A 144,179-nucleotide genomic window follows, 5' to 3' on the forward strand; every position below is an offset into this window, starting at 1 on the left:
TTATGGGTGCTTTTCTTCCTTTCTCCTCTGGTCCTAGGCCATGTCCTTTGTAACCCATTCTTTCAACCATGGCAGATGCTTTTGGGTACATTTTTTTGGATATTTTTGCTGGATCATTGTCCTCTTCCCAGTACAACCAGGAAGAGACATCTGCTTCAAGGCTCTCCTCATTAAGTGGGCCCCATCACTGGAAGGTGGTATTTTGGCATTGCATGACTGGTTTTGGGTCCTTTTTGAGCTCTTTTGGTTTTCCAAATGACTTAAGAGAGAGAGGGAGGTTGCCTATTAATAAGATGTCCTCCAATTTGTATTCTCCAGAGCCATTGTCCAAGATCTTGATTTGATTATCTGGTAGGGATGAAGTGGAGGCAACATTTGATGTGTCAGATGGAGGCATTGGTGAGGGTATATTTAGTGGGCAATGATACAGATGCTTCCCCTCTAATAGTTTGCAATATTGAAAAGGTTGGTGATCACCTTTGATAGTGATCTCTCTTCCATTATAGGGGAATTTGATGCATTGGTGATAAGTGGAGGGTATGGCCTACAAGGAATGAATAAATGGCTTCCTGAGGAGAATGTTGTAAGGGAGATCAAGATCTAGTACTTGGCAAGGGGTTTCAATTTTAATGGGGCCCACTTGAAGAGGTAAGGTGATCATGCCCTTTGAAATTCTTTCTGCATCATCATATGCCTTTATTGTGATCCTTCCTGATGTGTCTATCAGATCCTCAGAAAAGTCCCAATTGTTTTATTAATTTGTATGTACATAGATTAAGCCCGAATCCACCATCTATCAGGATATGTTTGTGGATAAGAGATTCGATGTGCAAAGGTTTGTTATGGTCTTCATCTCCAGGAGCATCTTTGGAGGTAAATGCAAGGTGCTGCTAGGCAGCAATGTTTCCAATGAGGGCTTGGAATTGGGTGGCATTGATGTTATCAAGAACGCGTGATTTGAGAAAGGCTTGTTCTAAAATTTCCTTATGGATCGGGGAAGTCTTGAGAAGTTCCAAAATGGAGATCTGTGCTGGGGTTTTCCCAAGTTGGTCAAGGAGGTCATATCAGTGGGTGGAAGACATGGGTGGGGGGTTTGGTGGGGGAGGAACTTCTTGGATGGTGACTTTACCTCGGCGCATAGTTACATTGCAGTCATTCTAGAAATGGGAGGTGGAAGGCATGGCACCTTGAATGACTATCCTAGCAGGATTTGGTCTACTTTGGGAAGAAGGAGAATTAACTCCTTGGATGGTTATGACATTGACATGAGTGTTTGTAGGTTCAATGTGACCTACTAAAAAATCAAATCCGGTTATGTGATTAGCGTAGTCATAACCCATTGCATTGGATGATGAGCCTTTTCCTTTATCATGCTTCGGGAATGGTTCCTAGTAGATTTTAAGTTTGTCATTGTTATTACCAGGTTTCATGTTTGCTACTTCAATCTCACCCCTATCAATGAGATCCTGTATGTAGATTTTGAGCTTCATACACTTTCGTGTATCATGTCCCTTGATATGATGGTATTCACAATACTCATTTTCATTATACCATCTTGGTTTAGGTTGATTGGGGTCAAACGGGCGAGTGATTGGAAAAACCACTACACCTGCTCGGACAGGTTTTTGAAGCACCATTTCGATAGGCTCAGCCAAAGGAGTGAAGTCTCTTGGGGTCCGGTTATTCGATCAGGGTGGTTGTCCCTGGATTGAGACATTGTTGTGAGGTGTTTGGGATTGATTTTGGTTGTTTTGATTGTTGAATGGATGATTATTGGTGGTGGATTTTTGGGGAGTAGCCACTGTTTGAACCCGCTTTGCATCAGTTACACCATCGTTGACCACATTTTTGTTTTTAGACCAGAACTTTGGTTTTTCGTTATGATAAGAACTTTGTGTCGATTTCTAGTAATGTTTCAAGGTTCCTTCTTCTAATAAGACACGTTTGAGGGCAAGGCCCTTATCGGTCAATTTTTTGAAGGATTTGATACATTGGGATATTAAGGGTCTTGAAAGTTTAGGCACCAAGTTCTTTTGAAATAGCTTAATTTGGTGTTGTTCTGGCATGTCCCACTGGAATTTTTTGATAAGATGTCACCATCTTTATAGGAAATTGACAAAGGTTTCTCTAGGCCTTTGTTTTGTATTGCATAGGTCCATCATAGAAACATCATTAAACATGTTGTAAGCATAGTGGGCCACAAATTTTTCTGCCAAGTCTGGAAAGGAGACAATGGAACCTCATGGTAGAGATGAGAACCATGCCAGGGCATCTCCTGTGAGACTCTTGGGAAAGAGTCTACGAAGATAAAGGTCACTATAGGAGACTTCTTGGCATAAGATGTGGAATTCTCGGACATAGTCACGGGGGTCTCCTTTGCCTTCATACTTGGTGAATTTAGGGATCTCAAATCCCAGGGGGTAGGGTGCAACTAATATGGATGGGTTGTAAGGACAAGGGAAAAACTCTTCTAACGAGTAAGTTTTCTTTTATTAGTCCTTTGTTTCATGTCCTTGATGAGGTCTTGTTGTGGACTTTGATAATGATGAATTGTATTTGCCCCAAGAATTGGGTGAGCCAAAGAAGGTGCACCACCACCAATATATTGATATGATGAAGAGATGGGAACGTGGGATGTGAAGACCGATGTCTCAGGGATTTGTCTGATAGTTGGTTGTGGTCCGCAAATTGTTGTGATGGGATTGAGCATGGCCCAGATAAAATTTGTGACATTGTTGGTGGGAAGGGATGTTTGGGGAATAGAAATATGTGGTTGAATGGAAGGAGGTGGTATAGAAGTGTGTTGGAGAATAGATGAGATCGGATTTGATAGTGGTATAGATGGTAAGGAGGAAGGTGGTGGGATGGAGACCATGGTGGGATGTGTCGTGGGTGGTATTGATTGAGCTTGGATGATTGATGGGGTTGTGATTGATTGAGTTTGAATAATAGGTGTAGCACTTTGTGTGGGAGTGAGGTCTCCTTGTGGTTGTTGGATGAGAGTGGATCTATTAAATTCAGGCGAAAGTTGAGCTCCATTTTCAAGGAGAGTTTTTAGAAGTGCAGTGGGATTGTGTTGAATAAACTTTTCCATCATCTCTTGGTTATAAGAATCCACTAGGAAAGTTTGCACTTCTGGAGAGAGTTCATCTTGGCTAACCATGCTAGGATTTTGGCTTTGATCTCGAATGCTAGGTTGCCCACTTTGTGTAGGATCTTGTGTGGGATCTTCGTATAGGACACTAATGTCTGGCATGCCATAATGGTGTGCAACCATCTTTTTCTTTTGGGATCGAGTTGTGACCATACACGAATAACCTTGGAAAAGTTTGGAGGGGGAAATTTGTGATGAAAGGACGTAGCAAGATATTTGTGGAATTTTGGATTTTGTCTTTTATGACAAAGGATTTTGTTGATTGATATGGTTCTTAGATTAGAGCCCGGATTTGATTAAGATTTGACACCTTGGTCCTTGGATGAGGATTTTAGGTGGTGGATGCAACCACAAGTAAGGTGAGGGCCAAGTTGTGTAGAATTTAGACCTTGAATTGATGATTAAAAAGCCTCTCTTATACCAAGGGTTGGCTAATGACCCTAAGAAAAGTAAAGACATGAGTTAAGAGTCTTGATCGACTCAAAAGGATTAGGCAAAAGGTACTTAGAGAGGATTCCCCTTCAAGCATGAGAGCCAATTGATTAATGATGAGGTCTAAATGGAATTTCACAAGGCATGTAACCTTAACGTGAGGTTAAATTGGATTAGAGGATGATAGGATTTGAATTTTGATAATTGATTTGATAGTGGAGGGAGAGTGATTTGATGTGCTAAGTCCTTGGGAAATTTGAGGATGATTGATGGAGGAGGTATGATAGTGATGGCTTAGAGGAAACTTGATGACTAGGTTGTTACTTAATGGAGGATAGATTCGAATAGCAAGCTATATGAAGGGACACGACCACCCTAATTTGGATGATAGTTGGTGTTTCAAAGGACAATCTTGAATGTTGATGGAGAGGATGGAATCTTAGCTTCTCTCTTGGGCTTATGAAACATGGGACGAATGGAGTTTTGATGCAATTTTGGACTTTGTGTGGGTAATGACTTGGACAATTGTTTGTGTCTTGACAAGTGTTTTTTTTTTTGCAAAGTGTTTGGGGATAGTGATGTGTCTTTAGTCTACTCTTGGCAAGTATGTATCAAACAAAGAAAACACAATGATAAAATGCATATTATCTCAAAGACACTCATGCTCATATACAAAATTCTTATGGCTAGCAAGGACAATAGTCATTGGATCCCAATTGGTTTCCCAGCTACGCTTACCCAGAGCAGACACTTAGATGCTTGACCCCACTAGCTCCCCTCCACGACACTCACTTCTTAGGGTAGCCAAGCATCAATTCCCATGAAAACTCCTCATGGTGAACTTTGTGTCTCTACTAAGGGTTGTAAAAATATGGGTGGCTTCGGAGGTCCGACCTCCTGCACCAATGACTAGAAGATTTTTGGCCACTATGAACAAGGTGTTTAGTAAGTCTTCCCGTTAGGAGCCACCCTTCGAAGTTGCGCAAGCGCAATTGAGGCCTATAGCCCAATGAAGCACCAAGAAATTAGCAGTTATGCAAGTGTGATTGAGATCTCTAGGATCCTACTAAGCACCCAATGTGAGAGTGAACTCTCATATAGCCCCAGCCATTGACCCTTTCGTAGTCAATGGCCTATTTATTATAGTGAGTTGGGAACCCCAGGTTTGGGTGTACTCACTTGAGTCATTCCCCTCTTGCCTTCTCAAAGAGCAAGTTGGGAGGGCAAGCCCATTAGAGGTAAACATGCAATCAAACAAGAAAAGGTTGGAGGGTCTGGATTTCTGATCGTCTAGCTAGATGAGAGCATACTCTCCTACCTTTATGCTTTTCTTAAAGACACATAAGACAATGGTTCATTCCATTTTAATTAATAGCTAGGTGCCTAATGTAAATAAATGCACAATGTCTGGTCGAATTTCTTAGGCAACTTGCAAAACAACTTGATTAGTAGTTTGAAAAATGGAGTCTTCAACAAGCGTCCTGCAAAAGACAACAAAATGACAAAAATATTAATTATTTTGAATTTTTGGGAATAAGTAGAAAAGCATGAATAAAAACTTTTTTACTAATGACAAATGTGGATTTGGAGGAAAATTTGATGGGTACATGGTGTTTGACTAGGTTTTTGCTACTTTCCAATGGATAAGCAAGCAAAAAATGGGGATTTTGGAGGAGAGATGAAGGAATGGAAAAATTTGTTCAAGAGGGACAAAGAAGCAAAAGTTGGAGATGGATAGTATGGAAAAATTTGGAGGTGATTGGATAAAAGGGGAAGGAGTTATGGCAAACCCTAAAAATAGAGGAATGTGGGTTTTTGGGCTTCAAAAAGTGGATTTTGGGATAAGGCCCCCAAGGGAGGAAATGTGCAAAATGGCAATGCGGGGGATCTAGTGAAGTTTGGAGGAAAATGGAGTGAAGATAAAGTAGATATGGCAAAAAAATAGAGCAGATAATAGACGTCGCGCTAAATAGACAAAAGTGCCAAAGGTCTGGATTTTTGATTGTCTAGATAGACGAGCATACTCTCCTAGTTTCACACTTTCCATAAACACAAAAGATAGATGATTAAAACTAAACAGAGTTCCAGACAGACAAATTATTAAGACTAAATAGATTAAAATAAATAGAGCAACTAACAGACAGATTATTAAAACTAAACAGATTATTAGAACTAAACAGAGCAGCTTACAGACAGATTATTAAAACTAAACAAATTTGATAACAGAAAAAGAAAAAAAATGCAGTCGTGCTGATATTCAATTTTTTTTTTTTTTTTACAAAAAACGCTCTGAAATAGAAACAACAAATAAATAGAAGTGAGAAAATGTAGGAGAGAAATTTTATGAGCGGACACCCAAATTTTTTTTTTTGAATTTCTCCTGCAGTCGCACCAAATCCCTGAAACAGTCGTGAACCTGTGAAAAAAACTTCATAAAAAACTCAAAAAAAAAAAAATCATTAAATTTGGGATGTGGGTCCCACCGGGCGTGCCAAAATGAAGAAGGGAAAACAAATTAGAAGGGAAAATGATCAAAGCATAATGAAATAAACATGTAAAAATACTAAAATATCATGAAGAGACCATTTCACCTTGCTATTTTACCTTCTCCTTCAAATTGAGCTTGATGAAGTGATGGTGCCCCTTGGTGATGCTCCACTTGATGTGCTCCTTTTGCTTGCTTGATGTGGATGAATCTCCAATGTTGTGCACAAATGAGATGGATCTTGGAGGATAATGGAGATGAGATGATTAAGTGTGGATGTAGGATTATTTTGACATGATAAGGATGCTAAAATGATTTTTCTAGGTTCAAAAGGCAGCATAAGATTACTAAACTTGGAGATGAAAAATAAAGGGATGACATTCTCAATTTATAGGAAGAGGAGAGGAAAAATGGATGGCTAGGATGGATCCAAGATGAAGGGCTAGGATTGCTTGTGAGCTCACACAAGGCCCAAGAGAGGGTGTGGAGACCAAGAGATGTGCCTTAAAGACATTTCTTGTCTTCACACTCCTCAAGGTACATTGGGGAGACTTCCCAAGGTGCCTTGAGAAGAGCAAAGTGCATTGGGAAGACTTCCCAATGTGCCTTGAGAGGAGCAAGGGATGTGACATTCCTTGAAGAATGGGGAGGAGGAATTTAAAATTATCCAAAAAGGGATAATCATGGGGATTGGAGGAATAAGAAGGAATTAAAAATTCCTTAGGAGAGGAGATGCCTAGAGGATTGTGAGATTTTGAAGATCTCACATTCACCTAGGAAAAGAGAATTTAAAGCTAGTGGTTGGATGGAAGGGACAAGAAGTTGACTTCATGGCTAATCATCATGATTAGCCATTAGCAACTCATTGGGAGGGGGATTAGAGGAAATGTTAGGTGGGATTAGGATTTGTAGGAGGATTTGACTAGGAGAGAGAATGAGTGGAGGGAATTAAAAATTGGAAGAATAAGGTTAAGCGAGTTTAGGGAGTTTCAAGAAGACTTTATTAGATTAATGATAAATTAAGAAGATGGTTTGCAAGAAGCATGTGGGTTAACTAGTTAATTGAAATTAATTGGCTAAGAGGGAAATTTGTGAGAATTCAATTTTTAGAAGAATAAAGAAAGGGATTGATTTATTAAATAAATCAGTCACATACTTTAGTGACAATATCAATTATATTTAATTAATATTGAGGAGAATTTAAATTAACATAATTAATTAATTAATTATGTGAGGAATTAAAAATAATTATTTTTAAGTGTTTACATAATTTTTAGTTAGATCATTTTAGATTAGCTCTTTATTCGCCTGTAGTATAAACATTGATTGTTAGTTGCATTATAAGCATTTCATTTCATTCAAAGATCAATGGTCAACGAATAAAGATTGAGTATACTTGGACAAACAGAATTTTTTTTGCATTTGATCATTGTAGATGCATTCATTTTTAGAATCACTTCATCTCATTTAGTTGCATCTTTGTACTTAGATTCGTTCATCATTATTTGCATATAAAATAAAACATTTACATTTTCACATCATTTTCATTTTCATCCATGTGTATCAAAAACAAAAAATTAATCATTCATTTGCATTCCCATATAGATCACTGCATTTGCATCATTTCATCAACACATCATTTAAGTTAGTAATCATTTTCATTTGCATCCAAGGTCATCAAAATCAAAAATAAAAAACATTTATCATTGCATCATATAGATCATAATCATAAGGAAAAGAAAGAAAAAGATCATAACATCATCCATCTAATCATTGCACTCATATAGAATAACATGCATATAAAATCATCATCATATGGAATATCATGCATAATAAAAGATCATCATATAGAGTCCATGTCTGCATATAGATCATCATAAAAACCATAAAAGTCCAAGTATACAATTATATCAAATCAAAAGTACAAATGCCTCATCAATACAAAGTCAAGTCACAGTTGTCCTGTACCACTACCACCTAACTTTGTCTGCCTCTATGGCTGTGGGAAAGAAGATCCTCCAAATGCCTATCTCCCATGATCACCACTCCTCTGAGGAGGACCCATGACTCCACCACTGCTAGTATCCATCAACACGGTGGTATGATAACTACCTGCTCTCTAGCTCTCTATGACTAAATCCTCATATAGTCATTGCCAACGGGAAGGCTCCTTCCCTACCCAAACTAGTGCTCTAACAACATCAGCTGAGAGAGTGCCCAATCTAACCTATTGAATATGAACAAGAAGGCCCTGAGTATCCTATTGTCTCCTAACAACTGTGTCTCTCTCTGTCATGAGTGTCTATATCTATGCTCTAAGTTGATCTATCTGTGCGCTGAGACTATCAATGGTCTCCTACTCTAGTGCATCCTACTCTGGTAAATCTTGTTGTGGTACATGAACCCCAATACCCTCATCTCCACCTCCCTATCCACCTGCTGGAATCTCAGTCCGAGTAGCTCTTACAACCCATCATCTAATGAGGGGCACATGATCCTCTAGATCCTCATCCTCTAAACCATGAGCTGCAATAACCCTAGGGTCTAGCTGAATCTGACTAAAATCAATGCCTCTCCCGCAACCCCCATCTAGTCTAGTCATCTTTCCTCCTCTTGTCAATGGAAACCCTCTCAGTGATCTCATCCTTGCCCTACCAGTATCCCTCCTAATCTGTCCAACCTCTCTCCCACCCATAGGAAGCGGTCTCCCAATCCTGCAAATTGGTCCAAACAGTCCTCCATGGACTCTCAATCAACCTCCTCTCTGTCTGGGTCTCCTACCATCACCACCTCCATCCCCACCCTCATCTGCACCTCCCCTAGCCTTTTGAGCAACTCTAAGCTCTCTTCTCCATCTTTGTCTCCTAAAAACTAGATCATTTGAATCGTCATCCTCATCTCCTAAGCTGGGAGGAGGATTTGTCGGATCAGTAATATGAGGAAATGGATGTGCCAATATGTACTGAGCATAATCTATAATAACCCCGAGATCAATAATGTAAAATCTCATATCATAAGCCACCCTAGGAGTAGCAAGAAACTCTACGCAAGTGATGGGGTTCACCTAGCCTGCTCAACACTCCACCTAGTTGGTGTTGCTCAATTCCACCAACTCACCAGGCCTAGTTGCACTCTAGACCTCCAATTCCCTCTCAATCTCTTCTAGGGCTTGATTCTTGGCCTTACTAAGGTTTTTTCTTTAGGTCTTTTGGTTAGGAACCCTATCAATTCATTGTGCTTCTCAGGTGCTCAATTCTGGCCTCTTGGCTTCAACTTGTCAAAATGACCTCCAACTATTGTGAGAGGATGCAGAGGTGTAGAGATGTCTTCTAAAATGTTTTTAGTGTATTTGGGGTCCATTAGTGATTTGCAACCTTGAGGTTTCTTACCGATTTCAAAATCTTGCCTAGAAAAGGGCTACAAGGAATGAGACCTAATTAGGCCTCCAAAACTACTTTTATAGGGCTTGAGGGAAAATGATTCAAAGGACCCCCAAAAAATTTTGGTTTTTCTTCAATAATTCGCCCATCTCTAAAGGATTTTTGTGGTTTTAGGCCTTGTTCTGACCGTACAATGTGTGAACCCCAAAATGAGGGTTTTGAGGGTTTATAAGGCCTTTAACCGATAGTGAATGAACAACTTGGGGTTTTGATGTCAAATGGATTTTTAAAGGCTCCTCCCTACATATAAAATTCTTCCCCAACCCCATGGACCCCTCCAAACTCTAAAATAGTGATCTTGCACTCACCCCTGCACTTTACACCACTTTTTCACCTTATTTTCTCTAGCCGGGTTGCTCTTGGACTCGTCTAGGATAAGGGGACAGTCATGTTTAAACACTTCTCCAGCACTTGAACCTACATATTTACAATGTACAGGAGGTTTCCAACCATATCCCAACTAGCCATGATGGAAGCATGTGTGAGACTTATGGGGCAACCATATTTACAAGAAAATTGCTATTTACAAGCCAAAACTAGTTGTTTACAAACTTGAACAAGAAAACACCTATGTACAGTAATTACAAAGCTCTAAAATGAACCAAAAATACAAAAAAACATAATAGTAACTCAATCCATTGTTGGATCAATGGATTCAGTCCATATTCTATTGCAAAATTGAGTAAAACAAGCCAAAATGTTGTCAACAAGACTGAAAATGAGTAGTTTTAGTTTTTGGACTTACAAAACACACTTCACCAACCTTGGTAAATGTGAAAGAGAGGGTTTATATAAATTTCCCACATGTGGAGTCCTTCCATGGTGTTGTTAAATCCCTAACTCCACCACTAACCAATTTTAGGACAAAAGTTGTCATGACAACTTTTTTGCAACTTTGAGATTTTTGCACTTTTGGTCCCTCCAACCCATGAGACTTATTTCAAGTCATCACATATGACATTTAAAACATGTCTAAGACCTATTTAACCCTCTCTATTTCTTTTACCAACTTTTGACACTTTGACCAACAAAAAGGCCAAATACCTACTCAAACTCACTATTTACACAAAAATGCAAACCTAAGTAAAATGAACTCAACCTAGGCCTACATTGACAAAAAATACTCACTCTTGGACCCTCCTTTATTCCTTATTCACCAATGATTTGGCTAGGGTTAGTACAAGCCAAAATTGTGAAAGTTAAATTGCCTAAGTCCTAGGTGCTCCTGCACCAGCAAGCAATCTCAAATGACAAAGAAGGTCCCCAATCTCGCCTATCTCCATACCGTCGAGTATATATCATGACACCAGTAGGCATAGGCTGAATGATACCAAACTATCTAAGAATGCGACTCATCAACTATCTCTCAACAATGTATGGAGTCTGACCAATAAGATATCTACTCTGCATAATAAATGGTAATGTATGTGCATCATCCATCCACGACTCACAATCAACATATAGTCTCCAAGTAACACTATCCAAGGAATCAAGAACCCAATGCCAATACTCCATCTTACCCAACTTATGCTAAGGATACCTACATACAGATAAACATATGACTGCCTCTCTCCATGAACTCTATGATGGATAGGCCGAATAACAGCAATGTGCTCCCAACACCAAATCTACAAAATTGAACATCCCATTGATAGACTAGCACTCTCATCATAAACAACTTGATGAAGATCATGATATAAATGAGAAAGCTTACAAACACCCCACACATATCGAGTCTGATGTTGCATCATGCTCTGAAGAATCTCACCCCACCCAACAACAAAACCTCAAGATCTCCTATCTAGACAAATAAATCCCCCAATCAAACCTGCAAGAATCACAGGGAGAGTCTCGTAATACATAATCATATCCTCCCATCGGATCTCTCCTCTCGAGATTCTCTCATCACCAAATATAGCTCTGCAAGCCTCTATCCCTACATGATCCTGAAAATCATACAGAACTAGCTCACCAGTCACTAGGATATGAAGAATCCTATACACATCCTCAAGGGCCACACTAGTCTCACCTGTGGGTAGGTGGAAAGTGTTATGCTCGCTATGCCATCTCTTGGCTAATGCTATCAACAAACCCCTATTATGGGTAATATCAGGCATGTAAAATAGATGGTGTAATCCACAAGCATCTATATGTCTCACCTTTGCCTGTGAAGCTCTAGCACTAAGTGTCGCATCGCCAAGAATTTCTCTCGGCACTGGAAAACATCAAGTTTCTCCTGTTTACCAAGAGAATTCAATCATCAATAATCTATCTATCAAATCAAAGAGATCGCTAATATCTAACATCAACAATTCAAAAATCTGTTCACATGAAGCAAATTAGGCTATCAAATCATTTTAAACCTATCAAACATCTTTTCTATCAATCACTGAGTTCAATCAAAATTCCTCTATGCTCTTAAATCAGAAACTAAATCAGTTTCTCAGAGCTAATCTATCTAATCAAATCAAATTGATTAATCATTTATCCTATCAATCAACATTACCAATCAATCAATCAAGTACCTATTCATCATAATTGTGCATCAGACATGTCTAAATCTAAACAAGAAAGTGATTTTTTGGCTATGAAATCTATCAAAAACATTCATCTAGAGCATATGCACTAACCTTTTTAACAAAAGTGCTATCCTATTGACTGCAGGTGCTAACCAAAGCATATGCACTAACTGTTTTAACAAAAGCGATAACCCTACAAACATATGCGTGAAACAAACTAAATGCGCTAACTTTAGATGCAAAAGCGCAAACACACAATGCAGAAGCGTTAACCTAAGCAAATGCGCTAACATTCCTACCACATGCACTACCAAAATGAACACATGCGCTAACATTGGCAAATGTGCTAAACCTAAATGTAAATGCACTAAACCTAAATGCAAAAGTGCTAACCAAATACCGAAAATCGCAAAAAAAAAGAAAAAATCCAAAAACACACAAAAAAAACATGAAAAATTGTACATGTTGCAAACAAAGCTCGAGATAAGATACATATTGGATACCCATTCTCCAGAAGTCGTTGATACCATCAAATGCGCTCAAATCAATGGTTCTCCAATGGGATCACCATTTTGCCACCTCACCAAGACAATTTCTTCACAAAGCTGACAAGGATCCAAATGAAAATAAAATTAACTTTGGTTAATTTTGTATTTACTATTTGGAAGGGTAATTAATGTTTTTCAATGGGGCAATTATATTTATTTTTTATAAATAAATTTAATTGATGAACCTTTTCAACTATCATGAGATCCATCGTTCAAACCAAATTGTTCAACAATTTCACGATCAATCTCTCGAGGGGGCACACAATCAGGATTTTTATCTCCATCAGGCACATTATCGAGACTTGATTTAATCTTTGAAACAATGTTGTCTCGACATCATTTCAAAGACGGGAAAAATTAAATAAATATTTTATATTTATTTAATAATTATTCTTCTATTAAATAGTTAATTTGAAAAGATTAATTTATTTAATTCATTTCGTGTCTTTCTATTAATTAATTTAATTGAAATATTTTATTAATTAATTCATCTATCGTATTCCTCTAATTAATTAAATATCTAATATTTAATTATTCTTCTAATCAATTAATTGAATATCTAAATATTTAATTATCTCCTCCAATCATTCGAATATCTTATATCTAATGATTATTCTTCTATCCTATAGTCTCAAATATTAAATGATTTCCTAAATTATTTCATTTCATTTCCAACTCACCTTCCATCTCCACTTCATCTTCCCTTTGCCAACTCATCCATCATGTGGCTAAGGAAATTAATACTTCTTAAATATTAATTCATCATTTATCTCCAACTTCCAAATTTAATGAAATATTGTGTACATACACATATTTCATAATCTTCTTCTATATTCTCTCCAACGTCCCTACATCTTAGGAAGGACTTGAGTCCACTCATCCTCTCATGCCTAAATCTTCTCCAACCATCCCTAGATTCCCTCAGTTAGCAACCTAGTCAAGGTGAGATGAGTGACACTTGTCTTCTTCTTCCCCCTTTCTCTCAACCTTCACCTTTTCTCACAACCATCCAAATATGCAGATCTGATCATGACCGTTGATTTGAGCCACATCCTCTTGTTCTCTCAAGGTCTATAAAATCGGGATTTTGAGTTGAGAGAGAGTTAGTCTTCAAGTGAGTTTTCAAAGCTAATCATTTGTAAAACTTATGCATCTGTGAGTTTTAATCTTGAAGCAAATAGCATAATCATATAGAATAATAATTTTAGCATAGTCATATAGCATTTCATATCATAATATCAGTTAACTATCAGTTATCGGTCCATTCTTCATATGCCATCTTGGAAGCTATCAGCGCTTGTCTGAGAGCACACCATCTGCAACCAGGAACAGTGGAGTTAGGACACAATGAGACATAAACCATGAAGGTAATAATAGTGTTTTTTTAATATGTATTTCATGTAGTTTCATTGGTTGAGTTTGGATTTTCTGTAGCATTTCCTTTGTATTTTATGAAAGTAACATGTTGTAGGTGTTAATAAGATGAGAGGGGGGGGGGTGAATCATACAAAATTAATCTTCAATATATTCAACAAATTCAACCTCGGTAACCTTATAAAACATGCAAACTCATAAATAGATAACACCACAAAACATATAACACCAGACTTAACGTGGAAACCCAAATAGGGGAAAACCACTATGGGATTTTGGACCCACTAAGAAATATACTCTTCTAGAGTATGCTCGGTTAAAAGAAAATCCTATTAAAGGTTACAAACACATTTCTAGATGTGACCCGGTTAAGGGATTTCCCTCATATTTGTTAGGATCTTCATGTTGTTAGAGGTGACCTTGTTAAAGGGTTTCAAACACTCAATCAGAATGTCACCTTGCTAGAGGATTTACAAATAAGACTGTTAAGTCCACTCAGTTAAGAGATTTTTTGTCACTTACAAATAAACAACAGTAATGAGTATGTCTACAACTTTGCATCTAAAATGCTAAATCAGATTCTTATTTGATCAATACAATCTAGTCATAGGAATTATCTTGTCCCTTTGTTGGGCTCCTTACTCTGTTATTCAAATAGGTCTTCAAGATTCTATGCTCAGTAATCACTATGTAGCATCCATGTGCTTACATTTGCCCACATACATTGTTTATCAACAGTTCCTTATGTATAAACAATTTGCTAACCACTTAATCTCTTTGATCACATTTCCCATGATCAATCATAGCCATCAGATCTTCAATCTTGACTAGGTTCAATGTATCCTTCGATCTGAAAATGTTTTACCTCACCTTGGAACTTGCATACATTTCTTGGAACTTGTGCTAGGGTATTGTGGTTCAATCTAAGCTGTAGATCTTCCTGTCGATCTTCCATTGCCATAAATCCTTAACAAACTTCATACACGTTGTATCAATCATTTAATCATATCCAGCTCATCAGCGTCCTTCATTAAATAATGCATGTATTCATCCAATGCATTCTATTATTACTCGGTTGCAACTCAGTAAATACTAAACTTCACTCAGTAGACATTTCACCTTCATTAACCAATAGCAATAACCTTAGGGTTTACCAACTAGGTTCCTTAGGTTTTACCAACTAGCTTCTTTGCTCAGTAACACAATATAGTATTAACCTTACAAACAATAGCATATGTAGGATATCAAAACAAACTAAACATCATGATCTCATCATTGTCTAACTCGGTAATAGTTTCCCAATTGAATAACTTATTCCTCCCCTTATTCATCACATTATTTCTATGTCTTTTACTGACATCTTAATTCTCTTCAAAACATACTTTTGAAGATATGGCAACATCATACTAAATCAGAAAATCAATTTCTTGATATCAATGACAAAATAATATTGTTAAAATAGTAAACATCCTTAATTAGTTATATCCATAATCATCAACAACCTTCTCAATATCCTTATTGAAATGCCAACAATCTCCCCCTTTGGCATTGATGGCAAAACCAATTGATTTGACCTAAATGATTCGAATTCGGATTGTTGTGAGATGCTAAAATGCTCTCCCCTATCATTAGTCTTCTCCCCCTTTGACAACAATGCCAAAATAAAACTAATACATAATTTCTTCCTGTGTGAAGTAATTCCTTTGTTGTTCGGTATCAACTCAGTCTCGATCAGAGCATTTTGTCTTCAATTCCTGTTCCCTATTTTTTTTTCTTGCACACCTTTAGAGAAACCTCCTAAAGTGTGTAAATCAGCATCAACTCCTAAAAGGTATTCTTTAGAGTCATCGAATTAATTCTTTCACCGAACTTGATCAGTGAGTAGAAGATAGGGGTAGGACCCCTAACTTACTTCTGAGATACTCAAAAGTGTCCCTTGGCAGTGGCTTGGTGAAGATATCTACTATTTGTTCCATTGAGCTAACATATTCCAATGCCACTTTCTTCTCTTGGACTTCTTCTCTAAGATAATGATACTTGATAGAGATGTGCTTTGTCTTAGAGTGCATAATAGGATTCTTTGAAATGTTTATGGCACTAGTATTGTCATAGAATATAGTTACGGGCTCGGTAACTTTCTCATTTATGCCTTCCAATAGTTGTTTGATCCATGCTATATTGGTACAATTCAATGCTGCAACAACATATTCAACTTTTGTTGTTGACTGTGAAATACATCCTTGTTTCTTGCTAAGCCAACTCACTAGTCTTTCTCCTAAAAAGAAATCTCCTCCACTTGTGCTTTTCCTGTCATCTATGTTGCCTGCCCCATCAGCATCAGTATAAACTTTTAAATCAAAATTATTCCTCTTTTCATATACTAAGCCATAATCTTCAGTGCCTTTCAAGTATCTAAAAATTCTCTTGATTGTTGTCATATGTGTCTCCTTGGGATCTGTAGAGAATCTTGCAACAATACCTACTACATGTGCAATATATGGCCTACTGTGAACAACATATTACAACTTTCCAATCATAGATCAGTAAAGTGTCTCATCAATAGATGCAGATTCATCATTCTTTGATAGTTTATAGTTGGTAGTCATAGGAGTACTTACTAGTTTTGAATCCTCCATTCCAAATTTCTTCAAGATTTCCTTTATGTACTTGGATTGAGTAATGAAAATCTCATCTTTCATTTGCAGTATATGTAGACCTATAAAATACTTTATTTCACCAATTAATGACATCTCAAATTCTTTGCACATTTCATTTCCAAAGTTCTTGCATAAAGAGTTATTTCCACAAAAGATAATATCATCAACAAATATGGCTGAGATTAGTATTCCAGTGTCTTCATCATTCTTCATGTACATATTATTGTTTTCACTAGTTCTTATAAAACCAATCTTGATTAAATAAGAATGCAATCTCTCATACCATGCTCTTGGTGCTTGCTTTAGATCATATAAAGCTTTGTTCAGTTTACATACCTGATCTTTATTCTCTCCTTCAACAAATCCTTCAAGTTGTTCAATGTAAACTTCTTCTTCTAGTATACCATTTAAAAATGCAAATTTAACATCCATTTGAGATACCTTGAAATTTTTGAAAGCAGCATATGCCAAGAATGTTCTTACTCCCTCAAGTCTTGCTATAGGTGCAAAAGTCTCACCATAATCAATTCCTTCTTCTTGAGCATAACCTTTGCAAACTAGTCTTGCTTTATTTCGAATGACCTCACCTTTTTCATTCAACTTGTTTCTAAAAATCCACTTTGTACCGATTACATTTTTGTCCTTCGGTCTTGCGACCAGTGTCCATGTGTCATTCTTCTTGATTTGATCAATCTCTTCTATCATAGCATTTATCCAATCTTCACTGTTAAATGCCTCTTTCACTATTCTCGGTTCAAATTCAGATATCAGACATGTGTTATGTCTCAGTTTGTTCCTTGTCATCACTGGATCATTCTTATCTCCTATAATCTAACTTGATGCATGATTCCTTTTGACATACTTGGCTAATATAGGCTCGGTAGATTCTGTATGATCTTCTTCATCACTCGGTAACTAGATATTCTCTTCATTTCCTTCAACAGTTTTCTCGGTAGGACTTCTCAGTTAAATATAAATGAATCCTTCATAATCTTCTGGTTCTTTGGAGTCTCCTTCATCATTTCTTTCTGCAAATTCATCAATTTTCACATCTACTATTTTGTTAGATGATTTGATCTAACATTTAAATGCTTTGCTTCTAGAAGAATAACCAAGAAATGTTCCTTCTTCACTTTTTTGATCAAACTTCCCATTTCTATCATCTTTGTGTACATAGCATCTACTTCCAAATATTTTAAAATAACTTACATTAGGTTTCTTGTCATACCAAATTTCATATGGTGTCTTCAAAGTTCCTTTATTTAGTTGTACTTGGTTTAGGGTGTAAATAGCAGTGCTTATTACTTCTCTCCAAAAATTTTGTGGTACTTTCTTTTCGATCATCAGGGTTTTGGCACAATCCACAATAGATCTGTTTCTTCTCTCAGCAATTCCATTTTGTTGTGGAGTTCTTAGTGTAGAGACTTGTCTTTTAATACCATGATTATTGTAGAATAAGTTGAACTCATCAGAAGTGAACTCTCCTCCTCTATCAGATCTAAGACATTTTAGTTGTCTTCCTATTTCATTTTCAACTCTTGCCTTGTACCATTTAAACATTTGAAAAGCTTCTGATTTTATTTTAAAAACATTACTGACATCATCCTTAAGTAATCATCCACAAATAATATGAAATACTTATCACCATAATAACTCTAAACTTTCATAGGACCACAAAGATCAGTATGCACAAGATCTAAAATTCCCTTAGAAGTGTAGGACTTACTTGTAAGCTTGATCTTGTCATCTTACCCATCTGGCATCCTCAGCACATAGCATTCTCAGGTTTCTCAAGACTTGGTAGAACTCTTACTCAGTGCTTCTTGCTTATTTTGATCAGATTATCAAAATTTACATGACAAAACCTTTTATGCCATAACCAGGCATCATCTATCTTTGCATATAGACACTTATTCCGAGTTGAGTCAAGGTGAAATGTGTTACCTTTTATTTGTGTCTTGGTAGCTGCTAACTTTCCATGTTTTTCATGAACTTTGACAATTCCTTTCTGAAACTATATTCGGTATCCTGTTCTGTTTAGCTATGCTACACTCAACAAATTGTATTTCAAACCTTCAACCCAATAAACATCATTACATTTAGCATTGTCAAGAAGTGTTATGGATCCTTTACCTCTTACTGGACATGGTGCATCATTACCAAATCTTACATAACCTCCATCATAATCTTCTAATATAACAAACTTGTGTTTATCACCTGTCATGTGATGTGAGCATCCACTATCTATGATCCAAGAATCATTAGTATTTATGTGAGATATTAAAGCTTTTTCTTCATACCTTTCTTCATCTGATCCATCTTTGATAGCCACATAAACAACTTCCTCTATATCAGTTTCTTCTGATTTATCATCATTAGATTCCTCATCAGCTATTAGGCACGTCATTTTATCTCTTCTTCTGAAGTCTCAATGTCCTCTGTAATGATTATCTTTCTGTCTGTCATCTCGGTAATCTCTCTTTTCACTGGATTCTTTGTCAAGATAGTTAGAAGCCATATGTCATATTCTATCATAGTTAAAACATTTGAAATACAGCTTTCCTTTGTACTTTCCTTTGTACTTACCTTTTCCTCTCGGTAGCCTTTTGGCTAATAGTTCTTCAAACTCTTCTTGCTTTCTGATTTCTTCATAAAGTTTGTGTACCTCCTCCATGTTTTTGCAAAATCTTTCACTTGCTCCACTATGATTCCCTTCAGAATACTTATACTTTCTATCATTTCAATCATCAGATTCATCAAGATGAAGAGAACATAATGCAGACTCAACTTTATTTACCGAAGACCCACTGTTATCAAAGTTACTTAACTCAAATGCATGTAGCTTACCAATAGTAGCATCCAAAGAAACTGACATATTGGGTATAGACCTCAATTCATTGATTGCAGAGACTCGAATTACATAAGCAGGTAGAAGGGTTCTTAATAACTTACTTGTGACATCTTTCTCTTCAATGGTTCCTCCTACCCCTTTGATTTGATTGACAATCTCCTTTAATCTTGTACTATATTGGGTTATGTTCTCAACTTCATTCATTCTCATAGATTCAAGTTGTCCTCTTAGACTGTCCACTTTTTCTCTTTTAACATGTTCATCACCACCATACACAGATATGAGCTTGTCCCACATTGCTTTGGCATCATTGCAGCCTTCTAGATCATTAAACTCTAAGTCGGTCAATGCAGATGTTATTTCAATCATTGCTTGAATATGTTCTTGCTTTGCCTTTATCTCTTCCATTGTCAAAGGATAGGTGCTAGGTGTAATCAAATCATTCTCTAGATAATATACAACATATTCTCCAATTCCTGATAGGTGCAACTTCATCCTTTTCTGCCATGTAGAGAAACTTGACTTGTTCAGCTTCAGTGCATCCCTCTTATACATCTTTGGATCTTTTCCTCAAGTGCCTTTAAACTTTACTTCCAAAGTCCAAAGCTCTGATTACAATTGTTAATAAGATGAGAGGGGGGGTGAATCATATAAACTTAATCTTCAATATATTGAACAGATTCAACCTCGGTAACCCTATAAAACATGCAAACTCATAAACAGATAATACCACAAAACATATAACACCAGATTTAACGTGGAAACCCAAATAGGGAAAAACTACTGTGGGATTTCGGACCCACTAATAAATATACTCTTCTAGAGTATGCTTGGTTAAAAGAAAATCCTGTTAAAGATTACAAACACATTGCTAGATGTGACCCAGTTAAGGGATTCCCCTCAGATCTATTAGGATCTTCACCTTGTTAGAGGTGACCTTGTTAAAGGGTTTCAAACACTCAATCAAAATGTCACCTTGCTAGAGGATTTACAAATGAGACTGTTAAGTCCACTCGGTTAAGAGATTTTTTGTCGCTTACAAATAAACAACAGTAATGAGTATGTCTACAACTTTGCATCTAAAATGCTAAAGCAGATTCTTATTTTCTCAATACAATCTAGTCATAGGACTTATCTTGTCCCTCTACTGGGCTCCTTACTCTGTTATTCAAACAGGTCTTCAAGCTTCTATGCTCGATAATCACTATGCAGCATCCATGTGCTTACATTTGCCCACATACATTGTTTATCAATAGTTCCTTATTTATAAACAATTTGCTAACCGCTTAATCTCTTTGATCACATTTCCCATGATCAATCATAGCCATCGGATCTTCAATCTTGACTAGGTTCAATGTATCCTTCGATTTGAAAATGTTTTACCTCGCCTTGGAACTTGCATACATTTCTTGGAACTTGTGCTAGGGCATTGTGGTTCAATCTGAGTTGTAGATCTTCCTGCCAATCTTCCATTGCCATAGATCCTTAACAAACTTCATACACGTTGTATCAATCATTTAATCATATCCAGCTCATCAGCTTCCTTCATTAAATAACGCATGTATTCATCCAATGCATTATGTTATTACTCAGTTGCAACTCGGTAAATACTAAACTTCACTCGGTAGACATTCAGCCTTCATTAACCGATAGCGATAAACTTAGGGTTTACCGACTAGGTTCCTTAGGTTTTACCAACTAAGTTCTTTGCTCGGTAACATAATATAGTATTAACCTTACAAACAATAGCATATGTAGGATATCAAAACAATCTAAACATCATGATCTCATCATTGTCTAACTTGGTAATAGTTGCCCATTGAATAACTTATTCCTCCCCTTATTCATCATATTCTTTTTGTGTCTTTTACTGACATCTTAATTCTCTTCAAAACATACTTCTCAAGATATGGCAACATCATACTAAATCAAAAAATCAATTTCTTGACATCAATGACAAAATAATATTGTTGACAGTAAACATCCTTAATCAGTTATATCATAATCATCAACAACCTTCTCAATATCCTTATTGAAATGCCAACAATCTCCCCTTGTCTGTTATAATGCCAACAGTAGGTAGCATTTTGAGGATGAAATTCAAGTCGACACACAAATAAAATCTGCTATTTATATACTCTTGGACCTTTTCTAAAGTATTATACCCAATGGAAAAATAATTATACCTGACACATTTGGGAAGGAAATATATTTTCTTCTTCCTATACATCAACTCCCTCCACATGAATTGCCACATATACTCAAGAAATGCCAACCTAGGAGTTACAATAATAGGGAGTTGGTGTGGTGCCTAAGGACTTCCATAAATTTTATTGAGTATAATTCAAAAAAAAAATCCAAACACCATGGTTAAACTCTCCATCCTCATCTATCCCTTTTGCCTTTGGCCTTAGCAATTGCATCATCTTATTTGGCAACCTGTCAAGATAGTACTCACACCATGAAGTAAATTTAACAAAGAACACTCATGAAGGGTCAAATAATCTACAGTTGGACACTGACTATCCCATGAGTAGCACCACCTCTGGACTAGTAGTACCCTTCCATGTTCATAAGAGAATTAATTCAATCCCAACCTATCACTCCACTCATATCCGTGTTGATGCAAAATCATGTGACACACCATAACATAATACTTGAAAAACAATTTTTGTTCCATCCTCCTTGACCTTGATCAAGCCTTGATGTATCTCTTCTTCAACAAATGAAGCAAAATCAAACAACACACTTACATACTTGTTTTGGATCCTCATTGCTATCAACATCACCCGTATTGGCATTCTCATCTCAAGAACTCTTCCCAAAACTTGGCACAATGCATAGTATGTGTTAACAAAACAATTTTAAACCAAGAAGGGTTCCTTTTTTGAATAGAAACTAGGGATCTTCCTATTGTCCCATCCCTTAGGTCTGAATGAAGGCACCTTGTTTTCCCTAAGAAGCCTTTTTTTCTCTCATAGTCTACCTGAAACTTGTCCAAGTCAATTCTTGCTATGGATTTCCCACTTAGACTGAAGCATTCAATAATGATAGCCCTATTCAAATCCAAAATAACTTTTCCTTTAGTGTCCCTAATCATTTTTTTAGCATAATCATATCTAACAACCATGATTCTGATCAAGTTCGGCTTAATGAAGACATCTAGCAAAATCAACCTTACTAATTTTAGGGACCATTGGTTAGACATGGGGACACACTCAATCCTTCTTTTATAAAAATATAATAGTAAAGTCCATCTTGTAACAAGATGGTGAGCACTTCCACAATGAGCACATGCATCTATAAAAGTATCATCGTCTCTCAAGTCTACACTCGAGTCTGGGAGAATGTCAAAAATGTCTTAATAGAAAGGTTTTATCCCTTCCTCTTTTTCCTTCTCCCCAATTTGCTATACAACACCCACTAGATCTATCCTCACTATGTCAACATAAGGGTTTTCACTTTTTTACACTTGTTATTGTGTTGGGACCTGGGATTGTGCAAGGACTTGCTCCTCTTTCTTCTTCCTTGGAGCTTGTGGATTTTTTGGCTTGGATTTGTGGGAACTAGAGGATTCTTCCCTCTTTTATTTAGGAGCCTTGGGATTCTTGGATTTTACCTTAACTAGACTAGCAACAAGGATAGTACTAGAGCCCATGCTTGGTTATGTAAGGAAGTTAAGTAGCGAAACAACTTCCTACACTAACCTTGAGAGGAGGGTAATGCAAATTTTTTTACAAATCATCATAACAGTTACAAAAAACAAAAATAATCATTCATACCACAACACGGTAATTTACGTGGGGAAAACCCTTTTGGGAGAAAAACCCCACACTCCAAAAGCCGCTTGATATATTATTCAGCAATCAAAACAGATTACAATATACTTGCAAAGCAAGCTCTTCACAGAAGTACCACTAATCAGAGATTCAGAGGTAACTCAATAGCTATAAGACTCTTACACACAACCTCTATCTCACGGACCTCATATATGGGAGATACAATACAAGAAATCGTCAAACGGTATTACAAAACCCATGGGCTAAAACCACCCAATAAGGTGTAGCTGACCTTATCTCCTTTCTAGATGCCCTATGAAATGTCCCTCAGTTGTTATAACTCATTTATGTGTTTGATGTATTTTATATTTCCTATTTCAGGAGTACAAACTTCCGGAGGGCATAATTTGAGATTAGTGTGTCCTATTGATGAACCGTTTGAAGCATCGAAAAGCTCGTGAAGTGCTCTATTGCCTCGTAAATAGACACATTGTTTACACCCACTTTTTAGGGTTTTTTACGGCCTCTAAAGTACTCAAAATCAAAATTAAACCTTTCATTGAACCCCTCCAAAGAAAAAAATTTAAAATCTTCAAAACTAGCTATGATCTTGTGATGTAAATTTACCAGAATGCTTATCTAGCCAACCAAAAGCTTCCGGGAGAATTTTGCACCATTTCATGCCTAAATGAAAAATTACAATAAATAGTAACCTTATGTAAATGCAAGGTTCAGACACCATTTTCCTAATAGGTTATGCAACTACCTCTACACTAGGGTCTATATTCACCTCTTGGCTTTTTCTAGTGAAATTATGACCCCCTCCAATATTTTCTTCCCCTGTTTGCCAAATGACTCACCCCTTTTTAGCATTTTGACAATTAGAATAACTTAGGGTTGCTTTATTAGGAAACTTCATGCACAAAAACAAAGACAACTAAGACTTTCACAAATTAAGCACAAGAGGTACATACTAACTCACCTTTTAATTCACTCCTTTAAAATCCTAGTTTTGCAATAGCACTAAAATCTCCTTCGATCTGCTATGCTTCTTTGCCTCTAAATATTCAAATGCAATGTGAAAATAACTCCTTGATTTATGAAGTTATTGCCTCTGGTTCATAGCCAACTTTAGTCATATCAACATTAATACATTTGACACGAACAATTTGAATTGAGTAAACATGTGTATTTTTTAAACTTAGGTTGTTGATGTTGCCAGATGTGCACCTTGAATGGCCACAGTTCAGTCTTCCCACTTTGAATTTTGCTAATTGTGCTACCTTTGTCCACCATGGTAACACTATCTCTATACCCTTGGGCCCACCTTTGTTTCCTTATGCTTCACCCACAACTCCACAATGTTATTTCCTCTCACCTTTTATCATCCATAGAATTGTGGAGTCATACATTCTTTTGTTCATTGTCTCTCACATCTTCGTACTCTAATATTCCTTTATGTTTTATCAGTTGTGGAATTGCAAAATGACTCATTTCATTTCCTCCTATACGCATCTCTGCAAGTGTTTTCACTAAGAAATTTGATCAACCATGGACTTGTGGAGCATTATTGTTCACTTTTCATACTTCACATCTTCTTCTCTACGACTCTGCAAGGAAGCCTTAAGGTCATAAAATCCACCCATGGACTCGCAAAGAAACATTGACGTTTACATCATGCACTACATAAGTTTATAGGCAATTTCTTATCTCTCAAATTTGATTTGTAGATATGTAGGGTGAGAGTCACTTAAGCAATTTAAAAAGCACATTGTTAAACATCTTGTTTGTCGAAGGGTAAAGGGGTCATTCCCTAGGAAAGTTAAAACATATTGACATTAGGCTTAGGGAAAATATTAAAACTAGATTACAAAAACATGTCCTAATGGGATGGGGTTGGTTGCCTAATGATGAAGCACACATAAAGTTATAACTAGAGGGTAAATTAACCGGCACAACAAGTCAATAGTAAATTAAAACACCGAGCCAAAGGATATACGAGCGATTTGAACACTTAGGCACAACTATGAAAAAACCTAACACATACAAAGGGGATATAAAAGCCACACTTAGCTAAATGTTGAAACATTTTTTGCAGTCCTAATAGGCCACACATGCAAACACACAAGATACCATGGGATTATTATAAATAAAATAAAAAAAGTAAAGTTTTGGATCCTATTTTGTTACTTATATCTCTCTAAATATAAATCTACCTTCTAATAAATTTAGAAGATGGTTATATACTAGCTCCAACCATGTGGAGTGATTTTCATTGAACTCAACTATCCCAAGCCCCATTTAAGTAAAATGTGTAGGTTAGCTCAAGGAGGATGAGGAAAGCTCAAAACTCAATGTGGAGAGGTGAGGTTTCATCTAGGTCTTGCCTTGTCCCATATCTATCGGGTTATGTGTTGTGCAAGATCCACAAGGTATCTAGAAGAGTTTTTCATGCTATCTTCTATAAGTTTGGGTTTTGATTTCTTGATAGGGAAAACTTATAGTGAAAATAACTTTCAAACAATAAGTCCTCAACTATTGCCAACTTAGTATGTTGTAGTAGACTTGTCATGCTATCCCCATTCTATTTTATAGAGGAAAGTTGGTTGATGTGGCATGATATAGTTAGCCTCTCCAAGACACTCTTGCATCAAACCCTTGGGGTTATTTGAAAATTCCACCTTGCATGTTGTAGGTTCTGGAAATGATCCAAGTCACTCCAATTCAGTCTTTGAGATCCATGTTACATCCTCTACTAGCTCTCCCTTCCACTTGGTTGGATACTCCTTGTTCTGTATTTTTCTCTTAGTCGGGTTATCTATAATCTATTGTATTTTATCTACCTATTGTTGTGATAGTTGGCCTTGAAGTGAGGCTTATGTGTTGTTCCCATTAGACTACACTCTATAAAACTGGTAGAGGTTTGCAATGTCAAAAGATCATTGAAATGCCAATGCCCTCTAGTAACTCCATGTCATAAGAATATTCAAAATTAAATCTTTGGAGGATCATACAAGGTCCAAACTTATTCATCTTTAGCTTGTTGTATGTAACTACTATAAACTTCTCCTTTCAGAGGTAAACCGTGAATTCATCTTTGATAGAAAACTCCTTATGGAACCTTTTGGTATCTTCTCAGTCCTTTTACTTGATATTCATAGTCTCCAGATGTTGCTTGACTTCCTTGTGCATAGTCTCATTGTGTTTTATAAATTCCTCTTGCTCTATAGTCATCTTCTGAGCTAATTCCTTTGAGCTTTGCAACTCCCTTAGGATCAATCTAGTAAAAATCTCATATGGTGACTTTCATGTACTTTAATTTATTAAGTTATTATATGAAAATTCTTCTTGCAGTGGGATTAAACCTGAATTTCCATCCCTATCTCCTACCAAGCATCTGAGTAGGTTTTCCAAGCTTCTATTTACCACCTTTGTTTGTCCATCAATTTGGGGATGGAATGTGGAGTTAAACTTCAGGTCTATCTTCATCTTCCTCCACAATCTTCTCCAAATATATTTTGTAAACTTGGTGTCCTGTTATGAAACAATGCTTTGTAGTGTTGGTATTATGGATATTTTGCACTGGTTTTGTCACTGATGTCAACACTTGTCAACACTTATCCTTCTGGAGATCTTTGGTTATGTTCACCGGCAAGTTCAGTGACTTATGCACAATCACCGGTATTTGGTTCACCGACAGGTTGTATTATTCACCGACACTTAGGATGACTTGTTATCAACTAGAGATCACTTGGTTTTGGTGATTGGTCTAATTGGGTTGACATATTTGTTGTTATTGGCAAATTGGTCTAGGTTATGGACCGGCACGCGTTATCTATTCCAAAGCAGCACAACATGTTATGGAGATGATTTAATTAATTGGATATTGTTGTAAATGCATTGATCTGACATGATGCATCGCATCTTACTTATTTGTAATTGATTTTATTATAATATTATTAGTGAGTTGACCTACACATTTGGTCTTAGGTTTTGGTATATATGTAAGATCTCAATTGTGAGATGAAAAGATGTGTAAGGTTATGGTATTGTAACATGGTATGTGTGAATATTGAAGATCATATGAGTAGACCATAGTGAAGGTTCAAGGAAGGTTTGAAATAGATAATTAGAGCTTAACCGGTACTGAATCCAACATTGGAGATGCTACTTTGAGCAGTACATTATCATTGGATTTAATCATCCAATTGTAGTCAATGTGACTCCCATCTTGTGATTGAGCAGTGAGCTCTAGGAAGTTGGCCTTTCTGCATGTACAGACCCCATTTTTATTAACATACTATCTGCATTAGTATCATCTGATTGTGGGTAAGGTTTCATACCATGGTTTTTCTCCTTACAGGGTTTCCATATACAAATCTTTGTGTTATGTGTTGTGGATGTTGTTTCTCTTTCTATTTCATGCATTAAGTTTCACCGGTTTTTTATATTAATTGTTAATCCGTTAACTGACATTATATTAATTGTTAATTCGTTAACCGACATTAAGTTTGGTTTACCGGTATTATTTATCAAGTTTGATTAAGTTATAATTGGGTTGAAATTAATAGACAACTAATTCACCCCCCCCCCCCCCTCCTTGGTCTCAGTTGCCTCCAGGTCCTAACAATTTGTATCAGAGCTAAGTCCTCTTTTTGTAGAAGTTTAACTACTTGAGGAGATTCTATGGCAACTAACTTTTTCAGGAAGGATAGTATGAAACTTGATGGAACTAACTATGGTATATGGAAGATTAGAATGGAGACACATCTGAATTGCATTGAAAGAGACATATGGGATGTTACAAAGAATGGCTATGTTGGTCCTACACAAAGTCAACCTAATCCACCTACATTGAGTAAGGATCAAGAGAATTATTGCAAAGCAAGAGAAGCACTTTTGAGTGCCTTGTCAGATCAGCAAATCATGGGATTATAAGACCGATCTACTGCTAAAGCTATTTGGGATAAATTGGAAACATTGAATTAAGGAGATACCGCTATCAAAATTGCAAAACTTGAATTCTTCCAAGTTAGGTATGAAAATATGAAAATGGAAGAAGATGAAAGAATTTTTGCTTTTATGGAAAGGGTTAATGAAATTTTTTTAGGAATACAATGTTGTGGAGGTTCCTTAAGTGAAGATGAAATTGTTTCTAAAGTTTTAAGAGCATTGCCACCAGCATACAAAATGAAATTAATAGCTATTAATGAGTTAAGAACTATGGCTAATACATCAGTATCTAGAGATACCTTGGTTGGAAAACTTTCAGCATTTGAGCTTGAGGAATTTGTTCTTGTTACTACAATTAAGACAGATTTAGCCTTCAAAGCATCATCATCATCATCATCATCATCATCATCATCATCATCATCATCATCATCATCATCATCATCATCATCATCATCATCATCATCATTTGATAAATCTGATTGGAAAGCACTTTATGCAAGAGAACTTGAAGACATTAGGAAGGAAGATGAAGAACTTGAAGCACTATTTGCAAGGAAAATGCCTAAAGGTCCTATTGGAAGTAAGTGTGAAGGTAAAGCACCCTTTAAATGTTTTAACTGCAATAAAGTTGGTCATATGGCATCTAGATGTCCTGATAGACATGCAAGATTGAGAGAAGAAGCTAAAAGGACATATAAGCCTAGCCCTGAATATCAAAGATATAGATTTAAGAAGAATAGAGACAAATCATGTTATTATGCTGATGAAGGAGTTACTGATGATTCTGATGAAGAACTGATAGACAATGGATGGGATTTTGTTGCAATAATAGAAGATCAACTGGCACCTACTGTTCCACCCATAGAGCAGGCCCTGGTAGATAAAATTGAAGAAAAGGATGAATGGATTATAGGTTCCGGATGTTCACATCATATGACTGGTGATAAAAGTAAATTATTATCTTTTCAGGAATACAATGAAGGTCTAGTAATATTTGGAGATGACATAGCTTGTTTGATCAGATGAAAAGGCACTATATCTTTTGATGGTAAGCACAATACTGACAATGTTTATTATGTTGAAGGTTTGAAGCATAATCTTTTGAGTGTTGGTCAATTAGTTGAAAAAGGATTTCAGCTACAATTCAAGAATGGTAAATGCAAAATCATGAATAGAACTGGTTTGGAGATTGCAACTGGTAATCAGACTAGAGGCAATATCTTTCATTTGAATAACAATGAAAAGACATGCTTCATTGCACATATTGATGAAAGTTGGTTATGGCATAAAAGGCTGTCATGTGAATTTTGATTGCATTATAAAGATGAGTTCCTCTAAGGCAGTAAGGGATTTACCTAAGATTGTAAAACCTCATAATCTAGTATGTAAGGAATGTCAAATGGGAAAGCAAGTTAGAACAACTTTAAAGAGTATTTTTGGCAAAACCAATGATGTTCTTGATTTAATTCATACTGAATTATGTGGTCCGACAAGAACAAGAAGTCTACGGGGAGATAGATACTTTATGCTAATCATTGATGATTACTCTAGAATGTGTTGGGTTACTTTTCTCAGGGAGAAATCGGAAGATTTTGGGAAATTCAAATTGTTCAAGGAACTTGTAGAGAATTAAACCGGTAAGAAAATCAAATGTTTAAGATCAGATCAAGGAGGTGAATTCACATCTAAGGAGTTCAATACATTTTGTGAAGTGAATGGAATTAGAAGACAACTATCAGCACCCCGGACACCTCAGCAAAATGGAGTTGTGGAAAGGAAGAACAAAACTATTATGGATGCAGCTAGAAGCATGATATTAGAAGCAAATCTACCTCATGTGTATTGGAGAGAAGTAGTGAATACGACGGTTTACACTTTCAACAGAGTTCACATCAAAGGTGAAACTGGTAAGACACCCTATGAATTATGATTTGGTAATATTCCTACTCTTAAGTACTTCATAATATTTGGAAGAAAATGCTACATTAGGAGAGATGAACATATTGGTAAATTTGATCCTAGAAGTGATGAAGGAATATTTCTTGGTTATTCATCTAAGAACAAATCATATAGATGTTTTAATAAAAGATTACAAAAAATCATTGAGAGTGTAAATGTGAAGATAGATGAACACTTTAGAATAAATTCAAGGTCTATGGATTCCGAATTGGCAATTGAGATAATCACAAATGAACCTATACAGAGTGTACCAGTATAGAATGTTGATCTAGTCACATCAGCATCATCACAGAATTCCACAGTGACTGAAGAACAATAGCAAGTGAACACACCCAAGTATGTAAGACTGAATCACTCTGAAAGTCAGATAATTGGGAATAAGTATCAAGGACTTATGACAAGAGGAAGACTGGCAAATGAAGAGGTATGTTTAATTTCTCAAATTGAACCAACATCTGTCATTGAGGCATGTGAAGATAAACATTGGATTAAAGCTATGGAAGATGAATTGGAACAAATTGAAAAGAACAATACATGGACATTGGTTCCCCGGCCTAAAGATAAAAATGTAATTAGAACTAAATGGGTATTCAGAAATAAACTTAATGAAGATGGTAAGGTAATAAAAAACAAAGCAAGATTAGTGTGTAAGGGATATTCATAGAAAGAGGGAATTGATTACAATGAAAACTTTGCACTAGTAGCTAGAATTGAGGCAGTCAGATTATTTCTTGCATTTGTAGCACACAAGAACTATAAAGTATATCAAATGGATGTTAAATGTGCATTTCTAAATGGTGATCTTGAAGAAGAAGTTTACATTGAACAACTTGATGGATTTTCATTAATAAATGATAAAGATATGGTTTGTGTATTAAGGAAAGCTTTATATGGATTGAAGCAAGCGGCTAGAGCTTGGTATGCTAGATTGGACAAATATCTTTTGAAGCTTGGTTACACTAAAGGTAATGTTGACAACAACTTATATTTCAAAGTGACTAATGAAGACATCTTGGTTATTGAAGTTTTGTTGATGACATCTTTTTTGGAGGAGAAGATGGATTGTGTAAAGACTTTTCTAATAAGATGCGGGAAGAATTTGAAATGTCTATGATTGGGGAGATAAAATTCTTTTTTAGGATTGTAGATTTTACAGACTGATAAAGGCATATTCATATGTCAATCAAAGTACTTGAAGGAATTATTGAAGAAATTTGGTATGGAAAACTCTAAACCGATAAGTACTCCTATGACTACAACTGATAAACTATCATTGAAGGATGACTTAGCTCCTATTAATCCAACAAGATACAAATCTATGATTGTAGGTTTACTATATTTGACACAAACAAGACCTGATATAATGAATGCAGTGTTTATTGTTTCAATATTTCAAAGTAATCCTAGAGAAAATCATGAATTAGCAGTGAAAAGGATTTTCTGGTATTTACAAGGCACAACAAATCTTGGTTTATGGTATCCTAAAGATGAAAATTTTAATTTATGTGCATACACCAATGCAAATTGGGCAAGATGTAGATGACAAAAAGAGTACCATCGGCAGGGCATTCTTTCTTGGTAGCAGATTGATTTCATGGTTGAGCAAGAAACAAAGTTGTACATCATTATCAACTGCAGAATCAGAATATGTTGCAGCAACAACTAATTGTACTCAGGCATTATGGATTAAGAAAATTTTGAAGGACAAAGGTAAAATTCAAAGAACCTATAATCATCTATTGTGATAATTCAGCAGCAATTGATATATCTAAGAATCTGGTATTTCACTCTAAAACTAAACATGTTTCTATCAAATATAATTTTCTGAAAGAGAATGTTGAAGCAAAAGAAGTGAGATTGGTTTATGTGAATACTAAAGAAAAGATTGCAGATATCTTTACTAAGCCTTTGCCTAAGGAAACTTTTGAATATCTTAGAGAGTAGCTTGGGGTTATACCCTCACCAGTAGAGACTTAGATAGCTGATGCTTGGCATCAAACCGATAGAATTTATAGAGAAACTTCTTTCTGACTTTAATGGAGGAGAGCTACTTCTAAGGGGGAGTAGTTGGTATTTGTAATTGGTTCTATGAACTAGTTGTATCTAGTATTTGTATTGCTTTGGAATTTGATGTCAAAGGGGGAGAGATATCTAAGGAAAAAAATTAAACATTAACACATTATCCTTTGGGGAGAGATTATTCTTTGGGGAGAGATTTTTCCTCTCTACGTTTGTATTTTGATTTCTGGTATTGATCTATTCTGGAGATTGTTGGTTTTTGGTTTTTGGCATTTCTATTTTGGCACTTAGATGGTTTTTCCATCTTGTGTTTCCATCAATGCCAAAGGGGGAGATTGTTGATATTATGGATATGTTGCATTAGTTTTGTCATTTATGTCAACACTTATCCTTCTGGAGATCTTTGGTTATGTTCACCGGCAAGTTCAGTGACTTATGCACAGTCATCAGTATTTGGTTCACCGGTGGGTTATATTGTTCACCGACACTTAGGATGATTTGTTATCATCTGAAGATCACTTGGTTATGTCAAAGACATGGTTTGGACACTTGGTTTTGGTGATTGGTCTAATCGAGTTGACATATTTGTTGTTACCAACAAATTGGTATAGGTTATGGACCGGCATGCGTTATCTATTCCAGATCAGCACGACACATTATGGAGATGATTTAATTAATTGGATATTGTTGTAAATGCATTGATTCGACATGATGCATCGCATCTTACTTATTTGTAATTAATTTTATTGCAATATTCTTAGTGAGCCAACCTACACATTTGGTCTTAGGTATTAGTATATATGTAAGATCTCAATTGTGAGATGAAAAGATGTGTGTAAGGTTATGGTATTGTAACATGGTATGTGTGAATATTGAAGATCATATGAGAAAACCATAGTGAAGGTTCAAGGAAGGTTTGAAGGAGATAATTAGAGCTTAATCGATACTGAATCCAACATTGGAGATGCTACTTTGAGCAGTACATTATCATTGGATTTAATCATCCAATTGTCGTCAATGTGACTCCCATCTTGTGATTGAGGAGTGATCTCTAGGCAGTTGGCCTTTCTGCACATGCAGACCCCATTTGTATACACATACTATTTGCAGTAGTATCATCTGATTATGGGTAAGGTTTCCCACCATGGTTTTTCTCCTTACAGGGTTTCCACATACAAATCTTTGTGTTGTGTGTTATGGATGTTCTTCCTCTTTCTATTTCATGCATTAAGTTTCACCAGTATTGATATCATCAATTAATATGTTAACCAGCATTAAGTTTGGTTTACCGGTATTATGTATCAATTTTCATTAAGTTATAATTGGGTTGAAATTAATAGACAATTGATTCACCCCCCCTCCTCTCTGTTGCCTCAGGGTCGTAACATGTAGTACTTTGTGTAGTCTCACCACTTTTCTAAAGAAAAAGATCAACAATGTGCATCACATCATGGGTTTTCTCGCAATAGATAAAATGCACCATCTTAGAAAATCAATCTACTACTACCAAAAATATGGAGTCATGTCCTATTCAAGTCATTGACAATCCTAGTACAAAGTCCATTCTAATGTCCTTCCAAGGCCATTCTATAACTATAAGAAGTTAGTACAAACTGACATTATGACTGGTTTCCTTAGCTTTTTGATATGTCTTGCACTCTTGTTGTACATATGTTTGGGCATCCTTATAGATTTGAGGCCAAAATTAATTCTCATTGATAAAATCTACAATCTTATCAATGCCAAAATGTCCTACTAATCTTCCTAAATAATTCTCCATGATCAAATTATCTCCCATTGAGCTCCTAGGAATTCACAATTATTTCCCTTTGAACAACATGTCATCTTGAATAAAATAATCTAGCCACTTGGTCCTATTCGTTATTACTGGATCTCTACTTACCTTCAAGGCCTCCACAAAATTAGGATCAATGCCTTAGAAATTCTTTAGCTCATCAAATCCCATCACAATCACCCTCATCTGCATCATTATTTTTCTCCTTTTTCTTAATGCATCACCACTTTGTCTGACTTTCCACTCTAGGGCTTCATAAAATTTTTATAGCTTTGCATGAAATCCACCCACCAAATATGCCTTTGATTCAACTTTCCTTGATTATTTTGGTATTAGATATCTTGATGGTCAGTATACAACACAAAATCCTTCAATAATAGATAGTGCCTCCAATTCTTTAGGGATTGAATTATGACATATAATTCATAGTCATAGATTGAGTATCTTCTCTAGAAATCATTCAATTTCTCATTAAAATATTCAATTAGCCTTCCAAACTTAGAAATCCTCCTATACAAACTTATCCTCTCTTAATCATTGGAACACTTGTTTGATATGTTGCAAATGTTACTCTTTTTTCTTGCTAAAAAATAGAATATCATCAAGGTAAACAATGACAAACTTTCCTATGAACTCCTTCAATAATTCATTCATCAATTGCATGAATGTTCTTAGCACATTAGTTAGTCTAAATTTCATGAATAGCCACTCATATAATCCTTCATTGATCTTGAATGTAGTCTTCCACTTATCACCTTCCTAGATTCTAATATAATGGTATCCACTCTTGAGATCAATCTTAGTAAAATATCTTGCAGCACTCAAATAGTCAATAATTTCATCCATCCTTGGCAAAGGAAACAAGTACTTAATTATGATCTTGTTGATGGCCCTAGAATTGGTACACATCCTCCATTCCCCATCCTTTTTTGGTGTCAATACAACAGGTACCATGCAAGGGCTCAGACTCTCTTGGATTATTCCTTTCTTGAATAACTCCTACACCTATCTACTCAACTCTATATTCCCTACTTGTGTCATCCAATGTGATACCTTGTTTAGAAAACTTGCTTCATGTATGAGGTTTATGTGATGACTAATACTAAATGGGTGACAATCCTTATAGAACATTTTCTAATGCAATATATTGGTACTCCTCTAGTAACTTTGAGAGCTCCTTCTGTGGTGCTTCTTCTCCTTTTGTCATGGTATTACCTGAGTCCTTACTACTATGATTCCTTGTTATGAGCATAAAATAAGTAGTACTCTCATGCTTCAATCCATGTAGGAATTTTTTTCCATCTACCAATTTTTTTTGGCATTACCACCTACTACCTTCTTCTACTCTTCCTCTAGGGGAGTCAACATATGCTTCTTCTAATTCATGGTCACAATTTAGGTATTTTTCCTCCCATCATGTATAACTCTCCTATCATACTACCAAGGTATCCCCAACAATAATGACTGACATCCATTATCATGATATCACACAACAGTTCATCCATGTAGGATCCAATGTGAAATTTGACTATAAATTTTTCACTTAACTAGATTCCATGTTCATATTAAATCTATGCGATTCATTATGGGTTTGAAAGTGTCATCCTCTTTAGGTCAAAATTTTAGACCATGCTTTCTAAGACCAAATTGTTTGTGCTACCACTTTCAATAATGACATTACAATATTTGCCTCCTTATTAGTGTCTCCTTGACCTTTATTACACTAGCAATCTTCTCATGACCAATAATTCTCCTCTTTCCAAATGTCCCATTGATCTAGATTATATGTTTAGTTCTTCCTTGTTGTATGCTATTTTGTCTCCAAGCTTCCCATCCTTCCTCACACTTCTTTCGCAACACTCAAAGGTATGATCACCTACTTCCTCTAATTTGAAACAGCTTCCGCAAAATGGTTCTGAATCAAATATTCTTTCATTACTTTCATAGCCATCATCAAATGGTGGTCCTAACCTTCCCTCCTATTGTGGTAGGAGTCTTCCCTAGGTCTTCATTCCTCCTTCTGGTAAGGGCTCCTTTGTTTCATTTTTTGTATGGACTCTTCTCATTGCATTGTGACCAATCCTTGAGAATATTTTAGTTTCTACTTTTTGGCTTCTACTTTTCCCTCCTAGCTCACTTTTCTTCCACCTTTAGTGCAAACTAGTGCACTTCCTCCATGGTGGTCATTTAGATCATGCTTAATTCCTCTTAGATTTTATATGTCCAAACCTTATGATAATTTTGTGGAACTCCTCTTTGTACTCCTTGAATGTCTTCTCCCTTTGTTGTGGGTTTTGAAGTTTCTTCAACATCTCCAACTCATAGTCAGTAGGTATGAATTGACCCTTTAGTTTCACAATCATTCTCTCTAATTGTTTGATCTTCTCCTTTCCTCTTTGGTTTTTATCCAATTGTGCCTCCTTCCACCAAATATAACATGTACCTTCAATTTATTTGTTTCAAACCTAACTCACTCTAGATCTTCAATCTGTTCATATTCAAAGTACTTCATTTTATTTCCCTCATCATTTTCATTGGCTTCTCTACCTTCCTGATGATATTTTCCATCATAGGAATTATTCTCAATGACATATTTCATTTGGATTAGGTGTGATTGCCTCAGGTTAGTAGTCTGACTCATGACTATAACTACCTCAAGTCAATGCATGATTGACAACACCTGCAATCTACCTTAGGTTGGTGATCTCTCAAAACCATGGTATTTTAAAACATATATTCCCAAAGGATTTGAATTTTGCTTTGGTACCACTTAATGTAGTCAAGGATGGAGTGTCTAGAATAGACTGTCCAAGCTTGCAACATAGTTCAACATGGTAGTAACACAAGAGGTAAACATGCATCTTTATTAATTGAAACATAATTCATATATTCTTGTAGGGCTTCTCATATGTAGATTATATTAGTCCCCATTGGTCCCACATGTAGGCACATAGGCCACCAGGCACACACACACACACTTGAGGTGAAGCATCGTATTTGACAATAGATATTGTAGCTAAAGTAACAATGACCAATGATGAAATAATCAAGAAAGTAACAGTTCTATCCTACAATTACACCATATCGTAATTAACTGAAAACACACACACACATCCTACATAATTGACATGAATTACCATATCTAAAAATAGAGATCATAGCTAAAAAAAATATTGACCAATAAAGAAGGGGAGACCCTATGGTGAAATGGTGGGCCTTATTGTCTATAGAGCCCACAACCAAGGTTTAAACCTCATGGGGTCACTCTCAAAAATGTCAATAATGGATTTTTTCTTAAATTGACCCTTGGTGAAATAGTGGAGCTTCTTTCTTGTAGAGCTAACAACCAAGGTTCAAAACTTTTAGGGGAGACCCCTTGGTGAAATGGTGGGGCTTCTTTTCCATTGTTGAGAAATTGGTGTCTCAACCTTACATTTATATGAGGTTAGCATTTATAGTAAGTTTTCATTTGAGCATGAAATGGTATGAAATTCTCCCAAAAGCTTTGATTTGGATAGATAAATGAATCTTCACTTAATCTACATGAACATTGCTACTTAATAATAGAACAAAAATATAAGAGAATGAATAAATATTCACTTAATCTACTAACCTAACCTAACCATATCCAAGAGAAGCAATTGAAGAATCAAGCAATGCCAAACCACACAATGATTAGGTCCAAATACCTAATAGAAGAAGGCAACTTAAACTCAACCATTTGGACCCCAAAGGATCACCCCCCATGCTAGGAGATAGACATATGGCCCACATTCACACAAGAAAGGGATAAAACAGAACAAGGTCACTACTTACATCCACTAGATATTAACCATAAGCAAGGAATACAAATATGAACAACAACATAACAAGGACAACTCCAAAATATTTATGAGCAACAACACAAGGGTAACACACTAGTTCTCACAAGGGATGAGTGTCATCACATGGCCCCTCCATGGGTACACATGCGGTACCGAAAACCTTTCATGAAGACAAGGTGGCTAACTATGCCGGCTCCAAATGTACTATGGATGGACAAGAAATTCCAGCTATAAACATACTATGGATGAACAAGCAACACCAGCTATAAACATACTATGGACAGATAGGCAACACCAACTCCAAACGTCACATAGATGAACAAGCAATGTCAGCTCCAAATGTCACATAGACAGACAAGTGTCTTCTCAAACCCTTCCAAAGCCTATACGATCACTCAAGACATGAGAAAGGAAAACTTAAATATCTTGATTAGTGTGTAATACTACCTAAACCCCTATCTTCATTAATTCAAGTGATCACTTATTAATCAACTCTCTCAATGGGTTACCCTGGCAATCACTTAGGATCTCGACCCCCATGGAGAGCCACTCTCCCTTATGACACTATGCTTACCCAAAATCAATCTAGGAAAAAGATGAAACATGGATCATCATCAATTGAATGTCATAGTATGATTTCATTGAGTCTCATAGCAGAAATGTAAAAAATCATTACACCCATAAGCCTCATGTACAATATCGTCCATCAAAGAACACAACAAGGCTCAATCTCTTAAGGGAAGCTATAACACAATACCAAGAGACTCATAAGGCACCAAATAAAGCCCACACAAAAATTTGAACAAAATATTACTAACAATAGGAACTAAGCTCATAACTTAGCCTTTGAAGCCCCCAAAAGACATCCGGGCCAAAATAACATGAAAGGTGCAAAACCTTGAGACCTATTAGTTTAGCCTACTTTAACATTGTTGGTCAAGGCCTTGATATTTAATCTATGATAAAAAAGAAAAAATTCCAATTACACTTATAAGATCATTAATGACTTAGGGATACAATTAAATAACAATAATAAATAGCCAATTTAAATAATATCAATTGTCACCCAATTTATGTGTTTACAATTAAAGGAATATAAATATCTCAGGTCTATTATTCCAATTTTAATTAACTTATTAAACTAACTATATGTAAGAATAAACATAGTTAATTACTTAATAACAATAACAAAAATTTAAACAATATTACACAAGGAAAAAACAACCACCAAAGGATCATTGTAATATATATACCTATATATGGAAAACCCCAAAATTCAACATAAACCAAGCAAACACAATACTATATACTATTTCCTGCTTGGTATGAATTGCTTTCCACCTGGAGGTTGCCACAGGTCTACGAAGGTTGGCTTTTGATTTGGCGTGGGGCCTATTTCCCCCAACACACACAGAGGAGAAGGAGGAGGGGGCTCCCATGCTGCAAGGGAGGTGAGCCCAGGCCACGTGGTCACCCTCCCCAACCGTGTGGGTGGGTTCCATGCTGCGTGCACACCTTTACGTAGGTGGTTGTGCCACCCCCCCCCCCCAAAAAAAAAAAAAAAAGTGCCCATGATATAGAAAGGGTACAACAAATACGAAGGTTGAGACATGAAATAAAATAATCATAAATATTACAGTCACAGATAAAGGTACAGAATAAATGTTAAATGTCTTCATTCCTAGGTAACATAACGATGCATAAATCTGAACAAAACTAGGTTGAATTGATATAAATCTTATAGCAATATGCTCAACAATTATCTCATTTAAATATGAAAGCAATATAAAGATTAAAACAAAATAATAATATTATTGACATAAATGTATCAACCAACCATATTCACAAGCTTAATTTTATTCCAGTATTCTATGTGATCGTATAGAACCATATTAAACAAAACTACTCAAGAGACAATTTAAACCTACCTCAAATCGCGATAACCAAAAATTCTGGAGATGATTTCTCACCACCCCCTTCCATCTGGTAAAATTCTCTCCCTTTTTCAGATAGTATTCAGGAATTATATCCTCCCAAACTATCTCAACCCACTAGCCATAACTGACAAATAATCAATCTAATTATTCAAAGTATTGAATTAATTTAACAAAACCTAATTAGTTAATTACATTAAAATTTCAATTAAACTATTAAATTATTTAATTAATTAATCAACTATCTTAATGGTTAAATTATTTATGAGGTTGAATATCTACTTAATTATCATTTTATACTTATTTATCTATATACATTATTTGATTAACTTGTTTTATATATTTAACTAGAAATACTTTATATCCTCCATACTATATATTTGATATAGCCTTTTATTTAATTACCAATTATAATTATAATTTTATAATATTAACATAATATAAAATCCAAAGATCACACTCGACTGACTTAACTTATATTGCATATACACAACCAAGGTTACATGATGTTGCCTTAATGGCATTACGATTCGGTAAACACATGACACATATTATTGCTCTCATACAAAGCAAAGGTTTAAGGATGGAACAATTGGGCCAATATGCTCTCTCCCACAACCACATTAGGATTATTTAGGCATGCTCAGACCTATGAGACCAGGTGGAGTCAATGCCATGTACCTACTTCCCTACATCATAGATGCACACAAACACACATATAACATATATATACCTAACATATTCACACACAACAGTGAAGAGGAATCATGACATCCTATGTCTCTCCTATGAGAGTGACCGGACATCATCTCTTTGCACTACAATCAAGATCAAACATATAAAACATATTCATGCCATAATGCATCTTGTAGGCTAAGTAAATATGTTAGTACATAGTCAATACTCATAAACCATATATATCATCTAATCATCACTTGATCATAAAAACATAATCAACATCCATTACACCATAAACATAAATCATGGCATAAACATCAATTCTAACCTCAAATTAAATCCTCATAAATATCTTACACCTCCAATCACAAAGGATGGATGGGGGAGGGGCACTGTATCCTCCCCCCCTAGAACTCAACTTACTCTTGGAAGTCACAAGGCTAGGATAAAACATACACATTAGTTCTTGAATTTTCATTTGAATATAACTAAATTATATCTTTCAGTTCAAGTAAATCCAAGCAACTCAATAAATCTCCTCACTAAAGGATTCATTAACCTGTTATCTCTTAAAGTTGTACCCTCACCAAGTTGCAAAAATTGGTACTTTAAAGGAACATGGAAACACTCCTAGGTTGTGGGTCACCTAAAATTTGGAGTGAATCTCGAGATAAGGTTGGCTCCTAGTTGGTTATCATCTAACTTACTAAAAACTAAAAATTTTCTAAGGGAAAGGGTAAGGAATACATGAAAATAAAACCATCCCAATGCCTTAAAAGGTGATACACCAAACATAAATTAGGACCTGAAACAAAGCTTGCATACACACGACAACTAATAGCAAAAACCCTAACATACATAGCTCATACCAATATGCTCTTTGTATAAATATTTCACAAGGTCATGCTTGCATAACTATTAGAAGGAAAGAAAAAACTTTCACATCTGGAAACAATTCTACAAATTAGACACAACGTGTAACCTACAACATACGTATAATTCTGCAAAAGGTGCTTAAAATGAGACAAAACCACTAGGAAATAAAGATTTTCACAAGTAGCAACATCAATCACTAACATACACACACAAAAAAGAGGAATGAGAAGGTAAATCACTTAACTTATATTGATATCTAAGGTAAATACTGGTATACATGTCCAAAAGAGCTACAAAAAATGCATAACTTGCAAGGACTCTAAAATCACTAAGTGCCAAATTTTTGCATAATCTGTACTAAGTACAAATGAGTCAACAAGTTGCCTATATCCAACTCTCAAGCACTTGTATCAAACTAGGAACCACTAACTACTTTTGGTTGGATGCCTCCAAAAAGCACTAAAAATAGCAACTAAAACTTCTCTAGAAGAGCTCCCATATGTGGAAAATGTCAAAATCAACCTTGTCAATCATTAAGGCATACAAAACCACCTCCTAGACACTCTCTAACTCTCCAACAAAACAAATAAAAACCCCTATATTCTCTCCTAATGTTTCAAACTTCCTCTAACCTCCCCTAGATGCTTGCAAAACGCATCAATGCAAATGACACACCCATCACTAGACTACATTAAATAATAATAAATGACTTAAAGATTAATGGTCTTCAAGATAAATCTCTTTGGATTGATAATGTGTTGTCTTTTCACTATGATGGAGAACTTTAAGCTTCAAAAACTGCACTTTTGTAACTGCTTACAACAGTATTCTTTGAAGAATTGATCCTTATTTCTCCTCTTTGTGCCCTATAGCTATCTTTTAGATCTTTGCATTTGATGGTGGGTATTGTTTGTATTGTAGCTTATGACTAAAACACTCTTAGTTCTACCATGACTACTAATCACTCTCTCTTAACCTTGAAAACCATGTCATCAATGTATCCATGACTATTACGAATGAAGCTATTGTCTATGACTCAGATTTGGAACCATATTTCACTGTCACTTTTATAATGTAATGACCATGAGTTTAAGAGTTTCAATACCTTCATGGCTGATAGAAATCTCATTACCAAAAGTAGGTTTGTATCTATCCTAAATATTTATAGGGCTCTATCTTTTGGAGGCAATAATTGCTCCTTATGCTCATTCACTTCTTCTTTGATGATCTTTGATGTTGCAATAGCCTCTATTTCTCTTTGAGATGAATTCTTTGATAGTAATTGGGTATTTTCCTTATACTTAAAGCTTTTGCCTTGGTTTGGTTGCACGTTATTTGAACATTCTTCAACATTGTGCCTTGCATCTAATCATTTACTGTGAGAAGGCTATCAAATACCTCTTTACTGGTTTGACATGCACTATGCCTTGAACAGTCCAAATGACTATGACATGATTATTTACTACTCTATCAACTTTCTTGGTATTCATCCTCGGAACCATGGAGATTCTACTATAAGACTTACAAAGTGTTCTTTAGAAGATTATAAAATGTATCATGAGTCTTGGACATTGTTCTAGATCTTGCATAAGAAATGTATTTTCCTCATGCACTTGAGGACTACAATCTATGAATGCTTGTCTTTACCTTCACATGAGTGTCTTCAGAGGCTCTATTTGGAAAAGCTGTTATTTGCACTATTCCTTATTCACAAAAAATTTGATCATTCTTGAAATACCTTGTGCAGTTTGTAATAGTCCTTCATACTAAGACTTTCAGGGCTTCGATGCTTCTAACCCTTAATCATTGATCCTACTATGGCTTAACAATCAATCCTTAACTGTGGCTAGCTTTGTAATTTCAAAGTGATTTGTTGTTGCTAGGGTTTATTAATTGTGATGTGTAGCTATGATTATATCTCTCTATGTATACATCTTCTCAATTTGTTTTGAAGCTGATATTATTGTCATTCAAAGGCCACTATCATTGTATTGATACATCATGTAGACTATATTTTTTTATTTTATGATAATGTTCTAATGACACATGATATAGAGATTATTCTTGACCATGGCTGCTACAGGAAACTTGTCCTAAACCTACAAATGATAGCAGTGCCATTAGACCTGTGTGTTGACTTGCAATTTTATGACTGTTGTATACTCTTGGGATTGGTTCTATGAAGTTGAAGTCTTTAATCTCCTTACGCACTGCCTCTGATGGTTCTTTGTTACATCAATACCTTTATGCCCACTGTATTTCTCTTATGTATTTATGATTTTGGGTTTATATATAATCTATGTCATGACTTACAACCTCTCTTATTTTGATAGAGAATGGGATCATTATACCTTTGATTGCTTCTATATGGATCTATATCATTCATTTGACTGTTAGGGCTCTTGACTCCATTCTTTTGAAACACTGTAATGGCATCTCTTTAGTATTGGCACATAAAATGACAAGTTTTCCTTCATAACAAATATGCAACCTTCTTTAACTTTCTTATATGATAGTCTCCATAATGAGTGTCCCTCCATCCTAACAATAGGTTGGTACTAATAGCTTGAAAATGCATATCTCTATCAACCTATTTCTACGAAGAATATAAATTCTTTTATTGTGATCACCATGGGAGACAGACAAAGATTTTTGCATCCTTATAAAAAAAAAAAGCACTATCCCTAGTAGCATGTTGGGCTCAACCCTTGTGGGAGCCCATTTCACTCCACATGTTCAAAACAAATAAAACAAGATAGTGACAAAATTTCACCTATATCTGCACAGGAAGAATACATGTTAGAGAAACAAATGTATATTTTAGATGTTTATGATGACTTATTTGTTTTTCTTGACACCTAAAGTATGCATTATTTATTTGAAGGCATTAGATCAGTTTATACTTGCATAGGTGTAATGTATACATAATGTTAGAGAATTTTCATTTCTCTAACATCATTTTTAACCACTTCGATGCAAGGATTAAGAGTAATCTAGATCTAAGGAGGATACAAGTAGCTCAAGGCAAGACACAAAGCAAGGCAACACATTGAACCAGTCATTCAGTCAATGACTGGTCTCTTTCCTTATATGTACATTTATTTTATTTACCTATCAATGTATATTCTATTCTTTTGTTTACTACATTGAATAAGTTATTCTTGTGGCTTTTGTGAGACAATGTACTTTTTATTATCAATAAATATCATCTTTTTTCAGAAAGACCTGTATGAATCTTTCCATTTTACATGCATTTGCATAATGCAATATGGTATAATGGTCTTCATACTTCCTTATGCACATGGATATAATGTAGTAGAGATAAAATGTACCTTTCTTTCCATTTGAAAATCATAAAGTTCTACCTGATTGAGCTATAGGCAAAATTAGGTTACATTTCTGGCGACATTGGCTACATGTCTTCCTTCTAGACATCAAGACCAGCTGCCTAGGCAATCTATTGGGCACAGAGTCACTTAGTAAACTCAAAAATCAGACTAGAACATACTATAACTCAAAATATGAGAACCTGGAAACTTATTGAACACCAAAAATATAGAAAGAAAAACACCTAAATTATGCTTAACAACACTTAGGGAATTGAAACCTTGCATCTAAACTAAGGTGCAACAACACTTATTGAAAGAAAAACACCTAATCTAGTATGTAGAAAGTAGATCAAACCTCAAAACATAATTTGAGGTGTATCCCATTGACTAGGATAGGCAAAATTTCTCTATCCATCTTTGATAATTGGAATGCATTATGTTGTTTGCATTCGGTGATAATAAATGGGCCACTCCACATCTTGTCAAACTTTGTTTGTTGTCCTAGCCTACTCTTCAATGCATCCCATCTAAGAACAATGTCACCCTCTCTGAATACTTTGGGTGTTGCTTTCTTATCAAAGACTCTCTTTGTTTGGATTTGATGATACACCATGTACTTCATTGCCTTATCTCTTAACTTTTCTAGCTCCATAAGTTGAGCATACCTGACTACCATTGGGTCTTGTTTGTCAAATATTTCTAGCTGGTGCATAATGTCAAGAGTTGGAAGCTCCACAGATAAAGGAAATCTTGCCTCTTTCCCATAAACTAGTACATATGGAGATTCCCATTGGACCTTTTGGGAGTTATTATATCTATCCATAAGGGAGATTTCAATTTGGTGTGCCAAGTTCTTTGGTTGTCCTCCAAGACTCTTTTTATAATCCTTATTAGATTCTTGTTTTATGATTCAACCAAACCATTATCCCATGGGTAATAATTTAATGAAGTATTTAGAGAAATGTCATTCCTGAAAACCCAATTACTTACTCTCAATCCAACCAATGCTAAAGCATAATCTAAAATGATCGACTCAAGTATTCCAAACTTGGTTACTAAGTCATCATAAAAATTCAAAACAACGGACTCATTGGCTTCTCTCAAAGCCATTGCTTCAGTCTGTCTTGTAAAATAATTCGTAGTAGTAAGTATCCACCTATGTCCTGCACTTGAAGGTGGACTTATAGGTCCTATAAAATCAACGCCCCACCTCATGAAGGGTTGTTCCACTTGAATTGGTTGTAGAGGCAAAGTTGGTAGCCTCTCTTTGCCTACAAAAGTGGCACATTTTTCATAGTTTCTTTCTCAAGCATGGGCATCTTTAAACAATCTTGGGCAATAATAGCTAGCTCTCATTATCTTCCATGCAATAGTTCTTGGGGAAAAATGACCCCCAACAGTTCTATTATGGAACTCATGAAGCACTTTATCAACCTAATCATGATCATTACACCTTAACAACACACCATTAAGGTCTTTTCTAAAAACAACATTATTAACTAACACATAGGGAATAGAATGAAATCTAAAATATCTCCTCTTAGCCCTATCTAAACCTAGTGAACACTTACCAGTTTGCAAAAAATGGGTCATGTCATGTACCTAACTTACACCCAAGGTAGGTGCAACATTTTGAGGTTCATCATTAGTTACCAAAATAGTCTTTGTCTTTGTCTCATACCTTGTAGCTAGTTGTTCACACAACCCTTTACTCCTTACAAGCTTGGTAATCTTGATATCAATGTCATACTCCATGACTTTTGTAATCCACCCTGCCCTTTTCTCATTCAATTCCCTGCTCAACAAAAATTATTTCACACTAGCGTGAGAAATCATTTAATTTATCTTGTTGTTAGAAATTAGAGGCTTAAACTTTTTCAAGCTCCTAATAACTAGAAGGGCATGCTTCTCTACAAAGCTATACATCTGTTCACATTCCTCTAAACCTTGACTTAAAAAGGCAATGGGTTGTTCAAAGTCATCATTATTTTGCTAAACCAACATTGTAGAAATAATGTCTATGCTACCAAAAGCATTCAAAATGAAATCTTTTGAGAAATTTGGATTTACCAAAGTAGGAGTTGCTGATAAGGCCTCCTTAATAGCTTCAAAGTTGTACTTAGCTTCCATGGTCCAACTAAAAACTACATTTTTCTTAAGCGTGGCAATTAGAGGTTTCAAAAGATTGGAAAATTCTAGTATAAATCTTCTAATAAAATTAATTCTGCCAATAAAACTTTGCAGCCCCTTTTTATGATTAGGCAAATGTAGCTCCAAGATTGTCTTTACTCTTTTAGGGTCAATTGTAATACCTTGTTTTGACACAACGTGTCCTAACAACTTACCTTCATGAACAACAAAGATGCACTTTTTAGGATTGAGGGATATGCCATATTCCTTACATTTCTCAAAAACTTACAATCTTATGTTGGTCATCTTCCTTGACCTGCACTTGGTTGTATCATGAGTATCCATCAAGGAGGGAAAATCTCTCAGAACAAACAACAAGTTGTAATATTTGCTTCATAGATGGCAGCAGGTAATGATCTTTCAAAGAGGCTCTATTAAGGTCTCTAAAGTCAACACACAACCTGATGTCCCCATTCTTTGTCCTAACAGGGACCAGATTTGTTAGGTAAATAATGTTGCCCTCTATTAACTTGGTCAACTCTTTGATCATAAGGGGTTCAAGCTTCGAGATTAAAGTCCTTTTCTTTTGTCAGATAGGCTTAGCAATTGGCTCCAACTCAATGGTATGTTGGGCTAGTTGAGGATCAAAACCCTTTAAATTTAAACAATCCCAAGAAAATACATCTTTGAACTCTTGACATAAAGCAATAAAATCTTGCCTATCTTCTTTTGAACAAGCTTTACCTATCTTCAAGAGCTTACCTTTAAAGATCTCAAGCTCTTCATAGTGTTCCTCTTTTATCTGTATGCTGGTTTTACTCATTTTTAGCTAGTCATCAGTGTTGAAAATGGATTCTAAAGTGACAAGTCCTCTAGGCAACTTGTTAGTTTTCAGCTGAATAATTTGGTCATCATATTGTTGCTTCAATTTATCTTGATTAGTGACAAAAAGTTGATCCTCCTGCAATAGAAAACTTAGAATTTTCTCATCATTTTTAAACACTTGCCAGTTAGTGTCATTATCTGGTATTAAAGGTCTGACTACAACTTTGCATACTTAGATACATTTTCTTTTGTAACTATATCGAGAATATCAAATTGAGCACCTATAGCAGCAAGTCTATCTACATGTTGATTATCTTTCCCTAGGAATGGAAACAATATTGAAGGCATCAAATTCTTCAATCATGTCCCAAACTCTGTGTTTGTAGGACTTCAATGCATCATTTCTAGTGACATGTTATCCTCTCACCTGATTTACAATTATCTCACTATCACCAAATATTTATAAGTAGCCAATTTTTCCTTTCCTTTCCCACTCCAACCCTTGAATCAGACTCTTGTATTCAACAGTGTTGTTAGCGCAAGAGAAACCAAAATGAAAAGCTGAAAAATAATTCTCACCTTGTGGGGATACCAGCATTGCACCCCCACTAGCTCCATTTTTACTTCTCGAACCATCAAAAAATATCTTCCATAACTCATTCTATTGTTTAGTCTAGTTTTCTACCTTCTTTTCAAGGTTAGGAATTTCTCCTTTAGGTTCATGCATCACATAGTTATCCAGACCAATGTCCTAAATGTGCTCATTGGGATTATCAATAACATTCTCTACTACCCAATCATTTAGAAGTACTTCTGGCATACTTTCAGGTCGAAGCTCTTGAGTTGCAGCGTACTCACTATCCTACAAAAAAACACAATTTGCATTAACAACACTAGGTACATAAGACTCAATATGATGCTTAGCAAGGGATTCAGATTGTATGGTCACTCTAGTCCCATATCTGGTCCTAAAAAGCATATGGGACCAATTTGATGACAAATATCTTCCTATTTTAGTTGTAAAATCCCTTGACAAGCACAATGCAAAATAGGGTGGTAGGTCAATGACAAAGATGTCTTGAGGAATGGAGAAATTTGGACGGCCATGAAGTGTAAGGCTTGCATCCTTAATGAAACCTACAATGTTAATGGCTGACCCATCAAGCTAGACCACTACCTTCTCAATAGGTTGATATTCTAAACCCAACCTATCAACAATCTATTTGGTTATAACAAAATTGTTTGCCCTTGAATCTACCATGTAGTTATGAACTATCTTATCCCCTATTATCAATGGCTCATAAAAAGGGGGAGGTTTTACATCTTTACCTAGTTGTTTATTGTTGTCTTGAGGTGTATTTGTAAGAACAGCCTTAAGTGGATCAACTGGAACATCACTTGACACACTCAAATCAGATAAAGTTGATTGTAATAAATCTTTTTGGCCTAGGATGGATAGAGAATCCCACATAGAAATGGTCACATTCATTTTCTTCATATTATCAACAATGTTGAAAGGTCCAAAAATATTTACCTGTTGATGGATTTTTGCAACAGCAAGGTGTGCTTGCAAGTGAGGTTGCTCCTTGGTAGCTCCTTGTGTATTCCTTTGCAATATGCGGGGCACTTGAGATGTGGATGGTTTTGCAGCTTCTTTTGCTTTATTTGTTGATTGCTCAATCTCAAAATATCTCTTCTTGGCTCCTGTATTAGTTGCGATTGGAGAATCATCCCTATTCTCTCCACAAAATTCCTCTCCCTACCAATTTAGGAGAGTAGTATCATTTGGAGGCTACTCTTGTTGTCATTGAGATCCGTCACTAGGTTCATGTTGTTGTGAACCTGAGATATTCTACATCATCAATGCTTGGTTGATGACCCTATTTGAGCATGTGGCTTGGTTATGAGGTTGGTTGCAAGGAAAGCACCACTCATAATTTGTTGCAAGGTTGTTTTGAATAGAGACAATGTCCCTAACTACAATAATTGGAGCCTGATTATAAGGATGGAAAGGCCTTGGGTTCGCATTCTTCCTATTACTTTGATAATTGCCTTGGTATGGCTATTTGTTGCCTTGATACTGCTAACCTTGACCCTAATATGGCTGATTTGAGCCTTGGTTTTGAGGCTGATAAGGATGTCTATTATGGAATTATTGCTTCTTAATGCTTACCATCTCATTACCAAAGGTTTGAAGTATATTATCAATCTTCTGCTGACTAATTTTAATCTCCTGCAACTCCCGAAATTGACTTGGGACAGTCATTTTTTAGCTAACAGTATCTAGTAACACTAGAACAATAGGTAAAGGAGCAAAGGGTGGTATTTGCAAAGGCATTAAAGGCTAGATTTTTGGGAAAATTGGAATTGGTGGCTTAGGAGCAATCTTACCAGCTTGAATCAAACTATTTTCTTCCCTAATTGCTATCTCATAAGCATCAAGTAAGGAAACACCTCCCATAGATTGTACCATGACAAAAATATCGCTATTAAGAGCCCTCAAATAGTACCAAAAAGTATATTCTGGGGAGGGCCTTACCATTTCAAGAATTTTGTACCATGTCTTTTGAAAACGATGGCTTAAATTTGTCATATGATCCTATGGAGCTCTCTTGATTGTTGTCATTTGTTCAACTAGTGAGAGGTGATCAAACTTATCCTGAAACTATTTGTGCAACTTGTCTCACAAATTGTCCCACATTGTAATAGAACCAACTACTAAGCCTCTGAACCATTATAGAGCCTTTCCTTTGAATGAAGCAACAAGTAGTCTTAGTGCAACATTTTCTTGAGTGATATGGTGAACTCCACATAATGAGGTTATATCTTTGATGTGTTCAATGGGAGTAGTTTGATCCTCCCCTTTGAAAAAGGGCAAACTTTTCAAAGCAACCACAAGTATATCATCATGTTGCATAAGATTTAAAGGTCTGCCTCCATTAAATTGAACAAAAGGATGATTCATAGCCATTAGAGAAACTTGAGGTGGATTAACCTGAGCTAGGATAATAGGTATAGATACTAAGGACACAACATGACTTGTTATTGTTGGTTTGAAACTAGGTGGTGTTGACTAAACTCTTTTTGTATGAACAGAGGTTCATTTTATAGTCCTTCCACTCCTTCTAGGTGGTGACAATTGCAATTATTCAAAAGATGAATAATTGCTTCTTGTCTGCACTCTTCTCATAAGCTATAAATAGCAATAGTTTTCTTTGCTAGAGTTAGAGTCGCCAAGTCTACTAAGAAAATGTCTCCTTCAAACTGGAACTACTATTGCACATGCCAAAAACAGCATAGGTGGCCTTCTATGAACTAAAATAGTTCAACAGTCCTACCGGGCGTGCCAAAAACTCTTCTCTCTTAAAGTTACACCCTCACCATGTTGCAAAACTTGGTACTTTAGAGGAACATGGAAACACTCCTAGGTTGTGGGTTACCTAAAATTTGGAGTGAATCTCCAGATAAGGCTAGCTCCTAGCTGGTTATCACCTATCTTACTAAAAACTAAAAAAATAATAAGAGAAAGGGTAAGGAATACATGAAAATAAAACTATCCCAATGCCTTAAAAGGTGATACTCCAAACACAAATTAGGACCTGAAACCAAGTTTGCATATACACAACAACCAATAGGAAAAACCCTAACATACACAGCTCATACCTATATGTTCTTTGCATAAATATTTCACAAGAAGGTCATGCTTGCATAGCTCTTAGAAGGAAAGAAAAAACTTTCACAACTAGAAACAATTATGCAAATTAGACACAACTTGTAACCTGCAACATATGCATAACTTTGCAAAAGATACTTGAAATGAGACAAAACCACTAGGAAATAAAGATTTTCAAAAGTAGCAACATCAATCACTAACATATACACAAAAACAGAGGAATGAGAAGGTAAATCACTTAAATTTTATTGATATCTAAGGTAAATACTAATATGCATGTCCAAACGAGCTACAAAATATGCATAACCTGCAAGAAGGACTCTGAAATCACTAAGTGCCAAAAATTTTCTTAATCTGTACTAAGTACAAATGAGTCAACAAAGTGACTATATCCAACTCTCAAGAAGTTGCATCAAACTAGGAACCACCAACTATTTTTGGTCGGATGCCTCCAAAAAGCCTTAAAAATAGCAACTAAAACTTCTCCAAAAGAGCACCCATGTGTGGAAAAAGTCAAAATTGACCTTGTCAATCATTAAGGCATGTAAAACCACCTCCTAGATACTCTCTAACTCTCCAACAAAACAAATTAAATCCCCTATATGCTCTCCTTTTCTCTAACCTCCCCTAGATGCTTGCAAAAAGCTTCAATGCAAATGACACACCTCATCACCAAACTACATTAAATAATAACAAATGACTTAAAGACTTATAACCACATCTTTAAAGTCTTTGTTTTATAATAAAATCTATGCAAAAAGGGACAAAAGATCATCAATACACTATTGGAATTACTGGCATTAGGTTGTCATTGATGTCAACTAGTATGGCATGGTCACCGGTGAGTAAGTAGTAGTGACTGGTATGGGTGAAGTAAGACATAATGATGTAAACCAATATGTGTGTAAGAAGACAAAAAGGTATGTTATTGGTACATGTGAAATGCATCATCTACCGGTAAAGTAGGATCACCGATGAAGTTAGGTTATATCAGTAAGGTGAGTTGAACTGGTAGTCAATCTTGGTCGGTGAAGGATGTCAAACCTGTAGTGCCCCTACCCTAGTCAGCTTTGTAAAATCGGTTTGACATTGGTTGACTTTTTTTTATTGTGGCATTCTTGGATGGTTGATTTACCATTATGTAATGTTGTAGTCAGATACTAAGATTTATTTTTTTTTTTAGTATGCCAGGGGTATCCTCATGACCCAGTCTAGCAACCCAACCTGCCTTACCTTGGGCTTACTTTTATTGCCAAGTTGGGGCCAAGATAAAATTTGAGGTAAATAATGGTTTGAACCAAGGATGTAAGGACTACAGGCAAGAAGCCCCACTATTTCTCCAAGGTTCTCCCCAAGGTAAGGGTACTCCATTTTTAACATGGTAGAGATGAACCCATGGGGGTTTGAACCTAGGTTGTAGGTACTATAGGCAAGAAGCCCCACCATTTCACCAAAGGGTCATCCCCCCCCAAAATTGAGGTAAATAATGGTTTGAACCAAGGATGTAAGAACTACAGGCAAGAAGCCCCACTATTTCTCCAAGGTTCTCCCCAAGGTAAGAGTACTCCATTTTTAACATGGTAGAGACGAATCCATGGGGGTTTGAACCTAGGTTGTAGGCACTATAGGCAATAAGCCCCACCATTTCACCAAAGGGTCATCCCCCAAATTTGAGGTAAATAATGGTTTGAACCAAGGATGTAAGCACTATAGGCAAGAAGCCCCACTATTTCTCCAAGGTTCTCCCTAAGGTAAGGGTACTCCATTTTTAACATGGTAGAGATGAACCCGTGAGGGGTTTGAACCTAGGTTGTAGGCACTACAGGTAAGAAGCCCCACCATTTCACCAAAGGGTCATCCCTTAGTCAGAGACTATGATTATTGTGTGTACCTGTTAATGTGCTTTTGCATCGATTCTTATGTAAGTTTATTTGTTCTCTTTCTTCTTGTTATTAATCTCGGGCTAACACTTGATTAAATATATGTATGTATGCTTGTGTGACTCATGGTTGCAGGAGATTGCAGGTACAGTACCACCTAGGTGCGAGGTTCGTCTTCACCTGGATTCGCATGTTTGAGTGTACCTCTTTGATCCTTAGAGTTTGGATTAGGTGGTCGTAAAACCCCCATTTTACCCAAGTTGTGCTCAAGTGAGCATTGTCACTTGTTCATTGGTTTGCCTTTTGTTTGGGTTTGCAGGTCATGTATTTGGTTGGCTTTCTTGGGTTGTGTGCTTTGCGTGTGGTAAAATTAAGTATTTTATCCTTAGTATTTAATTTGATTAAATGTGTGTTTACGCATTGTAATTAAGAGACTATACTAAATAGGTTCCCTTTATGCGATTAATGGTTAATTAGAATTGCTTAATTCATGTTTATAGCAAGTTCGATTTAAATGGTTAATTTTAATGATGAATTTATTCAGTTTATGCTTTTGGAAAGGAAAGATTTAAATTTATTTAAAATAGGAATAATTTAATCTCTTTGGCATTTTGGAATAGAAAGGTTAATTTCAATTATTTGAGAAAATCAATATATTATATAAGCAAGTTTGATTAATGGTTATTTTCAAAATTGTAAATTAAAAACATTTGAATGCATTTTGGGAGAAAGGTTAAACAAAACTAGAAAATTGAAAATATTTTGCCCTCATTAACATTTTGAAATATAAATGTTGGTTTTTGTTAGAATTGACAAAATTAAAAAAATTAAATGAGGGAGAGAAGCATTTTGATTTTTAATTAGAAATGAATTTTTAAATGTGTAAAAATAATTTTACCCTAATATGAGTCTTGGTCAAAAATGGTTTTCAACCTATTTTCTTCATGGGTTTTGGGGAGATATTTTTTTTGGATGAAAAAATTTGGGGAAGAAGTTTGGGGGGCATTTTGTGGAAGGATCTTGGGTATTTTGCAGTGGGGCTCATCTTCAACACCTCCAGGATAACATTCAAGGTTGGCATTTTGGTTAACCCTTTGTTTTTGTTTCATGGATGCAAATCCATTTCTTCATTTTGGGAAAGAAATGATGTGTTAAATTTAAAATTTTGTGTGTATATGGGAGTTGGAAGAAATCCGAAATTCCTTTATGAATCTTGCAATTTGGTTTTTAGATTGTTAAATTAGTTGGATTTCATGCTTTTAGATTGAGTAGATTTGCTAATTTTACTCCTGAGAGGGGTTATGCTGGCAAAATTTTATCAGAATGGGTTGCCTAGAAATGAAAATGTTTTGTTTAAAATTGATTGAATCCATTCTCTGTTTTGTCTCAGAAAATTTCTGAGTCTATTTTATTTGTGGGTTTTGTTTGAGATTATCAAAAAATGCATATACATGTCTGAGGATTTGAAAATGAAATTTATTTCTCAGAGAATTATGAGTCTGAGACTGCAGATTTGGGGTTTGTTTATATTTTTTTTGGGAGCTAATATATAAAATAAAAAATTATTGAAATTTTATTTTTGCGTGTGGGGAGCTTTCGCTCTACCCATGGCCCTGTGGAAATCCATGCCTGTGGTTCCACGCTGTGGAAACCACTGACCGTGTAGTCCACATTCTGTGGCTCCACATCATGGAGGCCACGGCTGTCGTTCCACATTGTGGAAACCATAGTTTGTGGTTCTCCACAGTTGTGGTAACCACAACTCGTGGTAACCATGGTGTGGGGGCCACTATGTGGCAAGATAGTTTTAAAACAAAAAATATATATATTAAATATTAAGTTTTGTTTGTTTGTTTGTTTTTTAAAAATGTTTTATTAATATTAATTTTTAATTAATATATTTTATTAATAATATATTAATTTGTAATTACTAATTAATGTATAACTTTTATATATATTAATTGTAGTGATTAATAAATTAATGTGTATTATTAATCATATATTAAATGCCCTTTTGTAATATATATATATATATATATATATATATATATATATATATAAAAATTGCGGTTGTATTATGGATTTATTAATTAAGGTATATATACAAAGTTATATATATACAAATTAATATCCTTAGCTGGTATATTGTTTTAATAAATGCTTGGGAGCTTTATTTCATTGGGAAATGGTTATCTAGTTTAAGTTTCCTTAAATGTATATTTCTATTTCCTGGAAAGTATATCTTGGCATCGAAAAGAAATAAGTTTAGATAAACTGTGTCAAGATAGAATGAAAATGATGTTTTATTTTGAAAATGAATATCATATTTTTGTGTGATTAATAAATAATTGATCTTATATCATTGGGTGTTCTGTGTATATTATATTTATATCAATGTGATTTTGGTTGAAAACTCGGGATGAAGTGATTATATTATTTTCTGATGAAACGAACTTTAGTGAGTTAGTAAACCATGAACGACATGTACCTAGACAAGATAGACAAATTGCAATCTAATTTGATTTATTAGGAAACTGAATCGATTGTAGTGTGAAAACAATATGGAAGAAGACTATCTTTTCCGATTTATGTCTATGCATGTTTTTTTTTTCTGTATTTGTATTTGCTTTGTTTGTGAATGTTGGATATCGTTGCATGTTGAGTTGGGTACCTGTTTATGTCCTTGATCTTGAGCGTTTACTGTTTTCATGTGTTGGTGTTGTATCTGGTCATGTCCTGTTGTTTTTGCCCTTGTGAGAACCTGATATTCATGTTAGACCATGGGTTGCTTATGATGGGTTGCGAAGACTTAGTTTCGCGGATGCACCAGTTGATTTTTTGTATTTGTTTCTTATTATGTTCAATTAGATCCTTTTCCTAATTCAAGGATCATTCTTGTATTTATTGACTGATGTGGTCGTATGTGTTATTGGTTTAAGTACGTCTTGATGGGAGGATGTAAATGATGTGAACCTTATGTATTCTTCACCCTATTATTTTATCAGAGGGGTCTTACAGTTGAGCAAACCCAGAGATGTAGCCCACTAGGGGTGTACTCCGATATCATTTCGGTGTTATGTGGTGTTTATGTTATTTTGTTTCCTCTCTAATTTAGCATGTGTAGATGGCATTATGTTAAAATGTGTAATATGGATTAGATGAAGTTAATCGTAAATGCATGTATGTAGTCATCTTATTAATGCAGTAATTTGGATCATGAAGAATGTAAATATGAATAATGGAATGTATTCATTTGTTGATAATGCAATTAAAGTATGCTTGGAAAGCATTTGTTAGTTTATAATAAAATTAAACTATGAAATGAATTAAATGCATGACTTATGTTTTAATGAGAGTTTGGGTGAATTTTATGGTTAAAACTCTAATGGATGAACTTCATTATGTTATCTATATTTTAACTTAATGGATGGACTAATCATGTTATCTATATGTTAACTTTAATGGGCGAACCTCATCATGTTAGCTACATTTTCAACCATAATGGATGAACTCGCCTTGTTATCTATAATTTTAATTTGCTGAACAAATCATATCCTTCTTTTAAAGTAATAACATGTAATTAAGTTAATCAACTTATTTGAAGTGTTGAATCAATTAATCACGTTGGGAAACCCTTTAGGTGTTAGTTATGTCTTCCACTATGTTATCTAAACTTATGATAACTCATTGTATCATTATGTTGTGTTTAAAACTCTTAAAAATATATATTTTCACTCTATTCTTGAGTTTTAGCCTTATCCCTTCAGGGTTTCGTGGTGGGGCATTACAAAACTGACATAGAAAACTGAGCATAGGTGGATGTCAACAAGGATGACAGGTGGCGATCACACAGAGGTTGGTGAAGTATTCATCAACATAACAGTCAGCAAGTAGGTTGAATTTTATGAAGAACCCGCAAATCACGTGAGGATGGCAGAATGTTGTGGCTCGAGGAAGACAAGGTGGAAAAGTGATTTAACTAACCCTACAAGAAGATTTGATCTTTGTACCCAATTTTTGAAGGAAACAGTCAAGCCATTAATGGCATTTGATAGAGAAACGCATAAAAGGATGTTGTAGACATCCAAATATAGAAAATGCACATTGGAATGCGAGGTGTTAGCAATGTTGATTGATGACATGCAGATCATCATTCTAGAAAAGCAGATCTGATCGAATCTAATATGGATTGAGTTGGTGAAGGTAAAACCTAACACGACACCATTTGAATGCGGCCTTTGGTGGGAACCCTAAAAAGTAAATATATCAGCTCGAGACTAAAATCAGTAGAGGCTTGATGTGAGTGTGAGAGGAAAGAGAGCCTGAGAGAGAAGAAATACTATCTACCTTAGAGTTTATTCTCAAAGAGTTACAGTGTGTGTTAAAAAGATGAACCGACAAGAGGTTCTAACCAGTAGAGACAAAGTAACCAAAAAACTATTGCACTTCTAACAATCAAGCGAACCGGTAAGGAGTGACTGGTTAGGAAGGCATCCAAGAGTGACACTGTGAAGTGTGAGGCCGAGAGAGAGAGAGAAGAAAGGCTGGCACTAACCAGTGAGTGATCAGAAATAATAATCTGATAACCAATAGTGTGAGAACAAGTGAAGAAGAGGAAGTTCTTAACTGACAGAAATCCATTGATCAGGTGTTGCATAACTCATTTGCAACTAGGTGTTATCATTATATCAAAATTGTACTTCACTATTTTACATCGAGTTGGTACTTGGTGCAGGGGTTGGTGCTCCTTGGATTGGTGCCCTAAAGAAGTAGGGGTTGGTGCTCCTTGGATTGGTGCCCTAAAGAAGTAGGGGTTGGTGCTCCTTGCATTGGTGCCATAAATCAATATAATCTATTGTTTCATTGTGAGGATATATTGGAGCAGTAGACTCTAGCGGCATTTCTCACCAAGGTTTTTCCTATATTGGGTTTTCCTTGTACATCTGGTGTTGTGGGTTATGCATGTGTGTTTGCCTCTTTTGATATCCACTCTTATCTTACTGCTTTGATTGTTTAGTGTTTAGGTTGATAACCGATATTTCAAGCTTGGTTTAAAAAGAAAAGATTTCAAGAACCAGTGATTCACCCCCCTCTCAGTGGTACATTGTGCTCAACATACACACCAGTGCATAAATAATGCATAAGGCATAGGTATAAAATGTTAAACACATTCAAGGCATTTTAATGCCTAAGGCATAAAACACCTCTTAAGTGACCCACAGGTTCAATTAGTCACTTTGCATTTTATAAAACATGACTAAAAATGCCACTTCTCTGTCAGCATAGCGATTAGGCTAAAATCCCTAACAAGCAACAATTTTTTCTTTCATTTTCTCATTCTTCCCTACTTCTTAGCCACCATCATGAGGGTTTCTAGAGGATTTTTCTAAAAGAACTTGCAAGTTATCGACATAGGCAGGCTACATATGGTAAGTTCCTTCCAATTTGATTGAGATTTTTTTGTTTATAACTCAGTTTGGCTACCCTTATGTATTTGTGACTGAGAATGACTAAGGTATTTGTTTGCCCTGGAAATATTTCTCCAATGCCCTTTATGGTTGTAAGTTGACTGTGACTATGGCTTTTGTAAAAAATAGTGATTGTTTTGATGAATTTCATCCTTCTTTCCCCTACCACTTTAGCCACATTACTTTGTTTCTCATATCTTTAGCTAGGAATTCTCACTATTATCTTTTATCTGTTACTATCCTTGCATTAGCACTCATATCTTAACACTATGAATTGACTGCTCATAAGGCAGATGACTATTATTACTCTGCATGTTGTCTTTTCAAAATATTAGTATTGGACAATTACTGTATGCTCGGGTGCTTATGGACTTCTATTGTGCTCTTTATTTCTTCTTTAAGACCTCTGATAAAATATGCTTATGTAAATTGTGATTAATAGTCTTCAAAATAAATTTGTGCATTGACAATGGGTTCTCTTTTCACTATGATGGGGAGCTTTAAGCTTCAAAAAATGCACTTTTGTAACTACTTACAACAGTTTTCTTTGAAAAAATAATCCTTATTGCTCCTCTTTGTGCCCTATAGCTATCTTTTAGATCTTTGCATTTGATGTTGGGCATTATTCATATTGCAACTTATGACAAAAACATCGTTAGCCCTGTCATGACTACTAATAATTATCTCTTGACCTTGAAAACCATGTCATCAACGTATCCATGACTATTATGAGTGAACCTACTATCTATGACTCAAAATTGGAACCATATTTCACTGTCACTTTTGTATTGTAATGATCATGAGTTTAAGAGTTTCAATGCCTTCATTGCTAATAGAACTCTCATTACCAAAAGCAGGTTTATATCCATCCTAAACATTTATAGGGATTTGTCTTTTGAAGGCAATAATTGCTCATTCACTACTTCTTTGATGATCTTTGATATTGCAACTATCTATACTACTCTTTGAGATGAATTCTTTGACAGTGATTGGGTACTTTTCTTATACTAAAAGCTTTTGCCTTGATTTGGTTGCATGTTATTTGAATATTTTTCAGCATTGTGCCTTACATCTAATCATTTACTATGACAAGGCTATCAAATACACCTATACTAGTTGGACCTACACTATGCCTTGAACAATCCAAATGACTGTGGCATGGTCATTCACTTCTCTATCAACTTGCTTGGTATTCATCCTCCAAACCATGGAGATGTTACTATAAGACTTGTGAAGTGCTCTTTAGAAGTCTTGGCCATTGTTCTATATATTTCATCTCATCAATTGGCTAACTGTTAAATCAATGGCTCTTTACTATTCTCAAGAACTATATTTTCCTCATGCACTTGAGGACTACAATATATGAATGCTTTTCTTTACCTTCACATGATTGTCTTCGAAGGCTATGTTAGGAAAAAAACTATTATTTGCACTATTCCTTATTCACAAAACATTTTATCCTTTTTTTCAAATGCCCTGTGCAATTTGTAACAGTCTTTCATACTGAGACTTTCATGGATTTTATGCTCTTAACTCTTAATCATTGATCCTACTGTGTATTAATAGTCAATCCTTGATTGTGGGTACTTTGTACTTTCAAAGTGAATTTTTGTTGCTAGGGTTTATTAATTGTGATATGTAGCTATGACTACATCTCTCCATGTATACATATTCTCAATGTGTTTTGAAGCTGATATTATTGTCATTCAAAGGCTACTATCATTGTATTGATACATCATGTAGACTATCTTTTTTTCTTTTCTGACAATGCTTTAATAACTCACATGATATAGATATTGTTCTTGACCATGCTTGCTATAGGAACCTTGTCCTAAATCTGCAAATGATAGCAGTGCCATTAGACCTTTGTGTGTTGACCTGCAATTTTTTGACTATTGTATTCTCTTGGGACTGGTTCTTTGAAGATGAAGTCTTTAATCTCATTAGGCACTACCTTTGATGGTGCTTTGTTACATCAATACCTCTATGCCCACTGTATTTCTTTGATGTATTTATGAATGTGGGTTTATATATAACCTATATCTTGACTTACAACCTCACTGCTTTTTACAAATCATGAGATCTATATACCCTTAATTGTTTCTATATGGCTCTATATCATTCTTTGACTATTAAGGCTCTTGACTTCTGTGTATTCTTTTGAAATAGTGTAATGGCATCTCTTTGGTATTGGCACATAAAATAACAAGTTTTCCTTCACAACAAATATGCAACCTTCTTTATCTGTCTTGTATGATGGTCACCATAACGAGTGTCCCTCCCTCTCTTGATAGTAGGTTGGTATTGATTTCTTAAAATTTTATCTCAATCAACCTATTGCCATGAAGGAAAGGCATTCTTTTATTGTGTTCACCATGGGAGACAGACAAATATTGTTGTATCCTTATCAAGAAAACTTTGCACTGTCCCTACCAGCATGCTAGGCTCAATCCTTGTGGGAACCCATTTCACTCCACATGCTATAAATAGATAAAACATGATAGTAACATAATTTAACCTATACTACACGAGAAGAAAACATGTTAGAGAAACAAATGCATATTTTAGATGTGTATGATGACTTAGTTGTTTTCCTGGACACCTAATTGGTTATTTAATGGCATTAGATCTATTTGTACATGCATAGGTGTAATGTACACATAATGTTAGATATTTTTCATTGCTCTAACATCATTTTTTACCACTCAAATACAAGGACTAGGAACAATCTGAGCTAAGGAGGATACATGTAGCTCGAGGCAAGACATGGAGCAAGGCAACACACTAAACTAGTCATTCAGGCAATGATTGGTCTCTTTCCTTATATGTACATTTTATTTATTTACCTATCAATGTATATGTTATTCTTTTGTTTACTACATTGAATAAGTTAGTCTCATGGCTTGTGTGAGACAATGTGCATTTCACTATTAATAAAGATCATCTTTTTTCAGAAAGACTTGTGTGAATCTTTCTATTTTACATGCATTTACAAATTGCAATATGGTATAATGGTCTCTAGATTTCCTTATGCACATGGATACAGTGTAGAAAAGATAAAATGTACCTTTCTTTCCATTTAAAAATCATAAAGATCTACCTGATTGAGCTATAGGAAAAATTAGGCAATATTTTTGACAACATCTGCTACATGTTTGCTTGCTAGACATCAAGACCAGTTGCCTATGCAATCTATTGGACACAGAGTCACTTAGTAAAGTCAAAAATCAGACCTAAATATACTATAACTCAAAAGATGAGAACCTAGAAACTTATTGAAAACCAAAAATGCAGAAAGAAAAATACCTAAATTGTGCTTAATATCACTTAGGGAATTGAAACCTTGCATCTAAACTAAGGTGCACCAACACTTATTGAAAGAAAAATACCTAATATAGCAAGTAAAAAGTAGATCAAACCTCAAAACATTGTTTGAGGTGTATCCCATTGATTAGGATAGGAAAAATTTCTCCATCCATCTTTGATAACCTGAATGCATTATTCAGTGATAATAAATGGGCCACTCCACTTGTCAAACTTTGTATGTTGTCCTGGCCTGCTCTTCAATACATCCCATATCAGCACAATGTCACCCTCTCTGAATACTCTAGGTGTTGCTTTTTCATCAAAGAATTTCCTTGTTTGGAGTTGATTATACTCCATGGACTTCATTGCCTTATCTATTAGCTCTTTTAGCTTCATAAGCTGAGCATACCTGACTGCCACTGGGTCATGTTCTTCAAACATTTCTAGTTGGTGCATAATGTCAAGAGTTGGAAGCTCCACAAATAAAGGCAATCTTGCCTCTTTTCCATAAACCAGTACATATGGAGAATTCCCAATGGAACTTTTGGGAGTTATCCTATCTACTCATAAGGTAGATTTCAATTTGTTGTGCCAAGTTCTTTGGTTGTCCTCCAAGGCTCTTTTGATAATCCTTATCAGATTCTTGTTTGATGATTTGGCCAAACCATTACCCTGTGGGTAATAATTTGATGAAGTATTCAGATAAATGTCATTCCTGATAGCCCAATCACTTACTCTTAATCTAACAAATGCTAAAGCGTTATCTGAAATGATTGAATTAGGTACTTGAAACCTGGTTACTATGTCATCATAAAAATTCAAAACAACAGACTCATTGGCTTCTCTCAAAGCCACTGCTTTAGTCCATCTTGTAAAGTAATCCATAGTAGTAAGTATCCAGCTGTGGCCTGCACTTGAAGGTGGACTTATAGGTCCTATAAAATCAATATCCCAGTGCATGAAGGGTTTTTCCACTTGAATTGGTTGTAGAGGCAAAGATGGCAACCTCTCTTTGCCTGCAAAAGTGGCACATTTTTTACATTTTCTTGCCCAAGAATGGGCATCTTTAAACAATCTTGTCCAATAATAGCCAACTCTCATTATCTTTCATGTAGTATTTCTTGCGACAAAATGACCCCCAACATTTCCATCATGCAACTCATGAAACACTATCTCAAACTGATCATGATCAATACATCTTAAAAACACACCTTTAAGGTCTTTTCTAAAAAGAAAATTATTAACCAGCACATAGGGAATAGATTTAAATCTTAAATATCTCCTCTTAGCCCTATCTAAACCTGGTGGACACTCACCAGTTTTCAAAAAATGGGTCATGTCTTGTACCCAACTTACACCCAAGGCAGGTGCAACATTTTAAGGTTCATCATTAGTTACCAAAATAGTCACTAATATATATATAGGATCATGCATGACCATGTGAGGGGAATTTAAATTTTCTAGACACACCATCCTAATTCTTCAAAGAAGTCACTTATCATGTACTTTGAAACATGCAAATTCAATACTTCTATTCAATAACATTATGAACCCTTTATCTAAATGGAGTGGAGGAGGAGAGAGTGTGTTACTAATTAATTAATATATACACACAAGATCATACATGGTTGATTAAATTTTATAAGTATACCATATTTATTGTAGAATGTAGCTACATGCAAATCCAACTTTTCATGAGATCTCCTAACTCTACAATTGCAATTAAGAGTCTTAATCCCTTTACTAAAAGGTGAGATCTATACAAATAATCCTTTTCTTACACTCAGGGTCACATATATAAGCACTAAGTAGTTCTAATCAATACAAATACATCATTAGTTAATAATCCTTATAAATCATATCATGGTACGAGTAGAAGGGGGGAGAGATATACCTTCTAACCACTATGTAAAGGCACACAAATAACTTCCATTCAATTTCTCAAAACCTATACTAAGTCAAGTTTATATGAAAAACACAAGCACATCATCTTACATTCATAAATAAGGCAATATATTATTCAATGCAAGAGTCTAGTCCTAAGAATATAGCATCAAATAAGGAGACATACAATTTCCTCTATAATAAGAGAAATCATATACCTAAACCACCTTATGTGTTTGAGTAAATACTATAAATTTCAAGGCAAACCAAAAGCACATATCATCATATAACAAGTACTAACATTAAAGAGGTAAGAGAAAGAAGTGAATTCACATGATATACTCAATTAAGATTTTCAGAGAGAATGAGCGAAAGGGGGCACCAAGCATAAAAATCTAGAACCTCTAAGATACTAATAATTTTAACCCAAACATAAATCCAAAAGGACAAGCACAAGATGAAAATACTATAACACACCACACCAATTAAGTGCACAACCTTAACCAGAGATCCCAATATTTGCAACACGGGCTCTGAAACTAGATGTAATGCCTTGCCAAGGAATCCTAGAGGATCAAACTAAACTAACTTGAAAAGAGGTGAAATATTTTTTTTAAAAAAACACATTTAATGTGTAACTTAATGCGATGTTCTAACAAGAAACAACTTAAAAACTCAATTTGCATAAGCAGAAGAAATAACTCTAGACTATCCTCTAAGGTTCCTCAATGATGTTACTTTAACAATCCATAGAATCATAAAGAAACTATATCTAATCATAGATAACATTTTAAATCATTCATTGAATATTAGTAAGAGAACCAACACAATTAAAGATTCATATGCTTTTAAGTTTACTAAGTTGAGAACTGCTTGCAATCAATAAACTTCTAGGTTCATTTTAATACCCAATTCCAAATGTTCCTACAATACATAAAATGATAAGTTATAACCATATAAATCAAACATCACAAATACTAACATGAATCCTATCACATAAATTACATCACAATTTCATCATTATTACATCATAATTACATCATCCTCCTAGAAGGCATGTCCATAATTCAATTACATATCATATGAACATAACAATAATGTAAGAGAATGAATGAATCTTTACTTAACCTACTGAGCTAACCATATCCTAGAGAAGCAAATGAAGAATGAAGAAACACCAAACCACACAATGAACAAGTCCAAATACACAATGCAAGAAGGCAAATTCCACTCGACCATGTGGACATAACAAGGATAACTCTAGACTATTTACGAGCAACAACACAAGGGTAACACACTAGTGCTCACAAGGGAAGAGTGTCATCACATGGCCCCTCCTTGAGTACACATGCGGTATCGACAACCTTTCATGACGACAAGGTGGTTGAATATCCCAGCTCCAAATGTACTATGGATGGACAAGCAATGCCAGCTATAAATGTACTATGGACAAACATGCAACACCAGTTCCAAACATCACATAGACGAACAAGCAATGCCAGCTCCAAATGTCACATAGACGAACAAGCATATTCTCAAACTCTTCCAGAGCCTATATGGGCACTCAAGAAATGGGTGAGGAAAACTTAATTATCTTGATTATTGTGTAATACTACCCAAATCCCTATGTTTATTAATTCAAGTTATCACTTGTTAATCAACTCTCCTGATGGGTTACCCTATAAATCACCTAGGATCCCAATCCCCATGGAGAGCCACTCTCCTTGATGACACTATGCCTACCAAAACTCAATCCAAGAAAAAGATGAGACATGGATCATCATAAATTGAACTTCATATTATGATTTCATTGAGTCTCATACCAAAAATCTAAAACATCATTACACCCATAAGCCTCATGTACAATATCCTCCATCAAAAAACACAACAGGGATCAAGCTACTAAGGGAAGCTCTAACATAATACCAAGAGACTTATCAGGCACCATAGACATCCATAAATAAAGCCCATGTAGAAATTTGAACATAATATTATTGACAACAAGAACTAAGCTCATAACTTAAACTTTGGAGCCCCCCAAAGACATCTAGGCCAAAATAATATGAAAGGTGCAAAACTCTAACACCTTTTAGTTCAACCTACTTTAACATTATTGGTCAAGGGCTTGATTTTTAATCTATGACAACAAAGAAATGATTCCAATTACACTTATAAATATCATTAATGACTTATGGATACAAATAAATAACAACAAGAAAGAGCCAATTTAAATAATATCAATTGTCACCCAATTTATGTGTTTACAATTAAAGGAATATAAATATAGAATTTCAAGTCTATTATTCCAATGCTAATTAACTTATTAAACTAACTATATGTAAGAATAAACATAGTTAATTACTTAATAATAATAACCAAAATTTAAATAAGAATCATGGGTTCTCATAGATAATTTCTATTCGGGCCCACTGTTGTTTTAATTATATTGGGTTGGTTAACACAATTTTATAAAACATTAGGTATATAAATAATTAAATTCCCACTCAAAATTTAATAAGGAACTTAACCGGAGATACATAAATATAAAAATAGATAAATGATATAATACAATTAATGTAGATGGGACACCCTAAACTCAAAAGCAACAAATGAAAACATTATAGATTCAAAAATCATAGGATGAAAATCCTAAGTTTAAAAAATAAACATCATATTTATATAACTACTGAATAAATCCTTGAGAGACCCCTCCTCCTCGCACGATATGGGCAACTCCATTCCGATTGTTAAAATGTCCCTTGCCCAGTACAATCCGACCCCTCATTTTGTGAGCTCCCCCTGGATTTCTGAAAGCCCTACTTCCTCCAAGAGTCCAGAGCCAACCAATTTCCCCTCCCCGACCTTCAGGATTGAAAAAATGTTGGTCGTTGAAGAGGCCAGCAGTGTAAAGGAAGAGGATTCCAACCTGGCAGAGCTTGAGAAAAAAAATAGAGGCCCTCCTTGACAATGTGCAGGTGATCATCAGTAGACTGGAGGCAGCAGAGTCCAAGATGCATGATGTGTCCAAGTTTTCTCTGAACGTTATGAGATGCTCGACTACTACGATGTGCCAGTGGCAGGAAAGCACGACCAAAGGGAAAGGCAAGGAGGACGACAACTTCAAAGGCCTGTTCAAGTTCCTCACTAAGGAATGGGATAGAAAACTACTCCCTAAGAAGATCCAAGCAAAAAAGAAATAACCTTTTGCATGTGGAGGAGTTTTTTGTCGATGTTGTGTAGTTTCTGGTTGGATAGGCCTAGTTTAGACTATTTCTTATATTTTGTTGTTTATGGCCCTGCGTGGCTTATGAATTATACTCTGACTAATAGTATTTTATCGTTGTTAAACTCTCGTAGTATGGTTTTTGTTTTTGATAGAGGTAAAAGGCTGCTTCTTTGCTGATTTTATGCGGATAATGGTTTTGCCACTGTTCTCTTAATTGTACCTATGGATCAACCCCCTCGTTTTTCGCTGTTGTTATTATCAAAAACTACTGAACAAAAGAACCTTGGTATCAAATCACAAACCCAGAAGCTTTAGCATATAAAAATAATTACTCAAAAAAATCCCTAAATAAAATAATAAACAATAACCTCAACCCTAATATCTAATACACACACTCAAAGCATTAACAAAATATTTAGGTATTTGAGAGAAGATTCCTATTATCAAAGCATTCTATCGATAAACATAATGATATTTTAATTGATGCACAAGAATCCTAATTCTAATACTCGCACTCAAACAATATTACACAAGGGAAAAAAAACCATCAAAGGATCATTGTAATATATATACCTAAATATGGCAAACCCTAAAATTCAAGATAAACCAAGAAAACATAATACTATATACTATTTACTGCTTGGTGTGAATTGCTTTCCACCTGGAGGTTGGCATGGGTCTACGAAGGCTAGATTTTGATTTGGCGTGGGGCCTATTCCCCCCAACACACACATAGGAGAAGGAGGAGGGGGCTTCCATGCTGCATGGGAGGTGAGCCCATGCCACGTGGACACCCTCCCCATGTAGCGTGGGAAAGCTCCCCACCTGCATGGGTGGGTGCCACGTTGCACGGACACCTCCACGCAAGTGGTCATACCACCTACAAAAACCCCCCTCCAAATGCCCATCATACATCAAGGGTATAGTAGAGGATATACTAGCATGTAGGCTGAGAGAGGAAAGAAAATAATCATAAATATTAGAGTCACAGATAAAGGTACGAAAAAGTTAAATATCTTCATTCCTAGGTAACATAACGATGCATAAATATGAACAAAAACTAGGTTGAATTGATATAAATCTTATAGCAATAGGCTCAACAATTATCTCATTTAAATCCTAGAGTGACATAAATATTAAAACAAATTAATAATCTTAATGACATAAATGCATCAACAACCATATTCATAGCCTTATCTTTTATTCCAGTATTCTATGTGATCACAGAGAACCATATTAAATAACACTTCTCAAGAGACAACTAAAACCTACCTCAAATCATGATAACCAAAAAGTCTGGAGACAATTTCTCACCACCCCCTTCCATCTGGTAAATTTTTTTACCTTTTTCAGAAATAATTCGGGAATTCTATCCTCCCAAACTGTCTCAACCCACTAGCCATAACCGATAACAATATAATTATTCAAAGAAATGAATTAATTTAAGAAAAAATAATTATTTAATTACATTAAACTATTGAATTCATTTAATTAATCAATCAATTATCTTAAGGATTAATTTTTTTATGAGGTTGAATATCTACTTAATTATTGTTTTATACTTCGATTAACTCGTTTTATACATTTAAATATAAAAACTTTATATCCTTCATACTATATGTTTGATTTAGCCTTGTATATAATTACCAATTATAACTATAATTTTATAATATTAACTTAATACAAAAACCACAAATCACACTCGACTGACTTAACTTATACTACATATACATAACTAGGGTTATTGGATGTTGCCTTAATGACATTCCGATTTGGTAAACACATGAAATAGATTATTGCCTTTATATAGAGAAAAGTTTAATGTTGGAACAATCAAGCCAATATGTTATCTCCCAAAATGACCATTGAGATTATTTAGACACGATTAGACCTATGAGACTAGGTGGAGTCGATGCCCTATATCTTCTTCCCTGCATCAAAGATACTCGTGTGTGTGTGTGTGTGTGTGTGTGTGTGTGTGTGTGTGTGTGTGTGTGTGTGTGTGTGTGTGTGTGTGTCTATATATATATATATATAACTAACAAATTCATGCATATTGATGAAGAGGAATCATGAAATCCTATGTCTCTCCTACAAAAGTGACAGGACAACATCCCCTCGTGCTGCAATCAGGATTAGACACATAAAACAATATTCAAGTGATAATGCATCTCATAGGCTAAGTAAATATGTTAGTACATAGTCAGTACTCATAAATCATATATATCATCTAATCATCACTTGATCATACAAACATAATCAACATCCATTGCATCATAATTGCAAATCATGGCATAAACATCAATTCTAACCTCAAAGCAAAGCCACATAAATATCTCATACCTCCAATCAAAAAGGACGAATTGGGGAGGGGCACTAAGAGGATTGATAAGGCAATTTATGGATGCATGTGAATGGTGAGGATTTTCTTAGATAAAAGAATGGATATGATTTGATGAGAGGAGTTTTGGTGAAGTGGGATGGATGGGATAAGTGCATGCCAATATCTACCATGGAGTAAGCATGATTTGGAAAGTGCAAGTAGATTAATTAGTTAAGTAATTAGTTTTAGTCAACTAATATGTAATGCCTGCCAAGAAACCCTAGAGAATAAAGCCAACTAACATCCAACTAGCATCTGAGATATATTTGAAAAAAAAAAGAGATACAACATCACATTAAAAAAAACCTAAATAAGATGCATATAACTTATTAACATGATTGCATAACATTAAGCACGCGAGGAAATAAACTCACAACATCTAACTTCCATCCCCTAGGGTATCCTAACAACATTACTAAAACACAACAACTGAATAGATATGTGTAACATTTATAGTGATACATTATACATCCCCTACTTAAACTAATGCCTTTTCATTAAACATAACACAACAAAGTGCTCATTTTAAACCAAAGTCATAATAACCATGAGATATAACATAACTAACACTTCTAGGATACTATGTTCATTTTAAGCACCAATGTCAATGTTCCTAATCTATCAAATCTTGCAAACATGATGAATCTAACCATTCCTATATAATATCCATTACCAAAATTGCATAGATTAAACATATGATAACATCCTTACATTACATCTTACATCTTATGCATAATTTACATTACAGTTTACACAAATCTTCATGATAAGAATGCCATGATACAATGATCACATGAAGGATATACAAATGCAAGAGCATAGATAAATCTTCATATATAATATAAATTACATTTGTATCATAAATCCATAGCATTGGAATTGAAGAGAAGAAACATCCACATGCTCACGAACAACCATGAGATATCCCAATAGAAGAAAGAATCAACCACCTGACCATGTGGAATTGAAAAGGTCCACCCCCATGCTTTGAATAATGACATAAGGCCCTACACATATCACTTGACCTAGGCCAACACCTACATATCCAAGGGAATATAAATATACACAAGGAACAGACATATACAAGAACTGAAACACCATAAGACATAGGCTCAACCACAAAACACAAACTCACCAAAAGCTTCTACACAACACAAAGTTTAAGGTCTTGGGATACATATAGGGAAGAGTGTCATCACATTCCTTCAATATAGGTTATCCTCGGGTTCAACCCTCTCTAAACTCTAGACCTTGGAACCCATTTGACTGTACATGTGGAATCAAACAATCCTTCCATGGAGGAAAGGAAGTTTGATATGCCATACAAACCTTCCCAATCTCATCCCGAGTCTATACAAGCACTCTAGGACATGAGATATCATCCTTTGTCTATACAAGAAAATGAGGAATGATTGGGGAACCAACAATAATTATCTTATTATTGTGTGTTAATTAGCCCAACCTAATTCATTTAATTTAATGTTATCACTTGATTAACCAACTCTCAATGAGATATGCTGGCAACCACTTGAGGGCTTCGACACCCACTTGAGACCCACTTCCCCTAATATGCTCCAAAAACCTAGAGTGCAACAAGAGGACCAAAATAATATCATAATATCCATGGTTCACATAATGAATCATCACAACCACATCTCATACGAAAATACCTCATATATAGAAATCGGACTTCCATAAAAACCCAATCGACAAAGGGGTTAAGTCATGAATCAACAACATATACATAGCCACTGATTCATTAACATGAAGTCATGAGTTTGGACCTATGATCCCCAATACAAATCCAAATATCCATACATGATAACATGTAACATCATAAAATCATAAATGATTGGTTCCTTAACACAATTTGAATCATAACATCACTTTTGATCCACAAATCTTCCTTTAACCAAATGCTCTCAAAGCATCTTCATAAATGCACAATCAATGAGCAAACACATGAAATTGAAAGGAGACACGTGAAACCATAACAAAAAATCATGTAGTTGTTAGAAATGTGCAACAGAGAGTTACAAACCCAAAACCAAGCCTCTAGACCATCTCGAGTTGACTCAGACTCCCAAAACCGATTCATAGAGCAAAAACAATGAATTAGCGCTTTTTCTCCATGAAATGGCACACATGTCAAGTATTTTAATTCCTTTTCGTCATCTTTTATCACATTTGCAACACATTTTGGCACATTTGCACTCTTTTTTAGTGCTTTTTCAACAAAATTTGAACAACACACTTGGGTTGACTTAGGGCTCAATTCCCAACACCCAAATGAACAAAAATGAAAAAGATAACAAAGACCCATTTGATATGGGTGAGTTTACTACTCATAAATGTAATTGTTTTCTAAGGCTATGGTTGACAACATTTGTTTTTTCAAATGTTTCTTAATGATACGAAGGATCATGCAAGGACCTTTATATATCCTAACCCTCTATTATTGAATTCTTAACCAAAATTTTTTTAAATGTTTCTCAAGGGTAAGAAACCAAATAAATGTTTCTCAAGGGTAGGAACATTTATATATGTTGGCATAAGCATACTCAAAGACAATTGAAAACCAACAATCAACAAAAAATTAAAAACACAAAAGAAAGAACAACACAAGAGAACAAGAATGAAACCACAAGAAACTAATGGAGATTTTGTAGGGCTTCTACAACCTCAGCCTCTGGCTAGTCAAGTTCATGAACTAGAATCTTCATATCACTAAGATCTATCTTATCTTATTTCATAGTCTTCTTAAGGTTGCCCCTAATATGATCACATGAACCATTTTCATCAAAAACCTATTTATCCTTATCAACATTATCCATGTCAATGCAAGAATTATCAAAAGACTTGGAAACATGTGTCCTCTGCCAAATATTCACTAAGCTTTTTATGCTATCGGAACTATTATGGATGGTCCTACAACTCATATTGGCTAGATTGATGAGATTATCTTTGATTTTTTTCATCTTTGTCTCCAGCACACCAATACACCTCTCCAAATCAGTTTTTAAGACATTAACATCCTTATCACCACTTTCTAAAACCATCAACATTTTCTTCTCCTCCTCTATTCTAGAATCACCATCTCTATTTTAAAGAGCTTCAAATATTCTTTTCATGGAACATAAGTTGATATTAATTTGGTTGATCTCAAGAAATAACCACTTAGACATTTTAAATTTATCCACAACTATATCCATGCCTACACCAAGAAGGTTGTCCAAGTCCTCTTTATCAAGGTTTGATAATGGGGAGTCATTTTACAGTATATTTCTAGGAAAAGAGAGATGGGAAGCTCTTTCCTCACCATCTTGAGGAGAAGGATGAGAAGAGTGCACCTCCAAACTGTCATTATCAATGTCTTCAAGGCCTTCCTCTAAACCACCTTTAACAAAATTTTCATGGCCTTCCACAATAGGGTTCTAATACTCCTCTTCCTCAAGGATTTTCTCACCATCCCTAGAAGTAGGCCTCTAAAACCTGAAACATTCAAATTCACCCTTTTTACTTGTATTTATCTTATCTTTCCATAAAACCAAACCTCTAGAAATTAACTTTCCCTCATTAACCCTCTCTATTTTATTATTCTTACTATTCATATTGTGGGGAGGAGAGACATGCTAATCCTGAGAAGAAGAAACACTCACCTCAATATTCCAATCCTCATCCTTAGGGTCTTCATTCCCTGTATTTGTATTCATCTTAGTATTAAAGCTCGACTCCTCATACTCATCTAGAGAAGGGGAGATATTCCTCTATTATTTTCCCCTTCAAGGGGATAGGGAGGGCCTTAAGATATTCCTTAATCAAGAGGATTAAACCCTCATGCATAATTTGGTTTCTATCTTCTTTTCTATCTTGCTTAATCCCTAGCTCCAAAGATGATAACAAATAAAAAGAAAAATAAACCTTTTGTTTATGTCTAAAATGGTTTAACAAAGTAAAGTGGAAACCAAACATGGTCATAAATATTACATCAAGAGTGACATATTGCATAATTTACTTAATCCAAGAGGCCCAAAGAATTTTGAGAAACTTCACCTGGTATCCCCCATTTGCCTCTTTCACTAGATTGTTTCCCTCCTTACCCTTGAGAAAATCCTAGACTGCAACCTCTGAGGATTTCCTATCCTTGAAAATCTTAGCAATAAATTCGTCATTTATCTCCACACACTTTCCATAGACAGTGAATATACAATCCTTCCAACAATGGAAGAAGAGTTTGGTAACATTTGGGTCCAGGACATGGAGGTGTTCCAAGTATGGAGTCACCTCACCTTTCTTAAATATTCTCCACACCTTACTATTCCTTCTAACATTATCAGAGGTTATTGTGTCAAGAATATTCCTCACCACTCATTATGAGAAGAAGCCAAAACATCACAATCAAGAACTTGCCCCACAAAATACTAGTCGAAGGCCTTCTGAAAACCACTTATTGATCTGTCTTCAAGAAAAACTAGGCACAAATGAAACTCGTAATCTACATGGCCATCATTAAATGGAAAAGATAATAATTTTCATCATTAATGAGAATCACCACCCAAAATCCAAAGCAAACTTTGGAAAAAATAAGTAAATTCAAATTCAAAACATTATCGACCCCGAATAACATCATAATCAATAACATTTTTCACATTAAGGGATGGGGGTCACCCTTATTAAAAATAAATTCATTCCTCTTAAGAATCCCCATATTAGAAAAAGAGTTTTCCAAGGCATTGCGTTCCCTAAAGATATGAGAAATAAAAACATTGTCAAAGGAACTGATGAGAAGCAAAGAGTCATTGATCAAGCTTCCAATAGATCAGCTAGGCTTTTGAATTTTCTTAAAGAATTGAATGATTTTGAGAGAATCACCTTCAACCCAAGCATTATTTAACCTCTGATCATGAGGAAGTTTAATTGACTTATAAGAAGAAACCACTTCAATAAGGCAATTAGTCTGGTTTGCCAAAGGGAGTGTTATCACTGAAAGGAGCCTACCAAATTCATCTCTCAACACCCCCTAGTGCACCACATGAAGTTGTAATAGCGTAAGAAGTTAATATTTAGTGTAAGGAAATATCTTATATATTTTATACCTCACAAGTTATTTGTTTTGATCCTTTTATATTTAATTTATAATAAAAATAATAATTGAAATCATATTTTATATTAGATATTTGTTCTTAAGGGGGTTTCCATTGGAGAGATCTTATTTTAGATTCACAATTATAAGCATATGTAGTATACACCAATGTGCTAATCCATATCATTTCATAATGTTTATATTATGGATTAATGGCTATATTGAATTAATTATGATATGATATGATGCAATTGTAGGATGAATATGTTACTTTCTTGATTACATATACTTATTGGTCATTTTTTATTATAAAGACAAGAAAACAAGTTGTCGACCTTATAGAAACTTAGGTTGAACATACCACTTACATTAGGTGAAAAAAAAAACATTATCAACAAAACAGAGGCCTAAATAGACAACTAAAAACATACTAGCAGTACAACTAGAAACCACCACAACAGTGGGAAGAAATTTTAGGTCCATAACTTGGGGAAGAGTTTGGGAGGAGGAAGAACTACCTTATCACCTATAGATAACAATAGTCCATGAAACACTCTTGTTTAGAAAATCATTACAAGTGAGATCAAGAAGGAAAATCACCTTAGAGGGTCTTTTGGCATCTCAATCATACTACTAACCATCAACCACCAAAGAATGGAATAGAACAGAAGAAACAAGAGTAAATTCCACAAGGCTAGAGGAAGCCACAGTAGTAGCAATAGGTAGAGTAGGATCCACAGGGCCTGATGAGGCCACACCAGTAGTAAAAGGATCAAAATCATCCTATGAGGAGTCATTATTAACCTATGAAGAGTCACCAAAATAAGAAACAAAATCCTTAATAGTCAATTGATGACCATGTTAATGTCCTTTCACCAAGTATCAATGCCTTTATGAAGTGAGAGGACAATCCATAGCTAAGTGTCTAGTTGAGAAGTATCTACAACATCAAAATGGGAGGCTCTCATAATCTAATGATTATCCATGGCATATCCTCAGCCATTAGAACCAAATCCCTAGGTATAGGTGTAGAGATGTCAATGTTAATTAAAATGGGAGCAAAAGTAGAATGACCCATGAAATAAGTGGTATCATCAACCTTCAATAAGTGGTTGATAGAGTTAGCAATGGCACCATAATAAGAATTCTTCCAAAAATGGAGGGGAATATTGGGAAGATGAACTCCACACTGGATGCACACTTAGTGGTTTAGTAAGAGGGTTAAAGGAAGTTGTCTAGGGTTTGACCAAGAAAGAGTTTACTCCCCAAGCCAATACATTGCTCAACACAAAGTCACGAGTATTAGAAGAGGTAAAGGAAGTAATGAAATAACCCTTAACACAAGGGAAGCTCTTAATGTTCCTAGAAAATAAGGGCTTCCAAGAATCCATCACCCAACAATGAAGATCTATGAGAGGAGGCTAAAGGATAGAAAATCTACATACCAACCCATAGTGTTGGTAGAAGTCTATATTTTTCACTACATCTTAGCCACAAACCATAACTAGAGAGGTCTTAGAATAAGGAAGAGGGTGATATTTCCCCCTTAGAGGAAGAGCAACAATATATTTGGAAAAATAAGAAAATATCTAACCACTAACTGTAGAAATAGGCCTTGGAAGGGAGATTCCATCACCCACAACACCACCCATGAAAAATAAGATAGGAGAAGGACACACTGAAGTAGAAGGCCTAACACCCACCAATGAAGGATATTCATAGGAGAGGGCACGATAGTTGACGGGGCAACCCCAAGGAGAGAGCCAAAAAAACAAACAAAGTGAGGAGCAGTCATGACTAAAGACAGCTCAAGAACCCTTGTAGAGTGAGGTAGGGGAGGAAAAAATGTGGTCAAAGTAGCGAACAATGTCATCAAATTCATGGAAAATGAGGCCAAAGTAGAGGTTAGAAAAGTCATTTCTGTTGTATAAACATTTTTCAAAATTGTCACTTGAGCGGGAGTGAGAGTCACTGTCATTGTTTTGTATAGATAATATTTAAATTTTTTAACCTTGTTTGTTAGCTCTAAAAGTAATAATCTCCACTATTTCACCAAGGGTTAAGGTAGCAACTCTCCATTGTTGACATGATAGAGAGAAACCTCATGAGGTTTGAACCTTGGTTGTTTCCTCTATAGATGTAAGGAACTTAAGTAGTGGAACAACTTCCTACACTAACCTTGAGAGGAGGGTAATGCAAAACTCTTATAGATCATTAAAACAGTTACAAAAACCTAATAGAAATAAACATAATATCATGCATACCACAACACAACAACACATTGATTTATGTGGGGATAACCTTTTTGGGAGAAAAACCTGGCACTCCAAAAGTAGCTCAATGTATTACTCAACAACCAATAACAAATTACAATATACTTGTAGAGAAAGCTCTTCATAGGAGTACCATTAGTTAGAGACTCAAAGATAACACAATATCCATAAGACTCTTACACACAACCTTTATCTCATGTACCTCATATATAGGAGATACAATACAAGAAACAATCAAACAATATTACAAAACCATGGGCTAAAACCACCCAATATAGCAGACCCGACCTTGTCTCCACTCTAGATGCCCTATGACATGTCAAAACACACATATCCATGTGTTTCTCGCTTTTACAGCTCATTTATGTGTCTGATGCAATTTTATATTCCTATTACAGGAGTCCAAACTTTTGGAGGCCATAACTTATGAACCGAGTGTCCAATTGATGAACTATTTAATGTGTTGGAAATCTCGTGAAGTGCTCTATCACCTTGTAACCTGCTATGCCAATTACACCCACTTTTTAGGGTATTTTAAAGGTTCTAAAGTCCTCAATAGTAAATTTAAACCTTTCATCGCACCCATAAAAAATGAAAACTTTAATATCTTCAAAACTAGTTGTGATCTTGTGACGAGAATTTATCGGCATGTTTATCTAGCCAATCGGAAGCTTTGGGGAGAATTTCACACCATTTCATGCTAAAAAAAACTTACTATAAATAGTAACTTCATTTAAATGCAAGGTTGAGACACCAATTTCCCAACAATAGACAAGAAGCCCCACCATTTCACCAAGGTGTCTCCCCTAAAAATTTTGAACCTTGGTTGTTAGCTCTACAAGAAAGATGCTCCACTATTTCACCAAGGGTCAATGTAAGAAAATATCCATTGTTGACATGGTTGAGAGTGATCCCTTGAGGTTTAAACCTTGGTTGTCCTGTCTATAGACAAGAATCCCCACCATTTCACAATGGGGTCTCCCCTTCCTTATAAGTCATTATTTTTTTAGATATGATCTCTATTTTTAAATATGATAATTCACGTCAATTATGTAGGATGTGTGTGTGTGAGAGAGAGAGAGAGAGAGTGTTTTGAGTTAATTATGATATGGTGTAATTGTAGGATAGAAATGTTACTTTCTTGATTATGTCCTCATTAGTCATTGTTTCTTTAGCTACAATCTCTATTGTCAAATATGATGCTTCACCTCAAGTCTCTCTTTGTGTGTGTGTGTGTGTGTGTGTGTGTGTGTGTGTGCACGCGCGTGTGTTGTGTGTGTGTGTGGGTGAATGGTATTTTAAACTATCCCATTTATTTGTAAATAAAATGATGTTCCCTATGTTTACCTAGCTTTCCACTAATTTGAATCATTAATTACTAGATATTTTGTTTTGTCGATGAACTCCCAAAATTATTGTTCCTTTTGTGTTTATTTAATTTAAATTTTTTATGTTTTAAAATTATTGTATTGATATTTATAAAATGTTATAAGTTATAAGAAATTGTTCGATTTACACAAATTAATTGTTTTGAGAAATTATTATGCTATTCATTAAAAATATTCCTATATGCATTATTCAAATTTAGTGAAGTTGTGTGAATAGAAAAATAATGTGAATTGGGGTTTCAAAATTTGGATTAACAAAGGAAAATAAAGGGTTTTTATGACTAGTCACTCTCTTTCTCTCTCTCCAACTTCTCATGAGTGTGATTACTTACTTTGGAGGATTTAATGTATTTCTAAACAAGTGAAGATGGTGGTTCTTGAAGCTTTAATTGTGTGTGGGAGGAAAAAGTGTCCTTTAGTTTGTGGAAGAATTGCGTTGAAAAGATATAAGTATTCCTCCTTTTATTTCATGCATTGTTTTTCTATTTTTTTCTTTATAGTGTCCACTAGGTGGTTGCATATGAAATCTCATTCTTTAGAACATAATTGAGTTTTAATTCATAGAATATGTGTATGCCTTTATTTTATGTTGATGTGTCTTATTTTTGATAAATTTGGAATGGTGTCATCATGTTAGAAAAAAAAAAATTCCAAAAATTTATGTGATTGCATATTTATGATGATGGGTGGTTTTAGAACAAAAGTGTATTGTTAGAAAGTTGATTGGGTGTTTTTCAAGCTTCAAAAATCCTCACAAAAATTTATGTGATTGAAAATTTGTGATCTATAGTTCATGTGGAGAAAGATGGTATAATTTGATTTTAAAATTTTGAACTTTTTAGTTATGGTAAAAATTTAGTGAATTGTAAAACGCTTGAGGCTTCCATAAAAGTGATTAAGATTTTTTTGCATGTTTCTTGAAATTATAAAACTATGAATTTTGGATTCTAAGACATGTAAAAGATTTGTATTTTGTAGGATAAAATATCCAATGTTGGAAATGTGATTGTTTATGTTTTTGACATGAGTGTCATACTTATGGTCTCATTTTTGTGCCATGATCTAGTGAACCTTTTTGAATCATTTTGAACTATGATTGAACCCTAAAGTTAGGAAAGAAGGGGAGCCCATGGTAATTCCACCCTACATCCTTATATAATAATATTCTCATGTTGTTCATTTGGTTCTACCTAAGTGTGCATGCAATGCTCTTGCTTGTTTTTTGTTAGATCGGCACACTCATTGCTTGGTGTTGATGGTTATCACCATTTTCTTATGTTATTGTGGTTTTTTATTATCATAACCCTTGTGCTTCATTATTTGATTATGATCATAATGTGTCTATTCATTGGATGAAAATGTCGAGCCTTATTTTTATACCAGGACTATTTGGTATAAATGATGGTTTGGCATGTATTAATAGATGAATTATAATATTTTTTTGGAGTGATTTCCCTCTTTTAATGCTTCATGTGGACAAGAAGCAAGTAAGGAGATTGTAAGGAAATTGGGAAGGTACTTGCTTGCACTAACCCAGATTTTGCCAAGGTTGTGGCCCACATTGTTTTTTTATTCTCATCTTGCATTCTATTCAAGAATTCCTTCATGTCAATGTGCCCCAGGTTTGTGTCAACAATATCTCGATTTGGAGAGACCGGCTTGGATGGTGGATTGTAGCCTTTGAATTTAAAATTCATTGTCTCCTCTTCTAACATTAACTCCTCTACAAGATCAACATGATGTGTTAGGGAGATAAAAAATGCATTTTCATCACAATCAGTTAGCTAAGATTATCAATCCAGCATTGATCATCATCAAAGAGTGTCAAAATGAGAAAAAACTTATCATTACAACAAATTCATCTTTCATTTTTGTAGGTTTTAAAAATATAATTAACAAATTTCCTATAAGGGTTGGGTATTGAGAATCTTATTTTCATTTTACCCCATGTTTTGGTTATTGAGGACAAAATATCCTCAATTTCTAATGTGTGATTGTGTGTGAAAACATTTTAAAGGACGTATCAAGGGTCAGGGTTCAAAATTTCACTTTTACCTATTCCACTCTATATTATGAATTTTGAACTCACTAAGTCTGAACTCTAAAATCCAATAGTCAAGTTATAAGTTTGTGGTATGTTGGGGATCGAGGATCGGGGATCTCGATGGTGATTTTTCTAAAACTTATGACCATATGTAAAGAGAATGTAAAATGTTCAATGCTTGATGAAATTTTGAGTTAAGTCCCTATGTTAAGGATTGGGGATCAAAGATCTCAATGCTAAGTCTCCTCAAGGTTTTGACAAAATCAAAGGTTTATCCCCGAAGCCTGATGTTTGATAGAACTTTCATGTTGAACCCCTTTCTCAAGATTGAGGATCTAGGATCTTATGTTCACTTAATTCCTAAACTGAACAATTAAGTATAATGTATACCCTTGATGGCCAATGTCTAAAATACTTTTTTTTAAAAGCGCTTATTTGTTCATTAGGGATCGATAGGCTAATTTTATAAAATTAAATTAGAATTTGAAAACCCTAATCCTTTATTCCTGAGGTTCGTTGGCCCATGCAGTATTGTATTTAATTTTTTTTAAGTCTTAAACCCTGGCAAGGCACTTAGATGGGCTCTTTGTGCAAACCATGGAATCTCAATTCAAATTCAAGGGTTTAAGACAAAACCCTCAGGGCCAAGGCAATAATTGAATGAAAGAAAAATACTCTAATGGCCATTAGTCTAGTCTTAATGAAGGACAAGGTCTTAAATTTGGGATTTAAACAAAAATGAAAGAAAGCCCAAGAAAATGAAACAATAGAGATAATAATGAAAAATTACCAACAAAACCCAACATAAACAAAAAAAATACAAGGGAAAAAGAAGGGAAAGAATGGAAAACCTACTTGAAGACATAGAAAAGACAACATCAAAGTTTGACCAAAAGGTACTTTGTCTATCCTCATGCTATATCTTTGAAATCCAAATGTGGATTGCTCCTAGTACACAAGGTTCTCAATTTTCAAGTTGCAAAAGCTCTCAATAGTCTTCTCACAGATTCAAAATGATATATAATTACGTCCAAGAGGGAGATTTTATAGGCAGGGGACACATGTATTAGTCGACGATCAAACCTCATCAATGTTGTGTACTTGGTTCAAAATTGCAGGTTGCAAGTAAACAAGAGCAAAGACACATTTGGGTTTGGGGATTAGGATCTGATATTCAACCTTCACCAAGTGAACAAGGTACCCTCAACATCTAATCCCCAAAGATAAAAGTAGGAGAAAAGATCAAGGATCAGGCATCGGGGGTTCTCATTTTATATTTTCATAAAGAGAACATGTTAACCCAATGTCTAGTCAATGAAAAACAAAGAGAAGAGAAGGGGAAGCAATTGGGGATCGAGCATCAAGGATCTCTTGCTCTAGAAATGGACAAAGAAACTTTGAGGCCCAAACTTTGAAAGGACAAGAAAAAATAAAGAAAAAGAACAAGGGGAAAACATAAAGGGCGTTGAGGGGACAAAAATCCCTAGAGGAACTAAGAAAAAGGAGTTGACTTTGCCAAGTGGCAAAAAGAGGCATGAGTGCAAGGAACAATAATATAATAAAGGAAAGCATGATATAAAGATGATTTCTTATGGTTTTTTATATATTTATTATTATTTAAGACTCCAATAAATGTAAATTGACCAATGATCCTCTTCCTACTAAAGTAAGAGGGATGGAAATAGGAAGTAATTAATATAGTTGGAGCTCCTCTACTATACGTTCCTTTATAAATTTGATGATGAAAGTAGAGAGTTTATCACAAAGAATATTGAAAAAATATTTGGTTATCATAAGTCATGATAGCATGGAAAGAACCAAATGAACATCTAAAGGGACAAAAATCATCCTTTGATCTTATAATAAAGAAAGCATTTAAATACAAAATGTTTCTTTGTCTCTAGTTCAAGGAGCATATCTAGAAAATATGCTTCTCTTGAGGAATATAGTGATCTATCTCAATATGAAGATAGTGGAAGTGAAATTTATGTTGTGCAAGAAGAACCCTTGGGCTGCAAGGTGGCTAGAATCTGGGTAAAATGTTTCTCTGTATCTAGTTCAAGGAGAATATCTAGAAAATATGATTCTCTTGAGAAATATGGTGATCTATCTCAATATGAATATAGTGGAAGTGAAATTTATGTTGTGCAAGAAGAACCCTTGGGCTACAAGGTGGCTAGAATCTGGGTAAAATGTTTCTCTGTCTCTAGTTCAAGGAGCATATCTAGAAAATATGATTCTCTTGAGGAATACGGTGATCTAACTCAATATGAAGATAGTGGAAGTGAAATTTATGTTGTGCAAGAAGAACCCTTGGGCTACAAGGTGGCTAGAATCTGGGTAAAATGTTTCTCTGTCTCTAGTTCAAGGAGCATATCTAGAAAATATGATTCTCTTGAGGAATATGGTGATCTATCTCAATATGAAGATAGTGGAAGTGAAATTTATGTTGTGCAAGAAGAACCCTTGGGCTACAAGGTGGCTAGAATCTAGGTAAAATGTTTCTCTGTCTCTAGTTCAAGGAGCATATCTAGAAAATATGATTCTCTTGAGGAACATAGTGATCTATCTCAATATGAAGATAGTGGAAGTGAAATTTATGTTGTGCAAGAAGAACCCTTGGGCTACAAGGTGGCTAGAATCTAGGTAAAATGTTTCTATGTCTCTAATTCAAGGAGCATATCTAGAAAATATGTCTCTCTTGAGGAATATGGTGATCTATCTCAATATGAAGATAGTGGAAGTGAAATTTGTGTTATGCAAGAAGAATCCTTGGGCTACAAGGAGAATCTGGGCACGTTTAAAAAATTGGGACTATATTCCTACTTTCTTATGGATATTTAAGTTCATTAAGAAAAATATATTTATAATAAATATAAAAAAGAGGCTTGTTGACTCAATCTAATGAGAATCAATAAATGAATTAAAAATACAATCCATTGTATACAAATAATATTAAAAAAAATTAATTAAATTATCTTTATGGAAACAATTGAATTATATAAATATAAAAAATCTTTACTTTTATAAAGTAGATTATAATATTATTAAAAAAACATATATCTAACCCATCTAAACTAAAAGTTGTCTTTTTTTAATGGAGGATTATTCACTATTTAGCCAAGAGGTAAGGACTGAGGGGTATCCATTCTATCAAATTTGTCCACGACATGATCCCGACCTCATCCCTTATGATGTTAGAGTCTTGCACTAAACAAGGCTTGATTCTTCTCAACTCGTTGAGAACCTTTCAACTTCATTAGCAAACCAAAAGACCATTAACAAAAGTTATATTTTAACTAAATTATTATAAATAAATAAATAAATCATTCAAAATTCAAATCTCACCCATCATACTTCCCAAAAATAATTAAATCTTAATAAAAAAATATAAATAAAGAACAATAAACCATTTAAAAGAATCCCATTAGTTGTAAAAGTGAGTAGTTGTCAACTGGAGTTCTTCATGTTAAAGATATGTGATTTATTTAAGTTATCTATAAGGAATACAAATCTAATTATCTATCTAATTCAAATCCATTGAGATAAGAAAGTTTATAAATGCAAAGTGACTCTTATCTCAGATCTATGTCTGCCACGTGGATGGATTTTTTTAGAAAGAATCATATATTCTATATTAATAGAAGTCTCTGGAAACTTAATTATTGCAACTATATATATAAATATAACAAATATGAATTGATATTATAGTACTTGACAATGATGGTAATATGGTGAAGAATAAAGAATAAATATTGAAAACAATGCGTCAATATGCTTTATATTTGCACGTCCACATTCATGTTTATGATGCATGCTCATGATAAGTTTATAAGTAATATTTTTATATTGAAATTAGTTTGCTTATTTTAATTTGTCTTTATTATTATCATTTATGGTTAGATATTAATTGTGATTTTTTAATTTTTTATTTATTATTCTAGTTTGGATATACAATGTAAAAAATCAAGTGAATTTTGTATGTATGGATTAAAATGTAAAAAATTTGAAACTCAAAATAAAAATGTATCTTATTATCATTTTCTTAATAAGGAATGAGATGACTTGGTACATGTTTATGTGATTTCATGTGTTAAGTTGTTATATTTAAGTTAATTCCTTACCCATTTAAAATTATGTAGTACATTATTGAGGATAACTACATTCACAGAAGAATATCATAATAGCATCATAGGGTATCCTAATTACATTTGAGTGAATTAATACAATCATAATTTATTCATATATCATGTTTTTATATATCTTTTGTATGAATCTTGTAATCATTTGTATTGAGGTAATATATTTAGATAAATCGCAATTAAATTCTTCATCTATAACTAAAACAATGGTCAACCAAAAGCAAGGGCATATGAACTAGGAGGCAAAGTAGATGGACAAGCTTGGGAGATAAAGGGATGTACTCCACTTAAAGGACTCAAGGAGATTGCATTTTTCCTATACCTTTAAGACTTTCAAACTATATTCTTTATTAAACTTGGTGAGGAGCATGTCAACCAATGTAGAAGGATTATAATCATTAACCGATTATGAAAGATCTAAAGAAAACATATGTGCGGTCAAAATTATATCAAGTTTATCTATTTTTTGTAATATGAGCATCATAATCAAATTCTTCTCCCCTAGTAAAATAAGTAGTACTATGCATATTTTCAATTATAACATATTCAATGTGACTTATAGCCTTGATATAATTCAACCGACGACCCTCCTTAACAAGAAATGAGGAGGACAATGATGATTTTCCATTCACAAAAAATAAAAAGACCCTATAAGGAAATAATGATTTAAAGAAGGGTCATATTTGACTTAAAAGTTAAAAAATAAAAACAATTAAATTTAAGTGTAAACATTATAAGTCAAACTTTAATTGTCTAATTCTAAGGGATCTTAGATTAGATGAATTTCCCAAAATAAAAAGAATAAAAACTAGGCTTGATGCAAGAGCATCTCGAAGAGCCTAACATGAGCCAAATTCCCTATGCGGATTAGAATGGGGATAACATGATAGGTCTACGACAACATACCAAGGTGGCAACAACTGAGGAGTTATTGTTAGAAGTTCTCTTCACCAGAAGTTTGCCTTGTCAATAAATTAATAATTAGACCAAATGGAGATAGTATGTAGAATTATTTTGTACCTTGCGGAGCTTGCACAATATATCACATGATAGATATGGGGCAAGGTAACTCCCATATGGATATGCACCCCTCTACATCAAGTTTTGAGGTTTCTTCAACCTCCTTGAGCCAACCTACATGTTTCACTAGAAATGGGGTTTGGGACCTAGTTGAGGCTAACAAAGATCGCTCCTAATGCTTAGAGCTAGTATATAATCATCTTCTAAGCTCACTGGAAAGAAGCTTTGGTAGTTAGGGAATTAGGATCCAAAAATTCATGTTCTACATTTTTATTGTAAAATTCCTATGGCAACCTATGTGTCTCTATGTGGGGTCAATGGGGCCTAATGTAACCTGCATATGGGAAGGCTTGTAGGCATCTATAAGCTCTATTATAATCAATAATGTTGCATGCTACATTTTTGTATAAAGTATTGTAGTAAATTTTTCTACAAGGTTAGACAATCCATTCTAGACCCTCCATCCTTGACTGCATCAAGTGGTATCAGAGCGAGATTTGAATTCTTTGGGAGTGTGTGTTCTAAAATACCCTGGTTGTAATACCCGCCAAAATACCCTAAAGAAACTAAACAATAATATACAAATGGAGATATTTTTTTTTTCTTAATTAATCATCTAATAACAACTAATGCAACGTATAACATCTCCATATATTTATGTATTCATTAACCAATTAACCAATATGAACATACATCATTGCTCATTTCATCAACTAATGCAAGCAGAAATAACACAATATCAATAATCTTTCTCTACGGTACTTGAACATCATTACTTAATTTATTTCCACAATAACATACTACACACATGATAGGTATATTTCACCTTAATTAATGCATCATATTCTAATCCTTTAACCATGAGATATGCAACCTACAACATTGCTTATTCCTCATGATATGCATATTTTCCTTTCTACCAATGCATCTATGTGAATCATTCCTATTTACTAGATCCAAATAACATCTTCTAACATATTCACTTATTAATCTACGAATATTCCTCTTTCAAGATTATTTAAAATTCTAACTCGCTTCTAAACATTCCATGAAATAATACAACTAATCCATAATGCAATTCCATTCTATTCCAACTATAATCCACTTATTTCCATGATTCATAAGATCACATCTCTACAATAGTACAATACAGCTATGCCTTAATTCCAATTTCCAACTACAATTCATCCACAAATATAAGTACATTAAATACATCATGAGCATAGCTCTTTCTACTACAAGATTCCATCTATGATATACAAAAGTATTACATTACATACATTTTATCCTATCCATTGCATAAATTTGCTACAAGGTACATCCATAGTACATCATGAAGAAGAATCCACATCCACGCAAGAAGAATCCAAAAGAACATCCCAATTGCTAAAAAGTACCAATCTCTCGACCATGTGGAACCAAAGGAACCACCCCCCGTGATAGGAGATGACACGAGGTCCCAACACATACTCTAAACCTAAACTAGCACCTATAACCAAGGAGACTAACCACACAAGGACTCTCAAGCAAGAACTTACACAATACAACAAGAATGAACTCCCAGAGGCATAAACTCATCAAAACATAAATGCATCCAATAAGAATAATCATAAATCATAAAGGGGAAACACATGTAGGAGTGGAGTGTCATCACATGCCATCCTCATAACACAATAACATAATAACACAAGGCACTAGCCTAATGGACATTTGGAGCCATCTCAACCTATGAGAGACTAAGGGAGATTAGCTTACCGTCTTCATGACCTTCTCATGCTTATCCTAAAACATCCTCCCTAGGACTAAGTCATGAGGCACAAATCAATTTATCATCTTATTAATTAATCTAACTACCCAACCCATCAATTGTTATGTTATCACTTATTTACAAATCACAGAAAACTCCAATGTGCCTTGGTGGTCTAGACTTCATGCATCCTTACAAGGAACCTCATGCAAGCCTATCTCTCGTGACCCCGGTCATCACAAGGAAGGCCACTCCTCCTAACATGGCCCAACAATAAATCACAAGAGGCTCTACCAACATAAGTACACAAAATTAATACTCAATGCAGCTAAAAACTTCCACACATACTCTCACAATATATGCAAGACTACAACAACATCAATATAGCAAAATGAGCCTCTTCGCTAGCAATAAACAAAGGCATATCAAGCCATCAAATGCTGCCATCAAATAAAAGATAACATCACAGCAAGGCCTACTTACTTGCTGGTCCTAAACAACATAGTAATCATCTCAATCATCCATGGCCTATCCACATGGAAGAGAGTCTAAAATATACACAATGGTGTAGAGAAGTAAATTTACATAAAACCATCAAAATACATCAAAAATGAGAAAAGCCGAATTTGGAAAATATTAATAGACCTCAAATAAAGCCTCTGGTACAAAAATCAATTCGGGAAAATTAATTAAAATAAGAAAAAATGTGAAAAACACATAAATCAAATAGATTAGCGCATTTGTTCAACAGGTTCGCGCTTTTGTTCAATAGGTTAGCTCTTTTGTTCAATAGGTTATCTCTTCTGTTCAACAGGTTCACGCATAGGTTCAATAGGTTCACACATATGTTCAACAGGTTCGCACATATGTTCAATAGGTTCGCACATATGTTAAAACAACGCATATGCCTAAATTTGATGAATACTCAGAAACTTGCGATAGAAAATAAACCAAGTTAGCGCATATGTTCACAGGTTCACGCATATGTTCAACAGGTTCGCACATATGCTCAACAGGTTCGCACATATGTTCAACAGGTTCGCGCATATGCATAAATTTGATGAAAATGCTCAGAAAAATTTCGTGTAAAATATTAAATGTTAGAGTAATCAGGTCTTTACTTGATTAATTAAATGACATTTGTTTAATTAATTAAGTTCCTCTTTATTTCTTTTACACTTAAGATAACTTTAGGTGCATAATAATTAATTTTTTTATTAATTATTATGTGCAAGCTTAGGGTTTTTGACCTATTAGAGGTTGAATTCTTTTCTTTTGTATCATTATGCTATTGCATATTTTGGTGACTACATAGCTCTCATCTTTTTGAGCATTTCTTGTGTATTTGGTTTTTTCTTTGTTGCTTCCTTGCTTCTCCTTGTAACAGGTTTATTCAGCTTGCAGAGATCATTTGGGCTCCTGTGGTGTTGTATTTCTCAACTTTCACATGGTATCAGAGCTTCAGATCTGTAGCTATTTGTTCTTGTTTTGAGATTTTTTGCATTGGAAGCAGATCTGGGGTTTCAGAAGTTTTTTTGTGCACCTAGGGATAGGCTTTTTTTTCTGAGCACTTTGGGCCTAAACGGACCTCACAATCATGCTCAGAAGGCCCAAAAACCCATATGGTCATATAAAACTTGATCACTTTCAACACCTAAGCCTCTGGGGGTATTTTTGTGTTCTGTAGCAGGTTGTACGACCCTAACATGTAGTTCGAGAAATTTAAAAAAAAATTGCCTTTTCATAGAATGCAGGCCGAAATGTTATTTTTTCTTTAAAAAATCACCAAAAAAAAATAAAAAAACATCTTTTTCAAAAAATAGCCAAAGTTTTTTAAAAATAAAAAATCAATTTTTTTGGGGTTTCCCCATGGTATGTAGGGTACCGTGGGGCCCCCCTGGCTCTGCCTCTAGCCTTGTTAGGTAGGGCCCCACCAGCCCTGACAGGGCAAGCCCTGCCTGCTGCCGACCTCCGGCCCCCAGCCCCCGCTCGCCAACCTCCGGACCACGCCGACCCCTAGCCCCCATCGGCCCTCCGGCTACCACTGGCCTCCACCCTGCCCACCACCGCAGCCCTACTGCCACTCCACTCCACCACTAGAGCGCCACCCCCGAGCCACCTTTGCCCGACCCTGCCACCAGACAGCCACTGTTTCCCTTCTCTCTTGTCTTTGAAGGGGGGGGGTTGGTTTGTTTGTCATAACTTGGGTAAACGAAGTCATTTTTTTGAAAACAAATAAGCATCGGAAAGCTGGTTCCAAGCTGGACCTCGTGGTGTTAGAATTTTTTTCCAATTTTTCTCTTTGGCTGTACTTTTTTCCAGTCAAAGTGGGGTCACTTTTCTGCACTTCCGGGGCCGTAGAATGAGCATCTGAACTCCATTTTTTGAAAACTTTATATTGTTGGAAAGTTTGTTCTATATACTTTCCATTCATATGAGTTTTCTTTCCAGATTCTGCTCTAGGTATATTTTATTCTATTTTTTGTTTTTCAGCACTTGGTAAATATCTTGGATGTTTCAGGTCTTGGGATCTCTTTCTCTAAGTAGGATGTCTTGGTTTTGGTTGTTCTTCTTGTTTCTCGTCTTCTTATCATTGCAACATTTTATTTATACAAACGCATTGAGATAAAGTGCCGTCATGCATTGTTTACTTGGGATCTTGCACATCTTGTGCCTTATTGTACATGCTCTACTTATAAAGTGCCATGGGGGGGTTGATGTTTGTTTTTTGTTTGCCATCTACCTTTGTCTAGTGAGTGTTCCTTCCACGACATTCACCTCATGATGTGTGTCAAGTGAGTGTTCCTTCCACAACACTATGTATTTTTCTCTGCACCTTTGATGTTCCTGGTTCTTCGTCATAGAGTTCTTGTTGGCCATTCTTTTCAGTGTACCTGTCCCTCTCCCTTTTTAGCATTATGAAGAGATTTTTCCTGTTGGTTCTAATGCTTCCTTGGTTTGATTGATCGGCTCTTCAGGCTTTGGTGTCTCATGCCATCTGTATCTTTGAGTTTAATTGTTTGCCATCTAGTTCGAGTAGTGTCATTTGAGGGCACTCATGTAGACTACAGTCTTATCTACCTGGTCATGTTCTATTTCAGTGGAGGTTCTCCAGATTAGTTGTTACTCGTCGACAATGTTTGTAGCTATTTCATTCTTTAGTGGTGTTCTTCATTCTCTTCTTTTTTTGTTCCTATCTTCTGGAACACTCTTGTTTAGAGGCTTCTTAGTCCTTCACTTTAGCTTTCATCTCTTCTTGGAGAGGACTTTTATTCCCACTGGGTTTTCTCCTTTTTCTCCGTTTCATAGAGATTTCCTTGTACTTGGGTACCTAATCAGGCCTTGTTGTCGGGACCCATCTTTCCTGCTTTCAGTAGTTGTTCTAGGTTTTAGCTTCTCCCTAAGTCTAGCTTAAGGGGGGTGTTAGAGTAATCGAGTCTTTTCTTGATTAATTAAACAATATTTGTTTAATTAATTAAGTTCCCCTTTATCTCTTTTACACTTAAGCTAACTTTAGGTGCATAATAATTAATTCTTTTATTAATTATTATGTGCAAGCCTAGGGTTTTTGACCTATTAGAGTTTGAATTCTTTTCTTTTGTATCATTATGCTATTACATATTTTGGTGAATACAGAGCTCTCATCTTTTTTAGCATTTCCTGTGTATTTGGTTTTTTCTTTGTTGCTTCCTTGCTTCTCCTTGTAACAGGTTTATTTAGCTTGCAAAGATCATTTGGGCTCCTGTGGTGTTGTATTTCTCAACTCTCACATTAAAATCCAAACTTCATCAAAGAGCTTGAAAAATACATGAAAAGAGACACCCAGAAACAAGGAATACATAGGTACAAATGAAATAAATCAACTCAAACTAAAAACCAAGATTAAATCAAATGTCTTCACAAGAGTTTTCATAGAAGGAACGACATACACAGGAAATACCAAATACATATTTTCCAGCAACTATACAAAACCCAAATAATATAAAGTTTCCTCCCCAAATATTAACCTTCAACAATATTAAAAACTATAGAATAAATAATAATTCAACCCAGACCCAAAACATTGCAGACACAATACATACATAGAGAAGCCATTGAAAACAAATGCAAAGTGAGAGAACTCCAACTTGCAACCTGAAGTAATGGAATGAAGCTGAAGAAGAGCTCCCACAAGCCAAACCAAATCCAATCCAAGCTCCAGCCAAAACCAAGAGAGAAGAAATCCAAAACCAAGAAGAAAACTTGCTGGAGAAATTTCTAGAGAAGAGCCAACCAACATTAAAAACCTCATAGGAATGAAAATAAAAAGCAACAATAATCCAAAAACCCTAGCCTCAATCTCGGCCAATCAAAATATTACATTTTGGAGTATATTTTACCAACCCACCATATAATATAATTTATTTGTTGGCATTCTACACTCTCATGAGAATGGTGATGTTGTCATTGATGGCAACCACCGGCATTCTTCTGGCAAACACCGACACTGACATCGGTACCAGCAATGGACTTCTACATAAACTGGCAGACACTTCACTGACAACGACTATAATGAATATTGACACTCAAGCCGACATAGAAATAACTTGTATTTATTGTAATTATCTTTTGTAAAGACGACTTGGTATATTGTAAAAGACTTATATATGTATGAGATCTTATAGGCCATTTTGATAAGGTTATGAGAAGGAATATGGATAGGAAGAAGATGATAGGAATGATACAAAATTGATAGAGATATTTTGTATAAGGTTTTGGTTATAGACTGAGATTAACCAGTACTAAACCTGGCATTAGAGATTTTGTTTTGAGCAGTACAATGTATTGGATTCATTAATCCATTTTTAAGTCAGTGAGACTTCCCATTTTGTGATTGAGTAGTGCGCTCTAGGCTGATGACCTTCTTGCATGTGTAGGCCCCTCATGTAAAGTAATATTTTCTCATCGGCCAATGAGTGAATATTGTGGGTTACAAATCCCACCGAGGTTTTTTCCACACCGGGTTTCCTCGCCAAAATATCTTGTGTTATGGTGTGTTTCTATGTTATCTTTGTTATTACTATTTATTGCATTATTTATGGTTTACCGATACACTGTTTTGATATGCAAAATAATTAATATGTTCAAATATTCTTCACACCGGTAAGACACTAATTCAACCCCCCCCCCCCCCCCCCCCCCCCCCCCCCTCTCAGTGTCTTTGGGACTGTCATTGAATCTAACATTATTCACCCATTTTGAATTTAACCAATGAGAGTGAAGGTTAGGTAAAGTAAATTAAATATACTTATTCAGCTAAGTGAGATTGTTTTTATTTCTTTATTTAATTTAATGTGTTCATACACCCCACTAAGGAATAAAAGTCAAACTATTAAATAAATGTAAGCTGAAAATAAATAATCCAAAGGGGGATTAAAATCAAATAAACCAAAAGCTAATAAAATAAATTAAAGAACCAAATAAATATAAGATATCAATTAAATATTAAACCATAGAAAGTCCAATAAATAATTACTTAATCAAATACCATTAAAGATTAAATCACAAATGTAAAATAAATATTTAACAACAATAAAGCTTATCAAATATTAAATAATCATAAAATCAATAAACTTTAATTATCAAATAAATGTAAATACCAAATAATTAAATATATTAAAATAACCATTACCAAATATAAACCTACACATCAAGAGCCACATAATTACTCTAACATAATGAAGTAAAACAACTGGCATAAACTGAACTCACAACCAAAAGACCAAGCTTACTAACTGACATGGTGAATTATGCCAAAACGTTGACTACTCACGGTGAACAACTTAGACCTAGAGTATGTGAGGGGACCTCATGCCATCTCTGAATCACATAATCCATTGGAACTAAAGACACGCTCAGGCCTGTGAAGCCAGGTGGAGTCAATGTCTGGTACCTGCAAAATCTTGCAACCACAAAACGACAATACAACATACACATATACATATATAGAACAAGCAAGTGATAGAGAATCGTGACGACACATCCCACTTGCAATGAGTGATGTGGAATCGTCTCTATCACGAAGACAGTCAAACAATAGTCAAACACATCTCATAAATATCTCATCACATGTAATCATGAAGTAGGGTTAGTGTAATCATAATCATCATCAAAACTATGATAAATCTAATCTATCAATAATCCATCACATAGTGAGCATATAGAAACCATCAAGTACATATTTCATCAAATCACATGATCAATCATGATAGTACCAACATCCATATAGATAATCAAAATAGCATATGTCCAATAGTGTCTAACTTCCATAATAAGTCACTGAAGCACATGAGTAATCATCATCCAAATCATCAAAATATAGTCTAGATAAGTCTATCAAGCATAATATAAAAGTCAACTCTAGTCAAAATAAGTAAAATCAAGGGTGGACACTACACTGGTGTGGATAAAACATTGAGCTAAGGCAGACTACGGGTGTTGTTAATCAAGCATAAAATCAAGGCAACTATAACCTTGATTCAGATTACCAACTTAAGGTATTTGCACCTAATTCGAAGGAAAGAAGTCATCAAATAGAATTTTTGTGATGGCTAATGTCACCAGGATTAGAGGAGATGATGGACATGAAGAGGAAAATGAAGAACTAGTTGGATGTGGTAGATGGGGATAGGCATAAAGGCATAAATCCTAGGCTAGATGAGAAAAGTGATGATAAAGATCCAATGATCTAAGAAAAGAATGAGGAGAGTCAAGAGGAGGAATAATCAAATCAAATAAGAGATGATGAAGGCAATCACCAAGATTAGCAAATGTCTAAGGATAGATATTCCTATCTATGCCAAAAGTATAAATTTGGAGAAGGCTGGTTGACTAGATAAATGAGATGGAAGAGTACTTTGAATATGATGAGATTGAAGATTTGGATTGAGTCAATTTTGCAAAAAAAAAAATGAAGGGACGTGTTTCCATAGTGAAAGAAGTACAATTGTAGAGGAACTAGAGAGGAAAGAAGAAAATCAAAAAATAGGAGAGGATGGTGGCGAAACTAAAGGATTAAATCATACCTTTTGAGTATCAGTTTAAGATGCTAAAGGGATGTAAAAACTTGTTGCAAAAGGATAAGACATTAAAGGAGTACACAAAGGATTTCCACAAAATGGTGATCATAAGGACTAGACATAGCGAAGATTGATGAGTGGAAGATTGCATTCAAGACCAATGAAGTATTGTATGAGTGGCTAGTCATTCCCTTTGCACTCCTTAATGTGCCAAGCACCTTCATGTGGTTGATGAATGGTGTTGAAGGGATCACTAGGTAAGTTCCTCATTTTTTACCTAGATGATACTCTAATTTTTAGCAAGACAAAAGAAGAACATTTGTAGCACATTAGACAAGCATTTCAATGGTTGAGAGAAGAGAAATTGTTAATCAATATCAAGAAGTATAGTTTCATGAAGACATATCTGGTCTATTTGGGATTTGTTATCTCTATGGAAGTTCTAAAGATGTATCTGGAGAAGGTAATAGAAATTATAGAATGGACAACACCAATAGAAAGTGGGGAGGTAAGAAATTTTCATGGCTTGGCAATTTTTTACCAAAAATTCAAGTTATAAATTTTAGTGTCATCGACACACCAATGACTGAGACCATGAAAGTAGATTAGAAGGAGTTTAAGTGGACATATATAGAATAGAATAGTTTTGAGATGTTTAAGAAGAAGGTAATGGAGAAATTGGTACTGGCCCTACCATATTTTAATAAAGTATTTCAAGTGGATTTTGATGCCAACAATAGTGCTATAGGAGTAGTATTAAGTATAGAAGGAAGGCCAATTGCATATTTCATTGATAAATTAAATGATGCATGGAGAAGATACTCGGTCTAAGACCAATAATTATATGTCATAATTGAATCCCTAAATAAGTGGGCAAACTACCTACTACCAAATGGGTTTGTGTTGTACACTAATCATCAAGCTCTTTAGTACCTAAGTAGTCAAGGCATATCGAATCAAAGGCATATGAAATGGGTGGAATTCATGCAGAACTATACATTTGTCTTGAACCATTGGAGTGGGAAGTCAAACAAGGTTCTAGATGCAATGAGTAGAAGGAGAAACCTGATGATGTAGATGAGGATTGTAGTGATGGGATTTAATGACATGGAGCATTTGTATGAGGTTGATCCTAATTTTGTGGAGGTCTAGAAGGCAAGAAAAGATCTGATAGTAACTAAAATGAGTGAGTGGCTATATTTTTCCATTTAGGATGACATGTAGTATAAAGGACACCGATTGTGCATCCCCACAATTTCTATGTGGGAGAATCTGATCAAGGAGAAACATTTTGGATGATTGACAAGACACTTTGGCATTTACAATATTGGAACATTGATGAATGAGAACTACCTTTAGCATCAAATCTATAAGGATGCCCAAAAATATATTAAAGTGTGCAAGACCTATCAAAGGGAAAAGGGAACTAGTTAGAATGTTGGTTTGTATCAACCTCTTATAGTTCCCAAAAAGGGCTTTGGAGGACATTGATATGCACTTTGTGCTAGGATTTCCAAGGACTTGGAGAGAACATGACTCCATATTTGTGGTAGTGGACCAATTATCCAAGATGGTGTACTTTATACCCTACAAGAAAACCCATGATGTGGTACAAATTGTTAATCTTTTCTTTTGGGAACTAGTGAGACTACACAGAGTACCATGGAGCATTGATTCAGACTAGGACACCAAGTTTGCTGGATATTTATAGAGAACATTATGGAAGAAGATGAGGATAGACTTGAAGGTAAATTTTACATTCCATAATGAGATGGGTGGACAAAAAAATTTGGTAAATAGAATCTTAGGAAACTTACTTAGGTTCTTGGTTGGAGACAAGGCTGGAAACAGGGATTTACTAATATCACAAGAAGAGTTTGCATACAATAACTTGGTAAACCAAATTACAAGGAAGACACCATTTGAGATTGTTATTGGATTGCATTCTAAGGGAGTGGAAAAACTAAAAGACGTTGTCCCATAAGATTAGAGGAGACATAGGTAGAGCAGTTTGCAGACCACATGGATACCATGCACAAGCAAGTCAAGAAGCATTTGGAGACTATGAATAGAAATTAGAAGGACTAGGCAGATATAGAGAGACACAATTGTTAATTTTAGAGGATTTGGTTAATACTGAGAGGGGGGTGAATCAATATTAACAACAAATTCAAATCTGAAACTCAACCTTATAAATTTTTCACCAAATCAAACAATAACTAGCAACAAAACCATTTACCAATACTGGTATTTGCTAAGAATCATTTGCTAATTTGATTTATCAAGTCTGGACATTAAGTTTTCATTAACCATGCATTAACTGAAAATAAAACATAACAACACATAAAAACATTCACCACATGAACACCATGTTTTTCATGTGGAAACCCAAATAGAGAAAAACCATGGTGGGAATTGGTACCCACAAAAATTATGCACTCTTTCAGAATGCGCCTTGTTAGGAGCTTACAAAGATGCCCGATTAGGAGAAAACCCTATTAGGAGTCACCTGGTTAAGGGATTTAGATGATGAGCCCTGTTAGGAGCTTGACCTGTTAGGATCAACCTCGCAAGAGGATTTAACACTCAGATGTTGAGCTAACTGGTTAAGGAATTTACAATGTAATGCCTATTAGGACCTACCCAATTAAGGGATTTTGACTACTACAAATATTAGGGAGTAATAGTGAATGATCTGGGTATAGCACTTAACTACTTGCTTGATCAAATCCAATTATGATCCAAATCTGCTACACTCTGGCAAATCTCTCACACTTTGGTCCGGCTTCACACTCTTCTCAAAACCACCGACACAACAAACATCAACTATATTGACCAAAATAACCTTTTCAACATAGTCAGTTACAAAACCCTAAGACTTACACATATATCATAAAAAAATATTTACACTCATTACAGTTCATCGTAAGGATCATTACACTCAATTACAAATCAATTATAGTCATTGAATGATCACCACACCTCGAACTGATACTCTTTCAAACCCTTAGCTCATTTTGCTAAGAACTTTGCACATTCCCAAGAAATTATCTCTTTGATCGCACCAAAACATCATTCAAACACTTCACATGGTTCCAGCCATGTCATCACCAACATTTGAACTTGATGTAGATCACCGCCAAACCAAAAATCATTACCAATTAAGAGAATTCTTTACCGGTCCTTAAACCTTAGCAAAAATACAACATAAAACATAAACATGGCTTCTGGTAACCAAAACACGATGCAGTTCTGATCAAATACATATTACAATGATACAAAATCATATTCCAAACCACAACACTTCAATCATCACCAATCGCCATATCTAATCAAAACATTTCCTCGTATACCGGTTAAGGTCCTAATTCCTAGTTTCCTGTTTCTTTGTCAGTAAGCCCTTTCTAGTATACCAAAAAGACTAAGATAATAAAATACAACATAGTAAACATCATTTTCCATCAATGAAAACACAAATAACTCATCAAAGTCATCTAATCATGCAATCTCAATCTCTTCATCACAATGTCATCACAAACAATCATTTACCGGTTCAATTATCATTCTTCATTTGCATCAATTATGCCAATCATGCCAACATTCTCCCCCTTTTGCATTGATGGAAATACCAACATATTCAACTACAATCATGAAGCTCAGTTTTGGAACTTCTTTGCTACACTTCACTCTTCTATTGGTTCTTCTCTTCTCCACCTCGAACTAAATCTTCATTTCTTCTCTCCCTTTCTTTTACACATATTATCCTCCTTAGGCTAATATATTTCTTCTCCCCAATCATATTTATTATTCTCCCCCTTTGACAACAATGCCAAAGGTGTATATGCATCGCCAGTCATCAAATCAGTTGTTGTTGTCTTCAACATCTCTGCAAACTTCATCTAAGCTGATCCCCCTACGGAGTATCCACCATTTCATCAATCCATAGTGAAAATATTCATCAAGTCCACTAGATTGATGCATCTCCTGCATCCTAGTTTTTCTTGTGTAGGCATCTAACCCCTAATTTACCTCTAAGGTACTCAAAGGTAGTTTTCGGCAATGGTTTTGTGAAAATGTTTGCTAGCTTCTCTTTGTTTGTCACATACTCCATTTTGACTTGTTTTTCTTGCACACTCTCCCTCGAAAAGTGATATTTAAATTCTATGTGTTTAGTTCTTGCATGTAATACAAGATTTTTAAAAATATTAATTGCACTTGTATTGTCACAAGAAATAGTTACCGGTTCAGACATATCAAATTTAAAACCTTCTAACACATGTCTCATCCAGATTGCTAGCATGCAATTCATTGATGCTACAACATACTCTGCCTCTGGTGTTGACTCTAAAACACAAGTTTTCTTCTTACTTGTCCAAGAAACCAATCTACCTCCAAGAAGAAAAGCTCCACTAGTAGTGCTTTCCACTCATCAATATTGCCTGCCCAATCTGCATCAGTAAACACATTCAAAGAAAAATCACCTTTATAAGGAAACCATAAACCATAATCTATTGTGCCTTTCAAGTACTAGAATATCCTTTTCACCACTACCAAGTGAATCTCCTTGGGATCCTTCTAAAATATAGCAACCAAACCAACAACATGTGTAATATCCAGTCTACTGTGATCAACATAATGCAACTTACCAATCATGGACCCGTATTCTTTTTCATCAACAGAGGGTGAATCATCTTGTTTAGACAATTTACAATCTATCACCATCGAAATACCAACCGGTTTACAATCCTCCATGCCAAATGTTTTCAACACTTCTTTTACATACCTACTTTGACAGATAAATATTCCATCATCCAATTGTTGGACCTGCAACCCAACAAAAAGCTTAATCTCACCAATTAGAGAAATCTCAAATTCTTTCTTCATCTCCTTAGAGAAAGCCATACATAAATCATCATCACCTCCAAAAATTATATCATCTACAAATACTTCAGTTGTCAACACTTTGTCTCCATCGGTCTTAAGATATATGTTATTGTCCTCACTGGTACACTGGAATCCTATCTTGATCAGGTGTGCATGCGATATTTCATACCATTCTCTTGGTGCCTGCTTCAATCCATACAATGCCTTATGTAACTTGCAAACTATATCTTTATCCTCAAACAAAGCAAATCCATTTGGTTGTTCTATGTACACTTCTTCCTCGAGGATGCCATTAAGAAAATAAGATTTAACACCCATCTGGTAGACCTTAAATCCTTTAAATGCAACATAAGTAAGTAACATTCTCAATCCTTCCAATCTTGCCACCGGTACAAAGGTTTCTCCATAATCTTCTCCTTCTTCTTTCGCATAGCCTTTGCATACCAACCTTTCTTTATTCCTCACAACCTTTCCTTCTTCATTTAATTTATTTCTAAAGACCCATTTAGTGCCAATCACATTCTTGTCTTTCGGTCTAGGAACGAGTGTCCATGTCTTGTTATTCTCTATCTGATCCAATTCTGCATTCATAACATTATTCCAATCATCATCCTTCAATGCCTTTCTTACTATTTTAGGCTCAATACTTGAAATCAGACAAGAGTTTACTCTATTTTTCCTTCTTGTTTGTACACCAACATTTTTATGTCCAATAATTTAGTCTTGTGAATGATTCAGTCTGACATATCTTGGTATGACTTGTTCTAATGTTGTGCCTTCTGCTTCATGTTATTCATATTCTTCATCCTTTCTTCACTTACCGGTTAAACACCTATTTTTGCATCTTCCTGCTCATCATTTATTTGCACTTCAGGTTCAATAAACACAAGTTTTTCTTCATCTTTCTCAGGTTCAAATCTGTTGGTCTCATCAGATTTCTCAGAGAGTTCATCTACCTTCACATTAACACTCTCAATGATCCTTTTTGTTCTCTTGTTATAACATTTGAAAGCCTTACTCTTTGTAGAGTAACCAAGAAAAATAACTTCATCACACTTTGCATCAAACTTTCCAGTGAAATCATCACGTTTAATGAAACATTTACTCCCAAAAAATTTAAAGTAACTTACATTAGGTGTCTTTCCATGCCATAATTCATAAGGTGTTTTGTTGTTACCTCTCTTGACAAGTACTCAGATCAAAGTGTAAACAATAGTGCTAACTACTTCTCTCCAAAACATTTTTGGTACTTCACCTCGAATCAACATAGTTCTAGCAGCTTCAACAATTTTTCTATTCATTCTCTCTACTGTCCCATTCTGTTGTGGAGTTCTAAGAGTTGACATCTGCCTCTTGATTCCTTGTTTATCACAGAACTTCACAAACTCATCGAAAGTAAGTTCTCCTCCCTAGTCAGATCTCAAACATTTCAAAATCTTCCCGGTTTCTTTCTCAACTAAAGCTTTGAATGCTTTGAGTTTACTAAATGCCTCAGACTTTTCTCTTAGAAAAGTTACCCACATCATCTTTGAAAAATTACTAGTGAAAATCATGAAATAAATATTACCATAATAGCTCTTAGTCCTCATAGGACCACAAAGAGTAGTATGAACTAAATCAAGAATATTTTCTGAAGAGAAAGACTTACTCTTAAAAGATACATAAGTCATCGTACCCATCTAACAGTCCTTACATAACACATTATCAGGTTTAACAAGCTGGGGAAAACCTCTCACAATACTTGATTTACTAACCTTTATCAAATTGTCAAAATTCACATGACAAACCCTCTTGTGCCATAACCAACTGTCTTCAATATTTGCCACCAAACAACTATTTACATTAGTATTTAGATGAAAAAGATTATCTCTTTTCTTCTTTCCAGTAGCAATCAATTCTCCAGTACTTCCAAGAATCATGCATACTCCACTTTTAAATTCTAGAAGATATCCATTATCATTTAATTGACCAACACTCAAAAGGTTATGTTTTAATCCATCAACCCAAAAGACATCATATGCATTACTTTTTCCATTCAATGAAATAGTTCCTTTACCTTTAACCATGCAGGGTGAGTTGTTACCAAACCTTAATACACCTCCATCAAATTCTTCAAGGGATAAGAACTTGTTTCTATCACCGGTCATGTGGTGTGAGAAACCACTATCTATTATCCATTCATCACTACTATCCATGTGAGAAACCAATGCCTTTTCAATAGTCAAATCTTCCTTCATAACAACAAACACTATCTCATCATTGTCATCTTCGTTTGATTCTTTATCAGTTACTCCTTCATCAACTGCAACATAGAAATGTTCTTGTCCTTTTCCTTTTAAATTTCTTGAACTTTTCCTTTTTATCACTGTTAGGACAATTAGTAGCTATGTGTTCAATTTTAATGCAAGAGAAACCTTCAAGGGTAATTTACCTTTGTACTTACCGATGCCTCTAGGAAATATTTTAGCAAATGGTGCCTCAAGTTCCATCAGATGATCTTCATTACCATCCCCAATTTTGCTACCACCATGAATAGACCTACAATCATTATTATGAAAAATATCCTTTCCTTTCCTCACAAATGTACCGGTTACAAAATCTTTAAAAGTAGATTCAGACGGTTTTGAAACACTATTATCAAAGTTGTTTAACTCAAATGTAGTCAACTTTCCAATAAGAGAATCAACGGTGACTTTATCTTTAGAAATAGATCTTAGTTCTTAAATTGCAGAAACTCTAATAGCATATTGTGGTAGGAGAGTTCTAAGAATTTTACTAACAACAACATCATCATCAATCTTACCTCCAACACTCTTAATACCACCTACAACTTCTTTAATCCTTTGACCATATTGTCTAATGTTCTCACCATCAACCTTTTTCATGTCATCAAATTTTCCTCTTAAACTTTCTTCTTTTTCCCTTTGTACATGTTCATCTCCTCCATTAATCAGGTCTAATTTATCCCATACCTCAAATGGATTTTCTAATGCATGAACATCTATATACTCAAAATCAGATAAAGTACTTATAATTGCTTCCAAGGCTTGAATGTGATGTCAAGGGGTTGGTAATAGGAGAAACATACTTGTTTACCACATGATTCCAATACTGAGCACCCAATCCTTTAATCTATATCTTCATCCAGTCTTTCCATATCTGCTAGTTGTCCTTGGTAAAATTGAGACCCTCCTTCATCATCTTTCTTCAAGATCTTTCCCTCAAGATTATAAGATTTCTGCACATAGAGGACCAATTCTCTGATACCAATTGTTAATCTTAGAGGATTCGATTAATACTGAGAGGGGGGGTGAGTCAATATTAACAACAAAGTCAAATCTAAAACTCAACCTTATAAAAATTTCACCAAATCGAACAATAACCAGCAACAAAACCATTTACCAGTATCGGTATCTGTTGATAATCATCTGCTAATCTAATTTATCAACTATGCACATAACTGTTCATTAACCATGCATTAACTAAAAATAAAACATAATGACACATAAAAACATTCATGACATGAACACCATGTTTTTCACGTGGAAACCCAAATAGGGAAAAACCATGATGGGTATTGGTACCCACACAAATTATGCACTCTTTCAGAATGCACCCTGTTAGGAGACTATCCTGGTTAGGAGCTTACAAAAGATGCCCGATTAGGAGTAGACCTTGTTAGGAGTCACCTAGTTAAGAGATTTAGATGATGAGCCATGTTAGGAGCTTTGACCTGTTAGGATCAACCTTGCAAGAGGATTTAACACTGAGATGTTGAGCTACTTGATTAGGGGATTTACAATGTAAGGCATGTTAGGACCTACCTAGTTAAGGGATTTTGACTGCTGAAACTATTAGGGAACAACAATGAATGATATGGGTATAGCACTTAACTGCTTGTTTGATCAGATCTAATTCTACTCCAAATCTCCTACACTCTAGCATATCTCTCACACTCTGGTTTGGCTTCACACTCTTCTCAAAACCATTGACACAACAAACATCAACTATACCGGCCTAAATAAATTTTACAATTTAGTCGATTACAAAACCCAAAGACTTACAACATAGATCATCACATATATTTACAACTAATTATAGATCATCATATGGATCATTACAATCAATTACAAATCAATTACAGTCGTTGAATGGTCACCGCACCTCGATCTAATACTCTTTCAAACCCTTAGCTCATTATGCTAAACACTTTGCACATTCCCAAGAAATTTGCTCTTTGATCACACTAAAAAATCATTCAAACACTTCATACGGTTCTAGCCACATCATCACCAACATATGAACTTGATGTAGATCACCACCAAACCAAAAATCATTACCGGTTAAGAGAATTCTTTACCGGTCCTTAAACCCTTCTTAAACCCTAGCAAAAATAAAACAAAAATTATAAACATGACTTCTAATAACCAAAACATGATGCGGTTTTGGTTAGATACATACTAAAATTATACAAATTCACATTCCAAACTGCAACGCTTCAATCATCACTAATTGCTAGATCTAATCAAAACATTTCCTCGTATACCGGTTAAGGTCCTAATTCCTAGTTTCCTGTTTCTTTACTGGTAAGCCCTTTCCGATAGACCAAAAAGACTAAGATGATAAAATACAACATAGTAAACATCAGTTGCCATCAATGACACCAAAAATAACTGATCAAAGTCATCGAATCATGCAATCTCAATCTCTTCATCACAATGTCATCTCAAACAGTCCTTTACTAGTTCAATCATCATTCTTCATCTACATCAATTATGCTATCATGCCAACAATAATAAGGAGTTTTATATTAGAGATGATGTCATGGTATACCTCTAAAAGAAGAGGTTTCTAGTAGAAACATACAACAAGATAAATATGGAGAAGTTTGGACCTTGTAGAATCCTCATAATTAAAAAAATGCCTATGAAGTGGAGCTACTAGAAGGCACTGGAATTTAACCAATCTTCAAAATTACATATTTCCACAAATTTCATGGAGTATATGATGATGGGATTACCACAAAAGGTTCACTTCAAGATCATCTACCACAACAATAATTGGAGCAGATAGACTAGATTCTAGATAGCCAGACTAAGCACAATTCCCTGAACAAGGAGTAAAGGAAGCATCTAGCCAAGTAGAAGAGAAAATCAGTAGAATATGCAACATGGATCTCATAGATTAAATTGGATTGACTTGGATCATTTTTAGATATCCAAGCAAGTGAGGCACACTTTTCAAATAACCTCGAGGGTTTGATGTAGGAGGATCCCAACGAATATGATTGTATCAGAGTGCATCAATCAATTTTCCTCTATGGATTGGATTGGGGACAACAAAACAATCCCCTACCAAATAAATATCTCATAAGGTCAAGGAGGTCTTATATTTAGAGAATATAGAGGATAGTTATCAACCTCAAAATGATGACTAGGAGAGGAATGTGAAAATTAATCATCATTATTACTTTAAAAAAAAAGACTCCTCGTTAAGATCTTCTAAAGTACTATCATCATGATGCAATATCTTTAATGTGATGGTGAATGAAGAAGTGGTATGAGAAAAAAAATAAAACACTCCTCTTGATGAACAACCCATGAGTGATGGGGTAGAGAAGTCTATATCCTTTTACATCATCTAGGCACCTAATAAATATGCATAGATTTATTTGTACATCCAGTGTCCTATGTTTCTCTACTAGAGTTTGAGTCCATACAAGAGAAACAAACACTCTAAAGTGATAAATTGTATATTTCCAACTAGTCCAAGCTTGAAAAGGAGTCAACCTCTTAGTATCATTGTAAGGAACTCAATTCTAGATGTAACACACATAGTTAAGGATCTCTATCGAATATCGAGGTGCCAAATATTTAGAGTATTGATTATTAGCATATTCACCCCCATTATAAATATGCATAATCTTGATGAACTTCCTAGCTTTATTTTTTGTAAAATATTTCAAGACCTCACACTTCTTTTTGAGAAAATAAACCCAATTTTATCTAGAAATGTCATCAACAGATGTCAAGTCATATCTAGCCCTACTAAAAGATGGTTGTGGAAATTGTCCTACCAAGTTACTATGTACCAAATCCAAAAGTTTTGTATCCCTCCATGCTTTTCCTTTATCATATTTTTCCTTAGGATTGTTACAAATAATGTATTGCAATGCCCACCAATTATACCCTAGAGAAACTAACCAACCAACTAGAAAATAGAGATAATTTTCTTATAAGATACACCATCATAAGAAAATTAGGAAATATATGTGATAAATAAACATAATCTCATTAACTTAAATGCACAAACCGATATATTATAATATCTTAATTACATTCCTTAGGGTATCTCAACGTTATTACTTAAACATAATATGAAGATATGAACAACATTAACTAACATTGATACAATATTTTCCTCTACTACTGCCAATGTACATTTCATAACATAAACGTAGGAAAATAATCATTTACCATTGAATTCCTAATCATGAATTATAACATAAACAACACTTCTAACATAATAGGATAAAACAAGTTTTGAGGGGACCTGAAACCCTCAGATTTTACATGGATCTGGAACCCATAGAAGAATGTTGCAAAAAGAATAAGCAGAGACTACCAGCAACCTACTCACAACCTAATAGAAAAATCATTAAGGCCACAGGTAAACAAAGGAGGATAAAGCCATCCTCCAAAAAACTCAAACACAAGTCAAAACAAGAAAGCACAAAGGTTTTATCAAGGCTCCCTTAACCTTCATAAAAAACCAAGGGTTTTTCCAAGTACCCATAACTTGAATATTAAGTTTGAGAAATGATCTCACAACCATAGCATCTAGAGTCTTAATGAGAAACATAAAGGAACAATCTAGACCAAAAGGAATTTGAAAGGCTCCCCAAACCTTCATATTGGGTTTTGACTTGGCTCCCAAAACCAACAAATTGAACCCATCATGCTAACATTTCTAACAAAGTAAATGATCCATAAAACTCTATAGCATTGTCTAAATCATTTCTAAATAGAAGAAATCATATTAGTCCTCATTCCATTACAAATTCATCTCATACAAGGTAATCATTTCAAATATACATTATCTACTTCAAATAGAAGATCATAATACGCTAAACACATAAGTAGAATCCAAGTTAAATAATACAATTATATTTCTTAATTATATATAATAGAAGAAATCACACTGTTCCTAAGTTAGTATTTCTAACAAACTAAATAATCTACACATCTATAGCCTAGTGTAAATCATTTCTAAATAGAAGAAATCATGTTAGTCCTAATTATATTACAAATTCATCTCATCCAAGGTAATCATTTCAAATATACATTATCTAATTCAAATAAAATATCATAATACACTAACAACATGAATAGCATCCAAGTTACATAATATAATTATATTTCTCAACCATATATAATAGATCATAACTACTTCAAGAATCATAGCCCAATAACCGAAATGTAGAATCTGCGATCATGCACATGAACATCCAACAAATAAAATCCCAATGAAAGAAGGCATCAAACCACTCGACCATGAAGAACCAGAAAGGGTCCACCTCCCATGCTCTAAAGAATGACATAAGGTCCCACACACATTATAAACCTAGGCTGACACCTAACCTCCAAGGAAACATTAAACCATGGGCTATATCACAACAAAAATTTACGACATAATACATAGCAAAATTCACAAAGAAAGGCTTAACCAAAAAACATAGACTTGCCACAATACACTAACTCGCTAGAGGCTTCCATAAAAACACAAATACTAAGGTAGTAGGACACATATAGGGAAGAGTGTTAGCACAAGCCATCAACAAGGGTTATCTTGGCAATCCAACCCTCTCCAAACTCTAGACCCCGATGCTCATTTGATGTACATGCAGAACCAACTCAAACTTTCATGAGGACAAGGGAGTATAATCATGCCAATAAGCCTTACAAATCTCATCTTGAGCTTGAAATAGCATTCTAGGCCATGAGTGGGGAAACACAATTATATTGCTAATGTGAAAACTACCCAATCCCCCTAAATTAATTAATTAAGATTATCACTTGATTATGGAAACTTCCAATGAGATCTCCTCGCAACCACTTGGGGGCCTTGACACCCACTTGGAAGCCACTCCCCCTATCATGTTCCTAAAACCTAAGGTGCAAACATAAATATAAATAATCTTATGAAAATCACATAATAAATAATTGCAAAAGTTCCATATCATAATTTGAACCACAACTTCTAATTCTTAATACCATATTCCAATTAATCAAATGCAATAACAAGAATTAGAAATATGACAACTTAATATACTTGCAAACATAAAAATACCTCAAATCCAATAAGCCAATACTAAAGATGATGCCACAAAAAATCACAAAATAAGGCCTCTGGTCTAGTGCCTTTACAAGTTATTCTAGCACATTAACCGCCCAGAATAGCACATTAAACATATAAAATAACACAACTTAGTTCGTTTATGACTCAAAACAACACATATACTGCATAGGACAACACATACACCAAACATACTACTACATTCATTAACCAAACTAACGCAAACATTAATCAGACTAGCAATTATGACAATTAAAATAGTGCATACGACACCTATTTTAGTGCATATAACATAGAGAGCAAAGTACAACTCAGACACAAATAAAAAATTATTAGCTATCTCAGAAATTCATAAGACATGGTAAATTGACTTCAAACCCAATATAGACAAAAGTGTTTAACCACTCAGAATCATAATTTAACAACCATAAAATGAGAAACACAACTCACAGAAAACAAACACAAATGTAGCCTTCAAAGGTAACATTAAACATAACCCTTTCATCCAATTAACAAATATATTGAAGGGAAAATGAATTTCCAAAATAACAAAAGACCGCTTTCAAAACACATGACATACAATATTTTCATTTCTGAAAACACAAAGCATAAATGAAATAAGATCTAGAACCATTAACCTAGAATGACGAAAAAAATAATAAAATCTAAAGAAGAAGATGCACTATAAATCTAAAAATGCCCAAATGAACAACGCAACTAGCTCCTTGAACGCATACACAACAATGATGCAGATCCAAAAAACAACTCCAGTCGCCCAAAGCAATCATAGAAAATCCTCTTCCAAACCAAGATCAAAATCAAAGCTCTCTCAAAAACCTCACAACAATACCATTTCTATCCTTTGTAATCATCGTAACAATAATAATCATAATAGTGTTAAAGATAATAATAATAACAACAACCCTTCTCAAAATTCAAGAGAAAATAAATTAAATAATAGCCACCAAATACAACTTCCAATAACCAAACTCAATGGAGTCGATGTCTATTACCTACATCTTGAATGACACACAACATCACACACACACACACACACACACACACGCGCGCGCGCGCGCGCGCGCACACATGCACACACACACATAACATAAAGAAATTAAACAAGTGAAAGAGAATCATGACATCACACCCTTCTCACATAAGAGTGGTGTAACATCACCCCTTCCATGTCCACATAAACAATGCAATTCATGGCTAAACATAACATCAATAACACCATCATATCTAATATAAGCATGAAGTGAGGTAAGCACATAACACAACATAATCATAAATAAATATTAACCACACATGTGTATAATGAATACATGGTAATAACCAAACAGATGTCCGATATCATAACAGTCCTAAATATATCATCATCCAGATAGAAATATAATGTATCAACTTTCAACAAGAAGTATCTAACATCAAACTAGAAGCATAAGTAAAGTCCCAAGTATCTATCAAGAGTATCATAAAAGGGTGTTGTTGTCACAAAATTTTGAACCCTTGATGACCCAAGAAACCTTGGTCATCAACCTTGTGAAACATTGAATCAACCTCTCAAGTGTGGGACCTTGCATTGTTGTGAGGTTGAATCTCTAGAATAGGTCAGCTTCCTTTCAATCTGATGCAAAGTGTTTGACCAACCCAACACATGAAATTCTAATCTACTAATTTCTGAGGGGAAAAGGGGAAGAAGGAATGTATGAAAGGGAAAAGGGGTTTGCACCCAAATTGGAATGTGATCTCCTCCCCACCTATAACTGCACTAAACATCAACGAAACTACCCAAAGGATACACTAATTTCTATCTAAATCTAGATTTCTAAGCCTGAGTCAAGGTTGGAATTCTTAACAATAAGAAGGGAAACGAGAAAAGTTCTCAGATGCCACTCTAATAGGATTCAACACTATCAAAGATGTTGAGAAAACAAGAAGAAAATATATCTAAACAAAGAGGTAAAAATACACACATATGTTTAGACTAAAAATAGGTAAGACAAGAAAACTCGATTAATGCAAAGGCAAGGTAATTTATAGTTGTAGAAGTCATAGACTATTGTAAGAGAAAAAAGGAGAAGATCCTCAGAAAGGGCTACAAAATTGCCTTTATAGTTTAGGCATAACTCAAGCCAAATCATAGCTAGAAACACTAACCCTCCTAGGGTTAGGTTACAACAAATCTACAAGAGGGTGGAGATCAAATTGACAAGAAAGATTTGATGGCATGCAAAATATCCTCTGAGGGCGTCCTCTGTCTCTCAAGAAGAAAAATTCCTGCATAGAAGGGGGAAAACTCTATGTAGATGTACCAAATGGCATCTGCAGGCACAAAAAAGTCTTCAATCTGCATTGAAGATACATAGGTTGGCATCAAAAAGGCCTACAAAATTCATGTCTAGAGTAATGGTGAAAATCTCTGGCAACTGAATGCAAAAAGGACTAGATATTGGGCTCCAACCGAGCACAAAAACTGTCTCGACTAACAGGTTGCCAACTACCACACTACAGAAGTATTGAATTCCAATAGTCACCGCAAAATTGAATATCCATCGTTGATCAAGAGATCTTGTGCGCAGATGGATGGACAAGATCTCTCCATGTAAGTGTGCAAAAGGCCCAACCAAGCTTTAAAATAGCATCATCTGATCATCCACTTAAGTGAACATTTAATGGTCACAGATATCCGATGTGGTGGGTCGGGTCCACATCCTCCTTATTGTATCCTCGTGAGCTCCCTTGGAACCTTGAAAAATCACCACAGGATGGTAGGGAGCACTTATTTCCTTTGTTATGTTTCCCCACACGGTGTCACTCAACTCTTGAAAACTGTTGCGGGGTGGCAGGATGACTATCCGCCTATCTAAAATTTACCCCACATCACCCTTGGATTGACTGCCTTTGCCCTGTGGGATGGAAGGATGCATCACCTGCTGCCTCCGTGTATCACCCCACATGGCCCAATTCTGCTTTGTTGTGTGACCGCGTAGCGGACTGACCATATGGGATGGTGAGATGACCATCCATTGCCTCATATTTCTTACCTCGCAGGCCACTTTGCTTCCACAAAATCCCTTGTGGCATAGTGGGGAAGCCCTTTACTTTCCTATTTATTTACCCCACGAGGCCCTTTGAACTATCGCTTTTGCCTCGTAGGATGGCGGAAACACTACCTGCACCCTTGTTTTCTTACCTCGCAAGGCATCACTGCATCCACAAAAATCCTCGTGAGATGGAGGGGAATTCCTTTTCTCTCCTATGTTAACCCCACATAGTGCTCTTTTGCTATTTTTTTCCTTTACAAGGTAGAAGGGAGAGACCAAGCCTCATCTCCTACTATCTTGCACCATTCTTTGCCTTTTCTCCTTTCCCCGCGTGGCCAAAACGCTTCACAAAAATCCCTTGGGATGGTAGGAGGATTGTCACCATCTTAGTTTTCTTACCTTGTAATCCACCATTGGGCGCATTGGAATTCCTACGGGGTGGCAGGGAAGACTTCGCTATCGTTGAGAGAATAGACTTCGGCAAGACCCAAAATTGCATCTCGCGACTTGGAAATTTAGGCCAAAAAGGGCCCTGCCACTTGGGGCCAAGTCCCACCATCGCATGTCGGTTTGTCGCACAAAAAGAGAATATCAAAACGAGGAATAAAAGAAAAAAAGTGTTCCTATCTAATGTGACCATGCGATAAGGAACACTGACAGTCGATAACTAGTTAAAGGGGGTTGGTCCCACCATGAACCTAGGACCCTTCAGTCGGTAGAAATTAAGTGATCTGACTACCACGACCGACCAACCTAAAAATAGAATTGGAGTCCAAAAAGGATGCAAGGGAAAAAGAGACCCCCTCTATAGACTATCAACAAAGAAACATGCATAACATGCAGGTTACGCAAAAAAGATTTTCTTAGACTAGATCCGAAGTTGATAGAAAAAGGTCAACAAAGAGTATCAAGGAAGGCCCCTACATGTATCCTTAGAAAAATCCATCAAAAAAATCAATAAAAGAAAACTTTAAAACCATGTCCAAGTGATCAAGTTGTTATAAGTAACTATAGTTTAAGTGGCTAAAATTTTGATGAACAAAATGAGAAAACTAATATAGTTTGGGTTGATGATATTCTTTTATCATAAAAAACTATAGATCCATAATGCATTCATTAATTACTATTGTATCAAGTGAACTTGAATCACTTTCCATAATTAGTGTAAGTGGTCAAATAAATATATAGGAGATTTTCAAAAAATATCTTGAAATGTACCTTCACCCACATCAATAGACACTCTCCATGCACTTAAATAGGAGTTTCATCACCCATTAATACAGATGGAATAGAATGTGGCCCTAAAGAGGTTAATTATCTTTTGAAGAATCCATCTAGTACAAAGCACTCAAGTCAATGATCCAAGAATTTTTTCAAGTAGCAACAACAACTAGGGCCTTGAATTTTTTCCTGCATTTGTCTATCTCATTAGAAGACTCTTCTGATGAACTTTGTTTAACTAAATGAGGCCCCTTGATATTGTTCTTTTCTAAAATATGTGAAAGGTGATCAATTTATTTCTTTAAACTACTATGTTCTTCATGGAAAGGCCTCTCATAGTAGGAAAACTTGACCACCTTCTTCTTAGACTGCTACTACTTTTGAATCAATAGGGGTTTTATCTTTCTACTTCTCTCACTAGTTCTTTTGTTTCATATCCTACTTGCTAGACCATTTTTTTTTTGTTCCTTTTTTTACAACTAAGGCATGTGACTTAGAGGGTTTAAGTGTACCCATTAGAACCAATTTGTGTCACTCCCTAGTGAATTATTGCAAAAAATCTTTATAGAAGGCATTTTACAGGTGGAACCTAGGGCATAATTTATAGAATAAAATATATAGAAAAAATACATAATACCTAGGACTAGGCTTAGAGAGAATACTCAAGATTAATTGTTTGTCATCGTTATTTATTCTACACTCTTCCAGTCATAACCTAGTAGCTTTTGTTTTTGTGAAGTATTGTGGGTCAACATTGGTAGGAAGCCTATGCATTCATTTTCCAATTAATAACCCCTTAAATCATATTTCTTACTAAATAGGGTTTCCAAAGTGGTATACACTCTGTTTAATATAGTGGTAGATTCAATATGAAAATAAAGGTCATGAGAGACTAAAATACATAGAATATTAAATGCTTAATTGTATTTATTAAACCATTTCATGTTTTTGAAATTAATATAAGCAAAAATTAAGGCATTGACCCTTAACACACCCCAAGGGATAGTAGTAGCACATTAGCAACAAAAAATCAAAACCGAATTAGATAGTTCAAATGATAAAACAGTAAAGTAGTAGCAAGGAATACACATTGAATCCAGAATAACCATTAAAAACATAAAAACCATAGACATAGGGACCTAGCTTACAAAGACCTATCTGTCCAAGGACATTGTCGTAGTCATCTATGAGGAGCTTCAAGAGATCCTTGGATGCTTTCTTGTTAGAATCATCTTCCTTTGGGCCTTTCCTTGCAACAAACAGAGGGTATTCATTTAACTGTGCATCACTTTGATGTATAATTTGTTGATACTTGCCTGCTACTTATCCCGAGCATCCCACATGTTCTTCATTTATTTGATCTCCATCCCCAAGTCTTGCAATTTTTTGTTCACCCCCTAGGTTTCCAGTTTATCTTTCAACTCACGGAACTCACATCTCAAGGCATGTAGCTCACCATCCTTTAGCTTTTTGCTTAACTAAAAATTCTCATATGCCTTCATATTTTACTCCACTTCTTCAATAGTTTGGCAACTCCTTTTCTCCCTCTTCCTTTCACCTTTTTTATCACCAGTCCCTTTCCTTCCCCTATCTTTATTTTCCACCGCACCACTCAAACCATCCATTTCCTTCTCCTCGCCCCCCTCAACCCCAATTTTTGGATCCATCTCATGAATAGGGTCCACCTTCTGCAACATTTTGTCTAGGGCCACCTTATTCGACTACTCAACAGGGTCCACTTTCTCCTGTGTAACATCCTGAGAATCTAGAGGATGGAAAAAACCAACCTTGTCACTAATACCTACTGCCCCAATATCCAAGTCCTCCTCATCAGACCTATTTAAATCCCCACCATCACCCTCCTCAATATCATATTTAGACTCGATAGCAGTATGCTTTTCACCCTTTCTATTGTTTGCATCTAATGAGGCAATCCTCTGTGATTGTCTCCTTCCTTAAGGTCCAACACTAGGGTCATCTTCTTCAATATCTTCATAACTAGAATTGTCAATGACAATTCTCTTCCTTCTTCCTGAGAATTTTTTTTGCAGCCTATAGATTTCCGCTCTTTGATAGTGAAGATAGAGAGTGGGGAAAAAATAGGAGGGTTCAATTATGTGATGGTCACACAGGAGGAAGGGGTGGGTGAAGAAGACAAGGCTTCACTAGAAAGCTGGAAAAGTCAGGGGAATTTCACCCACATATGTAGCCAGGGAGTGTGAAGCATGAAGGGGGACTTAGATCATCATAATATTTCGCACAGGCCATGAGGTTGAATGGTAGGAATAAAGTTTATAAATCAAATCCTGGGAAGAGGGATGGGTATTTTATCTTCATTTTTAGGGTCCAAAGCTTCATTGATGGAGCTTTTGAGGAAATGGATCAAATAAAAGGGGAGATAAATAGTGTCATGATGCCTAAAATGGTTTAACACATGTATATGGTAATAATAATACATCTTATGATATCACTCAAGGGTAAGTTAATTCATGACCATAAGGCATACCTGGTTGCACGAGTGTAATAGCTCCTCCCTGGTGAAGCCACCTTGAAATTTAAGAAGGGCTTCCTTCCCCTTGAAAAATTTGTTGATATTGTCACTATTGGCAACATGGTTGGTTCTCATCCATCTCCTACCTTATAGAGGAAGGCCTTTGGTTTGGGAAATTACCTCCTTCAATATTTTGAAATAAATATCCCCAAGAGAAACACTTCTATCGGTCCAAGAAGTGGTGAATTGAATTGAAAATTTCTCATATGTTTTATGTAGCATCTCAAGGTCTAATTTCAAGGTCCATTATAGCCTAATGATATCCATTTCATCTGAGATATATTATCATCTTAGATTTCCATTCAAAATAGCTATATGGAGTTAAAATAGGAATTATAGATCCATCCATGAATGTAGAAAAGTAATTAGCATGGTAGAAAGAAAACAACAATAAAGAAGAAAAGAAAGACTCAAAATCGAGATGTTGATGCTCAACTTTCACTCTTTATCATTTAAAACATTGAGACACAAAATCTGCTATATCACACCACTTATTGAACCAATGGTATAATTGTCAAAGATCCACGTGCATCTTCTTGACACCTAGATATACCGAGTAAGGTGCATGATGTGCCTCTGTCAATATCAAAGAGTGAAGCCCCTTTGAAGGCAAAATGTAAATATGACCTAAATGGTGAAGAAGACCATCTGACTCCAAAGAGTAGCCTACGAATCTCCCCTCTAGAACTCTCACTAAAAAAATCTCCACTCTCCCCTCTTGGTTACAAGATTTTGAAGGAAGCGCACTAAGAATTTATCTTCTCAAATTTATGTTGAGATTCATCATTGATAACTCATGTCTCATGTGACTCAACACATTGGCCACAACATTCTCCTTTTCATAAATATACAATCTCAAAATCATACTCACAAAGGAACTCCATCCATCATTGGTACCTAGCATTCAAGTTTGGTTGCATAAATATATACTACAAACTCCAATGGTCACCATGCAACTCAAACCGATGTCCAAGAAGAAAATTTCTCCATCTCACTAAATCATCAACAACTACTGCTAACTCCAAGTTGTGAGTGGGATAATTCAACTCATGATGTTTGCAAGACTCATAGGCAATCACGCATCTGTCCTACATAAGAACTGCTCCCAAACCTTCCAAAGAAGCATCAATACACACAACCAAATCTCTTGCTAGATCTGACACTGTTAAAATAGTTGCACTAGTCAAACACTCCTTAAGATTCTGGATATCTATATCTCACATTTCTCCATCCATACAAACTTATTCCCTTTCCTCAGAAGAGAAGTAAAGGCATGAGCTAATCTCAAAAAGCCCTTGAACAAACCGATAATATTATCCTGCCAAGCACACAAAACTGCAAACCTTGGCCGTATTAGTAGGTGTTGGCCACTCCATAATTGCCTAAATCTTAGAGGGATCCACTGCGATACCCTCTTTGAAAATAACATGGCCTAGATACTTCACCTCCGTTTTGAAGAATTCACACTTAGCTAGATTGATATACAATTGATTATCATGAAGACACAACAACACTTGCCCCAAATGCTCCTCATGCTCCTCCACAGTCCTCAAATAAACCAATATGTCATTTAGGAACACAAGGAAAAATATATCAAGGTAGGTCCTAAACACCCCATTCATCAAACTCGTGAAAACTAAGGGCGCATTGGCAAGCTTAAATAGAACCACTATAAACTCATGATACCCATAGCGAGTGGAAAGTTGACTGAAGAATATACACCTCATGAGTCTAAAGTTGATGGTAACTTGACTTAAGGTTTATCTTAGAAAAAACCTTAGCATCCTTAATCTAATCGAAAATATCATCAATCCTTGGTAAAGGATAATAGTTCTTCACCATCACTATTAGAATCAAGGAACACTGAGAGGAGTGGGGGGGGGGTGAATCAGTATTTTTCCAGAAATCAAATTCACAAACTTATTCTTTATGCATCGGCTAGCAATGCATAATAGTAAAGAACATAAGCAAGCAATAAATAAACCACAGATCCAAAACACCAAAAAAATTTACGTGGAAACCCAAAAAGGGAAAAACTACAGTGGGGGTGGAACCCACAATATTCATATACTATGACCAGGAGTACATAAATATTAATATACTATGGCCATGAGTACATAAATATGACCCAAAAGGCTACAACCTTCAGGGAAGTCTCACTGAATTACAATTTAATTACAATGAGGAAATACAATTAAATAACTCCGAAATAGCATCTAAGAATGCAAGAATGAGTTTCGGTTAAGCACAAGATCTCTGACTGTACTCGCTCTACAATATTCTTTGTTTCTGTCTTAGTTAGCTACCAGATCACCAGGGAATCAAATGCACATGTGAAACTACGCTCAATCGCACCAAAATGGATCACCCCAAAAACCAATCACCAATTCAATCTTATCTATCCGATCATATAAAAAATAATCTCCTCCAAGTTGGCTATCAAAAATGTAATGTGCAGCTTCAAGTTGGCTTCAATCTCTAACAAAACATAACACCAAACCAAAACAATTTTCCAAAATTCTTCACCAATGTTGGCCTCATCATTTTCACCTCAAACTTATTCATCAAAATCACCGCAATCACCAAAAATCTTTCTACACCAAAACGACACTGGAATAATCCCAATTTATCGCTTAACTGGCTACCGGTTAACACTTGCTTCTGAATAAGAAGAACTATGACCACCAAATTAAATCTCCAAGAACAGTTTCCACCAATGAAAACCCTAAACCATAAATTAAGCATAAAAAATCATCAGATGAGTATCAATTACCAACAATCTCCTCCTTTGGCATTGATGGAAACACCTGTGAAAAATAATGGCTAAGTGTTGAAACCTGTACACCAGATCAAGGATGAAATAATTCTAAGGCTCCCCCTTAGATCAAAAACCCAAAAACCTATAGAAATCTATACACTCCATACAAAATCAACCTATACATTTTTTACCTTATCTCTCCCCCTTTGACAACAATGCCAAAGATAGGGTATGGATAAAACAAAATTTACCATGTACATGTATACACATTAGATGACTAGATATATACATACTTGAGTACATCTGCATATGTAGACTTAAGAAATCCAAAATAGGTATTCCAACCTACCCACAATTTTTCCAAAATTAAGACAAAACCATCTAGAACATAAGCATGGAATTATATTGCATGCAACTTAGATGGTGTCTTCTGAGTCATATTCTGAAGACATTCCATCTTATGGCACACCAAGGTGTCTAACTGGGGACCAACTAGTTTTCGGGGTTCACCTACCCTCCTCTTCATCTTGTCCTTATCCTCCTCCAGATCACCAATCTATCCCATAAGAGTCAAAATTTGACCTACAACATTTCCGGTCAAGTTTACTGTGAGATCATATGCCTAATAAATTTGGGCTAACTATGCCCTGCAATTATCTATCTACTTGTCTACTTCAATAGTAAAATTTGTCAAAATAAGACAAGACTTATAAATCTTACCACCTTCCTGTAAAGCCTCATCAATTAATTTTAGTTCTTTGTCAAGTTGGGCCTTATCACTATCAATCATTTGCAAAAATATTTGTATTCTTACATTTTTTAATTTCTCCAGAGCCTATCAGGTTGATACCTTGGTCAAAGAATCAAATTGAGTAGATATATGATCTACCAAGTGTTGGAGCTTACCAGATGAACTAGCATTAGCATCAAGTTGCAATTCACGTACTACCCGTTCTAAAACTTTAACAGATTTATCAATAAGCTTCTTTTCCTCTGACTTAGATTGTGCTAACCCCTGACTAGTTTGAGCTTGAAGAGAAACAACAACAATCATTCTTTTAGCCAAAGACATTTGATTAAACGGCTTGTCAAAATTCATGTTAAATTAAGGAAATGTCCCTTGGCTTTGAATTTTGGAAGTGTAAATTTCCATAAGGATTGGAGTTTCTATCACTTTTCTTTTCCCCTTGTCCTATTTCTCTTGCTTCTCCTCTTCCTTTTCTTTGCCTCATCTTGCCCTACCTTGCCTTTATCCTCTATGGGTCCCTTATGTGCACCAGTGTCACCACTTGGTGCACCAACCTCTATCTCAACTAATTTATCTTTTTCTTTATCAGGCTCAACCTCTGCTGCATCCAAAACTTGTTGTCCTGCAAAATCTTGTGTATCCTCCATATTTTCTTCATTAGGTACCAAAGGGTTCTCTGCCTGAGTAGCTTGATCTTGTGAATCAGATTCTACTAGTCAGTTTTGAGTGAGAAATTTCTTCCATAGTTCAATGGTTTCTTTTCTTATTTCCTCCACTCTTCCCACCATAAGGTTGTTTACTATGGGTTTTCTTCTGAATTCCTTTTTGTTCACTTGTAAAATCAACCTATCAATCTCTTCAATAGTGATATTCGTACACTGATTAACCAATTCATTTTCTTTCATTTCTTTGTCCATTTGACTTGTAGATTTTCTTCTAGCATCAAGAATATTATACAGATCTTTTGGAAGACAATGTTCTAATTCAATTCAAGTTTTTCTAAATACATCCAAAAGTAATTATAGAGATTCCTCAATCTATATTTTATCATTATCATCTAAATTCTCATAATATGCAGAAATATTCTTCAATTTCCCATCCTTAATAATTTCATCAATTAATTCTTGAGCAAATAAAGGACGAATAATATCATACTTGGTCTGAGTAGTTTCCATCTTATCAAATTCAATCGCTTCATCCAAGTCAGATTTGACTCTCCATTGTCTCTTAGGTCTATTGGATCGAAAAGGTCCAAATTTCACTTTCTTCTCTTTCTACCCTTTCTTCTCTTCACCGGATGGAGGCTTCCGGATTACCCTTGCAAATTCTCCTTTCTTGGGGGCCTTTTGAATTTTTGCATCTGATTTAGTTTCAAATGATTTGCACTAGAGATATTGCTACATACTCCCTCTGAGGTTTTTGCATTTGCCTCATAACACCCTTGCCCTTAGCTGATGAGCAAGAGGGTTCAGACTAAGCCGAAAGTGTCTTTACCAAAACAAGAGAAGACCCTGTCACCTTAGGTTCAGCTATAGCTGGAGAAGTCTTTGGTTTCTTGGATTTTTCTTTAGTGTCTCTCGTAGCCCTGACTCTTTCTCTTGGGTGACCTTCATCCACAAGGATTTCCTCCACCATCTTAGAAATTTTCCTTTTCCTCTCTGGTTCGGTGAATTTTATGTGAAGTTCCATAGACTTCTCTTTGTATGTGTCAAACCTTTCTTCCTTTGAATCAACCAGAGAATTCAATAGGTATTGTGCATATGCATCAAGTTTTCATGCTTCAACCTCATAACCCATCGGCAAAATCCACACCATCCAGGGTTCAGCTGCCTCCATAAGGCATTCATCCTTGCTAACCATAAAATAGACCATCCCTTCATATTTGTTGACCATCTCCTTAGAGATTCTTACTCTTTGCTTCATCTTATCTTGGAATGTTTTGAAAAATTCCCATAAAGCAACAGTCTGATTATCTATGTTTCCAAGTGTATCAAGACCTTGTTTGATCTGCTGGGCTACTAGTCTGTCAAATTCCCACTGCACTCTACTGGTTCCAGGAATTTGGTTTAAAAAGTAAAGAGCCAAACAAGTAACAAAGAACCATATTTGAAAACATATTTTTTGTTTTGCTTGATTTTCTTAAGATTGATCATGAGCTCCTCCAAAAGAACACTGCACAAATCATAGTGTGCATTTTCCTTTACCATTTGGTAAGCTGCATGAATGGTTGTCCCTGATACTGAATTAAGTCAGTTAGACTGATACACATTATATCCAATGACCATTGTAACAAACCTCACATCATCATATTTAATTGTGTTAATCTTTATAGATCTCTCATCAAATTCTACAATGATTAACTTGGTAACCGTAGGCTCTGTAACATTTCACAACCCTGGCTTGTCACCAGTTTGATTCAAGCATGTCACTACCCTAATCACCTCAAGTGTGATCTTGTAAGGTTGATCCAGCTAGATAAACTCATGATGAATTTTTCTTAACACATATCTCACCCATTCCTTTTCATCAAATATCACAAAGTTCATGAACTAGGTGAAACCCTTACTCTATAATTGCATAGATTCCAGCTTCAAGTTTCCAATTTCATCCATAATGTTGTTAGTATATAGATCCAAAATATCCTCTATGTCTGTTTCCTCTATTTTACAATGGATGTATGTGCATACATCATCAACATGTAGAACTTGTGTGTAATGGAATAAAATGCACCAACAGGGTCGTCCATCATAGATTTATATGGATGCTTTTTGAATATGGGATGAGTCCTATCCTTAAATTCAACAACTACTAGTGTACCAATAGAAGAAGAGGATGCCATTTCAAATTTTCAGAAGTTTAAACTCAGATATGCTCTTTGAAAAATACCTTAACTTTATGTCAGATGCCTTAAGCTTCTTGTCAAAACACTTCTAGCTCTCTGATCACCTGAAAATATTGATTTCCTTGTTCTTCAACTCGAAAATACTATTCACAAAGTGATAAATGACTCATATTTTCCCTTTTAACCTCGCAAAACCTAATTTATTTTTTTAAGTAAATGCACAATAGATATCCAACTAGATGCCCTATTTAGCTACTAGATGCCGAAATCTATCATTAGAGTTTCAGGTATCAACTGAAATTCAATTCCTACCATCTGTAATCCACCGAATACATATCTCATCAGGGGGTACTGCAAGATTTGCATGAATTTGCCTCTCCCTAAGGCCAAAAGCCTTAGTTACCAGATGAGGATTATGGACCAAATACAGGTACAGATCCACCATCTTCTTTAGATTCATATTTTCTCACCCACATCTTCTCATGCTTGTCTTTGATCTCTTTTACTTTCACTTGTCCCTTCTCATCTAATTGGTTCTTCTCTACCAGAGCATTGTTCTTGCTTTTGCAATATTTTGCAATGTGACCGGTTTTGTTGCATTCTCGACAAACAACTTTGTTCTGCATAGGTCTAAAGTTCATCTAATTTGACCTTGTCCTGCATTGATTAGAGACATGTCCAAACATCCCACAAGCATAACATCTTTCATTTTGGAAGTTATTCATTACTGCTCTACACATAGTTGATTTGTGTCCAAAATTATTGCATATAAAACTGACCAGGAAAGGTAGGAACATTATTCATATTGTTCATTGCATTATTCATCCTACTTCTACATAGATTCACCATATTCAACCAAAATTATTGCACGTAAAGAATCTACCATTGAATTTGTGAGAATTAGGTCATCTTACCAAAGGACTCTTGGTCTTCTTTTGATCAAGTTTTGCATTGCCTTGTCTAGGTCCACAGGATTCACCTTTCTCAAATTTCAAGTCCTCGCATGTCCTTTCCATGCCTCTAACTTTCTAGCATCTCATCAAGACTTGCTGAGCTAGCTTTGAATTTGTCTTTATCATTGGCAGTATCAAGTTCATCCTTTAAAGTAGAAATTTGTATTTCAAGTTCTTGACTATTATTCCTTGACCGTGGCAACTCAAGCTTCAACAAATCATTCTCATAGGTAAGCCTAAAGCATTCATATGCTCTTCCTTCAATTATTGTGCTAGATTTTCTTCATTTTTCTTTTGGTCCTCAATCTCCTTAGTTAGCCTCATCACAATGGATTGCATATCATTCTTCAAAGCAGTATTCTCTCTCTCAAGCTAGTGAATTGTATCAGCTTTATCCTAGTATTCCATGATATGATCTTCTTTCTCTTTTAGCTTCTCCATTAATTCCTTCCTCTTCTCTCTAGAGATGTTAGCTTAATCCTTAAGTTCATTAATGAAATCATTAATAGCATTTAGGTTCTTCTTCAAGGTACAAATCTCATTTCTAGTTCCATCAAGAACTTCAAGTGCCACACTAAGTTGTCTCTCAAAACTGGAATCCTTTGAATCAATCTCCCAGACCTTCCTCAAGCGGTTAAGATTCCCTAAAGGAACTAGGCTCTAATTCCAATTGCTAGAATCAAGTAATACTAAGAGGGGGGGGGTGAATCAATATTTTTCCAAAAATCAAATTCACAAACTTATTCTATTTACCGATTTGCAATGCATAACAGTAAAGAACATAAGAAAGCAATAAATAAACCACAGATCCACAACACCAAAAATTTTACATGGAAACCAGGAAAGGGAAAAACCATGGTGGGGCTAGAACCCACAATATTCATATACTATGGCTAGGAGTACATAAATATTACATATATGGGGAATGCACTTGCATTCAGGCTCACTGCCTAGAGCTCACTACTCAATTACAATGACCTGGAAGGCTACAACCTTCAAAGAAGTCTCACTAACTTACAATTTGATTACAATGAGGAAATACAATTAAAGAACTCTGAAATAGCATCTAATAATGCAAGAATGATTTTTGGTTAATCATAAGATCTTTGACTATACTCGCTCTACAATATGTTCAGTTTCTATCTTAGTCAGCTATCAGATCACCTGGGAATCAAATGCGCACGTGAAACTACTCTCAATTGCACCAAAATGGATCACCACAACAATAATACCTCAAAAAACAATCATCAATTCAATATTATATATCTGTTCATATAAAAAATAATCTCCTCCAAGTTGGCTATCAAAAATGTAACATGTAGCTTCAATTCGGCTTCAATCTCTAACAAAAACATGACACTGAACCAAAACAATTTCCAAAAATGCTTCACCAATTTTTGCCTCATCATTTTCACCTCAAACTTATTCACCAAAATCACTGCAATCATCGAAAACCTTTCTGGACCAAAACTGCATTGAAATAATCCCGATTTACTAGTTAACTGGCTACCGGTTAACACTTGCTTCCGGATAAGAAGAATTACAACCACTAGATCAAATATCCAAGAAGAGTTTCCATCAATGACAACCCTAAACCATAAATCAAGCATAAAAAATCACTAGATGAGTGTCAATTGCCAACAATCACCTTATTCAACTACCAATAGTCTATGCATAAGTGAAGAGATCCATTCTTCTTCTTAACAAATAATATTGGTTCTCCCCATGGAGAAACACTAGGATGAATGAAACCCTTATCTAATAGTTCCTCTAGTTATAATCATAATTCACTCAAATCCCAAGTGGTCATCCAATAAGGCACTCTACATATTGTCTTTGCTCCGGGAACTAGGTCTATTCAAAAATCAATGTCACCCTTAGGTGGAAGTCCCAAAATCTCACTAAGAAAAAAAACTAAAAACTCTTGAAGAATAGGATGATAATGAAGGAGTTCATCTCAACTCTCTCCCTCATATAATTCATTCACTATCACTATAAACAACTAACACCCTTGTCATACACACTACTTCAAGTGCATAGCAGAAATCATGCAAAGAGAAATAGGTCACTGGACACCCTCAATCTCTACTCTCAATAGTCACCAAGACAATACACCATCTTTCGATGGTAATCTATACTATATTGATGAGCCTCAAGCTAGTCCATGCCCAACACAACACCATTAGACCCCAATGAAATAACAAGAGGTCCACAATGGTGGTACAAACTCCTAAATCCAACACACATCTGCAAACAAGAGAATCCATCACTACCTTGGAACATGTAGCTAACTCAACCTATCAATTATCATCTTGCTTTACCACCAAGAGCCTAAATTTCTCTACTAAAAATAGAGAAATAAAAGAATCTGAATCTCTCAGATCAAACACTATGGAGAAAGAAATACCACCTGTAGTCTCCATGACTATACCCTGGTGCTCATCCTAATGATTGTCAACTACAAAAAAGGCTCAATGAGATCTCCTTGCATCTCCCACAATAGACTCTAAAATTGCTTCTCTCTGGCCAAACATCTTCATTGATCTCTAAGGGAAATGCACTAAAATATGACCTTGTTGTCCACAAGTGAAGAAACCTCACCTACAAAAGCCTTTACCTGCTGAAGGTACACTGGACTACTGGATTTCTACTACGAACTCTATAATACTTGAGTAATGTGAAAGTGTTTGGTGTGTTTTTGGTTATGATCCTTCTTGGCCTAAGACCCATCACCACAAATTCTTCTTTGATTGATGTTGTCCACCTTTGAATGATGGAGGGTGACTCCTAGTAGATCCTACTGCCTATGACTGAGTATCCGTTGAAACATAACCTAGAACGGAAGCACTGCCAATCGACACTCTTCTATGTCCACCTAGAACTGAAGCACTGCCAATCTACACTCTTGTTGGTTCATGATTTGGTTCTCTAGAAGCTATCATTCATGTTCCTGATTGATATTTCTTGGTACTGGTTAGCTTTATTAGTTGGCGATATTTGATGATTTGGTTAAGTGATTGGGTCCAGCTTATTGTATTGGTTCCTAACGTGTTGAAGGTGCTTCATGATTGTGTCCTAATTTTTTGGTGGCTTTGCATTGGCTGGCATGATGATTTGGTGCTCCTATCTGGATCTAGTTGATTATTCTATGTTATTTCACTAAGGGTTTCTACTGGTTGGTGTAACGTATTGGAGATTGGTCTTAGCGTGATTTCCAGTGGATATAGTTATTTGGGAATTTAAATTAGGTCCATTCTATGTAATGCAAATCATAATATTGGTCTGGTGGTATCATGTGATGTAATTTTTGTAATTATAGGTTTATGAGTTTAGGGTTTATCCGACCTTGTTATCAAGGTTGATGATCTATATTTATAGGTGTCTTATTCTTGTATTTTGGTATGGTATGGTTATGTATGCATTATCAAAGAAAGGTTTATGTGCAAATAAGTTTAGATCATTTAGTGAAGGTTGTGAAGGATTTGGTGTTGCAGGGAAGACATCAGTGCTTAACAGGAACTATATCAAGCATTAGGAGATGCTACTTTCACAATTCATTTTCTCTGGATTGTAGTCTAATGTTTATGTAAGTCAACGAGACTTATTTTTGTGATGAGCAATGAGCTCTAGGTGGTTGGCCCGATTGCAAGTCCAATCCCCATTGTAATTATTTCACATACTGATGTATAAGTATTATCTGATTGTGGGTAGGGTTTCTCACCGTGGTTTTTCCCTTTACATGTTTTTCCATGTCAAAAATATTGGTGTTGTGTGTATTGTGCTTTCATGTTTTATCTTTCACTGTGTTGTTCTTATTGTTGGCATATGATGAATCTGTATGATGATAATGTATGTTGTCATTGATGTCAATAAGTGTAGGTGAACCGATATGAAGGATGAAGTCGACCAGTGTTGGGGTTTCACTAAGTGTGACTACCGATTGGTAGTCTCAACTCTAGGGTTTCCGGTTTGGCAATCAAGCTTATGTGATGCAACCGATAACATTATGTGATGAGTTAGTTAAGAGATAAGAATGAGATCGAGATGCCACGTCATTTTTATACACGTGAAGGATTTCCTTGAAGATCTTGCATGTGAAGATCGATTGCATTGATTGTCTACCTTGGGAATGCGCAATGTTCTTAGCGGTATGTGAAAAGCGCATGATGGGTTACTGAATTCCAGATGCAGTAAAGAATGGACGATGCAAAATCACTTTTAATTTGTTCAAGATTGTTTTATTCTATGCAATGTGTTTGAACGGTCAGGATTGAACCACTTGTAATTGTAAACCTAAATGTTTAGGGTTTACGGTTTATGCTACCAACCTAATTGTTGTCTATAAGGTCAATGATGTTGGCAAATGATGATGTCTATAAGGTTGATGATATAGGGTTTATAGTTTGTGTTGGAAAATTGTTGTGTGTAATGAGATACTTGCCAAACCAATGAGTGGAAAACTGCAGAGTGTGATTGCAGAGTAGAGGAAATGAAAAGGATTTGCGTTAGCATGTAGTGCTGTTATCAGATCAGTGTTTTACCTGTTGTCTTCTAACCATTTCAATAGAGGGAAAATCCCTTTACCGAGTAGCTTTAACAAGCTTATTGCAAATCCTCTAACTAGGTGACTCAAGATCATTGAGTTCTTCAAATCCTCTAGCAAGGTAACCTTTAACAGGGTATATAGCCATTCCTTAACCAAGTGATCTTTAACAGGAGTGGTTCCTAAAAGAACCTTATTGTAAAGTCTTTAACTAGACTAGGCTCCTAACAGAGCGAGCTTCAAAAGAGTTCAAAAAAAAGCTTGTGGGTATTCATCCCCACCATGGTTTTTCCCATTTGGGTTTCCACATAAAAAATCTGTGTGTTATGGGTTGTGTATTTTTCATGTGATGATTGAGTAGTGTTTGTTAAGTTGGAAATGCATGCAAATCTAATGGTTATGGTATTATTGATATAACACATCTATGAGTACGAAGTAGTCATCAAGTGTTGATTGTTATTTGAAGCATTCAGTTTGACCAGTTTAGTTGTCTGAAGTTTTTACTGTGTCTTACCGGTATTGCTATGGTCAACTGGTCAGTGAAGTCAACCGGTAAGCATTGTTTTGACCTGAGAAAGTATTGTGAAGTTTTTTTATGTACTAATTCACCCCCCCCTCTCAGTACCTATTTGGTTATTTGATGTTCATCATTATTCATCACTTATCTTGCTCTGGTAAAAGGTTTATAATTTTCTTTAACTGTTAAACTTGTGGAAAACTTATTCATCCCCCCCTCTCAGTTTTCCTTCGGTGTCAAGACATTCTAACAAATTGTATTAGAGAAAGGTCCTCTCTGTAGAAGCTTAACCGCTTGAGGAGATCCGATGACATCAACTTCTACATTTAATCCCTACCAGAAGGAGAGTCCCAAATTTGATGGTACAAATTAAAAATTATGGAAGGAACGAATGAAGATTCATCTTAGATGTATTCAATCTAAAGTTTGGGAGATAGTGGAGAAATGATATACACCTCATGATCCTAATTCTAGAACACCAACACCTCCTAATGAGCAGAAAAGAGTTGATAATGATGTCAAAGCGAAAGAAGCATTGTTAAGTGCTCTATCTAATGAGAATCTATTAAATGTCATAGAATTGGAAAATTCAAAACAGATTTGGTTGAAGCTTGAAACTCTTTATGAGGGTGACCAAGTAGTTGAGATTGCAAAACTTGAAGGTTTCTGGGTGAGATATGAAACTTTGAAGATGGAAAAAGATGAGAAGATAAGTTTTTTCATGGATAGAGTGAATGAGATTGTCATGAGAATCAAATGTTGTGGTGGAAATGTCACTGAGGATGAGGTTGTGTCAAAGATTCTGAGAGTTCTACCTCCAGCTTACAAAATCAAGGCTACTATAATTAATGAACTCTAGACAATGTCAAGTACCCCTGTTACCAGAGATAAATTACTTGGGAAGTTGACTTCTTTTGAACATGAGGAACTTGGAGATTAGAGTGCTACTAAAATTGAGACTACATTTAAAGCATATGCCTTCGATAAGCAGAAGATAGACTAGAAGGAGTTATATGCTAAAGATCTAGAAGACATTGAGAGAGAATATGGAGAACTTGAAGAGTTGGAAGCCATAATTGCTAGAAGAATCCCTAAAGGGCTCGTTGGATGTAAGTATGAAGGAAAGGTTCCTTTTAAATGTTTTTCATGCAATAGGATTGGTCATTTTCCTTATAGATGTCCTAAAAGAGCTGCTAGGAATCAAGAAAGATTCATGAGGATTTATAAGCCTAATCCGGAATATCAGAGTAGACCTAGATTTAGAAGGAATAAGGATAAATCATGTTACTATGCTGGTGATGATGATTCTGGTATTACTTATGATGATGATGAACCTATAAGTGGATCTGGTAATGGAAGCTTCGGTAAAGATTGGGTCTTTATTGCTATAAAGGATTATTCTTTGGAACCTTTTATTGATACAACTCATACTGGGGAGATGGCTCTAGCTGCTAAAATTGAAGAGAAGGATGAATGGGTTATAGATAGTGGTTGCTCACATCACATGACTGGTGACAAGTTTGCAAGAACTTGATGGTGGACTAGTCAGATTTGGAGACAACAAGGCATGCAAGATCAAAGGCAAAGGAACTATATCATTGGATGGTAAGACTAATACTAATAATGTTTATTATGTTGAAGGTTTGAAGAATAATCTTTTGAGTGTAGGTCAAATGGTGGATTGACGATTTCATTTACAATTCAAAGATGGAAAGTGCAAGATTATCAATAGATCTAGATTGGAAATTGCCTCTAGAACTCAAACCAAAGGAAAAATATTTCATTGGAACTCCTATGATAAGCCTTGCTTGATTGCTCAGATAGATGAAAGTTGGCTATGGCATAAGAGGATGTATCACATGAATTTTGATTGCATAGTGAAGATCAGTTCAACACAGGTTGTTAGACATTTGCCCAAGATTATTAAGCCCCATAATCTGATATGTAGAGAATGTCAAATGGGTAAGTCAGTTAGAACCTTTTTCGAAAGCATAAATGATAGATCTAATGAAATTATTGATCTTATTCATACTGATCTATGTGGATCGACAAGGACTAAAATTTTTCAAGGTGATAGATACTTTATGTTGCTTATTGATTATTATTTTAGAATGACGTGGGTTGCATTTTTGAAAGAAAAATCAAAAGCTCTTGAGAAATTCAAAATTTTCAAAGCTAAGGTTGAGACAAAAATAGGATTGAAGATAAAATGTTTAAGGTTAAATCAAGGCAGTGAACATCTAGTGAGTTTAACAAATTTTGTGAGAAGCATGAAATCAAAAGACAATTTTGCACCTAGAACCCCACAATAGAATGGAAGAGTGGAAAGGAAGAATATAACTATCTTAGATGTTGCAAGGTCAATGGTGATGGAAGACAAATTGCCTGATATCTATTGGAGAGAAGTTGTCAATACTACGGTAGACACTTTGAACATAGTACACATAAAACATGATACCAGTAAGCCTCCTTATGAATTATGGTTCAGTCATACTCCTACTATCAGATATTTCAGAATTTTTGGAAGTAAATGCTATATTAGAAGAGATGACGCATTAGGGAAATTTGATCCTAGAAGTGATGAAGGAATATTTTTGGGTTATTCTACTAAGAGTAAAGCATATAGATGTTATAAAAAAAGATTGAATAGGATATGGAAAACATAAATGTCAAGGTGGATGAGCAAGGTAATAATTAGATTAGATCATATGACTATGGACCGGAAGATGAATTTATCAGATCAAAAACTGGTAGTGCAAGAATTCATTCAGAGCATTAATCCAGCTGCTCTGGTAACATTAGAAAATTCCATAGTGACTGTTGATGAACAAAAAGAGTCAGAAAGTAAAAATAATCTGAATCCTCCTAGGTATGTAAAGTTGAATCATTTTGAAGATCAGATCATTGGAGATAAGAGGAAAGGTGTGATGACAGTAAGAAGGTTAGTTGTTGAAGAGGTATGTTTAATTTGTCAAATTGAATCATAATCTTTTATTGAAGCAAGCAAATATGAGAATTGGATGAAATCTATGGAAGAGGAATTGAATCAGATAGAAAAAAAATAAAACATGGGAATTGGTTCCTAGGCCTAAAGATAAAAATGTTATTGGAACTAAATAGGTTTTTAGGAATAAATTAAGTGAGGAAGGTCAGGTTGTAAGAAACAAGGCTAGATTGGTTTGCAAAGGATATTCATAGGAAGAAGGAGTTGATTATGATGAGACTTATGCTCTAGTTGTAATAATTGAAGTGGTAAGATTATTTCTTGCCTATGTTGCACACAAGAACTAAAAGGTATATCGGATGGATGTTAAATGTGCATTTATGAATGGAGATCTTGAGGAGGAAGTGTACATTGGTCAGCCTGATGGATTTACTTTACCAAAAAACAATGACATGGTATGTAGATTGGAGAAAGCTTTATATGGACTGAAACAAACCCTTAGATCATGGTATGCTAGACTAGATAAATATCTTTCAAATCTCGGTTTTAGCAAAGGTAATGTTGATATTAACTTATATTATAAGATTGAGCATGATGACATACTAATAATTGAAGTCTTTGTTGATGATATCATTTTTGGAGGAGAAGAAAATTTATGCATGAAATTTATTGATGATATGAAGAATGAATTTGAAATGTCTATGATTGGAGAGATGAAATTTTTCTTAGGTTTGTAGATCACTCAAACTGATAAGTTATTATCATTTGTCAAACTAAGTATGTGAAGGAATTGTTAATGAAATTTGGTCTTGAAAATTCAAAACTTGTTGGTACTCCTATGATAACTGGTTGCAAATTGACTAAGGAAGATGAATCCCCTAGAGTAAACCCATCTAGATACAAATCAATGATTCATGGATTGTTGTACTTAACTCATAATAGACCTGATATAATTAATGTTGTTTGCATTGCTTCTAGATTTCAGTTCCGAGATGAAATCATGATATTGTTGTTAAAAGAATATTCAGATATTTGATGAGAACAATAGAGTATGGGTTATGGTATCCAAAGGATGATGATTTTAGATTGTGTGCCTATACAAACTCTAATTGGGTAGGTGATGTTGATGACATGAAGAGCACTACAAGTGGTGCATTATTTCTTGGGAATAAATTGGTCTCATGGCTTAGCAAGAAACAATCATGCACTTCATTATCTATTGCTAAAACTAAATATGTAGTTGTTGCAACTAAGTGTGATCAAATTTTATGGATGAAGCATATGTTGAAGGATATAAGGGTAAGTTATGATGAGCCTATTATTATTTATTGTGATAATACTACTACTATTGATATGTCAAAGAATCTGGTATTTCATTCCAAGTCAAAAAACATTTCTATAAGGTATAATTTCTTGAAGGAAAGGGTTGAAGCAAAGGAAGTTAGATTGGTTTATGTGCCTACTAAGGAACAAATTGCAAATATTTTAACAAAACCATTTCTTAAAGATACTTTTCAATATCTCAGAGATCGATTAGGAGTCACCACCCCTCCAACGGAGACTTAGTGATGCAAGGATGCATCAATTCGGCAAGCTTATCAGACATATATTTTGATCTATGTTGATGAGATGATGTTGCTGCTCGGGGGGAGTAGTCAGCTGTTTGGTTTAGTATTTTGGTTTGGCATCAACCCTTTATCATTGATGTCAAAGGGGGAGATAGCATTCATGTGAAAAACTGATAATCTTAGGGGGAGAGATATTTTGTTGGTTCTTGATTCTTTGGGGAGATTGTTGGCATTCCTTGGCACTTGGATGTTTTTCACATTTAGTGTTTCCATCTATGCCAAAGGGGGAGATTGTTGGCAATAGTGACTATGTTGTCATTGATGTCAATACTATGCTCTGGTTGGATTTGGTTCTTTCCCGACTGGTTGTTGCTATCCTGGTTGGTTCCTAGTCCTGGTTGGACTTGGTTTTGGTTGATTCTGATGCGGTATAATCAAATCCTTGGATTCGGTTTTGAATGGTTATTCTAGATGGCTTTCTTGTCAAAGTATCTCTTTACCTATCCTTGATGGATATTTAAAGCCTGCTTGGCTTTCTCCCTAACCTCTTCAAGCTCTATAAGTTTTGCACATCTTACCGATAAGGCATCATTTTCTAGGAGCTCCAACTGATGTGTCAGGTTCAAGGATGGTAACCCAAGGAATAGGGGGAGCCTATCTTCCCTCCCATATTATAGCATGAAAGTAAAATTACCCAATTCTCTCTTGGGAGTAATCCTATTAGCCCACAAAGTCATTCCCAACTTTAAGTGCCATGCTCTTTGATTGTGCTCAAGAGTCCTTTTGATGATCCTGATTAGATTCTTGTTGGAGGACTCAACCGGGCCATTGCCTTGAGGATAATAATTTGATGATGTTTTTAGAAACATATCATGTTGGACTGCCCATAGGCATTGGCATTATCTGATATGATGGTGGAAGGGGCTCCAAATCTGGTTGCAATCCTCTCAAGGAATTGAACCACTAAATTCTCGGTTGCATCCTTCAAAGAAATAACGTCTTTTCACCTTGTGAAATAGTCTATGGTAGCCAAAATCCATATGTGGCCTACACTTGACATTATATTGATAGAGCCAATGAAATCGGTCCCCCATTGTGCAAAGGGTTGATTAGTTGAAATGGGATGAAGAGGAAGGGCAACTAACCTTTGCTTACCTATAAAAACTGCACATTCTTTGCACTATCTAACCCATTTGTGAGCATCATTGAATAGAGAAGGCCAATAATAGCCTTCTCTCATGATCTTCATAGTTGTAGTTTTTGCTAAGAAATGACCACCAGAAGGCCCATTATGGAATTCCTCTAACAGCCTATCGGTCTGATCTCAATGGATGCACCTCTGCAAGACACCATCCAGGCCTCTTTTGAATAATATACCATCCACTAAGGCATAGGGGATGGACTGCAATCTGATATTCCTTCTCTTGGCTCTATCAAGGTGAGAAGGATAGCTACCATCCTTTAAGAAGGTGGACAAAACTTCAAACCAACCGGTTTGTGCATCTCCCTGGTTATCAACCCGTTTTTATTCCTACAGCAAGAGGGGGGTTTCTGACTCTTTCCCAAAAGACAAATTGAACTGCTCACAGAGTTCTCTTCCCCTCCCTAACCTGGTAATTTTGATGTCAAGGTCATACTCCATGACCCTAGTGATCCATCCAACTCTCTTCTCACCTATATCCTTGTTGAGAAGGAAATCCTTAATGCTGGCATGTGGGACTAGGATCTGAATCTTGTTGTTTGAGAGCATGTGTTTGAAATTTTTTTAGTTCTCTCGCAACTCTAATGACTTGTTTTCCACATAGGTGTACCCGAGTTTGTATTCCTTTAGGCCTTCATTGAAAAAAGCTATGAGCTACTCTAAATCATCTTGATTTAACTATGTTAGGATAACAGATATACTTGATTCTCTCCCAAGGTGTAAAGGATGAAATCCTTCTCATAGTTTGGATTTACTAGGGCAGGAGCCTGGGAAATGGCCTGTTTGATCTGATCAAAGCCCTCCTTCCCCTCCTTGGTCCATTTTAAGGGAAAATACTTCTTTAGCAAGGTTGTGAGAAGCTTGACCAAGGCTGCAAGGTTTGGGATAAACCTTCTAACAAAGTTGATTCTACCCAGAAAGCTCTGAAGTCCCTTCTTATGATGTGGAAGTGGAAGAGACACAATGGCTTCCACTCTCTCTGGGTCTATGGTCAGACCATTTTTGTATACAATGTGTCCAAGGATTTTTCCCTGATCAATATAAAATACACACTTATTGGGGTTCAAGGACACACCATACTCCCTACACTTTTTGAAAATATTCTCAAGATGAGAAAAGTGGTATGCCACATGCTTGGAGTATACAATAATATCATCAAGATATACTATTACAAATTTTGCTAATACTCCCTTAAAAGCCATATCCATGGCTCTTTGAAAATTTACACCTGCATTTGTTAGTCCAAAAGGCATCTTACAATAGGCATAAGTGCCCCATTTAGTAGTGAATGCAGTCTTGTATTGGTCAAATTCTTGGACTAAGATTTGGTTATACCCTTATCCATCCAAGAATGAAAATCTTTCAGAGCCACTAACCTTGGTTAAAATTTCTTCTGTGGAAGGAAGGGGATAATGGTCTTTAAGGGAGGCTCTGTTGAGTTCCCTAAAGTCTACACATAGTCTAATTTCCCCGTTTTTCTTCCTAACTCGAACAAGATTGGCTACCCAAGAAGAATGATTAATTGGAAAAATAATGCTAGATTCTATAAGCTTGGATATTTCTCTCCTCATCAAAGGCTCAATTTTGGGATTTATAGGCCTTTTCTTTTGTCTAACTAGTTTAGCATTATGATCTAACTCTATTGTATGTTGATCTAGACTAGGATCAAACCCTTTTAGATCCTCATAGGTAAAAGAAAAAATATCATTATACTCTTGACAAAGATTGACAAAAGTATTTTGATCTGATTGGGAACATACCTTCCCCAAATTGAGATCTTTTCCTTCCACCATGGCTATTGATTTGTAGTCTCCTTTCTTGGCGGCCACGTTCATTGTTCTCCCTTTCATTTGATCTTCATGGTTGAAGATCCCCTCCAAGGTGATCAGCCCCTTGGGCACCTTGTTAGAACCGAGATGCATGATTTTATCTCCATACTAGTCATGTAGCATGCCCTACTTCCTATGGGACAACTCTTCTTCATCTTGCAGGAAATTCACAATCTTCTTATCAGAATCAAAGACCTACCAATTGACTTGGTTATCAGGCACTAGTGGTCTCACCACAAGTCTGATATGTTGCTCTTTCTTCGTTGCAATATGAGATGGAATATCATGTTGGGCACCTACTACTTCTAGTATATCATCATGTTTATTTTAATTTATAAGGACACAAAATATTGAAGGCCTCAAATCCCTCAATTAGGTCCCATGCTCTATGTTTGTAGGACTTGAGAAGGATGCTCTTGGTGGTATTTTGAGCTCTGACCTAATTTACAACCAACTCATTGTCTCTGTGCACCTTCAAAGATTTTATCCCTCTCCTCTGTGTTTTTTGGAGACCCAAAATCAAAGCTTTGTACTTAGCTACATTGTTAGTGCAACTAAACTGAAGTTTGAAAGAAAAGAAAAACTTCTCCCCCTTGGGAGAGATCAGCAATACACCGGCCCCCACACTATTTTTGTTCCTTGAACCACCAAAGAACATGTTCCATATCCCATGCATGTCATTGTCTTCCTTTGAAAGATTGGGAATGGGGGTGTCTTCTTCATGTATACAATATGTACCCATGCCAGTATTATTGACCTCATCAATGGGATCAAACTGAAATGTATCTGCCCACTCATCAAGTAGGAAATCAGAAACCTCATCCAACTGAGTTGTGGTCTCTCTTACTAAAATTTCTTATTTCTCCTCATGAAGAGTAAAATTCATGTTGATACGACTTGGGGTATAGGGCTCTATATGATCATTGGCAACAAGTTCAGCCCTAATGGTTACTTTGGTACCACATCTTGTCCTAAACAACATGTGAGACCAGTCAGAAGATTGGTAGCCACCTATCTTGGCAATTAATTCCCTAGATAAACAAATGGAAATATAAGCAGGGAGGTCAATCACTGAGATGTCTTGCAACACACTACAACCTAAGCAAGCATGCAAGGTTAGATTTAAATATTTAATGACTCCCACAGTTTGAACTGATGTGCCATCAAGTTGCACCACCCCTCTTGTTATAAGTTCATACTTTATACCTAGGCAGTCAACTATCCCTTTTGGCATAACTGAAGTACTAGCCCCACCATCTATCATGTAATTATGAACACGTTTATCTCCTATGATTAATGATAGATAAAAAGGGGGAGGCTTACTGATTTTATTTGAACTCTCTACATCCAAAGGTTGCGCCAAGCTTGTGGAATTTGAAGAACTACAACCCTGACTAGTACCTTCTACAACATCCATCCCCTTTAGGGCTTCTTGAAGTAGGTCTCTTTGAGATGGGATAGCCAGAGAATACCACATCGATACATTGAGGTTGGCCCTCTTCATTTGTTCAACAATATTAAAGGGGATGACAACCTTAGTAGGGACCTTCATAGCGACTAGGTCTGATTTTGGTGTGATAGGAACCTTAGGTGGCTCTCCTTCCTTGTGTCAAGTCTCACTCTTTTTTTGGAGCATTCGCCTTATCAAATGACTTTGGCATTGAAGATTGTAGGACAGATTGTGAAGCTTGAGCTATAGATGGATTCTGAGTTGCTATTGCAAAATTAGCACTAGGATCTATGGCCTTCCTTTTTTATATTGTGTTGTTGGTCACACTGTCCCCACTTGTCTGATCCATGCCACAAAAATCAGCCTCTTGCCAATTCATGAAAGTTATATCCCCCTATGGATGACCAAAACTATCAACAAATTGTTGCTTCCCTGAGGTAGTTGGTTCATTTTGTGCCACCAAGGCCTGAGAAAACTCACCATTTTGGCATGAGACCTGATTATGTGGTTGATTGCATGGGACACACCATTCTTATTTCTGAGCAAGATTGTTCTATGTTGGCACTAGTGCCTTTGAAATACTTACAACTAATCGACTCAAGCTATTCAAAGACCTAGCATTTGTCCATTAGTTTTTCCCTTGAAATTTTAATCTTTGTTGTTGATAATTCTAGTTTTGGGGATGATAAGGTTTGTTGTTATCTTGTGGCAATTGTCTCTTGACTGAGACCAAATCATTCCCAAACCCCTGCAGCTGCTACTATAATGAATTGATCATTTTTTACATTGATGTCTCAAGATAGGCCTACAGTTCCTTAATTTCTGAAGATAAGGGAAAGGGTGTTGGTGTGAGCAGATGGCTTGTGGAAGCCATTGGAATAGGAGCCAAAATAGGCTGTTGTGAAGGAGCCTCTGAAAATAAGGGCATTGGAGGCCTAGGAGACAACTTTCCTGCCTGTTTTAATTAATTTTCATCCCTTATGGAAGCCTCATAAGCTAATGGGAGATTATTTCCTCCCATAGATTGAATCATCGCAACTATCATTGTTTAAAGCCTTAAGAAAATATAGAAAATCATGATTTGATGAAGGCTTTACCAATGATGGGATCCTATCCTATGTCTTTTGGAATCTATAATTAAAATCACCCATGAACTATGAGGTGCTCTTTTTATTGTGGTCAGTTGCTCCATAAGTGATAGATGATCACTTTTGTCTTCGAAATGCTTGCATAGCTTTTCTCCTAACTCATCCCAATTGTGAATGGAGTTAGGAGCTAGTCCTCTGTACCACTAAAGGGCATTTCCTTTGAATGAGGAAGCAAGAAGCCTTACTACTACATTGTCTTCAGTAACATCAAACACTGTGTAGATACATGACACATTTTGGATATGTTCCTCAGGGGAGTTAGATGTTTCTTCAGTGAAAAATGGTATAGCCTTCAAAGTTGCTACTAGAATGTCATTATTTTAAGTTAGGACTAAGGGACTGCCACCATTCAAGGTCACAAAGGTATGTTCTCTTGGGACCTCCATTGCAAATAAGGCTCTGTTAATATAGATGGCATGGCCTTTAGGCTGTGCTAATCTTGTAAGAGGAGGGGTAGACTGAGACATTATGGGTGTGGATGTTTCTACTTGGGTTCCCCTAACAAGTGATAAAGAATGTCTACCTCTTCTTTTCCTATACTTAGAATAAGGGAGTTGAATAAATTGAAAAATACCTCTAGATGATGATCTGGTGTGTCTTCTTGTCATAAAGCTACAATTGGTATCAATGAGAGTCTGAATTTGTTCCTTAGAGTCGCCAAGTGCTTGATTGATTGCCTCCAAAGGCTTAATTGCTCAAGAAAAGCACTGAATTATCAACAAGTACATTGAAATTTGTCCTATCGGTCGTGCCAAAAACTATTTTCATAAAATATTGCACCCTTGATGACACAAGAAACCTTGATCATCAATCTTGTGAAATATTGAATCAACCTCTCAAGTGTGGGACCTTGCTAAATGTGAGGTTGCATCTCCAAAGAAGGTCAGCCTCCTATTCAATCTAAGTGTAGGTGTTTGACAAACTAATCTATGTTTAGACAGGGAAAAGGGAGAGAGAGAAGGGTTGCATGAAAGAAGGGAAATAAGGCTTGCACCTAGATTGAAAGTTGACCTACCCCCACCTATAATTGCACAGAATGTCAATAAAATTGCCTAAAAAATACACAAATTTCTATCTTAGTCTATCTTTCTAAGACTGAGTCAAGGTTGGAATTCTTAACAATGGTAGAGGAACGATCAATGTTCTCACATGCCACTCTAAGAGGAGTCAATACTATCATAGATGCTGAGAAAGCAAGAAAATATACATTTAGACAAACAGGTAAAAGAGATATACAAATTTGCATAAACTGAAACTAGGTAAGGCAAGCAAATTTTATTAATGCAGAGAGAAGGTGATTTTATAGTTGCACAAATCATAGATAATTGTAAGAGAAAGAGGAGAAGATCTTAAGAACAGGTTACAAAATTGCCTTTATAGTTTGGGCATAACTAAGATGGTTACAATCAAGAAATCCTAGCCCTAACTAGGGTTGGGTTACAAAAAATCTGAGAGAGGAGAAGATCAAATCGACAGATCTAATAGTGTGTTAGAACAGCCTCCAAAAGACATCCTTTAGCCTAGAAAAGAGCAAAACTACCCCTCGGTGAAGTAATCCCTATCAACAAGCATGGTTGAGCACACTTGTAGGAACAAAAAATATTTGTATCGCATTGAAAAGGCATGAGTGGCATCTGAAATCCTCCTATAGGGTCTGAGAAAATTCGGTGGTTGGAGTGAGATCAGGTCCAAAATCGGGCGTCGACTGAGCAAAGAATGTCCTCGACCATCGAGTCGACAACCACCCTCCTGCAGAGCATTCAAAACTCAACGACCACCAAAAATTCAAATGTCCAGCATTGATCTGAGAGATTCACACAAAGATGGACATGTGAGATCTCTCCACATAAGCATCCAGCAGGGCCAATTTGTGATTAAAACATGACCATCAGATCAGGCCTTTATGAAGATCCAATGACCCAAGATGTCTGACGTGGCACCCCACGTCCATGCTTCCCTGGCTGTGCTTGATCATTGACATTCCCTAAGTTCTTATCCTGCATGGTCTCTATGGGTTTATTTTTATCCTGTGGGATAAGCCTTTGCTTGTCTTACCTTTTGTTTCTTTATCCCAGGGACCACGTAGTGTTCTCCTTCTTTTATGTGGGATATGCTTCTTTTTTTTTGCTGTCTTTGCATACTTATCCCACAGGCCACCATTGTTACCTTTATAACTCTACAAGACAAGCCATGCATGCTTTTTCTTTACTTTCTTATCCCACGACATCTTTCTTCACCCAACTTCACCTCGTAGGATAAGTGTTCCTTGTTTTGTCTTCCCTATTTACTTATCCCACGATACCTCCCTTGTCTTTATTTTATTCCACAAGATAAGAGTCTCTTTGATTTACCCTTGCTTTCTTATCTTGTGGACTCTATTGAGCCTTCGTTCCACTCCACGAGATAAGGGTTTTACCTTATTTTCTTATCCTCCAGAGCCTTTTATTTTGTTGCTTTACCTCGTAGGATAAGAGAGGTTGACCCTCTTCTTACTTGGATCTTATCTCGTGAGGCCTCCCTTGTTTCTCTTTGATACACTGGCAGTCTGAATGTTATCGCTACACAGGATAAGCCTTTTTGGATTATTTTCTTCTATCCCCTTTATCCCGCAACCCTTTCTTGTTGACCTTTTAACTCCACAGGATAAGAGGAAAGCCTACATCTGCCTTTATCTTCCTTATCCCACAACACAATTTGTACCCTCGTTTTACCTCGTAGGATAAGGTTTTATTCTTTTCTTTGGACAATTCCTTATCCTGCATGCCCTTTGGTGCATTTGTTTTATCCCTTTGTTGATTCTTATCCCATGAGACCACCTTTGTCTCGATTTTACCCCATGGGATAAGGGAAAATACACATCATCTCATCAGAAACTCTTATCCCGCAAGATGTCATTGTGTTCTTTTAACCTTGTGGGATAAGCAAAATTCTTATTGTTATTCCTTATCCCACTCAGTCATTGTTTTACCTTTATTTTCTTATCCTGTGAGAATACACAAGATAAGAAATTCTTTGTTTTCTCTTTGTTCTCTTATCCCACGAGAATATTTTTTCTTGCTCCTTGTTAAGATTGACACAAAAATTGCCAACAAAAGATTACAAAGAATGTCTATAATGTTCCTCAGAATGGACCGGTTACTGCTGCTAAGATCAAGGATGTTGAGCATAACATAAGAGATAAGGAAGCATTGCTAAGTGCCTTGACTGATTCAGAGATGACAAATGTGATGGGTTTCAAGACTGCACATGAGATCTAGAAGAAGTTAGAGACCTTGTACGAAGGGGATGCTCAAGTCAAAGTAGATAAGTTCTAGAGTTTAAAAGGGAAGTATGAGGCATTGAAGATGGGAGAAGATGAAAACATAACATCCTTTATTGCTAAGGTGAATGAGCTTGTCATGAACATTGCCTCCTGCTTACAAGCATAAAGTAGCTTCTATTGATGAAATCCGGAGTGTGACTACTGTGACCAAAGACATGTTGGTTGAAAATCTTGTTTCATTTGAGTTGAGTTAATTTGGAGAATCACATGGAAAATTTGAGACTACATTTAGAGCTTCTATATCTAGGAAGTAGAAGTACAATCTGGTAGAGAATTCATGTTGGGTATCCAGTTATGAAAGAGAAAAGAGAGGGATGGAAGAGAAAGAAAGATAATTGGATGAGCTTGAAGCCCTTATTTCTCAGAGATTGCCAAAGGGAGTCAGTAAGTATGATGGAAAGTTACCTTTGAAATGTTTCTCTTGTAATAAGATAGGAAATTTTGCCTCTAGTTGTCGTAAGAGAATGTCTAGATATGATAAGCATGATAAATTTAAAAGGCAGGATAGATCTAATAAGTATGATAGATATGAAATGTATGATAAGAATGATAATCCCTGTAAGCCTAACCAAAAGTTCAGATATCAGAAGAAGTGTTATTATGTTGCTGATGAAGGTATAACAAATGAAGAATTAGAGAATGGGAATTCAGAAGATGAATTTGTATTTATTGCTATCAAAGAAGATGATTCGGTACCACTGAATCCTACAAGTTGCATTGTTGACGAGAAATATTTGGGTGCTAAGATTGAAGAGAAAGATGAATGGATAATTGATAATGGTTGTTCACATCATATGACAGGCGATAAAAGTAAATTTGTGAGTATGTTGAGGTATGATATGGTGGTATAGTGAGATTTGGAGATGATAAAGATTGTGTGATTTGTGGTAGAGGTTCTATATCTTTTAATGGTAAGCATAATATTGACAATGTCTTGTATGTTGAAGGTTTGAAGCGTAATATTTTAAGTGGTGGATAGATGGTTGACAAGGGATATGATTTGCAATTCAAGAATGGTAAATGCAAGATCCTAAATGCCTCCAGTATAGAGATTTCATCAAGAACTAAGACTAAAGATAATATCTTTCATTTGAATGTTGGTGAGAAAAGTTGTTTGATTGATTAGATAGATGAAAGTTGGTTGTGGCATAGAAGAATGTGTCATGTTAATTTTGGATGCATGATAAGGATAAGTTCTAGTCAAGTTCTTAGAGATTTGCCTAAGATTGTGAAGCCATCTAATATGATATGTGAGGAATGTTAGATGGGAAATCTAACAGGAACTACATTCAAGAGTAAGTTGTATTCATCTAATGGATTGTTAGATCTAGTGCATACTGACTTACATGGTCCTACAAGACTGAGAAGCATGCAGGGTGACAAATATTTCATGTTGTTAATTGGTGATTATTCTAAGATGATGAGGGTTACCTTTCTAAGGGAGAAATCAGAAGCGTTGGAGAAATTCAAGATAATCAAAGCTAGAGTGGAGACTGAGATAGGGTTAAAGCTAAAGTTTCTGAGATCTAACAGAGGAGGATAATTTACATCAGGATAATTTGATATATTTTGTGAGAGGAATGGAATTAGAAGACAATTATCTTCTCCTAGAACCCCTTAGTAGAATGGAGTTGTTGAAAGAAAGAAAAAAACCATTTTGGATGCTGCCAGGACTATAATGATAGAAGGAAATGTTGCACAAACCTTTTGGAGAGAAGTTGTTAGCACTACTATTTACACATTCAACCAGGTGCATATAAAAGGTGATTCTGGTAAGACTCCTTATGAGCTATGGTTTGGTCATGTTCCTATAGTTAGATATTTTAGATTTTTTGGAAGTAAATGTTATATCAAAAGAGATTAGGATATAGGAAAGTTTGATGCAATATGTGATGAAAGAATCTTCTTGGGTTATTCTACTAAGAGAAAGGCCTACTGGTGTTACAACAAGAGACTAAGAAAGATAATAGAGTGCAAATGTGAAGGTTGATGAGTTTCATGGAAAGTGGATCAAAGCATACAGATATGAATTTGATGATGAAGATGTTATTTCAAAGCCTGTGCAAACTGAAATATTGAACCAGAATGATCCAATAGAGATAGGTAATCCGGATATTGATGTTGGTGGTGAACAAATTCAAGAACCTAAGAATCAGAATAATCAAAAGACTCTGAGGTATGTAAGACTGAATCATTCAGAAAATCAGATTATTGGTAATAAGAATAAAGGTGTGATGACTAGGAGAAGGATTGTTCCTAAAGAGATATGCTTGATTTCAAAGATTAAACCTAAAGATGTTGCAGAAGCATGTAAAAACATGTAAATATGAGAATTGGATAAAAGCAATGAAAGAAGAGCTGAATCAGATTGAGAAGAATAACACTTGGGAATTTGTTTCGAGACCTAAAGACAAGAATGTAATTGGCACTAAATGGGTGTTCCATAATAAATTGAATGAAGTCGGTGAAGTGGTAAGGAACACAACAAGATTGGTATGTAAAGGGTGTTCTCAGATGGAAGGAATTGACTATGAGGAGAATTTTTCTCCAGTAGCTATAATTGAAGTTGTTAGATTGTTGATTGTATATGCTACTTACAAGAATTTCAAGGTGTATCAGATGGATGTCAAGTCAACCTTTTTTGAATGGTGATTTGAAAGAGGAAGTCTATATTGAGAAACCAGATGGGTTTTCTTTACCAGATGAAGGAGATATGATATGCAAATTGAAGAAAGAATTGTATGGACTTAAGCAAGACCCTAGAGACTGGTATGCTAGATTGGATAAGTATTTGTTGAAGTTGGGATTTTGTAAAGGTAATGCTGATAGTAATTTATACTTTAAGGTTGATAATGATAACATTTCGATTGTTGAAGTCTTTGTTGATGACATCATTTTTGGAGAAGATGATGATTTGAGTATGAATTTTGTTGATGATATACAAAAGGAATTTGAAATGTCTATGATAGGTGAAATGAAATTCTTCTTAGGATTGCAGATTACACAAATTGACAAAGGCATTTTCATTTCTTAATCTAAGTATGTGAAGGAATTATTGAAGAAGTTTGGAATAGATGACTCCAAACCCATTGGAACTCCAATGGTGACTAGATGCAAGTTGTCTAAGAATGATGAATCTTAGAAAGTTAATCAGACATTGTATAGATCTATGGTTGGTAGATTGATGTACTTAACTCAGACTAGACTAGACATTATGCATGTTGTTTGTCTTTGTGCTAGATTTAAATTTATTCCTAAAAAGACTCGTGTTACTTTTGTGAAGAGGATATTCAAATACTTGAAGGGGATAATTGACTATGGCTTGTGGTATCTTAAGAATGATGATTTATTGTTATGTGCCTATATTGATGCTGATTGGGCAGGTGATGTTGACGAATAGAAGAGAACCTACCAATGAAGCTTTCTTTTTGGGAAACAAGTTGGTTTCATGGTCAAGTAAGAAGCAAGATGTTGTATCTCTATCTACTATTGAAGCTGAATACATTGTTGCTGCTAGCAACTGTACTCATGTAGTTTGGATGAAACTGATGTTGAAGGCTAATAGAGTTATTTATGATGAGCCTATTGTTATATATTGTGATAATTCAAGTGCTATTAATATTTCAAAGAATTCAGTATTGCATTCTAAAACAAAGCATGTATCAATAAAGTATCATTTCTTGAGGGAGAAAGTTAGTGTTAAAGGAGGCCGATTGGAATGTATGTATCTATAAAGGATCATATTGTAGACATTTTCACTAAACCTTTTCTTGTAGTTACATTTGTTTATTTGAGAGACAATTTAGCGGTCTCTTCCCCTCCTGATGAGAACTAGACGCATGAAGTTGCATCAATCAGATGGATTTCAGATGCTTATCTTCTTATCCAGGTTGATGAGTTGGTATTGCTACTCAGCTGGAGTAGTTAGTGTGCAGTTCAAATGATTAGTTGTGAGTTTATCCTAAGGGGGAGATATTGTCCTTCTTAAAGGGAGAGATCATTTGGTTTGGAGAGAGAAGCATGATTTGTATTTTGTCTTTGGCATTGTTGTCAAAGGGAGAGAGATGCATGTGAAAAACTGCTTTATCTTTGAAGCTTTGTGTGCATGATCTTAGGGGGAGTTGGAGATTGTTGGTGTTCCTTTTCATTGACTATTTTT

General features: G+C 35.4%; 1 protein-coding gene across 1 annotated transcript; it reads right to left on the reverse strand.

Moving 5' to 3' along the window:
- Window positions 1-62,080: 62,080 nt before the first annotated feature.
- On the reverse strand, window positions 62,081-89,105 carry LOC131065311 (uncharacterized). The gene is made up of 3 exons (XM_059219120.1): window positions 88,964-89,105; window positions 62,560-62,904; window positions 62,081-62,448 (listed from the first exon to the last, which is right to left on the reverse strand). Exons 1-3 carry the CDS (start codon window positions 89,103-89,105, stop codon window positions 62,081-62,083), a joined length of 855 nt encoding a protein of 284 aa, XP_059075103.1.
- Window positions 89,106-144,179: the final 55,074 nt, after the last annotated feature.

The sequence above is a fragment of the Cryptomeria japonica genome, chromosome 4 (genome assembly GCF_030272615.1).
Source record: "Cryptomeria japonica chromosome 4, Sugi_1.0, whole genome shotgun sequence".
Lineage (NCBI taxonomy): Eukaryota > Viridiplantae > Streptophyta > Pinopsida > Cupressales > Cupressaceae > Cryptomeria > Cryptomeria japonica.

Bases quoted from the DNA above. Each gene is read 5' to 3' on its own strand.
- LOC131065311 (XM_059219120.1), bottom strand. From the start codon at position 89,105: ATGGGGGCTAGGGGTCGGCGTGGTCCGGAGGTTGGCGAGCGGGGGCTG. The intron at 62,905-88,963 runs GTACCCTACATA...CCACTTTTGCAG, and splicing joins AGAGCCAGGGGGGCCCCACG to GCAAAGAGAGGTTGCCATCT. The intron at 62,449-62,559 runs GTAATGGTTTGG...CCTTATGAGTAG, and splicing joins ATCAAATTATTACCCACAGG to ATAGGATAACTCCCAAAAGT.